Source organism: Brienomyrus brachyistius, chromosome 5 (assembly GCF_023856365.1).
Source record: "Brienomyrus brachyistius isolate T26 chromosome 5, BBRACH_0.4, whole genome shotgun sequence".
Classification (NCBI taxonomy): domain Eukaryota; kingdom Metazoa; phylum Chordata; class Actinopteri; order Osteoglossiformes; family Mormyridae; genus Brienomyrus; species Brienomyrus brachyistius.
Window position 1 is genome coordinate 17,010,208 of NC_064537.1, and position 144,179 is coordinate 17,154,386.

Below are 144,179 nucleotides of genomic sequence, written 5' to 3' on the forward strand. Positions count from 1 at the left end.
TAAGCAGCGTTTATATCTATTAATTGCAGAATTAGACATTTGTGGTGCTTTTAATGGTGGACATTAATACCCAGGTCAGGGATGAAAGACCCAGATCCGGAAGGTGACATATGGAACTCCTTGATTTCTTCAGGTGATCCACTAGCTTTAAGGTTCCATTGGAACAGCCCCTGCTTAAGTTCCGTCTACTACGCCCACGTGTTCTCATTCATTTCACCCATGTCCAGTAGTTTTACTTTTATACTTTATAAACATTGTGACCTTTATATGTCATTGTCAGCGATTCACCGATAAGGTTTTTTTGCACCTTAGCTCGGCTCAGTTTGACTTCCTCCAGAGGGTCCCTTCCTGCTTTTTTTGTTAACGGGATGTCACTTACGAAGGAATATTATGATCTGAATCGTCATGCTGCCATGGTGGCCAGTTTCTAGTTCTTAAGTCGATGCGCATCCACATTATAGTTAGTTATCACGCAAGCCTTGGCATTGAAGCCTGTAGGATAGTTGTGGTACTGAGACAGACCAACCTGATTGTATCTGTAAAGCAAGCAGCCATTAAACTGTCTCAGAGAAGCCAAATTGCATGACCCTGCTGCTCCTACTGTATATCCCTAAAGACACTACGTCAGGTGAGAGATGAATGAACAATGCAGCTGGCAGGGCAAGCCGCTCCCTCAGCCTTTGTCGTTTCGGCTAAGTGTAAAGCAAACCAACATTGTGCCAATTAAAAGCAACCAAACAGATACTTACACTTTCTGTTTTCAAACTTTTATTTTTTGTTAATTTTTTTACACAAGATACACACTGTACATCTCACTTTTCCCAATATGTTACATTAATAGTACAAAAACAAAAGGAACAAATTGTGGAATTTTAATAAATACATATATTAACATAAAAGATTAATGATTATCCATTGCAAGTGGAATATAGAATAGTTTGTAATGATTAAGAGAAATTAAAGATTACACACTAACACAAACTTAGATTTACACATAAAGACTACAACAGGAGTGAGTATAATCTTTTTTGATTCTTAATCACTATAAAATATCCTTTATAAGGACACATTCTGGAATTTCTTAATTAAATATATTTTCCTTTTTGTATTTCTGTAATAAAAACCGACCCTGTGTTTTCTCAGTAAAATTTCACTTTTAAATACATGATAAATACAAAATTACTATGTGTGGCAACCATTTAAATACAAACATTTTTTATATTACATATTCACAAAGGACACATACTCTAGAAAAACAATAAGCTGAAATCACTACATCAGGTGATGATGGATATGCTGTTTTTAAAACTGAATGATGATGTTTTTGAAGAAAACGTGACGCTAAGGTGATGCCTAACAGTGAAACTAACAGGCACACAACAATCCCTTCGGAAGTGTGTTCTTATGACAACCATCACAACATATTTTAAAAAAACTGACAAACACCACTAGACAAAGGGCAAGTTATGTGTTGTGAATTTAAAATGTACAAATTGCACATTTACAACTTTACACATCAGGTGCTGCTGCAAACAAGATTGTTTAATTATACTTTTTTTTTTTTTTTTTTAATAGTCTTTGGAAAATTTAATTTTATAACTCAAGAAGAGAATTTCCTATGGATTCACAGTTATTCCCGATGATATATCACATATGGCTCAGTGGGTTAAGCGTCTGTACCTATGACTGGCAGGTTGCTGGACTGAGTCCAGCTTCAGCAGAATAGCCACATCTATGGACACTTGAGCGATGCTCTTAAACCCCAGGGTCATGGGTGCTGCTACAGGTGGCTTCCCAGCCTACATATGTATCATGGAGAGCAAGATGTGGTAGATGAACAGATAATTTCCCCATGGGATCAATCAAATGTTATCATTATTATTACTACATAACAATACTGATGCACACATGCAACACGTGGGTTTGCTTAAATGGAATCATTGTAGAAGGTCCTTACTGTAACAGTGTATTTTGTTCTTCACATACTGCACTCTCCAGGTAATTGAAAGGCTCATTATAGCACTGGAGGAATTAGTTACAACCAACTCAACTGATGATCTTCTATGGCATGAGTGTAATCAATTTGAAATGTGAACCTGAATCAATCCAGTAAATAACTGGCCCAGCTTATTTTCTGGCGGCTGCCTCATGTATATGGGAAAAAGGAAACATACCTCTTAATTAAAATTTTGAAGGTCATGCAAAAGTACCAAGTACCAGGACTTGGAGGCAAAGAATATAAGAAATGACTAGTCATTATCAGCCATTAACAGTCAATCAACAAATTGATGGAATGTTCTTACAAAACTGGTGATCTTATTCCAAGGACACAAGGGCCATTAAATATGAAGTTTTAATACTCTTCCCCCTTTATCTCGAAGCTTCACATTTACAGCCATAAATTTCCAGGCATGTGTCATGTTGTGGCAATGTAATAAGGCTGTGGGCATTCTGGAAAGGCAAGAGAAATTAATGGATGTCAGGAGATTTTGGATTACCTGCAGGCTAATGCTGAAATTTGCTGATAATACGAAAGCAAACACCTGACATCATGGTACTGAACATAGTTGTCACTGATCAGCTTCATCAACAATAATGCAGAAGATCACGAAAAAACTAACAATTTTTAATTGTTGTGTTGAGTTGTGTTAGCTGGATATGAAGATTTCCTTCTTTTTTTCCCGTGTTCAGTGAGAATCGGTGCTCACTCCTTTCTTTAGAAGCAACTACTCAGTTATTTTTTAATTTCAGCGACAGTGAGTATTGATATATATATATACATATATGCAAACTGAACAGTAATTTGACAACTCTTTATCTCACCGGAACAATAGAAAAATAGAAAACAAAATGTTTACAATATGTATTGTATACTTTTTTTGTGCCACTACACTACAAATCCAAAAACTGTATCTGACACTATACCAGTGTTATCTTTGGACATCACGTTAACAAATAAGTCACATTTTGGTTATATAATGACCAGATCCACCCCAACAGGAAAGCTCATGACACCAATATTGATTTTTCATCATTTCTCCACAGTAAGATCACCAATGTATGCATGTGTTCCTGTTTTCAGTCCAATTACATCAATTGCACAGCAGATAAGAACAACTTTGTAAGTTCTTAGCCATTTTAGAAAGAGTTGCATCACAACAGTGAAACAAATGCATCTACACATTGTGTAATTGTACATCCCACTTGTCTGGAAAGTGATCCATCTGATTTCCTTCATCTGTAATGGTATTTGCCTGGGAATATATATGCACATCAAAATGTGTGATTTACTATTCAAACACTGCCTCTGTTTGGAGCATATTTTGATGATCATATAGAATCTTCTAAAATATGCATTTATTAAGCCACTGGGAACATTTTATTTAATAATAAAAAGAATGTGTGTATTTATGGGTAATTAAACCAAATAGTTTTTCTTCAATTATTTCTTGGTAAGAAATGCATCAGGTTTCTAAGAATTATGCATATGTTCTGCCTACATGGTGTGCAAGGTAAAAGATCATTTATCATGTTTGATCTGAAAATTATCTAGAAGCCATAATACCACGCTGAAAAAAGGCTTGGTGGCATCAGATTTATATGGTGCAAATATCTCCAGATTTCATGTGTCCCACTGGATGTTAGTTATACAGCAAAGGCGCCATGGATTACCATGGTAGTGGAATGCATGGCGATGAGTGATGCAGTCCATCGAAATGGAGGGTGACCGTTTTCTGTGCGGCTGATCGACGGATTGTGGAGAGAAACCTGAGCAAGACACTTGTGATCAGCCACAGTTGTCCTTCTGACCAACAACTCGCATTTACAGATTCAGTGTGGCTTTGAAGATAAACACAAACATAATCTCATCCACTATGAGTAAAATACAGAAGTAATGTTTTCACGAATAAAACACGTATCCAGTTTAGGCCTCAATTTGGCTGCCTATTAGGAAATGCTGGCATACATTGGGCTCATCTGTTTCCTATATGGCAGGAACCTTTTCATTCGTAGTAACCTGATTTCTTTTCTTATGTTATGTTTGGTAATGACTTGTATATTCACCATCAGGGAACTGTAAAAGGTAAGGAGGTCATTTCTAAGGACATTATATGAACAGTTGTATTTGGGGTTTATTTTTTTTCTTGATCTTAGCTTTATTTCTTGATACTTTTTCTACAGATTGGTGCAGCAGGGTTTCCTGCACTGGTGTTCCTGTCCCCGCACTTGAGCTCTGCCTGTACCCTGTAGCGAGCAGCATGCACGTTCCCTGGCGAGCGACTGGGCCACTCCGTCATCAGACCCCTGTCGACTGCTTGATGCTGTGGAAGCTGACCCGGGTGGGGGAGGTGGGGATAGACATGGCCCTCGCCACTCTGGCACGGATGGAGTGCTTGTCCTGCCACCGGTGCCACCGTTTCCTCACCGCCGAACGTACCTGTGTAACATGCAGAAATTGGACCCCGTGACTCACATTGTTTCCAGGCCTATTTGAGACAAATGCTTCCAGTAACAACAACAGCAATAATACTAATTGGTTTAGGGTTCTCAGCATTTCCCCACATACCCAGTGAACTAATGTGTCACAATGATTGCAGGTTTTTTTTTTTATCAAACCTGAGCACACAAAGCTTAATTACATTTTTACTGTGGCTAGAAATCGAACATAATGTCATTGCTACTTCGATTACTTGCTTAACTTGCCGCTCCAAAGTATGACATGGAAAATTAACAGACAACTGATCTGAAGTGGAAAAAAACATAGTGCAGCATATTATAGACTCTGCTAATAAGCATCTTTTAAAACCTTGGCAGCCATCTGTGTGGTAAAACACAATCCTAATAACTGAACTGCATGTCAAACTAATCATGGTGTGCAGTATCTGCTAGGTTTCATTGTCACGGAAAATGCACAGCCAGGGTTGCCACTAGCAATTATGGGTCACATAAATGCATTTAATACTGGGCTCCCAACCCAGACCAATCCAATTATATTGCAAATATTTTAGGGCTCCTGTCACCCAGAATCAGGCAAATCTCAATGGCACTACAGTGCAGAAGAAATGTGGATGAAACATCTATAAACATCTATCAATTAAGGATTAAGTCAGTTTCTAGAAAATTCACCTAATCGGCTCATTAAAAACAAACCTCTGCATTATAGGAAGTGACAGAGGAGTTGCCCTCCAGTTTTCCAATATGAGATGTCAAAGTCACATTTTTCATTAAACCAGCGAAGGTTGGGTACTAATTAATGCTGCTAAGAGAGGTCTTGTATCAACCAGCTACAGACCTACTAGGCATTTAAGACCATAACACTATAAGTTAAGTTCCATGCTATAAGAAACTGGAATTCTAGTTAAAAGATACTTCTTGGAATAAACAGTGTGGCTATAATACCATCGAAGCAGCACATTCAAGCTGCACACTTTAAACATCAGGCCTGCGTTTAAAAGCAAGATTCAAAGCCAGAAAGAGCAATATGGCAATACAATGGCTCAGTTATGAAAGCCACTCAGTTAAAGGCGACGGGTTGCGCTGCAGTGCTTGCGCTGTCATTGTCTGTATAAGACAGGATTATATTTGTCCTCGGATGGTCACTGCATCAGCACCTGGATGTGCCTGCGATTTGCCAGTGGGCAGCAGTGGCAGCTGCAGCTCTCCTCCAATCAACACCAGCCCCACGATGCCGTGTAACCACATGTGACTCAACATGCTCATTATTTTCCTGGGTTTTCAAATGAAAGATTTTCTTAATTCTATCAAGTAAGTGTCTTTCATTTGGAAAATAGGAGACTACTAAAATCTATATAAAATATTAATATCTCCATTATTAAAACTATAACATGACTCAGTTTTCTGCAAGTTCTATAGTTCTATCTTGGTAAAAGTTGCTGCCGACCACATAAATAATGCAATAACTTATAATATCAGTTAGCATTAAAAATAAATGCGACATCCCCTTATTTCCAAATGAGGAGCTGTAGGGCTTGGAGCATCACAAAGCATGTGGAAGCTGAGATGATTTAGGGAGGTTGCACCCATTTGCACCTGAATTGCTAATAAGTCAGCTGTCTGAGTCAGCATTATGCCGCTTAGGGGCCTCCTAACTGCATCATCCAGATCATCACTCTCACAGATGCCAGCATATGGAGAAAGCTGAACAGGGTAGGTCACAGGGTTTGCTTTGAGATGCTTAATGGATGTTTACTTATTTAAAGGGGAAAAGCAAATGCCTGTTTTTAAAGAAGCATTGCTCCTCATGATACAAACACCATAAAATAAAACTCTTCATGTGGTATAATGAGATATACTGACAAAGTTCACAAGCAAAAACCTCGTTCCCTACATGGGTGCTAGGCGTGGGCTTGCATTTTAACCAAACATTATATCTGGCGAAATAAAAACTGACCTTAACAAACATTTGAATTAGAAATCATCTGTTACACTTAACGATATGCCCGCTAACATCCTACTACATCCGCTTTCGGGACTTCTCAATCAGTGCGTATTATTTACTATGGACCTTGTATGTTACTGTCTATCTCCACATAAGATTGTATTTAGTGACAATGATGTTCTATTTCTTTGACCGTGGACCTTATCCCACTTTGGAATAAGGTCTTGTCATCAGCATGACCTGTCTGTGCATCCTTTTGTGAACATAAACAGATCATTCTATTTGTCAATCAGTCTAGGTTGATAATTAATTAAGGGAGAGTCTGTTCGTATCCTAGCCGACTGGTCTATCGCTAGGGGTTTGGGCATAGGGTTAGTTGGGAGTGTTCATAAACCATACGCATGGTTTATGCTCAAAATTGTTTGTGCACAAAGTTGATAAATGAGATCCCTGGTTCCAACAGACCTCTGTTAATTAGTAGTCCTGCCTGTTATTTTGTGCATCCTATACAGTATATCTGTGAGAATGGATGTGCGGAAAGGATCTGAAGCGTCTTCACTGTAGGATTAACAAGATTGTTTGGGACGGGATCCAGCCAAGAGGACTTGGGCCTGCTTACCTCGCTATTCAAGAAGCAATAAAACACTGAGACAAAGAAGCCCTTAACAGTAGGAGAAAGGAGAGAAAAAAACAACAAAATTAAGCTTAACAAATCTGTAGGCATGGATTTACATTAACATGCTACAATGTGGATGGAGATTTACATTATACACATGCTACAATGTGGATGGAGATTTACATTATACACACCAAAGACATGTTGGGTAAAGCGTGTTCATTTCATTAATATACTGCAAAGATTCTTATTCACACATGCACAGGCTTACTGGCTCCACCTGTAAATTGCATTATTATACTTACTTATGTAAAGTACCTACCCCCCATGACTAGACGCCACCAATTCTAGATTATAAACCCATGTCCTTAATCGCCATGCTCTTATGTTACCAACAAAATCACTGAAAATGCCAGCAATCAAGAGCAATTTCGAGGTAATTCCACCAATGAACCTGGCTGATAGAGAATTTTGGTTTAAATTTTGAATTTCAGTATACCTGTATGTCTGCTTTACATCCAAATCATGAATATGTCTTAAGATCCAAAAATTCAACAAATAGTTTTGTCTAATTTATATAAAATGCTTTAGATTGCTACTTTTTTCATGGTTTTATTTTTTCACTTTCGGTCATAACCAGCACCACATTCATACCGATTAGATTTCATTACCAAGGGGGCAGAATTAAGAATTTGATTTTAAGGAGAAGCTATGTTTTTGTAACTCTAATTAACTGTGCAAAACTTAATTAGATAACAGCTAATTTGCAAAGGAAGGCTTCAGAAGAACAATAGAAACGTTTTTTTCCTGTAATATCAATAATTTCTTTAAGAGTTCAGAAAAAGTAACCTACTTGAAATGACTCCAAAAATGAGTTGAAATATATAAATACAATCTGTGATATTTCATCTTCTCCAGGGTTGACGAAGAACAACATGTATGTGATTCCAAGCAGAGGGAGCAGGACCAGAGTAGCTTTCACAGCTTTTCTGAAGAAAGTCAGAGTTGGAAAACTCAGCTTACATCCATTCGTGGTTAGTTTATGAGCTATAATCCTTGTTATAAGAAATTTCATTGTTCAACTTACTGAAAGACAGAGTTAAGTTTGAAATCTGTATGCAATTTATACTTTAATTAAATAATTGCTCATTTTTAATTAAAAAAGCATTGCTGTACGGAAAATGTTGCATTCATTAAAGTTGACTAATTGACAAATTCAACACAAGATAGTAATGTGACAAATTAACCTTGATTAATAATAAAAGAATAGCTTCCGTGAAGGCACAAGGCTTGGTCTTTCACAGGGTCCTCCGCGAGCTAAACTGACGAAGATGCTAATCCACAACAATTTCTTAGGAATTACCTTTTTATGCAAAGAAGGCATGTACTGTACATCCTGCCATAAAATAGGGGGAACCAATTTACCTGTACTGTATGGTTTCTGACGTGGTGGACGCTCTGAGCTTAGTCATGAGAATCCGGACAATGTTAAACAGAAAAATGAAATTGATCTGAAATGAAACAAACAGTGAACCATATATAAGCATTATGGCAATAATGTTATAAAAACTCTCAGTCACTCTAAGCTTCAGAGCTCACCATAAAACAACATTTTGGTAAACATTTTATGCAATAAAAAAAATGCACATAATAAAATCGCTAATGACGTCATCATGCACTTAGATTTAAATATCCAGGCTGAGCTTTGGCATTCCTGTGCATTTCACCTGTTCTGAACAAAGGTTTTACATTCGTTGCACATGGTTGCTGTGAAACCACCAGAAAAAAAGCAAACAGACTCACTCTAGTATTAGTAAAATATACACAGTAATAAAGTCGTGGAAAACACATTAAACAAACATGTGCACTAGAGCCCTGCGCGGGGCTGATTTTTTTAAATCCCGCTCCAGCTGAATTTCTGACCATTAGCGCCCGCTCCCGCTGTCTGTCTCTGTCACTCCCCCCCCCCCGCACACGCAATATTTCTGTCCAATCCCGCCCGCACCCGGAGACCCATTAACGGATATTCTGTATGGTGAAATAAGTTTATATGCATTAAATGTTTCATTTCAACAGAACAAGAACTAACTAAATAAAACAAATTCAACAAAAATCTATCAGCTTTGAATTGCAAATAAATGTAAACTGAGCCCAAAAACTAATCAGATGTGCAAATATCTGCAGTTATTAAAAAAAAAAACAATAACCAAATCTATAGAACAAATGTTTAAATATCACATTATTATAAACAAACAAGAGCAGCTTAAAAACAGAAGAGAACCCTGAACCTTATTTCAAAGAAATAGATTTAAACTAGCTGAACATCACAATTTAATACAATAGCTCAGAACAAACACGAATATATAACACAAAATAAATCACATCAGTTACATTCTCCATCCTGCCAAAAATCTTGGGACCCGCAGTCTACTTTTAGCCGCTCCCTCCCGCCCGCGGCAACCTTAAAAAAATATTTAAAAAAAGATTTCCGGGGGTCTCACGGGACCCCAGTCCCAATGCACGGCTTTAATGTGCACTTACCAGCAGAACTAGAATCATCGGGCCCTGGTAGATGTAGTCTGTGTACACGCCTGCCCGCTTCCCAAACCAGCATCTATGATTTTAAACATGTCAATTATTCATCTAGCAGTTTCTCTTTAAATTCTCAAACTTATAATAAACGTGTCCTTAATTTATTTTTCAAACATATATTTCTCAATAATGGCATTAATGTTTTTTTCCTGTGTTTTGTAGAGATTGCTTTCCACAATTAAACCACACTTTTGTTGTGTTTAAACTACTCTTTAAGGACTGAAATCACTGTTGTGAAAGCAAAGTTCATAGAGGCTGCAAACAGAAAGTTATAGAAGGAATTATCAAGATTAGACCCTGGGCTAATTGACTTCAATAATCTGGCAGTAAATGTAATTATGTAAACAACAACTAATGAAAAGCATCTTTCCAATTTGATGCTTGTAACCCAAACAGAATGCAAAATGAAGAGTTTTATTAAAGAAAATAAAAAAAACAAAAATTACTTTATTTTATGTACTCATAACAGACAGTTGTAAATTCAAACTCACTTTTCATTGTCGTTGTACAGCTTACCAAGTGCCCAAGCAACAATGATCGGGAACGGAATGCCTTTAAAAAAGAAAAAGAAAGAAAAGCCATAAGTTCATATTTTTGCTGCTAAATGTCAGAAAAAAAATATTTATTATAATGCCCAGTGTCACAGCCTATAGTGCTTCCCTCACCCGTTTATTCAAAGGAACATTATCGAACATTATCGCTCTGTCAAACTGTCACAATTTGCCAATGAATCTGCCTTATGTATTATTTATAAATGGCACCAAGCAAATCTGAGTTTTTGCATTTTGCAGATATGGGTAAAAAATAATACTCCTGATCCAAAGGCATTCTAATGCTCCAGTAAATGAACTGGTTAAAAGTGCTTCCAGAGAGGCCCTACCACTTTTCGTTGGGTCATTAAATGGCCAAAATACATAATTAAAATGTATTTCTCCTACAGTCATCACAACAACAGCATTGAGAGATTACAGTTTGACTACAGAAAAGCCTGACTTGCAAGTCCATGCTCTTTTTCATAAATCCAGGATGCCCACGACACCCCCCACTCACACCAGCCGATGCAGATGAACATCCACTTCCTTAGCTTGTCTGTGGAGTACGTGAGGACAATGGCTGTGTGCAGGTAGCAGCCCTCGCCAAACATCCAGAAGAAGTTTGTGACATGGAAATAATTATATGCAGCTGTGACCAGGCGACACCAAATCTTAGGGGCGAGAGGAAAAAACATACAGAAATATATAATGAACAGGGAGCCCACACGAATAACCCTAAACCTAACCCAAAGCCTAGCCCTAAGCCTAACCCTAAACTGGCAGCGGACAGGATGGAGCTCTAGAATGTAGAAATGGTTGCTTCTCTCAGGATGGTCCCTGCCGATTTGTTGCTAAGGTATCTGCATAGCTTCAGCAAATATCAAAAGACACAAATGCATAACAATCTAAGCAGTAATAATAATAAATCCCCTGGATATCAAAATGAGATAATTAAGGTGATTATCATAATTAGAAGGATTAGTGCTACTACGACAATAATAACGTGGGTTGCAGGTCTACTAAATGCTTTAATCGGTTATAGCACGTCTGCCTTGTGGAACAAAAATGTGGAGAAATGGACTGTTTTCGCCATGTTTCATTGTAGTTTGTAGTCATTGTCTGTACCTTAGAGTTTAGCTATGTTGGAGTCTCTGCTTCCAAAATGCAGCTCTTTTCACTTTAAGGACTATGCTGAAGTCTATCTAATTGCTTAGGACTGTAGATAAGTACCTTGATATTGAGTTATGGGGGACTAAGGAGGCAATAAATGCCATACTAGATCCCACAGCAGCACTTACCATGAAATGCTTCCAGGTTTGAGGCATCTCAAACCTATCGCCAGTATATTTGCCAGTATATCTGTTTTTCCCTCCTGCTTTACAAAACATTGTGTTATTGCTGGGTTCCTAGGTTAGGGGCTGGAATAGCACACCCCTTTCCAGGCGGACTGTGCATAGCCATATAGAATGTCAGGAAACAAGAGCATTCATTTATCCAGCTTTTATTTCTGAAGAACTGTCAAGAACTGTCCACTTCCAGTCATGCAATATTTCACATGGCAGCAGCTTCAAAGAGGAATGCGTGTTCTTTTTGCGAGGAAGCTATTTATCAGTCAGCAGGCAGGAGACGTTTGAGGGGCTATGCTACCCTTTAAGGATGTGTTTGTGATGCACATCTCTGCAGTGTGTCACAGAGACTGGCTCCTACTGATGGTGTAAACAAGCAACCAGAAGAGGATCTAGTTCCTCTATTTCAATTTGAACAGCGGCTGAAATACAACTAAAATGTGTAATTTAATTAACTTTGTTGTTGTTTTAAACTTGAACAAAACAATTTATCCAACAGATATTTGTTTGACATATTTGCCTCTTCACAAATGTTTCTTTGTACTGTTTATATAATTGATCCTTCATTCTTTTACTTTCTTGATTTTTTGTAATGAGATGGCGAAGTGGCTCAGTGGGTTGCACTCACACCTCTGGGGTTAGAGATCATGTTTGCATGTGGGTTTCCTCCCACAGTCCAGAAACATGTGGGTAGCTGAGCTGACCCTGCGAATTGCTCCCTGCAAAGGCTTATTGCATAAATTGAAATGACATGTCACAAGGTGAACTAGATAAGTGGTTTGACACTGGGTGGTAATTTATTCTTCTTATTATTTCACACTAATAAAAAAATGCCTTTTGGTCACCTCACCTGTCATGCCCGGCTCGTCTGCTCCTCCTGTGTGCCACGCCCCCTGCTTACCCACATGTGTTTCCCGGATCGTACCCAGCTGTGTCCGTTTGCTTTCAATCAGTCTTGTGTATTTAAGTCCTGGTCTCCCCAGTTTTCCTTGTCTGTCATTGATGTTTGTTCGCGTGAGATCCCTATTAAACCCTCGTTTGCCCGATTCCTGCCTGCCTGTTTGTACCTGCTTGCTCGCCTGCCTGCACGCTCACCCAGCGATCGCGAGCACCCGTGACATCACCCTTTTCATATTAAACATTTTGGTTCACTTCAATCGCTACCACTTCCCTATATTTAGGGACTAAGCTTTCCAGTTTTCATGGATGGATGCTTACGTCACTTCAATGGTACCTCTCACTGTTAAAAAAAGAAAGTCATTATCCTGTGTTTGTTAGAGCATTTTAAATATACTGTGAGGCGAGTCATGAGCAAACTCACCACATTGCTCTGGTGCACTTCTGGGTTCATGGTCAGCTGGACCACAAACCATGTGGCATTTCGCAGGATGAAGGCGGTAATCAGGTTCCAGTGAATAATGTTCCTTAGGCATCGGATGCTCCTATTATGGGACCGAAAACGAGCAAGGTGGGTATTGATCCTGTAGGGAGATTCATCGGATGCTGACAACAAATGACAATATTTGTGTTTGGAGCTTGACCCAGAATGGGAATAGGTCACTGCAATATTTTGGAGCATAGAAACCAATTTGCTGCATTTCCATTTTTCTCATGCACATCTTATGCTCTATGGGTTTGATTTTACTGTGTTCACCCTGGGATGCTGGTCCAACAGAGGGCAAAGTTTAATTTTTACATATACACATATTTTCCTTCCTTCCATCATCCATCCATTGTTTGTGTCTTAATTTTAATTAAAGCATTACATGACCCACAGTTGTTTTCCGGAATGAAAACTACCGTTTGAAAATTATACTTCTGTGCTGATGGATGGCCTGGTATATGTGCAGGATTCACAGTTCTGTGAAAAAATGGTAATGGTTTAGTACAGTGGTTCTCAAACTCGGTCCCCGGGAACCACTGCCCTGCTTGTTTGATTACCACAGGTTTAGTATATATAGGTTGGTAAGAACAGTGTGGGTAGTCAGCCTAAATGAACTCAACACACACAATATCCTTTACATTTTAGTCAACATGAATAATAAAATATTACGTATTTCTTGCAAATAACACCTACACTCCTTGCAAATGATCATTTTATCACAATGTTCTCAAGAGGGTGATGATGCTAATTTGCTTATGTGTTTCTAGGTTTTTCATTACACAATGATCAGCAATAAATACCCATTTTTATCACGGATTGCAGGTTATCTTTGAGGACACATAATTGCTTCAGTAATTAATATGATGAGACTAGATCTTCCTCGGTAGCAAGGGATTGTGGGACTGTGTCTGTCAAGAGTCGCCTGTAATGAGCAATGTCATATCTGAAGATGTTCCTGGTGGCCAGAGTACAAACAAAAAGTAATGGTGAAAGAGCCAGCTGGAGTAATGGAGATCACTCAGTTATATGAGTTTTTTAAAATTTTATATTATGTGACTGAAGAGATCTAAGTGGCCCCATTTTTAAAAAAAAAAAGTTTAATATATTGTAATTTATTGCATAGTGATGCAAAGCAATGATTAAGAGAAGATTCCAAATGACACCCACTACCGTTCATAAGTTTGGGGACACGTCCCTGTTTTCCGTGAAAGCAGACTTGAAATGAGTTTGAATAGGAAATATAGCTAAATAAATAGTCATTGACAAAGTTAGAAATAATCATTTTTTTGAATTAAAATAATAATTATGTTCTTCAAACGTTTGGTACTTCTTAAGTACCATTAGGTTAAACCGCTTCCAGTTCAATAGAGCTGAGATCCAGTGACTGTGCTGGCCACTGCATTATACACAGAACACCAGCTGACTGTGCTGGCCACTGCATTATACACAGAACACCAGCTGACTGCTCCTTCCCTAATTTTTTGCGTAATTTGGAGCTCTGTTTGGGTTTTTGTCCTGTTGTAAATGCCGTCCACAGGGTATGGCATGGAGTTGCAAAATGTGATAAACTTCCTTCTTCAAGATCAGTTTTACCTGTACAAATCTCCCACTTTACCGTCACCAAAGCAGCCCCAGACCATCTCATTGCCTCCACCATCCTTGACAGATGTTGTCAAGCACTCCTCCAGCGTCTTTTCATTTGATCTGTGTCTCACAAAGATTCTTCTGAACACGTCAAACTTAGATTCGTTTAGAATCTGATGTTATTTTAATGGACAAAACAACTTCCCAAGTGACCCCTAACATTTGAATGGTAGCGTATATGGGAGGATCCATGGGCATCGCTGCCATTAAATCTTTCATAATGATATACAACATTTCAACATTTCATAATGATATATTTGGACCCCCCCACATTTAACATAAAATATTAGTTTTATGCCAGTGTGTTCGCCCCCCCCACAATCAAAATGCTTCTAATGCCCCTGGGATGATCCTTGTCAAACATTCCTTCAGTTACACAGAACAGTCATAAACAGGAGGTACCCTAACAAGACACAGCTGTTGCACATTAGCATATTTTCTGTAAAATTTAGAGACATACCAGACAGTATCTGATGCTGAGAAAGTTAATATTGTGGCGTGAGGATAGTAGCAGTGATGAGAGTTGTTTCTGATATATGGCAAGAGTGTGCAAATACTCCAAGGCAATGCTTCCCAACCTGGTCCTCGGGGACCCCCAGACATCCCATATTTTCGCTCCTACTGGGTGCTGGGGGAAAGCAAAAATGTGAACTGTCTTGCAAGAAAGAGGGAGGAAGCAAAAATGTGGACCACTTGGGGGTTCCAGTGGACTGGGGTGGGAAACATTGTCCTAGGAGATGGATTGATAAGAAGGGAAGGAAATACACCTGAATTGTTTTCTTTTTGTTTTTGTATTCAGGGTTCCTGGAATTTCATTTGGGCTGCTTAGTAAATAAAGCCAAGAGTTGGCAACACTTCTAAATGGCGATACCTGTATATTTAGCCCAGATGTGGTTTATTTGATTTTAGAAACCATCCATTCATTTACTGTAACCACATATCCTATTTAGGGCTGCGGGGTTCCGGAGCCTATCCCAGAGGCTATGGGCACAAGGCAGGGAGCAACCCAGGATGGGGGGCCAGCCCATCACAGGGCACACTCACACACCATTCACTCAGACACACCACACACTCACACAGACCATTCACTCACACAATCACACCTATGGGCAATTTGGTAACTTCAATCAACCTCAGCATGTCTTTGGACTGCAGGGGGGAAACCGGAGTACCTGGAGAAAACCCCACAATGACACGGGGAGAACATGCAAAGTCCATGCATTTCTTTTGTTGTAAAAAACGATATCCATCCATTTTCTGAAACTACTCGTCCTATTCAGGGTTACGGGGGGTCCAGAGGAAATGGGCACAAGCCAAGGAATAACCCAGGATGGGGCACCAACCCATCACACTCACACACTAGTCACTCACACATGCACACCTACGGGCAATTTGGGTGGAGCCATGGCAGAGACTCAAATGTTGGTCTGAGGCAACAGTGCTAACCACTGCACCACTGCACCACCCACCTCGCAATGACGATTATGTTTCACAATGGCATTTATACATTTATCATAATGAATAATATAAAATTTGTACAGTAAAATCCAATTATTCTGCATTATATTGCTGACAGTCAGATTTTTTTTATTATTGGCATTCAGATGTACCTTTTGGAGGAAATAATTTGAAACCGGCGATGATGCATGCCTTATCTTAATTTTGAAATTTGAGTTTTCAAATATAAAAGTTGTTTCAACTAGTAAAACCAAAATTAGTAATTATTTTAAAATATGTCATTTTTTTGTGGATTTAAGACAGTGGCAGTTTGGGCTGCCCTCTACTACAATGGCATGATTGTCATTGTTTAATTAATTCATAGGGAGTACTTGTGGCTGCCAGTAGTTACATGTATAATGTACATTTCAGGGCTTCTGGAATTCATAATTACTTTTAACCACGCATGGTCACTGATCTTGAACATAGTTTTACCTGGATTCTCCTCAGTATCTTTCAAAGAAAGATCTTATGTCCCTGATGCGCCAACCATTGCAGGTATATTTCAGGGGTTCTGGAATTCATAATTACTTTTAATCACGCATGGGTTATGGCTCAATAAAACATTAACTGTGTTTGGCTCAACTAGAATATTAAACCACTATAGTATTATTAAATGCCCTCCAGTCTTTATTGTTTCTAGCTTGCAAAGCATGCCCAGTCCAGCACTGTGTCTCCTATTTCTCCGTCAGGCATTATCGTTCTCAGTTCAGACATTTCCCTTATGAATTGACTTCAATTAATTTTAAAACACAGTGACATTTTCTATTAATTAAAGTTCACTTTGGCATAAAAGAGTTTATTCCAGCTCTCTAAGGAGCGGAGGATGAGCTTTTTTCCTGACTCGAGGAAATGCTTGTCCTGTCCTCTCATTTCTGAGAAACCAAACACTTGGCATTTCATCCAACGCTTGAGGGGAGTACGACAGTGCCCCACTAAGGGAGCAGACACAGTGTGTACAGGCCATCTCCTGAGTCTTTTTTACTGGCAACAAGTTCATAGCTAGCGGCAAATATTCTAACAAGAATTGGCACAGACAGATTCAGACTTAATTTTCAGTGATTACTAGCGAAAAACTTCCAGCTGCCAGAAAGATAATTTTTTTCAAATAAGCCAGAAATGGTGTTTTAGGAACATCTGCATTTGTGTCTTCTTTTGTTCCAACGTGAATAGCAGAATTATGCCGTAAAGTATGAGCACAAAACAGTTAAAACTGTTATTATAGCAGTTCTGAAAAAGAATGACTACAACTGGTGTACTTTGTATTATGTGGTCAAAACATTGTGGATTCTTTCCTAATACTGAGTTGGGCTCCCTTCTGTCCCGATTTTGGCTTCTGTTCATCATGGTATGAACTCGACAAGGTGTTCAAAGTGTTCCACAGAGCTGCTGGCTCATGCTGACTCCAGCGCTTCCAAAAGGTTATTTTGAAATTGCTGGTAGAGCAACTCTACATCCCACGAATATTCAGTTAGACGCCTGGGTAGTTTACCGCATTAAGCTAACCTCATTGTCTTTTTTTTCATGGAAACATTCAACAGAAGAACATACAAAATTTACAAAAGCGAGGAGGCCATTTGGCACATCAGACTTGGACAATCTTAGTTTTGATGCACAGGGCATGATCTTACTGAAAAAAAAATCCATTCACAGATGCATTACTGCTATGAAGAGAGACACCTGGAAATGCCATTCAAATATCCAGCAGCACTCAAAAGCTCCTCTGTATTCATCAAGGGAAGCAGTGTGGACCATAAAAAAATTCCCTTACCATCATGCCATCACTACCAGCCTGCAGTGTTTATCACCACATGATGGATGTGTGATAGCAGGAACCGGGACACATGAGAAGAGGGTAATATTTTTTCCGTCCTCCATTGCTCAATGTTTTCATTTCTTTAGTGAACCATAATTTTTGACTCTTACAAAGGTTGACCTCTGTAAGGTTGCAAGCTGCCATACCCAATTTATGTCAAGAAATATCAATCTGTGCATTCTTTTCCGACTCTTACGGAGTCAGTTGACTAAATGTAGACCATCTGTTAATCTTCACAAACAAATCAATGTGCCAGTTCTGAGCAGGGTTTATCATTTGCCGCATGTCTTTTGGGTGGGGCACAGCACATACACAAGAGATAGCGCTGAGCTTAGAAACCGGTGCTGCAGTTGTGGAGACCAAAGCAGCACACTGGACACCTACTTTCACACTCTGTTTTTCTTGCCCATTCTACCTATCATACACAGTGCATGTCTTTGCTGCATCAAGCTGTGAAATCTTTCCTTAATCCTGCTCTGCTGGATTAAATTTAAAATTCAAAAAAGTTAATTTAACATAAACAGAGAACATTAGAGAACATAGTTTTACCTGGATTCTCCTCAGTATCTTTCAGAGAAAGATCTTATGTCCCTGATGTGCCAACCGTTGCAGGTATAGCTTTAGCTAATTTTGATTGGTATCTTAAAATATATCTCTACTTGCTATCATGGCCAATGCAGACACGATAAAGAACAACCTATACAACTCAAAATCAGGAGCACAGACACTGGCCCTGAACTGCGTACAAACATGGTTCCTGGATTTTTGTCCTTTAACGGACTGGTTTCCAAGTATTCAGTGCTGACAAAACTGGTGCTGCTGACTGAGAGGTGTGTTGATAATTTGGCTGGATGGGGTTTAAGTGCTGAGTTGAAACAGGAATAGATTCTAAAACAGGATCGAAGACTCTAACTTTAACCAGAAATTAGTCTGCTAGTCAAAACCAAAACTGTTGAAAAAATCAACTGTTCACACAAAAATAAACAGGAAACCAAGATACAGGAAACAGATAAAAAAAAAAAGATACAACAGAATCTCTAAATCAAGTAACTGAATGTGACCAAAATTACACTGCCACCTAATGGATCGGCGGGTAACGTACTCCCGCCTTCTTCATGGCCTCTTGCTGATGAGTTTCGTGCAGTGTGACAAACATCCTTCAAGTGCCAGCGACATGGCAATAACCAAAACACAGTGTATTACATGCAACTAACAGAGCAGGACTGTCACACAACTCCTCTACTCAGAAGTAGCTGTTCAGGTACAAGTTTGCCACAGCAAAAGCCCCATTTTCTGGTTCAGGATGACAAAGGCCTAATCTATCTTCTGGACTACTGGACTGCTATCTTCTGGTCTACTTCTTTTGTATGCCATTAATGGGATGCCAATTCCATTAACCAGAACGGCAGTGAATTGGAAAACTGCCTGCTGTTGAATCACAATGGCTGACTGGTGCTTTCAAACAAGCCGCTTATTAGAGATGAAAGGAAAAAGAATGCTACAGCATTCTGAGCAAAGAATGCAAGGCTTTATCCTCATCTCCCCAGTCCAGCATGTCCCACCTCTCCTACCATCTTGCCCTCTTGAAAGGAGTCTTGTCCTTTGTCTTGATGGAAATCACCTCATAATCTATATGAGTGAAGAACACAAACTGTACCAGGTCTCTTTGCTCTGCTAATTAAAAATACATTTCAGACTCTATGATGTTCTTTCTGTAACTGTGAAAGCATTACTAAGCAAATTTCTATCTTGCAACACCTGCAAACAGGAAGGATTGCGGTGGTACTATTGTTTACGTTAATTTTTTTTACCGCATGGTAATTAGCAAATCTACCTGTAGACTGGTTTTGTGTGATACCCACAGAAAAGTACCGTCAAGTAAAACTGGATTGTCAGGTCCTTAAGAAGTGCTCCGACAGCAACCAATAAAGTCAATAAGGCCATCCTGAGGTAAACACTTCCACACTCTAATTATTATTAATGAGGACACTGCGAGCTCCTTCTCCCAGAAGACGTGATTCTCAGCCTTTTTGATTTCCCAGTATGAACAAATAGACAACAAAACAAGGCAGAAAAGAGTGTTGACAGGAATCTCAGAAAAAGTCACTTATCCCCACTGGTCTGTTTCCTGTTTTGCCTTCATTGTTTTGCTCATGCCTGGGAGGCAGAGAGGCAGAACTGGCAAAAATTATTTCAATTTTGTTTTACATTTTTTTAGCTGGAGTCTCTTGCAGTGGTATGACGAGCCCATGAATCTAAACAGCTCCCTCATGTCCTCTACTTGATCATTGCCACAAGATGAGACTGGGCTGACCCCCAACTTTAACCACAAAAAATACATTTAGAATGTAGAAAGAAACCTTCAGATTCTCAGAAACAATGCAAAGCAGTTTTTCATGAGTTTCAAAAATGCTGTCATTAGTCCAACGGAGAAAAAGCAGATACTACAAGCGTTCCTGAAACACACCTCTGGTCTGGAATAACTAACTTCTGACTCGGGTGAATTTGGATTCAGAACAGTTTACCTAGTTTGGGTGGTAGGATATATTTCCTGAAAACTGTTCTATATACGTCGTTACTAGAAATGTCTGAATATGATGCGTGATTCGCAATCATGACTATGTAATGAGAAACCTCAAGTCACTGCTAAAATGCCACACTTTCAACTTTTATTCAGAGGACAGTCAAAATAAGGGTGACTAGAAAACCACACAAAATGAATTCCACAAGGCAAAGAGAGGCGCAATACTTTAAACATGACCAGTCAGCGTCCGTCCGTCTCCAAGGAGGAAGCTGACAAGTACGCTGACAAGTCCATCGTTTAATATTGTTGTACAGCGTTGTTTTCACTTCTTCTTGACTAATACACTCCAGATATTTTAATGCTTGTACAGTCGCCTCTCTGTATCCCTGGGTTCCACACCAGCAGATTCAATGAACCACGGATCAAAAATACAAAAGAAAAACTCTAAAATGTTCCAAAAAGCAAAATTTGAATTTGCCTCACGCTGAATGCTACGCTGAATCCAAACAAATTAAATAATGTGCAGATAGAGAGGGAGAATGAATATATTTTCGCTATTTTTATTTTCTGTATATACTAGAATAGTTGCCTCTGTCCTCAACCTGTATGTAGACTTTTTTCTTGACATTATTCCCTAAACTATACAGTTTAACAACTATTTACATAGGATTTGCACTGTATTAAGTATTACAATTAATTTAGAGATGATTTAAAGTATATGGGAGGATGTTCGTGGGTTACATGCAAATACTTCGGCATTTCATATAAGGGACTTGGGCATCCATAGATATTGAGAGTTAACTGTATTTGCACTTGTTTACCGCTGACATAAGGCATGTGTGCATGAGGTCGCTCTCTGATCCTGCATTGCTGCTCAGCCTGCTTCATCCTCCTGAAAACTGTCAGTAGATCGTTTAGTCAAATTACCAGAATTACTTAGCCGACCTAGGAAGTTTCCTCTTGGCGAGGGTCTGATGATTCGGTTCACGCTCCCAGTGCTTACTTACCCTGTTTTCTCCGGACTGTCTGCGTCTCCTTTCATGTGTTTTTGTGAGTCTGCTCTCCCTGTTTCTGCGAGTCTGTGTCCCAAGCCATCTCCTGGTGTATGAGTGTCTGCACGCGTTTGCTCTGCCCCGCAACACCCTACCCCTGGGTATATCTTTTGGCTCTGGCTCCCAACTACAGTATCAGTTTAGCTTCTTTGGGTAATGCTCTTGGGTCCTCCATGAGGTGTTACAGCATGCTTGTGTGGGGAGGACTGGCATAGGATGAACCCCAGCCTTGTACCCTGTGCTTCCTGGAATGGGCCCCAGGCCCATCTGCGACCACGAGCAGAACAAACAGTTAGAAGGTGGGTGGATGGACGGATGGATGGATGGACGGAAGGCATGCTGTTTCTGAGAAACAATCAATAGTTACTCAGAAGGAAATGACTGTCCATGTTTTTCATTCTGCAGCCATCAAAATGATGGATTATGTCAACTGACAAATGACAGAAAGCAGATAATACATACAGCTATTGACTAGCTCGAATCAGGACAAGAATTATGTGACATGGAACCATTAAATAAAATCAGAATGTGAACTCATGGCATGTGAAAAAATGGTGTCTTTGCATTTCCAAATTGCAGTTTCAGTCCAAAGTCATTTTGGTTAAAAAGGAAACACATCTGTTTCATACGATCTTAGGAGCTGATCTGAATGAATGAATGTTACATAGTGCTCTTAAAGACACCCAAAGCATGTTACAGAACCAACAGGGAGCCACTGCCACTGTATAGCACCCACCTGGATCATGCAATGGCAGCCAGAACACCAGTTAGATATAGGGGATGATTAGGAGGCCAGATACTCTTTTGAAAGATGCCCAGGGATCTTTTATGACCCTGGGAATCAGGACCTCAGTTTTACATCTCATCCGATGAACGGCACCACATTTACAGCACAGTGTCCCCATCACTGCACTGGGACATTGGGATCCACACAGGCCACAGGACAGGCTAACCTGCTGGCCACACCAACACCTCTTCCAGTAGCAATCCAGCTTTTCTAGTTGATCTCCCAATGAAGTACTGGCCAGGCCCAAACCTGCTTGGCTTCAGATGGATTATCTAGACTAAACTGACAATGGTATGCTGCTGACCTTTGTTTTGAAACTCTGAGCTGGTGAAAACGGTGAATTCCGTGATACCTGATGACATGTAATACATTTTTTCCCCTGCAGTCATTAAAACAGACAGCGGTTTTAAGTTTCTGCCCCCCTCCCTATTACAGCTGCTTTCCTAGGGTTAGCTGGGTAATTAGCCTTACCACTATACAGACTAATTAGTCCGTCTAGATACAGAAATAGCTGCTAACTCCCCAGTTTAAAGTACCATGTTAGTATCCATCTATCCAAACATCCATTCGTGACATTTAAGGTCATGTGTGACTGCAGGTTGACAAGGCTTCTGTACCTGCATTTGGCACTGTATTGTACGTGACTGAATAGTCACTGGGCTTTTGTTTCCACATTACACCATGTTTTAACCACAACAGGCTTCATATACTTCTAGAACTCCGTAGCAATAATCCCATTTTTAATTAAAGAGCTCAAGTTACAGATTGAACAAAGAACTGAAGTGAACTGTGAACAATGTATAACACTGCAAATTTCACAGTGGCATCTATTGTGGATCATAGTCATTTTATTACATAATCATAGGCATTCCATGTCTGATACTGTACACAATTAGACAAGAGTATTGTATGTTGCTACTTAAGAGCATCAAATATTCCGTATGCTTCTGTAAAACAGATTGGAATGCAATGCAAACTAATACAAGCAAATGTGCTGTTCTTAAATTCATCCGTGATGTCTACTCCCAACCGTTATTTTCCAGCCACCTCAGCATCCCGCTGTGTGGTTATGGACGGCCTTCCGCATATTTTCCCAGGTAACCCTTCCGCAGGGATGCTGCAATGACAGCTGTCCGTAAGCCGGCATCGCATTACCTTCCCATTGAAGCTCTTGGGTTATTGAATTTTGCCTTTGCTTCCCATATTAGCCATCAAATCAATTAGCCTCATTCACATTTTGCGAATTTCTGACTTGATATATCTGCTTTTCCTACATACATATGAATGGACATCATAGCTTAGCTGATATTGTTATATCACCTAAATGTAATATAACATAAACCAGGATATTATTACTATGTATGTGTGTTTGTGTGTGTGTGTATATATATATATATATACACACACACACACACACACACACACACACACACACATACACACACATATATATTATATATATATATAAACGGTAATGGATTTTGATCACTGGACCCTTGCAGAGGTACAAACACCAACATCAGCATATATAGAGGTAGGTGCTTTCCTATACATAAATAAGCAGGAAGGCATATTTCACCAGGCAACCTTCTTGAGAACTTTTACCAGCTACAATTCCAGTAACAAAGTACAGTGGTACCTTGGAAAATGAACTTAATCTGTTCCAGAAGGCTGGTCGAGTTACGATTTGGTCGAGGTCCAAGTTGAATTTCCCCATTAGAAATAATGTAAATTAATTTAATCCATGTAAGACCCCCAAATGAAGGCCTAATTAAACTTAACTGTCACTCCCGATCGTCCGATCCTCCTGTATGCCACGCCCCCCTCGTTAACCTCGTGTGGAATCCCGATTGTTACCATGTGTTTCTTGTTGTTTCCAGTAAGTCCTGTGTATTTAAGTCCACGTCAGAGTACGTATCCCCAGCTCCGTCAGTTCACAGTCAATGTAAAACTAATACACACATACAAAAGCATTAAACAAGAAATAAATGACAATCCCATCCCGAAGCGAGAGCAAACACACGCACCACCTTCAAGTGTCACTATAATTTCCTTTTTAAGTTCTACAGTTACTTGCACTTTTAGTCTTGGGTTTGCTGCTACCAGTGCTCACTTTATCAGGGGCCATGATTACCATATGACTAAATGTACTATAGATATAGCACAAAACAACAAATAACTAATGAAAGCAGGAACACATCAAACTCATTGGAGAGGTACCGCGAGACTAAGAGTGATTCACCAATCCGATCTGATCTGTTTAGCAGGCCAGTTATCTTTTGTCGTGTTCCAAGTTTTCAGTCGAGTTGCGGCTAGATTTTTCTCCACTGAACCATTCAAGTTGAACGTTGTCTCGACCCATACAAGTTTCACCAGGAACGGTTGAGTTCAAAGAATTTGGTCGAGGTACAAATCAAAACAATTCAACAGACCAGTTCGATGTCTGAGTTGGTTGAGTTACGAGGTGTTTGAGTTCCAAGGTTCTACTGTAAACCCCTCTTTTCCAGACTAAATTAAAATAAATTCAAGTGGCACTTTTTTATCTCATTGTGTCTTATTAGGCATCCGATACATAATATTCGTTGTCTGAAAAGTGGCATCCTATATCTTCCCAGCCAATATAATGATCCTCTGTACTACAGCAAAACACTGAAGTAGGTTGTAAATGCGGCCCTCAGTGCCTGTTATTGTTTTCCACAAGTGGAAGAACTGCTGGTTTTGCTGGGCAGAAGGGAATCTCTTAAACTGCCAGGCTCAGCTTGAACGATTTTATTAACTTGCCACATGAACCGCTGTTCTCATGCTGATTTACGGCAATTAATTAAATAAATATTTTTTTTAGAAATCCTTTGGGACCTACCCCCTGTTATTAATTCTTGGTAAAACTGCCTCATTTGCTTGCAAAATATATACTCTCATGGTTAAATTCTCTCTGTGGGCATCCGATGCTGCCTGCATACATAACTGGAGACATTCATTCATTATTTTTTTTCACCTACTGATCTCTTTATTTATTTAAAGCCACATTCCAGTCCCTGCTGTGCTCTTGTTCTGTTGAATCCAGCTTAACACACATACATAGAAAATGTTTTTTTGAGTCTGTGCGTTTTTGCAAAGCCCCAAATATGCATGTTGCTTTTGGGTTACTGAGTCACTGTGGTCAAATAAAAGTTACATGATTTGCCACAGTGAATCAGTTTCAAATCTCCAAGAGTTTCTAAATATAGCCAACAATTGGGCAATTGTACTGTCTTGACGGAAGCTGCCGCAGCATTATCCAGCTCGTTTCATCACTCTCAGCAGAAGCAAAAAATCCAGCTCTGCAGTTGGAAATGTCAAGTTAGACCAACTTGTAAAGCAATTATGGTGAGCAAGGTTGTACTAATTATCTGTCATTCTTGGCTAGTTTGTATTTAACGTCACTGGAAAATCGTTAACTAGTCCTTCAGAGTTGTCAAGATGGAGAAAGACTAAATAGATTAGAGAAGGAGATGGGAGGCAGGCATGGAGAAGAAAGTATTCATAATCTACTAAGAGTGGAGGATCATCCTTTGATACTAGTAAGTATACCACTGGGAATTTGCATACAGGACTAGTGAAAAACATATTAAATGCATACTCAGCTGGAGTACCATATGGAGGCTTTACATCTTTGCTGGTACTTTAGTATCACACTACGTAATGTTATGGCACTAGCAGATGGGGACTCGAGTCTGCGACTTGGACTCGAGCCACACTTCGCAGTCACACACTTTAGACTTGACTTGAGTCCTCAAAAGGCTTCAACTTGATTCAACTTGGACTCCATATTTGGGACTCGTGAACAATAGTTTAAAATGATTGTTTTATGGTCATGGACATTGGAGTGTGACGGCTTTTTCATATCCCGTATCGCTTTCCTTTGAGATATACACATGCACATGTAGAGGTGAGAGGTGAACGTGAAGCTTAGGTCTAAGTACAGCTTAGGTCTAAGTACAGCTTAGGTCTAAGTACAGGTTCAACCATCTATCCAGCACCCTTGGAGCCTTTTTTGGGGGATCAAGGCACAGCAGAGATGAGGCTACTCCGTCGAGCACCGCTCCGCTTATCCACTTCATAGGAGAGAGCATGCAAACACTCGAAGCTCTGGGGCAGGAATTAAACCCAAAACTCTGCAGACCTCTGGGCCACTCAACCGTACTACCACTCATACAAAAGCTGCATCTGCTGTGATAAACAATGTTCGCTGCAGAAGATGGACTCCAAAATAAGGTCTTGGATAGAGATTTGATGCTGTACTTACTAGTAACTGTCTCTTGTGTCCACTGCAAAAATAAGCCGTTGTTTGTCTGCCTTTGAAATCTCCCCACGGCATTTGAAATATTTACTGTTCTCTAAAGGAGAGTTAGTCTTCTTCAGTTATTTTTTTACTTTTGGTTTCTTGATGATTTGTTATTAAATGCGATTTACGTTTGTTTTTGGTAGAATTACTGTTATAGTGTGAAGACTTCAGAGAATTGTTTACAATTTCCTAAACAAGGAATTCTGAGGGTAAAGTTTTATTTGTTTATACTATACAAGAAGGAATATTTGAATATGCATATGATGTAAGCTGCACAGTACATGGCATTTAATCTCTTGTTCTTGTAGTATTATAAATTGGATGTACTGTATGTTGAGCAGAGAAACTAACGAATAAATGTTTTTTGGTAAAATAATGAAATTCGCCTTTGGCAGATGTATGACTATGATCAGCAGCAAACGAAGCAAAATGGCAAGAGGACAAATCCATTCAAAACATGGATTAAATAGCTATTAAGTAAATGTTTTCACAGAGATTACCTATTGTTATAGTCTACTTTGTTGCCATTGCCGACATAAAAGTTACACCTTAAATCTTAGTTTTATTATGGATGTTATTCAGCCAACATTATTATTTCCTGGAGTGTGAAGTATGAAGCTAAAAACAGATATACTGCTTTACCTTCTTATTTTAATATTTCCTCAAGCAAGTTTGTCATTTCCCACCTCAAAGCATTCAGGCTATACTGTACATTATTCCTGCACAACATAGAAGTTCACTCAGGTGCCCTCTATTCTGGTCTAGATTGAGGTTTGGGTAACTGCTTGACCATGTTTATAATTTTTATATATTTGTGAGAAGATTTACAACATTATAATTGCTGCACAGGTTTCAGCTCAGTTTGGAAATTGGTGTAACAAGTAACTAATAGTTCAAGATCACAATACCCTGTACTGTTTGAAAGTCATCAGCCATTAAATCCCTGACATAAAAACATTTCAGAGCATCCAGTGGGAACTTAATAGTTCCTGTTCCTGCTATAAATGGAGCTGTGTCCATGTTGTCTGCATTACCTCGCCCACTCTTCTATATAGTGTCACACTCAAGTCTGACCTTAATTACTTATTTATAACCATGCTTTCCCATTCACATTTTGAGTATCATGGTATAAATCTACCTACAGTAGTAAATATTACAGTACCATGAAAGATATACTTATTTAGTTATATTTCAATTTGACACCACTTGCAACTTACTTGTTTTTATTTTTCTCCAACAGCTTAAGAGAACGAATAATAACAGTGTTTTGTTGCATGTGTGTAAATTCATGCAAAATTTTATGCATTTCTGTGGCTTTTCACATTGAAGCCCCTGGTGAAATCGTGCCAATTATCAACAAATGGGGCAAAAAAATTCTAAGAGGGTTAGAAGTGGGATGTTGTATGTAGTTCACATTTGTGTGGAGTGTGTGTGTGTGTGTGTGTGTGGGGAGGGGGGGGTATGTCTATATTACATTGTGAGGACCAAACGTCCCCAAAAGGGAAAATTTGGTTTCATAAAAATCCATGACTACAATCAAAAAGCTAAAAATTTCAAAAGTATTGGATGGAGAGTCCCCATAAAATATGGATGTGTGTGTGTGTGTGTGTGTGTGTGTGTGTGTGTGTGTGTGTGTGTGTGTGTGTGTGTGACTCATGGACACTAACCCAATCATTTAAACACGTCCGTTTTGAACTATAAATTGTCAGCCAATTTATATGAATATATTATACAGCACGGCTATATGATCCCATAAGTTCATTTAACTCCTGCATAAGATATAATTATTATGAACTGCCTGCAATCCCAATATCAGCTGTGATTTTTGTTGATACAAAAGAGGAAAACAGCAAATATTCTCCAGCAGAATGTTAGCTTAGAAAATGAAGCCAGAATGCTGAGGACAAACCAGAGCTCAGCTGTGTAGAGTATATAACGGTGACATCATACACCTGCTTCAAGAGAATTTATACCTTTTTACCTTAAATATAGTCTTTTTACCTGAAGGAAACTACACGTGTGTGTTTAATAGTCTTATTTTTTATGAAGAAAAAGAAAGAATATTTCTGTAATATTGCAAATAAGGCACAGAAGGAAGAATAAATGAAGGCTGATTTGCATATACAAACACTAGCTCTGAACGAAGTCCAGCACAGTGAACCAAGGACTGAATATTTTGATGAAGTGTCCCATCACTAAATATCCTTTGCAGTGTAAATTGATGTTTTGTCCATCAGTATAGCTACATGCATTTTTGACGGGACAGTTGAATGTGGGGGACTTTTCAACAATATTAACACACATCACACCAGTTATATGGACTTAGTACCATGTGATCAGAACATGAAGAAGAATGATGGCGACGACATGTATGTGATCTCTGGACACATGACTCAGCTTGTGTTTCTGGTGGCCTGGCCCATTTATGGATGGAGACAAAGAGCCTGTTCTCACTGCAAACAATTAGATACTCTTACCTCAGGCGCATGAAGAGGATGAAAGCCACAAGGAGAGCACCCAAGGAGATGCAGTGACCCAGGTAATTGATGATCACAGCTATGTGGTAATGCAACTTGCTCTTTTTCTGATAAAAAAAGAGAAAAACAAGACTTGCTGTTTGTACACATCATGCTGGAATTTTGAAACAAAGTGGTGTATTTTCACCCTGAAATAACCGCCTTGTAAAATGACTATGTTCACATGGCGAGATGATCCAATAGAGCTGAAGAAGGACAGCAATTCGACTGGTATATGCTGCTCAAAGTTATTTTGAAAGAGAAAAAACAGGTCCTGTTTTGTAAGTTTCCTTGCTGTGGGATCCAGGTCTGATGAGAAAGATGACTCTAGTATCAACCACAACCATGTTGGCCATGTGTCTGAGTCTCCCTATACTGTCTTAAATTGAGGTCATTTGTTGCCTAGAAGGAAGTTACAGAGATGCTAAACTGATCTCAAAGGATACACCCACAACTTTCTATTCCTTCAATATTACTTAGACCTAATTTTATGTGACTGGAGATGTGTGTGTGTGTGTCTGTGTGTGTGTCTGTGTGTGTGTGTGCACGTGTGTTGGGGGAACGGGGCGTAAAAATGAACCAGTCCACATTTGCAGTTGTGTTACAGGTATCTCTATCTCTATAACTTTCTCCTAGACACCTGAATATTGCAAGCAGAGGCTTAATATCATAAAATCAATGTTTCACACCAATTCTGAGTGGATTTGAATGGATTACTTTAAGCAAATACCTGTCTAATGTGTCACCAGAATCAGTAATCTGTGAAGTAAGGCTGTCATATGGGACACAATGACAGTGTCAATGACAATTTTTAATATCTCTGCTATATAAAATGGCTTTTCTGTAGTTAGCTACAAAAATCAGTTCACTTTGGGAATAAATTAGCAAAATCTAAATAAAGTGTTAACTGTTTTCCTAACTTTTCACATGTACAGACAAAGCAGACCTGGAGAATATCAAACATATCAGAGGCAATCAGAGGTGGGATACTCACTGTGGCATCCTGGTAATATTTATCTTTGGACCATTAAAAATGTATATACTCTGAGCAGAGTGATCAAAATAGAAACCAGAGCTTTAAGGCATTGTCGAAGAAAAAGGGGGTGGAGATGTGACAGGGGTCAGTAAGTCAGTGAGAGTACCCACCACCCTCCCCGATGGCAGCAGAAGCCCCCAGGGCAGCTGACAGCAAGAGACTGCTGTCCTCCAACTGTCAGCACTGGTGAGGGCTATCACAGCACTGGCGACAGGAAGCAGACAGAGATGGTCTTTGACAACCATGTCCAGTCCAGTTACATGCCCCTTGTTCACCCGCAGTGGAGTTCCAAGAAAAATACCCAGAGATGACATCTTGGGATTAATCTTCCATAGGTACAGAGGAACCTTAAAAGAACTTTAATTCATTGTCTCCTTTTTTAGCTCCTCAGCTCTCTGACATCCTAACAATATACAGGACTGTGGCAAGATCAACCACTGTTCCCCTGACTGGGAGATACGTTTTTTTGGTTTCTTACGAACTGCCTGAGGCATTAAATTCACTGAAATCTGCCCTGACTATCACTTCTCTTCGTTCTCCATTCCCACAAACTATCTCCTGTAATATGAAACTTCATAAACGGCATTTCTGCATTCAGCTTCATGATTAGGTTTGCTGACGCAGCATCCTGAGGGATGTGACTTATCTTGATTTAAATTCAGAATATACCCGTATAGTATTAAACAGAAAGTCAGTCATTTTCTGAACCCTGAATTTCCAAGTAAGTATCTTGCCAACTTTGCAAAAAGAGATCTTGCAAAGAAATCGTCCTTTCTAATCAGTGGTGGCTTAATGGTTAGGGAAGCGCACTTGTAATTGAAAGATTGCAGGTTTGAATCTCCGACCAGCAAGGCACCACCGAGGTACCCTGAGCAAGGTACCACCCCCAAGCACTGCTCCCCGGGCGCTGAATTAGCTGCCCCCTGCTATGTCACATTGTCACATATGGGTTACATGCAGAAGTCACATTTCGTTGTTGTGCACTGTGTGCTGTGGTGTCAACAATGACAATTAAATTCTAAACTCCAATTCTAATTTGAATAAATACGCATTAATATCTCATCCCATCGATGACAAGACATTACAAAGGTAATGTAATCTGTTGGTATCGACCATTTCACTGGTCTGTCTCTCTGATGTGTAAATACCACATTTTTTTTTCTTTCCATTATGAATTTACAGTGATTAACTGAATGACATATCCTTACTTGGTGTTTTAAGACATCTGTATTATTAAAATTATAGCAGCACTATATTTTCTGTGATGGGATTTCTTCAAAAACTCTCAAACTTGATGCAAATTCAAAAAAGTTTCCAGAGAATAATAGGGTGATTCTTACAAAATTATAAATTACAAAAACATTTCAAACATGAAGTATTTAAAAATACTTGCATAAACAATAATAACCAGGTTTGAAGTGTTTGTAAGGGTAAATTTAAAATCATTTAACATGTTTTTTAAAATTTCCCAAAACCAGTCCTTAAAAATCTCATTATGACATCAGTCTGAAAACATCAAAACCATTAAGAAAGTCAATACATTTTCAAATTAAAAAAAATGCTTATTAACAGTCATGCTCAGTTATTTGAAACTTTGAAATCATGTATATTTTTAAATGTACATTTTTATTTGATTTTGACTGTTCCTATCATTACTGCAACACCTTCTGGAATCTGAAAGCTAATGTTTTTCAATTTTCACTGAAACTTTTTTTAAAATAATGTGGCAAACCTGAAGGAACACAACATATAGATTCCACACATGCATTTAAAAGCAAACTACTATTTTTTTGATTTATTAAATTAACATTAAATGGACACCTTTTCTGTAATGCAAACTCACAGCTTCTCCATTTAAGCAATTCCATTCCCACATTAAATGCTCTGTCGAGCAAGGGGAGCAGGACCACGGCAGGCCCACCTGTGCCCATGCAGATGTAACTCAGGCCCACCTGTGCCCATGCAGATGTAACTCAGGCCCACCTGTGCCCATGCAGATGTAACTCAGGCCCACATGTGCCCATGCAGATGTAACTCAGGCCCACCCCTTCAGCATTCAAGGCAAGCGATACAGTATAACATAACAATCGTCTGACATGTACTGTATGTACATGTCTGCGTCGTTAGATCAATTGGAGAGACAAAAACATATTTTTCTTTCTCTTTATTCACTTGGTCTTAGTAGTTCCACGAATCATTGGGTGATTCGGATTTAAACAAAGAGTTTAAATTGGGATTTAAACAAAGAGTAGTTGAGTCTGTAATGTGAATTGTTTTGGGACTGGCCCGCCTGATTACATGCCGTCTCACCCACGCTACTATTCCTGGCTCTGGAGGGTAATCATTTGTTAGAAATGAATGCAGATGGATATTTCAAAGTAAAAGTGTTACCACAGCAGTAGTCACCAGGCTACAAACGCCTGTGCTAATTTTCAGGTGAACACATTGGGATTGGTTTTTAATATGACTATTTATGTGTAAAAGGTGTGTACTGTAAAAGAACTGCTTAACAACTGCAGTTACATACTGAAGTGAAGGGCAATCCAAGGGCAAATGTTGCCTCACTTCCTGACATCTCTCATTTGTGAAGTGCTTTTCCACGTCTTTGAGGGCAAATGCAGCATGTGTCAAATGTCGCTTGGCGGCTGCTCTGTAGCCTGAGAAGTTTGACTTTGATCAGGAGGAGACATTGAGATACTTATTAGCAGCAGAGTAATTTTATCCCAATGGGGGTATTTTCAGCTTTGCAGCCCCCCTGTAATGTGCTTGGCACAATTCCCATGAATTATGTGGCTAATAAAATGGACAACATGAAGCTGTGATCTTGAAGGGACACCCAGCACACTGGCGCCCCTTGGGAATCGAGCACAACCGGCATCCTTAGCCTGTCCTCAAACATCACGGAAAAATTGACTGTGCTGTTCTTAAAGGAAAATCGTGCAATTTAATAAACAGCATTATCACAATACAGATGCTCAGTTTGCTGATTGCGGTATAAAGATGCTAAAAACTTAGTAGGGGGGCGTCTTAATTCACATTACGATTATAAGCACTGTAACAAATACACTTTATGTTCTATTGATTATATGTGCCAAGTTATGAGTTATGCAGCAGGTCTGCGGATTTCATGCTGCCAGGAAGTGGAAGACATGTCAGTCAGCAGTAGCTGTTCTGTAAGGACTGAGCAGTGTCACAGCCCAACAAGGGCAGCACCCAGAGTACAACTGCAAAGAAATGAAAACAAATAAACAGAAATAAAGAAATACAGTCAGTTCTGGGGGCAAATTTAGGTTTTCACAATTATACAGCATGATTAAAAATAAGAATTTAGAGTAAAATAGACATACAAATTGAAGTTAAGTAATCTAATTTAGCTTTTAGGAATCTGTTGCAGACGCACAAGATATTAGGAGTAAATTCGCCCAAGCCACTGTAACGTGCTATATCATGAGGACTACAGTAAGACATTGGTACATTTTCAGGAAAAAAATGAAAACGGACTGCATGCCATATCGGAGAGTACATCATCTTCGCTTGGCAGTGCTGGTCAACATTTGTCTGTCAGCAGTTTATATTATGAAAGATATTTATAGATGGGTGTCAAATTATGTTGGTTATTAAAGACCTTTTGGAAAATTATCCAATTATATTAAGAACACCATGTCACCCTTCCAAAATCAAATTAGAGCATCGTGCCGGTTAAACAGGAATGAGGCAACAGGGGTGGCATCTGTGCATGAAGCAGTGTGGAAGCCTACCAGCTGAAAGGCACGTGGCAGACAGGAATCCTCTCCCATGCATTTCCATCTCCCCAGTAAACCTACATTCCGTGTCCTCGATGGCGAAGGCCACCCTTTGGGGTCTGGCTAAATGTCAATCCTTCGATACATCTGCAAGGATTTATCTCTGGCTTCTAAAAGAAAACAACTGGACTGATATGCACTGATAGTTCATCATATACTGTCAATTGTACAAGGCAACAAATACATTTATCCAATAACAATTAGTTCATGCAGGATCAAGGTGAGCATGGAGCCTACGCCAGGAAGCACACAGCACAAAGTAGCAGACACCCTGGATGGGATGCCAGTCCACTGCAGGGCACACACTCAAATATTTCAGTGTATCCCAGCTCGCGAGCTGGGAGGGAGCAAAAATGTGGACTCTTCAGCAGGGAGGGAGCAAAAACATTGACTGTCTGGCTGTCCCTGACGACCGGGATGGGAAACACTGCACTATTAGTTCAATGTCTTAGGACTGCAGGAGGAAACTGGAGAATGTGGAGGAAAATCTTGCAGAGAACATGCAGATTCCACAATCACAGAAATGGTGGTTAAATCAAATCCCCAGACTTGACCCAGACATATTAAATTCTGCGCAATATACACAAGGAAATGATTGATAAACTATAAAATGTAACGATTAAAATAATACAAATTTAAAGTGTGCCTTTCAGTGGACCAGCCTCCCATCCAGGGTCTGCACGGCCTTTAGTCTTGTGTATCCTGGGATGGCTTCCAGGCTCACAGCCAGCATGGTCATGGAAAATAGATGAAAATTAAACATTACTTTTATAGCTTTTTTTGAAAAAAAAAAAAACTTTTATAGTATTCTTGTGTGTAGGAAGGTTTCTTTAAAAAAACTGGTTCGATCTCTATACGATTCAGCTTGAAAATGCATGACTGCATATCACTCACATCCCATGTGTGCTCGCCATTTACTGTCACGTGGTCCGGCGGCACTGTCGCATGAAGGGACTTTTATTTTGCACTTAAATTGCTGTGAATAGCAGAAGACAGTAAAAGCTGTTGCGAGTCTTGCATCATCAGTCACCAGGGGCTGCAGACAACCGTGGAACCTTTTTACGTGTGATTCGTGCAAGTCAGCATCACTCTTACATCACTCTTAGTCCAGCATGCTTCAGTACTGCTTACCCCTCATCTGGTATTAAGCTGTTTCCTTCTAAGGAAATAATCCTTAACATTTTGGATGCATTGTTGAAAACTTTGACTAATTAGAATTAGTACACCCTGACCTTGTCCTGCCCAGTAGCTAGGATTATATATAGTCTAGGTGCTGCTGTGCACTTGCAGAGCCGTCGCCGGCTGTACTGCATCTCCTTCAGCTTGGATAAGAGCCACAAAGCTGTCTTCACCAGCAAAACGAAACAGACAGTGTCCATCGGCACAGCTTAAGGTCCCACGAACTGGAAAGCAGTCGGCGAAACCTCACCAGCGACCATGGCTGATTCTCCCAGTCCATTTTCAGCGGCTTGCTCTTTCAGGCACTTAGAGCTCTGTAATGAATCATTATCTTATTACATTAGTTTCTCCCATTCCTGTTCACTTCCACAAGCAGCGACGGTGATTGATCTTGACAGAGCTTGTTTTAGAAGGTACGGAAAAAATAATAAACATGAACGCTTTCAGGAAGTCAGCTCAAGACTGAATGTTGGAGGTAGAGAAAGGCTTTATATATGGCAAATGATTATAAGGGCTAAAGGATTATTGTTTCAATTGTATCTTGTTGCAACTTAGCATAACAACGAATTTGTTGAGAGAATAAGTGCAATTTTTACTTTACTCACAAAGCTGAACAGTGATGTAACTGGTTTATTGATTCTTGCATATTCAACTAAAAAGTAAAAAAAAAAAGATGAAAGCCTTTCAGGCAAAAAAATCCTGATTATTTTAGCTGGTTTCCTTCAATGTAACAATTTTATTTAAGTATATACAAGCACAGGGAGATACACAAAAGCTGAAACAAGCCAAAGGGTCTTGGACAGACTACAACTAAAGGCTGGGTCATGTGTGTGGGTCCGGCTGCATTTGCTCAAGGATAACAGAAGAGAAAACATCATCTTATATAAGTATTGGGAACAAGAATCAGGTGACTTTATGGAATGACTTGTCACATGACTTTGCTCCACCCTAGATGCTCACACCCTGCTCCCCAGTCTCAGAATATATTTCTGACACATCACATGTCAATCATGCTTTGTATGAGTGCTGGAGTTTTCCTCAGAATTCCTTAACAATACTTTAATACATCAAAACAGGCATCATCCTGCAGCCATGAGGAAGCAAGATAACAGGAAGAAATGTGTAGATCTCTCACACCTGCTGCCTAGACCTCAGGCTCTGAGTGGGCAGAACATAGCTGACACAACAGAGATCTGTTTTTTTTCTTCTTCTTCTGGAAAAGCTGATTCAGTCGTAAAGTTAGAACTAAAAGACCGGCCATGCTTCACATATGCTAGAGTTGGATTTTCACCAGCTTTGGACGCTGCCCAAGATATATTTTATGCAGCATAAGAGAACTGATCATAGCAGCTGAGAGGAGTGAGTTCATCTTCATTTAGACCTGAGATCCGGAGAATGGCTCTGCCTTACGAAAATACACAGGCTCTGATGTCTTCAACCTTATAGCTCCTTGTTGTCTAATACACACTGTGGTATGTGTAGGTTTGCAAATGGCTGGAACACTTTCAGTACTAGGAATCCTAAACACTTTACACTTAAAAATTCCATACTTCTCCAGTCTGTATAGGGGATGGTGAAAGTATTGTTGAACCGTGGGGGGGGGGGGGGGGGGGAGGGGTGGCACTGGAGGTTTGCTGGCAGCCCTCAGAAGATGCTGTGCTGGACAACTGCTCATCTAGCCTTTTCCAAGAAGCAACTACATGGCTCCACCCGAGTAGCAACTAATGACAAACAACATTACAGATACTTTACATTTTGCTTTCCATTCATTTTTGGGACAGTTACAATATTTTGTATGGCTAAGCCAAGCATGCCATACTTGCATTTGCCCATGGTGAGCTATCCCTCAAATAATCCATCCAACAGGATAATGGATGACCTAAAATAATTTAGCTAACTGGTCTTGCTAGCAAATTGATGTAACTCATGTTTTACTTCAATCTGTGACTGCAACAGCCTGAGGCAAAGCTTCTGTTTTTGTGTTGCAGCAACAATCCATCCATCCATTTTCCAAACCGCTTATCCTACTGGGTCGTGGGGGGTCTGGAGCCTATCCTGGAAGCAATGGGCACGAGGCAGGGAACAACCCAGGATGGGGGGCCAGCCCATTGCAGGGCACACTCACACACCAGTCACTCACACATGCACTCATATGGGCAATTTAGCAAGTCCAATTAGCCTCAGCATGTCTTTGGACTGTGGGGGAAAACCGGAGTACCCAGAGGAAACCCCACGACAACATGGGGAGAACATGCAAACTCCACACACATGTGACCCAGGCGGAGACTCGAACCCGGGTCTCAGAGGTGTGAGGCGACAGTGCTAACCACTGCACCACCATGCCGCCCCTTACAGTGCTAACCACTGCACCACCATGCCGCCCCTTACAGTGCTAACCACTGCACCACCATGCCACCCCCCTCCAGCAACAATCTTACAACAATAATCTCCCAACATCAGCTGCCTCTATGTGATCCTGGTCTCTCTGACAATATCCACACAAAAGTCCTCAACAGTCTCACAAATGTGCCAATTCGGACAAACCTGAAGCTCTTTGACCCCCCCCCCCCCCCCCACCCTTCAAACACCTCAGCTGCATTGAACAGTGAGTCCAAGGCTACGGATTCTGACTGTTTGGCTGAGCATTTATGACCTTGTTCACATTCTCCAGATTAAGCAGACTTTGACTTTCATCATCAAACCTCATGCCATGCACTTGGAATCTGCATGTTCATGCACCATGACTATGGTCAATAACGTTAGCAATAACTGTGGGTGTCGCAGTCATATATCCTTGGAATCCAGAGAACTTACTCAATCCGGTTGTCTAAAATAAAATAATCCTGTTCACAATGAGGTATGTATTTTAAATATTTTCTACCAAAAGGCACCCCGAATAATCATAATAATCATATAAATCATAAAACATTGATATTATTCACATTAGATGGAAAACAAAGTGCATATTAATTTCTGTAAAGATCGACGTACTATCAACCTCGGGAAAAAAATCTTTATTTTGTAATTTATTTACTATAAGCCTATAACTAAAGGAAAAGCAAAACACTCAAAAATGGGCTGTAGTTCTACTAGAAACAGCAACAAATCACAGAATGCTATTTATTAGTAGGACAATTACGTGATATTTTTACAATATTTATTCACAAAAGTATGTATATGTATGTTTGAGGTCAAGCTCCATGAAAACAGTTGAAGCACCCCCACATGTAAATACAATGACAAGCTATAACGTTTGTTTGTTGTTTGAGGCTAAAACGCTGACTTAAAATTTCATTCTCAAATTTCACTTTATCAGTCATAGTGTACAAAGGCAGGAAAATGATAGTGATAAACATTCAGCATTAGACTCTAAAAATGTCTGTTATGCCTGTTTATTCAGTGTATCATAAACTTAACAATGTTTTTCTATATATTTATTTATACACACACACCACACACACGCACATGTAGGGTATACCTATCCTTATGGGGCCCCCTCATTCACTTACAGTATATGTGAAAACTGCTAACACTAACTATGACAACCTTAACCCCCACCCAGCCCTAACCATAACCATAAGTAACCAAGCAAAATACAAGAGTTTCTGCAGTTTTAGTTTTTTCATAACAGTCACTGATTTTTATAAAACAGAGTTTTCCCTTATGGGGACCAGGAAACAGGCACAAGTAGTTTTTCCTCGTAAAAATTGTGATATCAAGACTGTGTCAGCGTTTAAACATTAAATTACGAGATCTTGGAGTAGCCCAGAATGTCCTGAGAACAAACGCATACTGCATTTGTGGCTAAGTCATACAATATAATAAGCCTAGGGAAAGAAAAATTCTCAGAAAAGGATAGAGTTCAAAGGGTTAATACTGAAGCTTAACACTGCTGTAACTCTGCAGGGCAGATCTGGTTACAGTTCAATTGTTGCACTCAGCATTTTATACTAGATGGATGTTGAAAACACTGCTTTAGATGGAGATACTTTGTTGAGGTATTTTGCATTTCCTAATGACTGAATAGCAAAGTAAACTTCCAAAAATGAAAAAGATTACAGAATCACCACCTTCTGTGGACTAATCCTTCCAAGTGTCAGGTGGCTATCGGGTACTATCAATCATGCAATGCAGCATGGCGGAGATGAACCCACTTAAAGTGTGGATGAGGATGTGAAGGGCAAACGAATGTTGAAGTGGTCCCGTTCACTAATTTACAGTCAACCAAGCAATACATACTGTACAACTCATCCTCTAAATGAACAGTGGAAGTTGGTGAGACCCTCACAAATGCAGGTTCACCATCTCTACCATCTTCATGTTGACCTTAAACTTACTTCCTTGTCCACTAGTATAAAGGCCAACAGTAGAAAGGGAGAAAGGTCTATTCGCCAAAGCGACGAGTATTTTGCATAGTGAGATAACCCCTCCCCCCATTTGCTTACCTCTTCATTAAGAATAGCCTGGCATTGAGAGTAGTTTCCCTTCATTGCCCAGGTCCCATTGGAGAGGCATTCTCTGTACACGTTATCTGCATGGACAAAAGACACGGGGTTTACAACTTACTATTTGCCCAGATGGAGCCACCTGCGTGTGTCATGACATCCAAGATTTGACTGCAGTGTCCTGATCCATCAGCCAAAATCTAGGTGTCTGCTGCAAAATCCATGCTGTCACTGGTTATTTCATCATTTAAATACTTAAATAGTCGATAAATACATGTCGGGTTTAAGAAAGCGCTTTAGACTGAGTGGCATGGTGTGTGTGTGTGTGGAACTTGCATGGTTTGCTTACGTCACATGGCTTCTGCCTACAATCCCAAGACACACAAGTAGGCTAATTGCTGTTCTTAAATTGCCCATAGTGTGTTTGCATATGTTCACGACAATCATGCCCCTGTCTTTCATTGAGGACACAGAAGTCCACAGAATTTTTTCTGTAACGCCGATAACCATGACCCATTACAGGGCACACCTAGGATGGGTTAACATCTTTGACCTTGGTATTTTAAAAATCCTGGCTACAGCCCTGACTACAGTGGAGTGGTATCTCAGCCTTATGCACCATGCTGTCAAGGGATAAGCTCCAGGCCGCCAGTCAGATAAGTGGTTACAAGGTGGATGACATTTTTAGCGTATATTTAATGTAAGACTGGACTATACTGATGGACCAGTATAACCTTATTCCAGTATAACCTTATATTACCTTATTCCAAAGAGCCTCACAAAAATACATTACACCCTAACAAAATAACTAAAACAAAATACAAATAAGAAGACAAAAATGTTAAAATAGGACATTTTCACACTTTCTTTGTGCAATTTTGTTTAATCATTCATGAGAGAATGAGGGTGTAGCAGAAATTTGAATTGCAGATTAAGAATCAGGCTGTGTGAATGTTAAATACATGTCACAAACTAATACAGGAAATTAAGATATTGACAGAATGTTGTCCAATATTGACATAATGCTGTCCAATCATGTGCAAGTATAGACAGGTCACATATTCCAACCTGGAATGATAGATTTTGTGAGCGCAGACATCCTTGGAAAGAAAATTCAGCACAAGCACTCATCCCTAAATCTATTGTCGATAAGTTAGTGTATGAGGAAAAATTGCTTCACTGCATCAAATGCAGTTTTGGATGCTTAAATTTTGAGGGTTTCAATCCCACCTCTGCTCCCTGTGTGTGTGTGTGTGTGTGTGTGTGTGTGTGTGTGGCTTATGTATATATTATATTGTGGGTATCGAATGTCTCCACAATATCATTAAAAGCCTGTTATTTTGGTCCTCACAAGGGGAATCTCAGTTTTATTCAACTTCTAATTTACAACAACTACATGCTTACATGTATATAAGAGTAAAGAAAAAGTGCAACGTACAATATAATTGTAAAGAACTAAGTGTTAAAAAGGTCTTTGTTACTAAAACACCCTAGGAGAAAATGTATGGGTTTTATTCAAAACAGGGGTGGGGTGCTATGATCCGAACTGAGCCAACACACATTAAAAGCAAACAAAAACATATTTTCCAACAAAATACTCATTCAGTTGGTTGGCAAAGTTCTAATAATCACCTAGAATTTATATAAAGCATATTAAGCCTAATTTGCTAATAAAACTTTAAGATTATAAAACTTTTTTATTAGAATGTCCATTTTGTGGTCTCTGTACAGGTTTGCAGGGAGTCTGGAGCCTATCCTGGACACCGTGGATGGGGTGAGGCACAGGCTATAGCCAAAATACAAGAAACATGCATATTTTCTACTTTTGTGAATATTTTAATATATAGTGGCTACAGCAGCAAATCCTACGATCCCATGAAGAAAATCCTGAAACCTTTCTTCTCTATTAGCAGCATTCAGTGTATACTGTATATGTGCCCTAGAATATTCTAGATGAGGACAACTGAATTTGCCCACGTCTACACACATATTCCTGAGGCAATTCATTGATGTGTTTCCATGCAGCCACTTGGGTACCAAATCCAGTGATAATACATGGAATCAAGAGGCACACTCCCTTGTGTTTCAGGGACATCCCCCTTCTTGCGCTACTGAGCATGACTGCTTCCATTTCCTCACAACATACGGGATCCAATCCACACTCCAGTACTCCAGAAGGCTTCTCTCCTAGGGGGTGTAAAGTGAGACTTTCTAAGGTGCGGGGTCTCCACCAATGGGGGGTGGTTTCCCTCACACATGCGTGTTCATAGGACAGCTGTCGGTCAGACCCCAGAGCTGTAATGACCTGCTGCTCAGCTCATCAGGATGCCTCACCGCTGAAGTACGGCAGAAGCAGCCAGATCCGGAGTCACTCAGCTGTCTGGATCGTCCTGGCGTCGTTCTACGCAGGTGGCCATTATGTAGGCACTGCCACGGTGTAGTATTACTTATCAAACAAAGAACACCTCAGATTCATGGCAGGGTACTGGGGTGCCCTCCAGGCAGAGGGGGGCAGAGGTGCCCCATTCCATGCATGTGAGGCGAGTGGATCACGGCTCCCCACGACCTTGAACAAGACTCTCTGTCCCATGAATGTCATCCTCTCTCTCTGGCTCCAGGTCCTTCCCCCTCTGCCTGGCCCATATTGATTTCATACCCATCACTACAATAAACAAGTCCTAGCTGCGGATGAGGTGGGGTCAGCGGCAATAAACAAGTCCGAAAAAAGAAAGCGGGGAAAGCCTGCTGGTGCTGACTGCGAAGCAGCGTGGCTAATCTCCCCGAGTATCGTGAGAAGAAACATCCAGCCTGCCAGTGCAGGGGCCAAAATAAGCAGGCGGATATCAAGGTATAATTCGACTCCCATAAATCACTGCAAATTCCAAGCAATCACTTTTATAGACAAATCTGCGGAACGTTGGGGCGTTTAAAAAGACTGCTGCAGTGCTTTCAACTCCACTGGATGATTTATTACCCTGTCTTGCAGTTTGCTGACAAGACAATAAAAGTTTATATGTTAAATATTTTGTTATAAGTTAGAAGTGTACTGTTGTGTAGTGTAAATCAGAATGTGCTTGATTAACTAAAGGGATTTTGATACTATTTTGCCGGCTACACCTGCCCAAAGTACTCCACTTCAAATTTTATATATTTATAACGCTGGATAGTACCTGGAGTAATGTGGTTGAATTACCCAATAAAGTGTACAACAGCCGAGGATTTGAATGGACAGTAAATTGGGTTTACTGTACTGTAGGTCCTTAACCATTACATCACGTAGCGTTTTGTGATGTTTTGCCTCCCTTATCTCAGATGCTTCCGGGACCTTTATTCTTTCCGGTTTTCTAAAAACTGCTAGAATTTTAAAAGGCATTGCTAATTCGGTTGGTCATGTCTGCTGAGCTTCCAGTTTGGATATATTACTGTCAGGTCCTCAGAAAGCGCACGCCGGCCAATTCTGCTCACTTCACTGTCAGCAACTGAAGTGTTACACACAGCTGTGGCATTTGGGGTCAGCTAAACGCCGGGATGGGGGATGCTCCAGATATTCAGAGGGGAAAGAGACCTAGCACACCCACTGACGCCATGCTGCCTGTGTGTACGTGGCGGGGGGGGGGGGGGGGGGCATTCTGACAGACAGGTTTCCTTTAGGGAAAAGAGGAACGTTAATGGGGCAATATTAACGTGTACACCCTGCGTGTGATTTTCCCAGGTTAGGTGGCAGCTTTTGAGGTTATAAAACCCCTGACGTGAGACGTGCGTGGTTTATTCCAAGAGTTCCTCTTAGTGACTTAGCAACTGGTCACATGCCCCCCTAGAGAATATCGGTCACTCTGCTCCTAACCAGGACATGACAACGGGCAGCTGATTTTGAGGTCTTAGGCCAAGGATGCCAGTTAGCCAGTTGGTCAGTGGCTAATTCCAATATGACGCCACTATGAATCTATTTTCCTATGATAACAATGAGAGCAGGAGGAAAAAGAGCAGAGGTGAGACCGAGAATAAATTTTTTTTTAATCATTAGCTCAGATTACACAAAAAATATTTTGCAATGTACTTTCACTCCAAATCAGTCTCCCAATAACTGTAATCCTTTGGATTTGTATGACAGTTTCAAACTACTTTAAATTGGATTTCAAGTTCAGTGCTTATAATATCCAGGCTTCTAATATAAGTGTTAGGGTTATCTTCTTCTAAAGATACGCTGGAAACCAACCAGTCTCTGAACACAGAACAACACGGACAGCTGCGATGACTTTTTACTTGCTGCAAGGGAAGTCCGGTCCTGACTTCGAGGTGTCAGCCTCCCAGCCTGACACAGCCAACTTCGAAAGAGGAACTCCCCTCGCAGTATCTTTTATTGAGGTACACAACCAGGATATGCAAATAACATTCAACATTGTTTATCACCATGTATGGGGTGGAAATATTCAAGCGACAGTTCTTAAGAAGTATTATTGCTAAATTAAGATCTAGCTGCTGAAGGGTGTTATTTCTAAGAAATGGCATCTAGCAAAATGACAATAAAAAAAGTACATATTTCTCTAACAATAAGACATGCAGGAATTCACATCATCCACATGGTTTTTGAATGAGCGCAAAGACTGGAATACCATTGTAACTCTTGCTAAATCAAACTTGCATGAACATGGAATTTTGCACGGCTATCCCTGGCATATCCAAGCATTTACGACTAGGAACACTGGCAAGATTACAAGATATCTCATCCTCTCTTCCCATCCGTGTCCCTTTCCAACCCCTGTCTCTTGCTTTTTTTAAATTGATTTATAAGAATATGAATCACATACATGAAACCCCATGGATGAACTTGGTATGCAGTGACAATTCCACTGTGTAGACGGCCGCAATTAATAATATCTGAGTGACTGATTCATTCTCTGCCCAGTGTAACTGGCCCCCTGAGAGAGGGGCTGGACTTGCAAAGGTCCTGCAGTGATTGGGTCACGTCAGAGTAAAGCAAACTCCCATTGAAGTCACTGAGTTCCAGAACCTGAATGACCATCAAGATAATGTTTTTCAGATGTGCTGGAGCGTTCAAAGCACTGAGGTCATGGTTCAGAGGAATTTGGTTATTCTGGAATAGAGCTAATATCTAACAGATATACACTTATATTGTTTACATAAAATACAGGAAAATAATAAGTTGAAATAATTAAAATTAGGATTTCAATCTCTTCTCATACAATTTACTTCTATCATATACGAAGTTTTTTAGCATGTGGAATAAGACCGAGCTATATACACATTGAGTTCACTTCATAATTATCCTGTGATTCTTGTCAGTACCTTAAGAAATGGCACGTGTAGTGTGGAGCAGGATGGAAGACAAAGGAACAGGAGCAGGTACAAACAAAGGGGCTTTATAAAACAAATAAAATCAGGGCAAGAAAACAAAAGAGTCACAGGGGACCAAAACTAACACAAGAATGGGTTTGGGCAAAGGACCAGCAGGGAGCAACATCAATGACTGAACTGGGGAAGATGACCCTGGAGGGCGCTTATACACTGGGTTAATGAGGGAATAAACAAGAGGCAGCTGGAGTGAGTTAAAAAGGGGGCAGTAGCGAGAGGAGAGACAAACACAGAACAGGCGTGGCTCATTACAGCCAAGCTAAGGAGATATGGGGGGGGGGCAGGTAAGCAGGTATGCATGGATATACAGTCATACCTTGGCTCATGAACTTAATTCGTTCGAGGACTCAGTTCGCGACCCGAAAAGCTCGCGACCTGAATCAATGTTTCCCATTTAAAATAATGTAAATACAAATAGTTCGTTCAAACCTCAGAAAAAAACGTTTTTCTGTGACCAAGAATATAGACTTAAATTAAAATTATGTTAATTATACACAAATAATGCTAAATTAGATAAAACAGTACAACTGAGCATACGCTTGTTGGCGGGCTGGTCGCTCGAAAGACATCAAAACACGGAAAAGAACCACAAAACATCCCCCCCAAAAAACTAAACAATTAACATTAAAAACCATACAGTAATTTCGAAATGCGATTTATTTTTTTAAAATTATACTATACATTATTCATATGCCTAAAATGTTTACGTACATTTCGTGATGCCATGCGTTGTATGGCGATGAACTTCTTTGTTTGTACTATAAACAAACAATACACAGTTGCCACTATGTGTGAATGGAGGATATAACACTTAAATAGGAGTTACTTAATAATTTATGTTATTAATGAAGTACTGTAATTTTATGTATAGATATGTAACTGTTAAAAACCATCGCAAACATGTTTATCAATCACTGAAAGGTACCGCTATAACAGGACGATCTTTGGTGCGCTTTTGGGGGATGTTTGTGTGTCTGCAACTTGAAACACGGTTCGTGAACCAGTACAAAAAATTTTGTAACATGTAGTTCGTAACCTGATTTGTTTTTGAACAGGACTGTTCGTGGGTCGAGCTACCGCTGTATTATGTTAAACTGTCCATCAGTTTCTCAGCACCTACACATCCCTGCAACTGAAAGCAATCTGAAGCTTTCATGACCTGACGTATGGCACTCCTCTGTTGAGAAGAAATGGGGGCCTGAATTTCTTGTAACCCACACTGTTTAAAAAAGGAGACTGTTGAGCATAAGTGCATCACACATACAGGTCAAGGATGTCATTTGGTCTCCGTGTTGCAAAGGAGAACTTAAAAACTTTGCAAGGTAATATAAAACCCAGGCGCCATTTATTATGTCTGTCACACATATGAATGAATATTAAAATATTTACTCTTGACTTAGCAGCTTCTATATTTATGTATAGATCTTAAGTATTCTCCTGTACTGTTTGTTGACCTGAGCAATTGGTTTCAAGGCTTTGAATCATATCTCCCAATTCAAGGCTTGTCATAAATTAATATGACACAGTGTTGTTCATGTGATATTTGTCAAATTATCTCACAGATTAAATTAAAATTAATCATAAAACTGCACCAGTACACAACCCACAAAAAAATAAATAGATAAAATGTCACCTCTGGCACTAATTGCTGCATCTTGCAGTTATAGATCATGTAAAATGTAGTGATGTACTACGCCCCAGGTCCGAGGGCTATGGGTTAGAATCCAGCTCCAGTTCTGTGGCTGCGGGTGTTTCGTGTGTGAGCTGTCTCCAGAATCCCTGGTGTCTCCTCCCATAGTCCACAGACTTGCAGTTTTTATGAACTGCTGATGCTCTGTTTGCTATCTCTCTCTACTGGTGTCCAGTAGAGGAAGTAGCCCAACTGATTCCGATTCCATTCTGTCCTCTCTGTAAAATCATATATAACTGACTAAGCAGATTAAGCAGGTACAACTGGACATCGTGCTTTCTAAATGAAATACTTCTGCTTTTCCATCAATTATGTATCTATTTAAAATGTATTCTCACATTTAAAATATATTTATGATATTCTTAAGAGAGCAGGTGATTTCTGGGAACTATGTGAAAATCCTGACAGTGCTGACCTAACTAAATAAAGGTGTGAAGGATATTTTAAAATCCCTTGCTTGCATACAATGCTATGAGTGCAATGTACTGAATGTGGCCTCGTTGGTAAAATTAAACTTGGACATGCTTTTGCCAACCACTGGCATTACACAAGGGCATATTTACCTTTGAGCCTTACAGTGAGTTGCTAATCCTTCTTTTAAAACGTTAGGTACTTATGTCAGTAGACTGGGAAACATCTCCTTAAGTACAAAGAACCTTTATCACCTTTGCATCAAAAAAAAAAAAAATACAGCTGTATGTTTCACACACAACTGTAGGTCATGTTTTGGATGTGCAATAAACCTTGTGTAAAAAATAAATGCCACGATAACAGTAGGTTTTTGAATATATTTTTTTAAGAATTCGATACACCAAAATTGCACTAGCTATCCAGTATTTTGGGGAAAAAAGCGGGCACACACACACACACACACACACACACACACACAGATTTGTAATTATATCTTTGTGGGGACTCCCTAATCATTTCTATGGGGGTAACTCTAATCCCAGCATGACGACCTTAACCCCCACCCAGCCATAACCTTAACCATAAGAAACCAAACAAAATAGGAGAAATGGCATTTTTTTATTTTTTTGATTGATTTCACAGATCTCTGTGTGGGAGCTGAAAAATAACAGGTTTTTATCACATTTGGTTCCCACAATGTACTGTAATATGAACCTAATCTGCACACATACACACAGATGTTTGTATTAATTCTATATATGTTTGTATTCATATATATATATATTTGTAGATCTTTGTGGGGACTGTTCATTCATGTGCTATGTGAAGCACATAAACAACTGAAATGTGTGCATGCTTGCTCTGACCGTTTGCAATTCTTAATTCTTTTGAGAAATATAAGTACATTAAACCATTTTCATCTTATTTTACTACCGCTTCTACTAGTGAGGGTCACAATGAGAACCATTATATATACAGTATACAGTCTGAGTCACTTACTGTTGCATTATCACTTATAATGTCAGTTTATTTGATTTTTTTGTGTTTATTTTAAGTGAATGACTCTTGTGATTTGTGCTGTTGTTGTGATGCAAAATAAAGCACTGAAAAATACATTTGCACATTGTGCTTTCTGGTTGGAGGGCTTTAAAAGCCTCTTGTAGCATGAGTATTAATGCTATTAGCTCTCTGAGAAATAAACACACATGCACACAAATACTAACAACAGCTAATTCAGCAGAATAGCTATTTTAGATTCAATAAGGGAGAAAGATGCACAGCTCTCTAAATTCCAGTGATTCCGGCTTGTTCCCTTCAAATAGCCTCCCAGATCAATTTTCCCTACAGAGGCTGCCTGGATCGCTCATTTGTTCAGTGAGTCAGAATGGAGGATTCTCCCCAGGGATTCAGATCACAACTTATTCCTTTAGCAAGACCAACATGCCCTGCTGTTGCCATCTGAGGTGCATAATGGAACTGTCATGTTAGTGATGTCCATGTCTCTATTGTGTCGTCCTGTGGGTGTTTATTTCTGGTAGAAAAACTACCACAATGGACTGTACAGAACTATTCTTTAATCCAATTATCTGGCTGAGTTGACAGAGATTATTCTGATAAAAATCCAACGGCAGCTACAGGAACGATATAGTGCCAAACAGGTGCTTCAGCTGCAAATATCTGGTGACCGGAATGAGATGGATGCAATTAAATCACTCAGTTCGGGGTTGTTTCTTTCATATCTCAATGTTTTATCGCATTCTTTCTATAGCTATGTGGTTCAGGGACTTTCATGAACACTTTACGTTCAATGGCCTACAGGCAGGCTTGGTTACTTACTAGTGGTGTTGTATCTGACGCCGTAGAAGAACTCTGGACAAGGCCGTGACACCATCTCTCCAGCGCTGCTCTTGGGCCAGCAGGTGCCTATTCCATCTATTGATGTGTTGCAGAACAATCCTGTGCACAGAATGGGGACAATAAATTAGAATTATACCATGGTAATATTTGAATGAGGTGCTGTTGCCTAAAACATAGTCCATTTGTGTAAAAGTTGGGAATTAGAGTTGTCCTTTAGTAAGTATTAGCTTCAATGCTTTTCAACACTGGGTACTCGCCTGTGCAGTTAACTCATGTACTGCCAAGTCAGCAATTACTTGATTTGCGTAAATAAACCATAAATATACCAAATATTGCCAAGCATTGATAACTGAGGTGGCTGGCACGCCATAAAATGTCTATGGACATCTGGAAAGAAAACACAAAGGGGGTTTCTCACTATGTGTAATTGACTGTACTGTTCGTCTACCCATTTTACGTCATGTTCCACTGCTGAAGACCAGTCCCAATGCTCAAGAATAGAGTACAGAGAAGTAAAGTCCCTGGATGTCATTCTTGCCCCACTCCAAATATCAAGGATACATCGGTTGCATCATCACCAAACGAACAATCCCATGATTCAATGCTCTTCAAGTTCAGTCTTGGGAGGGAGGCAAGCAAGCAAGGTTGGTCTTGCCAAGAGCAGAAATACGATCTTCGCATTCTTGGTATTGAGAAACACCCAAAGCCAGTTACATGCCCAATGCTAATGCACACTGGCCAAGTGTCCAGCCAAAATTTGTTATTTATAGTAATGCAGTGATAGCTATGCAGCTAGCAAGCAAAAGTCTTGAATAATAATTATTGTAGTGCTTTATTTAATCTCTGTGTCTGAAACTACAGAGAGACATTCAGTCAGTATTCAGCATCCCTGGAGTAGTTATGTTTAAAGATTTGTCCATAGACTGGGGACAGTTGATGAACAGGGTCATTTTAGGTATCCAGTTTCTCATACCGTGATCCCCTCAAGATATTATATACCGTTATATTGTATTTTGATGCACTTTTTCAAAAGCAGTGCTATTCTGGTATAACATTTAAGCCATAATATGCTCACAGCACCTGTATTTCTGCAAAGGAATATTCCGTTATAATGTGGAGAGTCCCAATCATTACAGATATCATACATGCAGCAGAAGGATGGTTCTGTTACCTTTCTTACGTGAAAATGGTTAGTTCTAAATTACTTCCACAATAATTGAAATAAATGTAAAATTCAGTACATTTCTTTAGTCTTCAATTTTTAGTTTATGAATTCAGATGCATAGTCTAGAATTGAATGTTTGTTTCACCGGACTCAGACTAAGCTACTCAGGTGCTTAATGCCATCTACTGTATAAACATTTCTCACAAAACAAGACAATTGTGTTTTTCATACTGTATATACCCGCATCAGCAAAGCTACAGTCACAATCAGCATTTTGTGTTGTATGGATATTTCACTTCATGTCAGCTCCGATGACGACAGGTGTTGAAATTCGCAGCATTTTGGTAAAACAAGAGAAGAAGAATATGAAGAACAACATTACATAACAATTGAATAACTACTATTTCAAAATAAAAAAAAAAAATAATAATAACAATAACACTAATAAATACAAAGGGAAATACATCTGCAATGTTGTTTTTGTACTACTAGCTAATATGAGCACTAATGAACTTTTTGTTCAGAGGCGCATTGACCAAGTGTCCAGCCAAAGTTCGTTTTTCATAGTAATCTAGTATTCTTGAATAATTTTAATTATTGGCTTGTCTTCAGGAATAACTAAACATAGAGAAAAAGCTGAAAAAGCAAGCATTCAGAAGGTGAGTCATATACAGTAGTCTAAATAATGGAAGATTACAAGCCTGTTACCTTAGTGAAGTTACCTTATTGAAGAGATATTAAGCAGAATGCTTTAACATTATTTAAAGACCAGATTAATGTGAATTATTATTCATTACATGTAGTTTGATATAGCCCCGCTAAGTAAAATCTTTTTTTTTTTTTTAATTGGGATGCATTTGGATTTCCCAGAGTGAATTATATTCTTTTTCCCAGAAGGTATGAATGGTTTTCACACATTTTCTCCCACTTCTGCATTTGGACATAAGTTTGTGGGTTAGTGTTAATCCTCTCTGTTGATTGACTAGCAGACTGCATTACCGTTCCGAAAACAGACACCTTTCAAAAGATTAATTCAAAGGCACTGATGGTGCAAGCAAATTGCAAAGGTGAAATCAGAATGCCTTAAACTGTTTTCTGTATTGACAAAACCATTTGCAATTTGTCTAATTCAAATTCCATTATTTGATTAGCATATGTAACAATAATTTTCTCAAAGCTCCATAGAGTGCTCACTGAAGGCGTTGTTGTAGAAACAACGACATCGACGTGGAGGGGCAGCCAGGTGTGATAAACAGTCAGGCGATTAGGCCGTTTTGGTGCCAGATGGTGAGGGAGCTAATGATTGTGTGAGGGAGACAATGGAGAGTCTCAGCCAGCTACAGGTTCACGTTTTAATGTGTTTTGTTATTTCACTCTAGTCTCCCCTACCTTGACTAATTGCACATTTTATTTCCCCTACTCCTCCTGGGGAGTGCTGTCTGGAGACCCCAAAGATATCCTGCCTGCCCTGCTGCCTGCGACGTCTCCACTGCCTGTGATGTCCTGCCGGCCTGCTCACCCTTCTGCCCGTGACACCTTCCCTGTATGCGCTGCTGCCACACTACTGTTCTACTACTGTACCACTGTTCGCCCTGCCATGTGAAGCACTTGCCTGTCATCACCTCCCTGTCCCCTTAGTCAAATGCTAAGATTGGGGAAATGTGAATTGGGATTTTGCCATCTTGATCAACTGACTTTCCCTGCCAGCCCCTGGAAGATGGGCTCCCCCTTTGAGTCTGGTTCCTCCCAAGGTTTCCTCCTTCTAGGGAGCTTTTCCTTGCCACTGTTGCTTCTGGCTTGCTCTCTGGGGGCTTTGGGCGGGGATGCTGTTAAGCTTTTTGAGACAATGTAATGTGAAAACGCGCTATACAAATTAAATTGAATTGAATTGACTTGAATTTTGGTGGCTGACAAGGCTTTCGTTCAATAAGCTATTTTTTAAATGACACTGAATGAATGTTTCTGATCATAATATGTCCCTGGTAAACACAATTCTGTGCATATAATCAGTGCAAATACAGAATGCTGATTAAATGTTCAGCCCCATTTTAAAACACTCACCTGTTATATTGTTTGTTGTCTGATTCCATGAAACCAAAGAATGCACTAAAAGAAAAAAGGAAAAGCAATCAAGATCCAAAATAGATCAATAAAATACAACCAGATAGTAACATATGAGCCAGACACAACATAACAATTTAGACTGAAAACGACCACCCAATAACATAATGGCTGATGTAATTTATTTAGCAAAATTATATTTTAAACCACAAATGTGAGACCTATTTTTTATATATAGTCCAGTATCATTTTACTTAAGACAAATGTAGTACATTTAATTCAAAAAGTATGCTATCTGAATATACCTACATATTTTAAAAACTCTGCTCAAAATATTTTAAATATGCTGCCATTCTTCTTAGTTCTTTTGCTGAAATTAATCAGTGGACCATCAAGTACATCAAGTAACCAAGTGACCTTCACCAGGCTAAAGTGATGCAAAGAGATTTGGATGGTAGAGTACAGTGGCATCTTATTTAACAGTTAACATTTGAAAAACTCTAAGGGCTGACCAGCAGGAGCAGAGTTACCTGCTTTGTTCCAGGGACCCTAAGAAGGGTGGAGTTCACATACCGTTCCCCTGTTACACCCTGCACCCTGGTTGTTGGGTTACTGCGGCCTGTACATTTTGAGTTTGCTCCCCTTTGTACAAAGGACATCAGTAACATAAAGTACTTTGACAGTAGGGCCATTTGAGACTACAGGTCACAAAAACAGGAGGGAAGGAGAGGGCCGGATACCCCAGTGGCATTCCATTCATTTTCCAGCATCTATGGTCGTTTCTAATCCGTTGTGCTCTTCCAGCATTTATCTGACCTGGCACATCTGTAACAATAGCAGATCCCGGAACAAAGAATAATGAGCTGTTATTTAGGAGCACCCTGCACCCTGGTTGTTGGGTTACTGCGGCCTGTACATTTTGAGTTTGCTCCCCTTTGTACAAAGGACATCAGTAACATAAAGTACTTTGACAGTAGGGCCATTTGAGACTACAGGTCACAAAAACAGGAGGGAAGGAGAGGGCCGGATACCCCAGTGGCATTCCATTCATTTTCCAGCATCTATGGTCGTTTCTAATCCGTTGTGCTCTTCCAGCATTTATCTGACCTGGCACATCTGTAACAATAGCAGATCCCGGAACAAAGAATAATGAGCTGTTATTTAGGAGCAGAAAAATGCAAACAAGCTAAACCCTCACTGGGTGTACAGAGATCGCCCCACAAGGGCAATGAACTGTGCTGATGCCCCCGCCTCCTGACCTACATAGAGACCCGCCCTCCCCCAGTCTAAGATGGCGTCCTACTGTACAATCATACAACAGAGAGCCATGAAAATAGGCACATTCAGTTTTTCACTGCGTGATCAAAATGCGTGTGACTGATTTGCATCTCATTATTATTTTTAATAATTGATTTTAGTTAGGGGCGGCATGGTGGTGCAGTGGTTAGCACTGTCGCCTCACACCTCTGGGACCCGGGTTCGAGTCTCCGCCTGGGTCACATGTGTGTGGAGTTTGCATGTTCTCCCCATGTCATCGTGGGGTTTCCTCCGGGTACTCCGGTTTCCCCCCACAGTCAAAAAACATGCTGAGGTTAATTGGACTTGCTAAATTGCCCGTAGGAATGCATGTGAGAGTGAATGGTGTGTGAGTGTGCCCTGCGATGGGCTGGCCCCCCATCCTGGGTTGTTCCCAGCCTCGTGCCCATTGCTTCCGGGATAGGCTCCGGACCCCCCATGACCCAGTAGGATAAGCGGTTTGGAAAATGGACGAAAACTTTCAACAGGATCAAGTTTATTTATTAGACACGCCTTGATAATAGCAATATAATTAAGTGTCTAAATAATCCTTTGAGAGTTTGCATGTTGACTTATGATGAACTCTAATTGGCAATTGAGAGTTGGCACAACGTGCATTTTACGTTAGCTGCAAACGTTGAGTTGACGTAACCCAGACATTGAAAGTAGGTTGGCACATGGTCCCCATAATGTCCGTGGGACGTTGGTTTTACGTTGGCCACAGGGAATTGCACACATTTGCTTATCACTACTTGGTTTACTGCACGTTGGGACAACGTGCATTTGACGTTCGCTGCAAACGTTGAGTTGACGTAAACCCGATGTGCAGATGCACGTCCGGCCAACGTCTGCTAATGACGTTGGGCCGACGTTATGTCCGACGTTCTACCAACGTTGGGCCAACGTTAAATGTTAGCTGGGTAGTTGTCATGGTTGTGGTATACTGTACATTCTGGACGTTGGCTGCACGTCTGGACAATGTCCGGGACTGACCATGAGTTAGTCAATACCCGACGTTGTCAGGACATGAAGCCAACGAAGAAAAGGGATTGTTATGGAATCCTTTAAACTTTTTCTGTGGAGGTATAGGTTGTACAGTTCATCTTGATCTGAAAAGAAATCTGTATAAATTCGATCTTGGACATAAAGTAAAGGTCTATGAGACGTCTGCCAGACGTTACGCCGACGAAAAATTTGGACGACATCAAGTGTATTTCATTGATTCAGAAAGAAAGGAAATTAGCCTATTAAAAGGCAGTTAGTGTATCTATCAAACAATAATATCCAAAAATCTTATTTTCACTATGTAGACCATTATGTTGGCCAGACGTTGTGTCGACGTCCGCTTTTGACCATCGACATAACGACACAGCCGACGTCGGCCCAACAAACCAATGCTAGCTGGGTATGAGCAATTTAGCAAGTCCAATTATCCTCAGCATGTTTTTGGACTGTGGGGTGAAACCGGAGTACCTGGAGGAAACCCCACGACGACATGGGGAGAACATGCAAACTCCACACACATGTAACCCAGGCGGAGACTTGTACCTGGGTCCCAGAGGTGTGAGGCAACAATGCTAACCACTGTACCACCATGCCGCTCCCTATTTATTTATTTATTCATTCATTAATTCATTCATTCATTCATTCATTCATTCATTCATTCATTCATGGCCAAATGTAACTAAATAACAGGAAGAAAACTCTGGCAGGGGTGCATGGTAGATTGGGAGCAGCTCAATGAAGGTAATGCCTTTGTCAGTTTTCTTCCTGACTCACACTTCTTCAATGACAGTCAAGCAGTGCTTGACAGTGAAACATTATCCTTGCCCTCTGAGAGCCCGAAACAGTAAAAGCACAAAAATAAACTGCATTTCTCTGAGACACTGTGCCATTTCTGGCTTAATACCAGGAAATATTTTGATCAGAGGCTAAGCATTAGCCACAATTAATTGATTTCAAACCAGGGAGAGTATTTTTCCTTATAAAGCCAAAACAAGTAGATGTACTTGCATGGACAGTAGTTATTCCTGTTGTGTTCTGCTTACCATTTGTGCTAAGGAAAAGTGCAGATTTGCCTATTGCGAAGTTGATGGCAGGTATTCAGTTCAGCACTTATCGAATAGTTAATGCATGTGCTTCATGGACCAAATGCTACAAATAATCTTAAACCAACATGTACAGTACATGTAAATGTATTATCCTAGAGCTTTAACTTCTATTATCCCATTGCTTCAGAAGAGAGTAAAGCACAGTAAAAATAATTTCAGTGCATTAAGGAAATCTGGGTGCAATTCAGTAATGGCAGTAGGTATGACTGTGTTAGACTGGCATCCCATCAAGGTTGTTACCTGCCGTCACGTGTTCTAGGCTTATGAGACTGTGCACTGAAAAAGCAGTTATGGAAAATGGTTAGGTGGATGAGTGGATGGATGGATGGATGGACAGTCGATATGATGGCAAAAATAAAATGCATAAAAATACAGAATAGGCAACGGTTGCACAAGCTTAGCAGAGACTGACAAAACTAAATTTAAAAAGGCAGTACTTTGACAAATTAGCTGCATAGTTAATGCTTAGGTTAGCAGATTGCTTTTGGAACTTTCCGGTTGGTCTGTGGCACCAGGGTCATGCATTTCTGAAACAGTCTGACAATAAAACGAGCTGCTATTTTGTCTTTTTTTAAACCATGAACATAAGAAGCCACAGCAAAGAAGTAGATATAGATATCCATGGCTGATCTGGATTCACCGGAACATCCCTCATCAGGTGATGTTATGTTCTGCAACCAAGTTGGGATTGATTTTTCTTAAAAAAGAAGCTACTGCAACTAAAAAAAAAGTTTGCAGTTGGAAGGTGCTGGATAGGGTGTGTCGGTCTTTGTAGGGAGAGAAACTTGTATTGGAAAAGACTTTTTGTATGATTTTCTCCAGGGGAACAATGAAGCAGCCAGGATTTTATCTGAGAATGTGAGGGAAAATGGGTTTAACATATCAAATTAAACTGAAACTGACAGTGAATAACCCAGCAGGTGGTTTTGGGATCAAAACCCCAACCTTGCCACTCCTACTGAATAAAAAAAAAAATTAATCATAGGGCTGAGTTTATGTGCATGGCGTGTAAAACTGGAGAATGGACAAACAAGACAAATGTTACAGCATGTCAGCTTCTCTATGTGTAACAAACCCCATTGCTCTTATTAATCTGTGAAATACATTACATTCTAAAAGGAACACAATGTTGCTCCAGTTTATCTTTTAAAATGACACAACGGAGCATAAAAACAACACATTATAAGGATACTAGAACCAGTGACTTCTAGTACAATGATTGGAGGAGAGGGGAGAAGGATATTTGTTCTCCATTAATGTTAATGTACATTAAGAAACAGGAAATATTTAAAAGTTCCTCATTAGAACACCAATAATAGTAGAAGAATCTTTCAGCGGGGCCAACAATCTGATAAGGGAAACCTTCCTCTGGTATTGCTAAAGTTGATGAGCCAGTTTTTCATGTAATCATAGATGGGGAGACTGTGGAGTCAAATTCATGGCAAAAAATTATCTAGGTTTGCTGAGTTGCAAAATCTTCTTGCTAGTATCACAGCAATTATACCAACCAACCAATCAATCAATAAACTGACTGACTGATTAAATCAACCAATAATTTTTCCATCCACCTCACAGATACTTATTCAGTATAGGGTTACAGGTAGCCTTGAGCCTATCATAGGCAGCACAGGGTGGCAATGAGGCAGCACACCAAATAAGATGGCCATTCAATTCATTCATGAAAAGTGTAAACCAGACAGTCAAATTCATTAAGCAGTCGGCACCTATTGTTCGTACAGGCTTGCCACAGCCTGCTGGGAAAGAGGACAGAGTATTTACTAAACAAGCTGAAAAGCTGTGAGGCACTGGAGGTAATAGGCCTGATCCATATTTCCGTTGTTTCACGTAAGTGCAGATACACAGACTTGAAGGCATTGAATGGTTAATTGCACATTTAAGAACGGGGTCCATATTTTGATATTCTGTTGATCAATTAAACTTTGTCCATACCAGTGGATGCAGATGTCTAGTGGCCTAAATGAAAGTGATGTACTGTATTAGAAAATAAGCAGGTTTTGTAGTAAAACGTGTCCACATTTTAATATATAGTGGGAACAAATTAATAAAACTAGGCTATGATTTTGCTAAAACAAGGGAATGAATTAGTAAAGCATGACCAAGATTTAACTAAAATGAGGGAACGTCACGCCCTGCTCCTCCGATCCTCCCGTGTGCCACGCCCCCTCGCTACCTCGTGTGGAATCACCGTGTTACCAGCTGTTTCTCTTTGTGGTTAATTAGTGCTGTGTATTTAAGTCTGCGTTCGAGTTTGTTTCCCCATTCCGGTCATTGACGTCATTCATTTCAGTGTCTGTTCTTCAATGAAACCCCTTGTTCGTGACTCCTGCTCCCGTTTCCCCGTTCTGTGCCGCTCATACATCTCAGGAACGAATGAATAAGACGTGACCATGATGCCTAAATAAATAACTAAAACGAGAGAACAAATTACTGAAATGTGGGAATGAATTAGTGAAACGTGGCCAGGATATATATAGCTTTTATCATTATGTCAGGAGTGGAGCTCTGCAGGAGGGAGATGGAAATTAATCATTTTAAAGTAACGCCTAAGTTGACAGCAAAGCTGCATAGTCAGCACTGTAGCTTGACCGATGGAGATGGATTAATCAACTAGCTGGCAGCAGACGTAGCTGTGGTGGCCGCTGACTCCTGAACCCTGTTATCTCAGGAACAATTACCTTGTAATATGTCCCACACCTAATGCTGACAGTTAGGAATTAAGAAGGCAGATATTTACCACCCCTACTGCTCTTCATTACCTGCTATCAATATTCAGCATTTTTTTTTTCTCCAGTACATTTATGGTCGAAGGTCATAGTTTCCTTGGGCTGAATTCCTCCAGGAAGGATCAGGATAAAGTCTGCCAATTCTCTGCACAATCTGAGCAAGTGATTTCCCCAACAAGGAAAATCAGCAGAAGTAATGTGGCATACCAATGATAGGACCCTAAAATTACTGTACTTGTGTGTGTCAAATTACGTGAATGATTAGGAAACAACAGAAAAGCAGGTGAATGAGTCCCGGGGGCAGAAACGCAGTAGTCATTCAAATGTCAAAACAGGATTATAAAAAATGTAAAAGATTATAATAAGTTAATACCTCATTCCATCCTCACCGAAAAGGTTTATAACACAATTAAGCCCTCTGTCAGCCAAAATGCGATAACGGTAAGGTAGCTAATGTAACACGTGTGCTTAGTGTTGTGTAATAAAAGTCGATAGCCCTTGTAGCTATTCAGCTTTGTCACAAAAAAGTCTCCAGTAGAGTGCCATGTGCGACCCACCTGAAATATTTCCTGACAGCAGGAACAGGGCATCGCAGGCAATGTCCGCTGCCACTCTGGAGATGAAGGTCATCCAGAGGGTAAAAATCTGGAAACATAGCAGAATAGTAAAATAGTGAGCTGCAAAAACTAAAAATGTGTACATTTCAATTTTCATCTTAAAGAAATGACCCTTTGGGAAACTGAATGGAAAGAGTGGATGAGGCAGCACTGCACTGTAAATGTCTACAGTGTAACCAGCTGGCATTCAGACTGGGGAAAACAAGGTTTAATGAAATGCGACACACACCCCTCGAAGGATGGAGAGGTTGTTTTCCTCCATTTGACAATGCAGGGCTGATGATCAAGGGGCATTAGTATGAAGTAGCTAGGCTACAAAGCAGACTATGTGGGAGGTGGAGGAGATAGGCTGGGTTATGGTCCATGCTGTGATGGAGAGTCAGCTGTCTTCTGATGGGAGGTACTTCTGCTCACCATATTCCCTGTCTAAGAATAACTTGGTGAAGTGCTTTGTCAAGCTCCCCACCACCCAGTCCCACAACTGGCAGCGGCAAAACACCTGTTCTGGGTTCCTTGTATTTGTACTGGACTCTCACAAAAGCTGCTCATTTATTTTAAGTGTTTACTCTTCATCCTGTCCTCTCCTGGTCCCCAATTCCCATGTCAAACACTTCTGTCATTCAAAGACACTCTCACAGTCTGTACCCCTTGCTAATTGCTGTTCAAAACTACTACTACTATTATTATTATTATTATTATTATTATTATTATTATTATTATTATTATTATTATTATTGCAGTAATAAAAACTTGTCCTAATCTCAGCTATGATTCATATTTTCAAAACCCAAACAGTAAATGTTCTTTATCTTATCCCCAAATAAGCTTCTGTTTTCACGATTACTTCTGGCATCAGAACATCACATGCCCACATGGTATCATTTTAAAAACACTGGATGATCGGTTAAAAGCAAAATTAGAAAAATTAATTCCAAAGGCAATTAATAAAGGATGAAAAGGTTTCAAATTTGGGTTTGATTGCAACTCAGGTATTTTAATCTTTTGTTCTCAACACGATTTGTTACATTAAATCACATCAAATCAAAATAAAAAGCTTTGCGCATCAAAATCTGTCAGGGTGCTGATCATCTGAAACCAGCTTATCTGTATCTTCCTCAACAAAAAATAACAGATACTTTCTGCAACTCTGAACTATTATTAATGTAATATTTATATGACAAGTTAGTTGTTGTGGGAGGTTTTTAATTTTGTTACACAAAAGTGGGGTATCATGAATTAGTGCTCTCAAAAGACATCATTTAGAAAATGTATCTTTCAAAATGTTACATATTTTCAATGCGTATGCTATTCTGTTTTTGGTACTCCAGACAAAGTCTCAAAGTAAAGATGAATTCAAAGTATTCTACTGAAACACATACAATCCTTAGCTAGAAAGCTCTATAGACATATTCTGTAGAATCTCAGCGATCTAGCAATTCTGTAATGTTAAATGTGATTGTTTAAAAAAGGAAAAAATTATTTCTACTTCAAGCAGTGTCATGTAAGAAACCAAGCTATGACGAGGTATTTTCTGACATTTACCATAATCTTGTACTGCCTGATTCATACATAAATAGCCTCTTACTTGTTTGGAAGGATTTTTACTCTATTCACAGAGTGCAACAAACAGCACATCTGACACAGTAAATCTTGAATGGGCCCCTCTGTGTCTGACCGTTGTGTTCCGTAAAAAAAGTCCCAAGTACCTCAATTCATGGAATACTGTACCAGTTCCTCCTCAGGATGAAAACAATGCATTGTCCCAGAAAGCCTCATTCCATTACAGAACCATTTACTCAAATGATTATAAATAAGAAAAACTGAAAACTTGAAATATGAAAATATCCATTCATCTTCCAAACAGTTATCCAGTGTAGGTGTGTCGGGTCTATCTCAGGAAACATAGGCCATAAGGTAATGAGCATTCTCAACGGGATACCAGTCTATCACAAAGAACACACTAATACAATAAGGGCACCTTTGAGTATAACCACATCCTTCCGGGCTGCAAAGGGAAACCAAACGCTCAGTACAAGCACAGTAACAACACAGAAATTCAAACTCAGACTCCTCAAAATACAAGGCTACAGTGCTAGATATATGATTTATCGGTGTAAATATTTGGCTTTCATAAAGAAAACATGCCAGTATTCTAAGCACTAATCCTGTTTGTCTACTTCTAAGACTGACCCCATTATTTATAATTGTATAATATAATGAAAAAAAAATGCTATTTTTAAACCAGACCCCATGGCTGATAATACAAAGTTCCATTTGACCTGATCACTTTTTTGAAAACATCTGGGAAAAATCCTCAGTTGATCACCTTGGAAGCAACCAAGCCTGAAGATTATTTTGTCGTAGCTGAAGGAGGAAGACCACGCTGAGCATGCATATGTCTGAAAGCCTCGCTGGACAGCATCACAGATGACTAAAACGCTTGAGAAATTACCGGCACAAAGAATGACAGCTTAATTCCTTGCTGTACCCCAGGACGCTTTCCATTAGCTGTGAAGTGTGAAGTTGCAACTTCTACTTACGAGACCACAGCGGACATATATGAATTATGTGCTACATGAATTACACTGCATTTCTGAGGGGAAACAAACCTACTTTTAATTACACATTTACCACTGGTCTGTTACCGAGTGCAAGTCCCTCAGCCATATATCTGGGCAGCACTGGGCACCCTGTCAAGCTAACTGTGATTCATTATAGTACATCTGCAGATGACACTGTTCATTCCCATTTTATGCCTTTTTAATTTGCTTTTAAAACCCTTCCGAGAGAACTCAGTAATAAAAATCTTTAGAAGTCAATAAACCTACATTTGTTTTTTATATATATATATATAACAATATATGTATGTATGTATATATATATATGTATGTATGTATATATACACACATACATATGTATATGTGTGTATATATATTCTAATAAATACATTACTTTTTATATCTGTCTCATGTATTTATAACCCAGAATACACATTTGTAATGAGGCAGAACTGGGTTTCAAATGAACTCTGATATGAAAATTGATCATCTCAGATAAGCTCTTCTAATGTGAGCTTATCTGAGATTTGGATCTAGATTCTTATTTGGGGAGATTATGTGCACTCTGCCCTTGGAATTTAGCCATTTTTCATTGGCAAGGAGTTAAATATTTCTTGGCACATAGAGACAGTGCATGAATTTTAATGTGAAGTAGTGGGTTTTTATATGACTGGCGAAAAGGAATCAATAAAGTGCTAATGATACAAGCTCCATCCATCCATCCATCCATCCATCCATCCATCCATCCATTCATCCATCAATCCATCCATCATCCAAATGCTTATCCTAGACTAGGTTTCTAAGGCCACCAATGCCAATGTGCAATTTAAGGTAAAAGAGTATCTCTAAATGGGCAATTAAGACACACCAATTATCTTAACTGGAGGTGATTCATTTAAAACAAATTTCAACATGCATGCAATTTGATCGTTGATTTCTGCATTGAGGCACCAGGTCCACTGTCAGAAATAATCTTCTCGATCTCTAACCTTTCTGCTGAGATGAATGTCATTCCAACGCCACAACGAGATTCACATAGAAGTGATATTGCTAAGAAATATTTTAAAAAGTATGAGTCATTGCATATTACACTTTTCAAGTGTCTTTTAGGCTAAAAATAGGACATGGACCTGTCTGTGGAATAAAATATAAAAGCGACTTATTCAACTTAAACATTCAGTACTAAAGGGCGGGTATCTGCAGAAGAAGGGGCTGGGGGGCAGGAGGCTTAAGGAACAGTTTGCAGTGTTGGCCTAATGGTTAGGGAAGTGTGCCTGTAATTGGAATGTTGTTGGTTTGAATCCCTAACTGCCCCCAACCAGCAAAATAACCTGAGGAAAATACTCGGCCCTCTAATGTGTCACATATTGGTTAAATGTAGAGAATGCCTATTGTTATTGTAATGTGTCAATTAATCAGTTTCGTGGCTTTAAATATACCGGGTGGCCCTTTTTAACCTTTGAGCACCAGCCCAACAAAAAGACTCGGCACAGCCCAGCCGAGGGACTTAATCACAGACGCTCACAGCTGTCTACAGCTTATTCAAAACTTGTGCAATAAAATCTTCTGGGTCTGAGTCTGCTGCTTTTTAGGTGCGAAAACAAAGGGCCCCGTTTTTAAGCACTAGTGTCAGAGGCGTGTGTAGGTGCTGTGATTGAAGTCTGTGCTTTACTTCATATTTTATTATGTAACTATAATGTAAGTGTAAAGAAGCATAATTAGTATACCGGTAATGAAAAAATCAACATCTTCAATTTGCCGGTTTCCACCAAAAGTAGCATGCAATTACTCAACAAGCTTGTGTCACCTTGAACAGCAGCTGAATAGTACAGAATTCAAATTGTATGTCAAAATACAAAAGGATATATTATTTTTATAGACAGGTTTTGGTCTGCAAAATTGGCAACCAAACTGTTTTAACAATTTCATATATATTTCAATCCTACTGGCAAGTTAACTTAGTTGCAGTACATTCCGAACTTGGCCTGATATATTATGACAATCTCATAACTAAACTAAAACTCAGCTAAATATCACAAATCTAAAGGCTACATTATAATTTTATACTGCACTATTAACTTTATTATTATTGTTATTATAATAATTATCATAATTCTTATGACACTGTCCAAAAAAGCATCAGCATATTTTTGTGATCCATTTCGGCTGCCTTCTGTGTCTCTGTGACAGAACAGCAGGTAACAGTTCAAATAAAGAACAACGTAGAAAATAACGACTGGGTCAAATCACTCGGTAATTTATGAATGAGCTTACAAACAATTTTAGTTACAAAGGGTTTAGGAAACACTCATTAATAAACAAATGATCTTAAGTACGAGATAAGAAATCACTTGGCGTCACAAAGCTTTCAGGAAACACACCCCAAAAAATTTACCTAAATTTATCAAATCAAATTGTTACGTTTTTTTGTCGAGTTAATACATAATGCAGTGTTACCGCATAATGCATTGTCACAGATTATGTGACATGGTGTGTGACAATGCATTATGTAATAACACCACATTATGTGGTGAAAATGTGTCATGTTTTATTGAGTTATCATATAATGCAGTGTTATAATTCGTTGTTACAGGATAAGTTCTAGAAGCTCAGTTCCAAGCTTCAACATTGCATATGACATAGCATGTCATACCATGTCATACCTGGAAAGTGATGGAATCCATCCATCCACCCATCCATTTCATGTACCTGCTTGTCCTATTCAGAGTCATGGAGGCCCAGAGCCCAGCCTACAGGTGATAATCCAGGGTGGGGCTGGAGGCTTGTATTTTTTGCCTTTTCCTTCTTTTAAAATGCACAATGACATGGGGAGAACATGCAAACTCCACACAGAGATTCATATCCTGGTCCCAGAAGCGTGATGCAACAGCACTCACCACTGTGCCACTGCATCACCCCCAGGATAGAACCCTTGTTTTCAATTTTTATTTTTTTTTGCATGGCAATATTTTATTAAATTATAAAAAAGCTACAATCTGATTTATGTTTTTAATTTACATAAAAGATGCAGTAAGAATTCAGTTCAGCTGATGTTGAATATTTCTGTTTGATCTGCCCAAATCTTTTTTAAAAACATTTGTTTTAAGTTTGACTTTGATTTCATCATAATAAGATTGCCTGCAAAAAATATGTTTCAGAGAATAAAACTTGCTTTGCAGGAAATCACACCGAAACACGTTCCAACATTACTTTCACTGAATATAAATTTAAACATTATCAGTAACAGATTCCGATTTTGCTTCTAGGCAGCAGAATAGCTCCCTGTTTATGCTCACACTTGAGAGCTTAGGGTCCACATCTGAGCCACTTACTCCAGCTTCATGGAACTATTGGATTAATAACAGCAGTGTCATATTGAAACGTTATTCATGGCTTGGATGCCTCCTGAAATTCTACAGACCAGAACAGGTTGGCCAACTGAAGTTATTTAAAAGAATCTGTAGCTCAGGATTAACACAACATATCCGTTGAACACATTTAGTAAGTTACTTTGTTGTTACTTTCCTCTTTTTTTCTTGTTTATTTTTGGGACTATTCATGATGTCTTATATCCCTAAGGATTCTATTAATGTATAATTTGGAAGGTAGTTTTTATACACAACCCATTGTAAACACAAATTTTAGATCTGGAAACATTAGTACTGTATATATTCTGGTGTATAATTACTTTATGGAGAAATAAAGAAGCCATTTATACATGCCATCAATGATACATGCTAAGCTTTTGTGCTACATCCAGTTCAGCATTTCAGGTCAAACCAATTGATACCACTTACATGGTACATATATTGCTCAGCATTACATAATAAGAACTGGCAGACTACAGCATCTTTGGGTTATTGAAAAGTGATTCATATTTACATTTAATGTATTACTGTTCTTAAAAGACCAACTGAAGGTCTTATTATTCCATGATCTTGAAAGAATACACCGACCAGCTAATAAATAGCAATTATCAGCTGTGGATTGAAAATAAGGCTTTACCACATCATCGCACGTACATCTTAGGAGTATCAGCAAGACTTGGCTCATAAGGCTGGATGCTGGTAAACAGCCTTCTTTATTATCAGTGAGACTAGGAAAAATATTTTAAATGGCTGGATTCCAGTAATGAATGTGGAAATAGTGGATTAAGTCTTTCTGGGTGATATTAAAAATAATAAACTATACTGTAGGTTTAAGGCAATTATGACAACCTTAGAGTTTTATTTCACAGAAATCATTTAAAAAGAACAAGACCATTTCTGTTGGAAGATTTTTCTATACCTTTACCGAAGCAATAAAGTAAAAATAGAGCACAGTTAATAAAACCAAAGGCCGCTGAATTTATTCACTAAGTCGTGTAAAAAAAGACAAATAGTTAAGAGTGGACCTCGGACAGATAATATTAAACTTGATTTGAGACCTACTACTGGCTGTGTACTTTTTAATACTGTTTGTTAACGTCAGAAGGAAAATAACTCTCACAGAGCAGTATGACCAAAATAAGTTAACCAAACAATTACTGAAAGCATCAGTAATTCTTAAAAATGGAAAAGTTTAAGCGTGCGTGCGTGCATGCGAGCGAGTGAGTGAGTGAGTTTGCCCTGTGTTGGGTTGGTGCCCCATCCCTGCCTTGTGTCCATAGCCTCCGAGTTTGGCTCCGGACACCCTGCAACCCTGAATAGGACAAGCAGTTAAAGAAAATGGATGGATGGATGGATGTTTGGACAACACCGCCACACAGGTGCAGTAGGGGCACAGGTATCCTGGCAGATTCTGCCTGCCCAAAAATTTACAGGGGCCCTTGAATATATCAAATTTTAAAATTATAAAATGTAATGGGGGCCGCGGGCGACTTTTTGTCAGGGTCACAGAATTTCTAGCTACACCCCCACATGCAGGTGACAAGTTACAGCTGCCAACATGAGTAATAGCAATGCAAGTGATACAAGCAGGAATATGGGGCACAAGGAAGGGGGACACCTGGAACATGATGCCAGTCTGACCCGAGGCATGCAGGCACACTCACTCGGCAGCTCCCCTAAATGCGTGTCTTTAGGCTGCAGGAGGAAACCTATATAGATATGAAGCAACAGTACTACCCACTGAGTCTTCCATAAATTAGTTATAATGAATTTTATTACTTACAATGATAGTAATTTCAACATCAGGTTTTAATGGTCTCATGTATGTGTACTACAAACAACCATTAAAGTTGCCAAACATCTCTAATGATTTCAATGTGGAATGATCTGAATGGGTTGCTTTTAGTCAGGAATGAGAAATGTTTTTTTTTCCTTTATCTGGAAGTAATACAGTCTCTATAAACATTTCACAATGTCCAAGATGGTTGGATTACAATTATACTCATAAAATATTTTATTTACCACCTCTGAATACACCTGTTTTCCACACTTCTTTGGTCGCCTCAAGTCAATTGTGCTAATAAGCGTGGTTGAGCCAAAAATTATTGTCCGTGCAATTATTTGGTTGGTGGTTGTACTATTCAATCACAATTATGCAACTGAGAGAATACAGGGCTGTCACTTTCATCTTTTATAGCTTTACCCAGGCAGCTACAGAGGGTTACAGGTGATTGGCAAACTGGAAAAGCCCCTCTTAAGGGACTGTTGTGGCACTGTGAGCAGCCAAGACAGAATCAATGAGGGTCTGACCTAATTCTGCTGGAACATAGTGCCACTCTGTCTTTGCCATTTCACAGATGTACAATAGCTGTTCACCCATTCCAGGCCACATAACAGCAGTCAACAAAATTTCATTTTTTAATGTTTTTTTGTTTTAAGTAATTGAAGTGGGCTCCGGTTTCCTCCCACGGTCCAAAGGCGTGCAGGGTAGGCTGATTGGCATGTCTAAATTGGCCCTGTACTGTAGTTGCGTGAATGTGAGTGTGGCTGTGTGAGTGTGTATGCCCTGTGGGGTGTTGGCGTCCGCCCAGGGTTGGTTCCCGTCTGTGTCTGTTGCTCCCGGGATAGACTACGGGCCCCCCGCGACCCCAGTGGGGATTAAGCGGTTACGATAATGGATGGATGGATTACTGAAGTGGCTAACTGAAAATGCACACAATATACATCACCCAGTTCTCTAATATGAGCCTGTCTATGCATAACAATAATGTACAAAGAACGAGGATGATCGTATTACTGGTCTGTACACAACTGATAATGAGAAGCTAGTAAAGGAAGTCATCTAGCTGACAGAAAGTGATGACTGCAAGGAAAAACAGCAGTTTTATGAGTTTCACCAAATCTAGCACAGTAACAGTGTTTCTGATGTAATAGGAAGGGTAGCTGAGGAGGGGTTCTGCTGGAAACAGATGGACCTTTTGTGGATGTTGGGCAATTCTTTAACTGTTTGGTCACATTCGTATGACTGACACTATAAGAATAAATACATATAACACAGCAAAACACATTTTATTTACTTAGATTCATATTGCTTAAAGGTACAAATTAAATTATCCATCTGCAGAAATATTTACCATTAACCTGTTTTCCATATTGTAGCTTTTTACTAAGGATGAGCCGATCCACATTCTTTCTGTTCCGATCCGATTCCGAACTACCAATTCCAATACAGATTCGGATACAAGAGCTCTTTTTACTATAATATTTAATATAATAAATATACAATATATATGTATAATTAATATATTATTACAATTTGTAAACTAGTCAAAAGAGATGAAAAATGTAAACAAAAAAATCTTTAATTAGACTACAAGAAACATACATAACGTATTGCTACACCTCGTTTGTACATATTGTTTTAATCGTTTTTGAGGCATTTTACAGTTTAATCCGAATATCTTCCAAGGCAGGATACGCAAGTGGCGAACACTTAAAATGCCCCACAATTTCCCTCCGACTGTCAACAGGGTCACATACACTTCGTTGCGACAGCAGCCTCTCCTGCATCACAAGCTGGATATAGAGCGAAAAGTTGTGTCGCACAGTTGCGTTCGCTTTGTTTATGGGATGTTCAGCTAAACGCTACTCCCACCCCTAAAAGCAGATAGTAAATCGCTACGCTACTAGTATCTGTTAAAAGTGTAAAATACTGCCAGATTGTCACATTTTCGTTCGGTATTCTTGCGCTCTCCACACTGCAAAGCGTATGCGCATGACGTCACAGCAGGCGGAGTCACTTCGCTCACTCCCACTGAGTGGCAGCATTGGCCTTCAGCTTGAATGCCGCAAAAAGACATGAAATGGAACAGAGCTGTCTTGCGATGGATCGTACAAGTAGATTTAAGAGGCTGGCAAAAACTAAATGAGTAAATATCGGACGTGGATCGGTCACGTACGGCCGATACCCGATCCGTCAAAAAGGTCTGGATCGGCGCCAATACCGATTCTCCTGGTCATGGCCACATGGATTATCAATGATGTGATGAAACAATACAGATAATGTACGTGAGACAAAGAAAAATACTGCAAAATTAAATGTAATATTTAAATGTAATAAATGCATATTGAGCAAGGCCCTTAACCCCCAGCTCCCTGGGCGCCGCTACGGGTGACAGCCCTTCGCAGACAACTTCCTCTATGAAAAAAGAGCAAGTTGTGGGAGGCGTAAAGACAATTTCCCTACGGGGATCAATAAAAGTGTCAATTAAATTAAATTAATTAATTGAACTAATGCAGTAGTGGATGTCCCTGTATTGCACGTTTTAGGGTATCTTTAATAAACGCATTAAGAAATACAGTATTTCTCTGAAGAAAACAGTAAGTTTTACCAAGAATAATTTGGGCCATTCATACTACGTATACAGCCTGTTCCTGTTCATATAAAACATGTCAACATATTGCTAAAACGGTTTAAATTCGGTAATATTGATTCACAAATAAATTAACCCCCAGGTCAATTTTAACTTGTCTAAGTTTTTTTAAAGAAAACAATCCATCCTATTAGAAGAAAGACAGGACCATCGAAGAAAAGCAAGACGGACGTCAGTCACTGGATTGGGGAAACGTACTTTAACGCGGACTTAACACAGGACTAATTAACAACAACGAGAAAGAGCTGCTAACACTGTGATTGCACACGAGGTAGCGAGGGGGCGTGGCACACGGGAGGATCGGACGAGCAGGGCGTGACACTACATACAATTTACAGGGTAATAAAACACGCATTTACGTGCAAGTAAATGTAAATTGTGCAGACTCACGCCAGCCAGCTGACCAAGGTTGGCAACGCTGAGACTAACCGGATGTAGAAAAATCAGCTAAAACCATTACCTACTAAACCATCAGTCTTAAGAAAAATATTTTACTGGAAATATTTTAATTAGGTAATATTAAAAATGAAGATCAGAAAATGCTATAAGTAATTGCCAGTTTTCTTTTGTGGAAGTTAGTACTTTGAACCAGGGTAAATTACAAAATTGGCAATACCACTTAGGAATATGAGGTACATTTATGGATGATTTTACAGCTAAATAAAACATTTAATAATTTTAAATGTAGGAAATTAGCATTTTGCCAATATAATAAAACATTTAATGGGTACTGTAAACGGCACAGGAGTACCCATTTGCTACAATCGAAAATAATGTGCTTCTGAGAGTGAATAGAAAGTCTATTTAGATGATATTTGGTGTTAATAATTGCTTTCATTTAGCAAAGGGTAATTAATCCACACTGTTAGTAGTAATATTACAATTTACTCGTATGATTACCCTCCTGAAATAATGAATGTCGGTCAATGAACATTTAGCCTTGAGCAGTGACACTTGTGGAGACAAAGGTTTTAAATAAATCCTAAATTTCATGCATAAGCATGGTTCAGGTTCCATCTTTGATTCAATATTAATCTAATTATTTCTCTCGCCACGATCTCCCCAGAGACACTTGAGAGAATCTAGCGAGGAAAACGTACATGTAGTCTTCTTCTCAAATTCAAGCATTAATTAGGCTTACAGTCATCTAGTGGGTCCTTATAAATGAATTCCCTTGGTAGGGGATATGTGTGCTTAAATATGCACGTGCCAAAAATAAAACAATGGTTCTATTAGAATGTTATTTTCCTGCCCTTCAATTACGCATAGGAAAAGGTACGACTACCCTTGTTGTTTAAAAAATCAGCAGGCCTATTTGGCTTCGTGCAATCTTCAGTATAACTGGCGTTATGCCCTTAGCATTGGAAAGGGCCGGTTTATTGTGTCATTGTATAAGCACTAGCTTGTTTAAATTAAAAGTCAAAAGAAGAATTGAGAAGTAACAGGCACTTGCAAGATGCTTATCTGCACACGAGAATCACGTACATCACGATCAGCGATCAAGATTTTTCCCCGCAATATTTGGGACACTGGGATGGTGCGTGCGTGATGTAGCACTGGCGTCACAGTAACACATCATTAAGCATCTATTTGCAGTCGTTTAGTGCTGTTAGTAATTGTTAGGCAGTCTGGTAGAAATAATAGCTTCACATAGTGAGTATCATTAATAATAATAATAATATATATATATATATATATATATATATATATATATATATATATAATATAGTATTATTATTGTTATTATTATTACTATTACTACTACTACTACTACTACTACTATTACCTGTTTATGGACTACCGAAAGATAATAAAAATTCGATACAAACCGTGTTACATACCGGCTTATAGGCGTAATAGTCTACATAGGCGGAATAGTCTACATGTTTCAATGAAAACGTATTAAAGTTTCCATTTCGTTTTCCCTTGAACGCTCAGAAACTAAATAGTAAATGTATATAAAGAGTATGACACTTCGACCTATGGTAGTCCGTCAGGACTATTAAACTGTAGGCTATGTATATTACTATACAATTATAAAGCATTGCAAAGTCATGGACGAATCAGCACAAAAGCAGTAACAAAACTTACTATGACACAAAGTTCTAAATGACCGTTTCCTTTTCCTTACCTGTAGTAGACTGATGAAATACATTTTTGTGGCGCTTCCCCTTTTCCTCTTCCTTAAGTCGCAAACTTTCTTGGTGTTTACTTCACAAAGGCATGTATGGATGAAAAAACAAACAACTTCAAAAAAATTCCGTGTAAAACAAATACGGAGCTCTCATTTGAGCACATGAAGTACAATTATATGAGTTATACCTTTTTTATCCCTTCAAGCGTTAGAACATTTACAAATTATGTTTTATTTCATTTTATACTTGTATATCAAAAGATGTGGAATCACAAACGTTAGTCCAGGTTGAATGTTTTATATTCCGGCCGGGTTCATTATTTTAGAGCTGGTGATCCCCACACTGTCATTTAAAGTTGTATTTATTTTTTGCAGAGATTATTTTTATTATTATTACGTTGTTATCGTTTTCCAAGAGATTAAAATTCCAGCGCAGGTCAATCACTCCTCAGACCTTCAGAGTGCCGTTTTATATAGAAAAACAGTTGAGATGGACTACTAAAGAAGACGAGAAAACCATGTCCACTGTTTGGTCCTGTTTCTCAGTTATCCCCCTTTAAGAAACTGTGCAGTCAGCAATGAGCGCCCGGCTTCTTTCAACGTACCGCCTAACACCGTAAGCGTTCCGTGTCCACATAGAAACTACATGATTGTTTGCACAATATTTTATAAATGCTGTGTAGTGTCTGTCGTATTAACGCTACTTCGTTTTTCTTTGGCGTCAAATGCTCAAATGCCGAATTTCAGCGGCACGACCAGTATTCAGAAATCCACAGAGAATGCGGAATTTAAAGTTACGAGGTGCGCCTTTCAACTCCGCGATCTTACTAAAAACTTGGACTGGCCTGTCCTGTAGTACCGCAGAAATAACTGTACCGGTGCCTTTATTTATCCGCCAAAACAATTATACTCCGGAACTCCGTAAACTGTCTCGCAGTACATCAGTAGCGACAGCTCCTATTGTCAGGAGATCGGCAGTCCGGGGATAGTATCCTCCATACGGGATTTGCCCACGACACGCCAGCTTTCCGATTAGGTGCAGAACCGCACCGCTCTCCCAGTTGTTTGCTGGTTATGTGCTGTAGCCGCGCTTGAGGCTGTTAACCGGATCGTGCACATCAGCCACCACCACTATGCGAGGAAAGAAACAGCTAACAGAATTGTTTCTGTGCTGTAGGCAGGTCATTTGTAACTGTTTTGATAACTAACATGTTACCTATTTGTTTTATACTTTATATTAGTACTCGTTTTGAGATTGCTGGTCAGTTTTAGGGTAGATATTGATATTGCTCTGTACAGTACAATTCTCAGAAATTTCGCAGGATTTAACTACGGTTCGCCAATCTACGTTTACTGTCGTTTCTTTTCCGCGCCCGACACTATTTCTGTTAGGATTCTCCCGACTATCGGACGGCTTTTATTTCCGAATAAGTACTATTTATTGCTGCTCTCTGCCTTGAACAAATTGGGTGACATACAGAAGAAGGAATTTACAATAATTTTTTTGTCCTTTCTAGGCACAACATGCGCAGTCTACAGTATGTAGTTTTTACTTGACTATACTGTTAGCTACAACAACAACAATAAATAATAATAATAATAACGAGGCGCAGTAGGTCGTACTGTTACCTCGCACCTTCAGGATTGTGGGTTTAAGTCTTTCCCTGCCTTTTTCTGTGGGACGTTTGTATCTTTTCTGGTTGCATTGAATTCTCACTGGTTTTTACATTTTCTTAAGAAGCTGAAATACTAACTATACTGTAATTCCTTATACAAACCATTTATTATCAGTAATGCAATCTAAGGTCTAATCAAAGAATGTTATTCAAAGCATCAGACATGCTGGTTGGCAGTGCTGAGTAATGGATGATTGACAAGGTCTCCACTGTTGATTCTCAAGTAAGGTTGTGAGCACTGTTCTCTACTTAACTGGTAATTGCTGTAATATCAGTATGAATTGTTTTCTCCGACAAACCATGTTTTCTGGTCCGAAGAAAGATTTCAGCATTGTTGCTTCAGCAGACACTCAGTACCCCACTGGAGATACATCAATCAGGGGAATCGTCTGACAGGAAGAGAAAAAACCAAGCAGGGATATTTACATACTGATAGCATGTTGAATGAGGCCCTTATAAGATCAGAATGCCTGGTTGATACAGCTGAAATGAAAAGTTTGAAGCAGGACAATCACATGACCATGAGTGCAGTATGAGGTAATTTCATCATATTTTGGAATAGGACTTAACCAATAAGGGCATTGGTGGGATGCCTATAATTCTCAGGATAGCTGATGACGGAAACTTAATTTATAAGCTATAAAATTATTATTTACTGTAGCTTTTTTTTTTAAATAAACCGAGCCATATGTGCATATCATATCGCTAAGATCAAATATTATGGATTAAAACAATCATCAAATTACTGGTTTGGCAGTTAAGGAAGATGGATAATTTTAAAAACTCTCAAGACAGGTTGTGTATATTTACATTAACAGACACAATAAAACGAGAACATTCTACAATTCAATGGTCAATTAAGCTATGCACCTGTTTTGAATTCCTGAACTCAGACGTGTCAGGTGTGCATATTTGACTTGTTTTTAAGTGTGTTGTAAATCTATGATTGACAAAAAATAATTGAAGCAGAGCTGTAATGGCAACCTAAACTCAAAGAACAATTTGAGATTCAACATACTATCATCACAAAAAGGGGCGTGGTCTGAAACCAGGTGTAAAATAATGGCCTGACCGAAGTTTCTGATCAAATAAAACATTTTCCAATGGAATGACTGCCTTTTTCTGCATATGCGGCGTCAATTATAACAGAACATCTTCCCGCAGTGATTTCCAAGACTGTTGCTAAGGAAACACTTTTGTAGACTGTGCTACAATTATATTGTAATTGAGCAACAAAAACAAAGTTAGAATATGGGTGTGCTTTGATGATACGGCTTAGGCTTCTCCATGATGTGATCTTTGCCTAGGCATCCATTGTAAATCATATCGACCATAATCCCTATAATGTCACACACACATACTGTTCAATTCTTTTAAATATTATTTGGCTTCCTTTGAGCCCTTTTTCCCTATAATAAACGAACAATGTAAAGACATTGTACACCCTCAAAAATCAATCACAGCTCATTTGCATCTTATCTGGGAATAAATGGTACCCCTAAATATACATATACCTAAAAATAAATCTATCTAAAAAGACTTTTAGGAGGGGGGGGCACATCAGGGAGACTGTGACAATACAATATACATCATACAACAATAGACTAGGGACTATGAGAAATATAAATATTTAGTATAGTTAGTGCAGACAGGTGTACTGCTGTGCAATTTCCTTGTACAATTACGTTGTGCAAATATGAGCATTTGTGCAAGTATGCAATGAGAATAAAACATTGTTCAGTAGAAGGGCAGTTAAGTGGCGCAGAGCAGGATGTTAAGGAGACAGTCCAGTGTGGGAGGGGGCAGCATGGCGGTTAGGAGCTGGACTGTTTGGGGGAAGAAGCTATCGCACAGTCTAGCAGACCTGCTCCTGATGCTGCAGAATCTTCTTGCAGATTAAAGGGGGGGGGGGGGAGGTGAACAGTCCGTGGGAGGGGTGGCCATATGGATGCAGCAGGGGGTCTGTTCATTGCGCTGCACGTCCACAGATCCAGGGGAGACGTACAGCTGCTGTGTCACTCACCGAGCCACTGTGCCAGTGACAGAGTCAAAACACATTTAGCTTAATGTGCTGGTTCATTTATTGTCAGTTATTTTGAGAAAAGATCAGTCAGTTGCGCATTGGAATTACAAGCTGACCATTTAAAAAAATCCCCAGACTCACCATTTCTGCAACAGCCCTGACAAGTCTCAAGGTGAACTTCAGAGATCACTTTCACGTGTCCTGGCTCAGAATAGAACTAACTACTCCAGCAGAAGATCTCAAAAGATCAGATTTCCACTAAAATGTTCTACCAAATTAAAGGATATGTGATGTTAATAATCCTTCCCAGATGACTGACACTAGTGCAGGGACTGAACGGGACAGACACAACTGATGGCACCTGAAAAAGAGTGTCTCATTATGTCATGATCGTGTCCAGGGAAGCAGGAGCAGGGAGATGGAGATTCAGGACCTCAGGGTTTATTGGGAGAATATAGCACATACGGGACAGACTGGCAGCAATGACAAAGAGCCGTCAATGACAGGACTGGGGAAATCTACTCGAACGCTGAGTGAAATACACAAGACTTGAAGGGAATAACAAGGGATAACAATCGGGATTTCACACGAGGTTAATGAGGGGGTGTGGCGCACAGGAGGATCGCACGAGCAGGGCGTGACAAACTATAAGCAAAACTAAAAGCAACAGCACTTTCCTCACATAGGAAAAGAGAAAAGATTTCATAATTAATTAACCTGGTGAGAATACCCTTAGTCCAGTGGATGGGAAGAAGTGCAGCCGGAAAAGGTGAAAATAATTATACATATGTAACAAAACAAGGAAGGTAAGAGCCATTATGAAGGAGCTGAGCAGAGCGTTTAATTGCTACCTTATCAACCAATCAATCGATGTGTACTAATACAGGATAGAAACAAAACAGACAGAAGTACTAGGAAAAGTTAAAATAACTTCCCGAACTTTTCAAGGAACAGAAATGAGTAGCATTTAAGGAAAATAGTGGAGATCTGTCTTCCACAACTGCTTATCCAGTATAGCCTCATGGTGAAATTGTAGTACAGAAAGCGGAACACATTCTGGGTGGGATTCCAGTTCATCACAGTATGCATTCTCACAGATACAATCACACACTGCACGCAGGAACACACAGTATAAAATAAGAAATGAAATTGTACATAAAATGCCTTGTGAAGGGCATTGAGTGCTCCAGATGTTGCAGGCAGGGGTCTAGGATATGGCTAAAGTCAGTGCCCTGGATAATGCCTAAATGTGGATCCCACCTCCAGATGCTGCTGGAGGCCAAAAATCTGGGTCCAGTTGATGATGGACTCAGTTACCCCAGCTTTTGATTGCTGCTTATTTTCCATCTGTCCTCCCCTTTTAGCGTATCTAATGGGCAGTGGTGCTACCCAGGAGCTGCACAAAAATCAGCACTGAAAACAGGGACATGTGTGCAGGAGCTTTTCAACCGGATAATCCCAGTAGGGAAGGAATTTTGTTACCACAAGCTCGGACACAGGACTCACCACAAATAAAGCAGCTCCATTTTGTCACGTGATGAACTTAAAGGCCACCTCCTTCAACCTGTTGCTTGGTGACTTGTGGTTAAAAAAAGGCAAGCAGGCTGATTAGTGCTCACACACCAAGAAGAGAGCGCATATTTTGTTTAGTAGCAAGCGGAGGACCCGGTCAGCAAGGTCCCAGCAAGCAGAAATGAAATGATGATACAGAAGTGGTATAATGTATTACCACTGGGTGCTGGCATGCCAAAAAGGAGCAATTATTCATTTAAGACATTTTAACAATATTATAAAACAAATTGAAAATTCATTTTTGGGAAGGTGTGTCGTTAGTTAAATGTGAACTGCTAATAATAAAGATTAGAAACAAAAATGTAACATCTGTGCAACAGCAGTTTTAAATGTGAGGAATATGTCTGTTTCAAACATGAATCTGTTTTTCAGTTAGGCATTAACTAGAAGGTATTCGTTTGTGTTTTTTATTGCACATGGTTATAAACAGCACTGCTCTGCTTTGACACTATTAGTCACCACATGACACAATGCCAAAAAGGTTCCCCCCTTCCTTGGTGCACAGTGCCCAACTGCACTACATCTTCAGCACCTCCTCCCCTCCAAAAATACATTTCTTTCACCCCAAGGCTCACTCTGCAGGGCATTTGATTTGTGTTTGGCTCGCTGTTTCACGTCATCGATCCTCCTTTGCTTTGCGCAAAATGCAGCAGTCTGGCTTTGCACAAAATGAATTGCTTAAACAATAGAACTCCTGCTCTTACGTTGATGGGCAGCTTTATGCTGCCGACCAGAAATTGTTCCAAAGTGCTGGCTTTTTTCTGTTTTCTTTCACAGAGTTAAAATGCTTGTAAGAATAGGAAAGCCCTAGTAACAGTCTCAATGAGGCTATACACACACAAAAATCACACAAGACGTGTGGGACACTGCATCTGTTGGTTCTCTAAAAAGTATGACTCAGGACATTGTAGAATGATCTGGAACTGAAATCTGTTTATTTACAAGGAGAACACAATCTTAATTTTTCAATATAAAGACAAATAACACTGCATCCACCCATTTTCCATAGCTGCTTATCCAGTGCAGGGTTGCAGTGACCCTGAAGCCTATCCCAGTAAGCAAAGGGCACAAGGAAGAGGACTCTCTTGGCCACCATGCCAGTCCATTGAAGGACACATATTTATTTATACACTAAGGAAAACTTTGAGACACTAATTCATCTAATTCAACTATATAATTTTGGACTGTGGGAAGTGAGTAGAGTCTCAAGAGGAAAACTGCATGAGCAGGAGGAAAACATGCAGAATCCACAGACATAGCAGGAGGCAGAAATCAGGCATCCTGCGGCACTCCATACAATACAGTATGTACCTATATAAATTCTCTGAACATACTAAAGTACCTGCAATATATTCCATCTTTTTTTAGAAATGGGTAGGGGCATTGTGAAACTCATACACTAAGTGATGAACAGTATTTAGGACAGCTCAAATCTCAATTAAATCATGGATTTACAGGGTTCAGTAATAAAGCACTGAGTAGTAATGGAATTAACAGACTGTCTCTAAAGCCTGGAGAAGAGATTGTAGATTCAAAAATACTGTAAACAGAACATTTGGCTGAACAGCAGGCTCGATAACTACATGCATTCCATCTTTAGGTCTAGATCATGGTACTTGCATCAACCAGAGCACATATTCAGACACAGCCACTCAGTTCCTCTGGACCAGAGTATTATTTTTATTTGTTTCCCATATAGCTCTTATTAACTTGACCTCCTGTCTGTTTTTGCACTGAAGGATGAAGAAATGCATTTGGTCTTCTTTGTTTACATACAGCTGCCCTACAACCTACTGGCTGTTTTTCGACAATGACTTTTGTGATTCTAGAAATAAAACCTCTATGTCATATGTTGACATGTAGCAATGACACATTCCAATTAAATGCACAATTAATTGAAATGTCCTCTCGTCAAAAGTATAAAGATGTATTCATTGTTTAGTTCATCCATTTGTTCTTGTACGCTTTCTTTGTTGGATAATTAGCATTTTATTTCGCCCACTTTTCCAGTATTTATGAATATCCAGAGTTTGGTGCTAATGCCAATATGTCAAAACAAAGCTGCAACTCACCTTCGATCAGGATTCCCCAACTCCGATCCTGGAGGGCCAGTTTGCAGCACAGTTTGCAGATACTCAGACACATCTACTAACCTTGGTGATTAGCTGATTAAGGTGTGTTTTGAGCACAGAAATCTGCAAACTGTGTTGGATTCTGATCCTGCAGGACCAGAACTGGGAAACCCAGCCTGAGATCCTTAGTGGGTAGTGTGCAACCTTTTTTTTATGTACAGTATGTGTGTATTCAATCATTTCACTGTCATCTATTGGGGGATTTACATTTCATTACAACTTCTACTTATATCCACTTTCATCAGCCACATGAAATGGAACATGTGGACTGAGAAAGATTTTCCTGTTTACTGGCTCTTTATTACCTCACTGCTTATATGGAAGCAATTCTTCAAATGAAAATGTTGCTCTTAACGTAAGCTCAGCAGTAGAACGACATTTTTTGATAACCCTCTAGTGTCTAAAAATGCAGATATTACATTTCCTTAGATGTATTAATTTAGATGGGGTAAAAAGTAAATAAATAAACGTCAATTATGAGCCAACTAAATAAAAAAACTTCACGGATTAGTATGAAATTAAAAACTGTGGTGGGGGGGGGGGGGGGGTGAGTGTTCCATGAAGCAGGATTTCTCAGTTAGTTGGGTTAGCATAAGCTACAATTCATAATTGTCCACCTAAAGACTTACCTAAAGTCTTATTGGACAGTTGACTTCTAGCTTAAGTAGCTTAACCCAGCTCACTGACAAATCCTGCTCCGTGAACACCCCCCCCCCCTCCCAAATGCAAAGGCAAGCCCATGGGATTTAATGAGCGACACATACAAGATAGCTTAATACAACTGAGGGAGCGCATAGGACATGATCGCTGACATCATATCAGCTACACTAGTAACAGCAACACTGACCATTAACACACACAACTAGTGATCAACCTACACCTTCACTTAAACAGGGGAAGACGTGGGTGGAGCACATGAGGGCAATCAGAATAGGATAGCGAGTAATTAAGAGACACACTAGGGAAACACAATAGGTAAGTCTGACACCAAATTAATATATAGGATTTATTAAGAATCCTAACCCTAAAACAGAACATTTTCAAAAGAAATACACATTTTGATATAAAATGTAATAAAAAAGCAACTGAAATATAATGCATAAGAATCTGGGCTGCAGGGTGGCTCTGAGGTCAGCATTCTCACACCTCCAGGTTTGGAAGTTCCGATCCTGCCTTCCTAGGATAAATTCCAGTGGTTATCTAAGATGGATGGATATAAGCAGTAAATGCTTAACCTTTGATGGAAGTCTCTACTTTTCCCCTTATCTGCACAAGAGCAAACAAATTAGAAAAGTGTCCATTAATACTGCTGCAGAAGCTGAACAGGACCTGCTTTGATTTAGGAGCCTAACTATACAAAAAAACATGTCAGGGACATCCCTGCCTACACAAGTATCAGCTGGGCTGCTTTCCACAAGCATTTTTTGTTTGTCATTTAAAGGGACAGTGTCTAAAAACTCCACATGATACAAAAAATTCAGTCACACTTTAAAGGCTTATAAAAACTAGAACATACTGTATGTATTCATTATGGGACCAGCAAGTGGAACTGTCAGCTACTCAGCATCATAAGTGCTGAGTCAAAGATTTTCCGAAACACCGTCTCCAAGACAGCAGGAAGAGGAATATATTTGATCTTCAAAAAGTATCAGGAAATCAGACCATCAGGGCTATTGACCCCAATATCCTTAGGCGGCTTTGCATATAGGCGTCTGAGCAGCATTCCTTAATATAAGCCGATGACTGTGAAAAATTAATTAGAATCACTTTACAGCACCATACACAACACCCGCCCCCCAAGCTTGTTTTTTGCTATTGACTGTTCAGCCAAAATTCAGTATAATATAAAAGGGAACAGTAGGGTTAACACCTAATCCATGACAGGAAAGGCACTTTGAGCTACTTCAGATTTTATAAACTAGTTTAAAACTGAAAGGTTCTTGTGCTTGGCTAAGTAATAGTGTAGACTCTGCTTCTTGAGGAAGCTTAAGTCCTTCAATGTGTGCAGCAAGATGCTTATTATCTTCTACCAGTCTGTCGTGGCAAGTGCTATTTTCTATGCAGCCGGAAACTCTAAAAAGCTAAACAAACTGATTAAGAAGGCTGGCTCTGTACTGGCTCTGCTCTGGAGCCCCTACAGTTGGTTGTAGAGCGACGGATGTTGCACAAGCTGCTCAACATTATGGACAATACTATGCACCCCCTACATAACCTACTGGCCAGACAACAGAGTGCTTTCAGTCAGAGACTCCTTCAGTTCCACTGCAATGGAGATCTTAAAAGGAAGTAAATCGTGCCCGTGGGAATAACCATCTATAATGACTCCTCTCCGTGTAGGACGAGGCTCCTCCTCTGAGGCAATACGTAATGCCATCCATCCACCCATTCATTTTCTAAACCGCTTATCCTTCTGGGTCGTGGGGTACATAATGCATACTTATATTTATTTTGCATATTTGTACATGTATATTTTTGCATTTTGTAATCTGGTGTTATGTCCATGTTAATATCTACTTCGTGTCCGTATATTCCTCTCATTTATGTAAATGGATACTGCAACACAAAAATTTGCCCTTGGGGATAAATAAAGTAATCTGAATCTGAATCTGAATCTGAATTGTGCTTTGACTGGTTTGTTTCCTTGAATGAAAGAGTGTTTCACATTAACCTTAGGGACACATGCATGATTATAGGAGACTGACCAATCAGCACACAGCAAGAACTCAGTGCTTAAGTGAAATCCAGGTCTTTTTATTTGAAATGGTAGAAATTTGTTTAGTAATGAAAGTCATGGCACACTCTATGTCCCTGTGTGGAGAAGGTGAATTCCTGTAACAAACATATGTTTCACCTGTGCCTTATTCCAAATCCTTGTATAACACTGAACAGATGTGTAACCCAGTCATAACCCTTTCCATGACTCAACACCTCAATTTTTTTTTTGTGTGCTTCTACCCCTTTATAGTCTTTGTTTTTATTCCTTCTGTTTTTATTAAATCTCTCTATGCAAGTGTCCAGAAAAAAGTTCCTATTACTTCCTTCATTCCTAGGTCATGTGATTCTGTTTGCAGTCCAATTGAAAGAATGTGTTACATTCTTTCACACCACCAGCCACCACTGTAACTACATGCATGCTATAGTTGCTGATCACTCGCACAAGGGAAAATTAATTTTGAATTCTTTTATAGAGAATTTTGTTCTATTATAGACTCTTTTTCTGTCAGAAAGGTCTTTATCTCCAGCTATTGGTGGATGGCCTAACATTCTCCAGCATAATTGTCTCGTAAACATCTCTAAACCATAACTACTGCCATGACTTGTAACGAGGCTCCTTCTACTGAATGCCTCGTTTCCACCAAGCATAATGTGGCCCATGTACGTTAAAAAAATCTGATTTTGTTGAAATAGACAAGCATTTATGTTCTTCTCATTAGCTGTTATTCCACCTTGCTGATCTATCATATATGCTTGGTATCATCTATCATCTTTGGTAATTGGGTCATGGGCCAATACACGAGAACCTTGCAGATGTCTACACGTTGTTCTAGAGTATTTCTTAGGGAATGATTTATGCTTTGCTCTTGGAGATATCCTGCCAGAATGACCACTCCTGGAAAGCCGTGTTGCTTTTTCAAACATTTTCCATTTTGGAATTATATCTCCAACTGTGGTTTCCTCCAGACCGAGAGCTTATATAGGGCTGGCATGATCTAGAATCAGTGAACTAATTTCATTTTGTTTTTCTCAGATTCATATGGTGCCAGATCCAAATCAGGCCTGGATGTTTATGACATTATTAAAAGGTCTGATCCTGTAGTCACTATCCAGGTGTTAGCAGGCAGCTCTGTTTCCTTACACCACCAGGGTTGGGAGTTAGGTAATGACCCCCCCCCCCCCACACACACACACACACACGCAAACTACCAATCAAAGGTTTCTGCACACTTTGAGATTTTCTACATTTGCATGTTACTTAACATTTATTGAAAATACACTCTGTATTCTTTGCTAACCAATAGATTTACAGTATGTTCACCATTTGAGTACCTTAATTAGCAAGACAATGTCATTTGATTTATCAAAGTAACCTCCTCTAGCAGTTATAACAGGGGAGACAATTTGAGTCATCCTTTGTACAAGGGACATTAAATACTGCTCTGTTTCATGGGATGAGTTAGTTAACTAGGGCATTTAAAGTTAAAGGACAGCCTAGAATTTAACTATGCCATCACCACACACCCAATTAATAGGATGTCAGACATGCAGTTACATACTCTCTCCATATCATAAACTTAGAGCTATAACTTGTTTTATTTGACTTATATTTTCATTTATAGTTGTTCATTCAACTTTCCAATGCTTAAGAATAAAAAATCTGCAGTTTATGAAATAGAATAGCAGTAAAAATCTGGGATATGCAAAAACTTTTGACTGCTAGTGTGTGTGAATGTTCATCCAGTCTTGTGGGGGGGGGGGGGGGGTTCTCTGTGTACCTTGCAAAGGACAGAAACATAACTGGGCTTTTAATTTCTTTTGCCGTCAGCCTTTTGTTTTGATGAATTAGTATCTAATCAAGAAATCTGTAAGAACAAGAGACTGCAAAAGTAGTTGCCCGCTGCGTCTAAACTCAACACCTTCAACAGTGACATTACTCCTGCAATCAGCACAGGCCTTTCAGTACTTGTTAATGGACAGTTTAAATCTCAATACAGAGGCACAGGAGAGATTATTTTAGGGAAGGTTGGGGGGAGGGGGGCAGTAAGCAAAATGTCTGAAGCTTACACAGTCAAGCTTCATCAGGAAGCTGGTGCGATTTGGGCTAATGGGCTAATGAGCTAATATGCTAAACTTTTTGATTGACACTAGCCGACATACATACAGCTCTGGAAAAAATTAAGAGACTACAGTAAATTTTTAGTTTCACTCATTTCTCAATTTATGGGTATAAGCATTTTTTGCAACCTGGCTCTTCTCTGTTTCTCATTGATGATGGGGTTCTTCTTGCTTTATGGGTCTTCAGTCCTGCTTCTAGAAGCCTGTTACAAACTGTCCTAGCAGTGCACTTCACACCACTTAATTAAACCTCCAGTTTATCAGGCACTGCCGAATAAGTTGACGGTAATCTCTGGAAATAGAAAGTTGCTTGTACTCTCTACCTGGCTGGTTTCTGGTTGTTCCCAGTGTCTCCTGTTTCACATTGTTCTTGTGTGCTGCTGTCTTAGACACTTTTAGCCTGGATGCAAACTACTGCTCAGTGTAGCCTTCTGCCAACAGCAGGATTAAACCAGGATTTAACAATGCAATCACTCACAAACAGCCTATTAGACAATAGCCTAAACAGCAGAATTCATGTTAGGCCAAACTTAGATGAAATCGTTAGCTTCGTCGCAGTAACATAAATTAGCCTGAGATACGGACAAAATTATGTTTACAATAGCATTCAGCGTAGGCTTGGTATAGATCGTATTGATCTTAAGTCTACTTACATTGCTGCTATTTTTAAAGAACACTGAGATGAGATTTTTTTCTGGATTGCTTTCTTCTCCTGTATTGCATACGACTTTGGTCCATGAGACTAAAACTGTTCTGACATTGTTCAGAACCCAAAACCTGAAACGCGAAATACAAACAGAATTAACAAAACCCTTGTGCTGATTATGCCTTAAGCAGCTGCTTGTCTTGCCTATGGCTGGATCCACCCCTGACCTGACTGTAACACTTTCCACAGTGGACCGATCCAGAGACGGCTCGCAGCTGGGTAGGGAATGATCCCATGGATGGCCAGATAGTTTGTCAACACCTATCGACAGACAAGGCATCCAGCACAGTGTATCTGGTAGCTGGTTCAGGTGATACTCACTTCTGGTTCTTCAATAATGCTCAATAATAAAACTAATAAAACTAAAGCTATTTTGTATTAATATAGTTGTATATAGTCTCATTTAGTAAAATGTACAGCTCTGTGTAATAAAATTTGTATTGTGACATTTATTGTTTAAAATAATATCTTTTTTTACTGTTGTGAAAAAATATCTTGAATGAACATACCACATAAAATGGAGAATTGTCCTTCGCTAAAGGCCTTCAAATTTCTTGCTTGAAGAATTTGCTGCATGGGAAGCTCACTGGAACTGTGGCTGTTTGACATTTGTATCAACATTATCTAAAGACTGTGATGTCACATAATGGCAATGTGACTTGTCGCTTTGGTTTTTGCATTTTTTAGATTACTATAAAATTTATGTGCTGAACTATACTGACTCTGTATGTAGGAGCCTGACTGCGTGACTCTATGGTTGTGGAGAAAGGGTCTTCTTTCTTTGTGATGGCCCCCTATACTAGTGTTTACCTTGGTTTGTAGCCTCAGAGAAATCCCCTACTTCCCAAGATATCTTAGGTTCTCCATCCAATGAAATCTCTCCATTAACGGACCATTTGGCAGCTGCTGCAGAAATGTCTATACCTCTATTCCGCTTGATATTCAACAGACACAAGGAGATAAAACTATATTTTATACAGTTATATAAAATTATATATATTATATAATATTTTATGACATTTTCCGTAAATATGCAACATATTCACTGTTTCTTGCTTCATTTCTTTCTTTATTTATCTATTATTATTATTATCATTATTATTTATTTTTTCTATTTTCTTTTTCCTTTCGTAAATTTGTTTATATTGTATATATGTATTTTTCTTAAAATGTTTTATTTTAAATTTTTTTAAAGGCTTTGCCCTTTCCAGGCCACAGTTGTAAATAAGAAACATGTTCTTAATCTGTCTTGCCTGGTTAAATAAAGGTGAATAAAATAAAAAATAAAAGCGGGAAAAATATTATTAACAGTAATTTCCAGATTGCTTGTGGGTTGTGATTTCTCCTTTATTGTCTTTAAAAATCACTTCTGACTCACAGCCTCTTAAAGTGCAGAGACATTAATCTACTTTAATGAGAAAGAAAAAATCTTTAAACATGGATTATATAAGAGATCTGTCTTAGCCAAATTAGTAACAGGGGTAAATCATGTCAAATAATCATGAAAGAATGAAAGAATGAATGAATGAATGAATGAATTTTACTGGCCACAAAAGTTCACATGGATAAGGATGTTGTCATGGCACAATGATTGTTCTGACATATAGCAAACTACATAGTATGAGGAGAAACTAACACTGAATAAGTTTGGGGAAAGTTTGGGGAAAAACAGTCAAGAAAGACAAACAGGAACCAAGCAGGGAGCAACATAGGACACTTTTCCTCTGCACAAAGTATGGTACTTTCAGTATGGTACTTTCGGTACTTTCGCTTTTCCATTGACTTCCGGTCGAGTACCGGTACCGAAATTTCAGTACCAAAAGTGCCAAACCAGCTGGGGTACTTCTTTGGTACTTCGATACTTTGGGGTGAGACTTGCAAAAGTATTTGCTGTTCATTGGTTATGCAAATAGCCTGCCGCTGAAACACGAAATACAACCGGCTTATTTTGAAACACACAGCGAACAGCGAGAAACAAAATAAAAAGCATTAGAAACAAAGATATAAAAAAAGGTCCAATGGAAGGATAGACAAATGAGGAAACACAGGCTTTAATCACCATATGGTCAGATGAACAGATCCAGCAGGATTTGGATGCACGACTCGAAATAAAAAAGGATTTTTCTGTAATAGCGAGCCGCATGGAAGAAATGGGGCACACGTGAAACAGTGAACAAACCGCTTGAAAATCAAAAAACTTAAGCAGGACTACAGGAAAGTGGAGGATCGTAATAACAGGAGTGGCACAGACAGGAAAACCAACACATACCGGTATCAGTTTTAACGGCAGTGGGAAACCTACGCAAAAGAAGTACCATAATTTTGGCACTTTATGAAAGTACCGAAACTATGGTACCTGGTGTGGTGGAAAAACGCCCTTAGGTACAATCACAAAGCACTTAGAACAAACAGTGCTAAGACACAATATGGCTGAAGACTAGAGAATGGACAGGCATTTGAATACATACTTGATGAGGATCAACAACCAACATACAGTATGTGGGCAGTAACTGAGGCACAGTGAGACCAATCAACAGATAAAGGATCGAACACCAGGGGAGACTAGATGACAAGGGTAACTAAACAATACTACAAACAAGGAATAAGAGGAAGCAAAAACAAGGAACTGTAACATAAATACATATACCTCTGGCCAGAAAGTAACCCATAACAAAAGAGGTGTCTGGATGATACAGTCACCTGGTCAGCCCATTAAGCTATGCAGCCGCCCTGGGAATAGGAGAACACATTACGAGCTAAGGACACGGCATGGCCAGCGACACCTGCTGGCCAAACAGGGAACAGACATAGGACAGGGACCAATCCCGACAAGCCATAGTAATCATGTACATTCGTATTGGTAGCTATATACTGCAAAAAAGCCAGCACTGCCCCCACCCTCCCAATAGTCCCACATCTACCTTCTTGAAATCACTATGTCTATGGTGGCATGTTGGCTTTTGTAGCACCATCTTGGATCTCACCTTGTTATTTCTATGCTTTTAGCAGTTGTTTATTATTATTATTATTTACATTTATTTAGCCTGTCAATGCGACGCACAATTCAGAAAGCAGGGTTAGTCAGTCCCTACAGCAATTGGGGTTAAAGCAGCGACCTACCAATGCTAACCCACAGAATCACACACTGCCCTTTTTATTAGTAATGGCGGGCAGGAAATTACTAGTAAATATACTTTTTCTTGACCTTAACTTACTTGAATATACTTTTTAATTCGGTGTCTCAGTCCTTGATGGTTTTACCATTTAAAACACGTTTGGATTGATGGATCCTGTTGGACTAGGATGAAAGGACTTTATTATAAGTTCATGTGATTGTTAATGATTAATTGTTAATTGATGTCAGTTCTGTACTGTAAGTTTCATCAGCCTCGAGTATTCAAATAATCACTACCATATTAGCAGCAGAATCACAGCAGAAATGAATGCCAATTATTATATAATTATTATAAGAATCACAATCAGTTGTCACTAAACAAACTGGGTTAGAGGTCATGTCCCAGCCTCCGATATGCTGCTAGACACATAAACAGTACAGCTCACTGTCCTTCTATGCACCTAATCGTCACACTAAAATCATTATCTTTCATTAAAAATGACTCCCTTTGAAAACACATCAAGTGTATTTGTGGTCTTGCATCTGTTTTCAGTCCACTTTGATGTTTATAAAGTGAGCATTAAAAACTATAATGTTACAAAATGATACATAGTTATTTATATTTGTTACTAACTCAATAGTTCACTTTATCCCCCTTACATTTTGTATATTTTATGACATATCAAAGTTCCATCATGATGTATACAAGTACAATGTTTGGTATAAATTATCTGTCTGTAAAGCTACAGCATCATGAATCCCTTTTTCTTTGTGCTCATTTTCCTGTGGCAACACATTAATTCATTGTTACTATATTGTTTCTGCATATAGTGAACAGTTGTCAGGATATATATTAACCTGTACGCTTCTTTTCTTAGCATGGTACAGCTGGCCCCAGTCCATTATGCATGTACAAAACAGATGGCTGAATCAGTGGCATTCCGAGTGGCGTGCTACTGTATGACCCCGGGAGCCCAGCTCTGCTCTTTCACATATGTAATGACAGTCACGGGAGGCATTTTATGTTTTTTTCTGTATGCGCTCAGCCTTCGCAATCACCTTACATTAATCATGCTCTTGTGAAACCCCCCCATTACTTTTGGGATAATATGAAGGGTTGATGCAGAGTTCAGCCACTTACCATTTGAACATCATTTAAAGGGACATGCTAGTTAGTTTGATTGTGTTTCCATATGTGTGCCCAAACTAATAGGCTGTGAAAAGCATAAAATGCTGCCACATCATGGGTTACGAAATTACACAATGTCAGTTAAAGGATAGCATTCCACCTACGCTGAACCCTTAGTGGTATATTACATGCTGTTTAGCAAAAATAAAGGTGTGTTCATTTACAAATACATATTCACCAGAGAAACACATAGTTTTTCACGTTGCTTAATTCTTAATGCCAGGGACAGTTTGGATTTAAATAATATATTCTCAAAAACAATGCATGTATAACTATCAAAATACCATACTTGCATTTCCCTGCTTAATATACTGAACAATATCATAAACATGATTTATAACTGTGCCAAAAAGATGTTACCACTTGAACTATTCTGAATTTAATTCTGATTTTCAATCAATAGCATGTTATTGAGCCAAAGGTGCGCCGTCAGCAAAGTACATTATTCTTGCTGGTAATTACTTTCCCAGGGTTGTATAGAGTGGCAGCTGTGTGTTTCCCTCCTTCACTTCCATGCCAGGGTCAGTTCATTCATTTCATTATTTGAGTGATGAAATCTGATGCAGAGCAATGCAGCTTGTGGTTTCATGCACCAATAAGGTCACCTTAATTGACCATGTTTTTCTCTGTCGTTCAAGGTTCTTTCATATACAGTACATGAAGGTACCTCTCTGATAAATTCCGGTGACATATAAAGAAATTCTGATGGTTTATTTTCTGCATTTTTATTACGTTTGGTTGCACAATATAAAGTGGCGATACAACTATGTTATATTTACTTTAAAAACAAACTACTCCGACTTTACATGTTTTTGGGGGTGTTAATGTATAATATAATATCATTGTGGATTGTCCGTAAATGGATAAGATAAGCATCACAGATGGCATAATCATACACCTGAAAAACATTTTTCAGAAAAATCTACTGTCATTTAGCCTTGACACAAGCGATGCATTACTGCTTAGTGCTCAAAATCAATTTATAATGTCATGTAAAGTCAATAGATACATTATGCGCTTTGTTTCTATAAATATAATACATATGATTGATTTTAATGTTCTATGTCATTTTTAAGGGAATATTTAGCAAATTATGTCCCAGTCAGCATGAAAACACCATGTTCTTCACCTCAGTGAAATAAGGCTTTTTCTTTTTCATCAAAGTCATATATACAATATTGGCCTATTTCGATGACCTATGAGTCACGATATACATGATCCGAGTTAAACTGTTATAATGTGGGCAATACTGAGGCATCATACTAGTATGTTGTGAAGGAGATCAACAATCACATGGGATTTTTCCATATCCCGTACAGTACATACTGTAATTTTATGACTTATTTTGCAAGCATGGATGTAGTGGCTCCTAGTGCTTTGATGAAAAAAGTGCGAGCTGCAGCAGCTGGGTGAACGTCGTATCTGACAGCACATTTATGCAGTGGCTTCTCTTTCTCTGGTGTTGGTGAAAATAATGTCTCTCTCATCACCTAGAATTTTTCGATAAGCGAACTGCAATGTAGCAATTACAGAAGAAAATGTTTACTATTTAAGTATAATCTGTAATTTAAATGACATCCCTGCTACCTGAACAGGAAACCATAACCTCAACCTGCAATTGCCAAAAACTTTCCAACAATTCCTTAGATTTCTTACATTTTTCAATTTTATTGACTTAATTCAGATTTTGTACTATATTTGCACTATTGTCGGCTGTTTTGCGTGTATATTGTACATATTTATACCAAATTTAACATGTTTATCATGTCGACCCTTTGAAGTATTTTGAATTAAAGACAAAAAACAGGATTTGTCAAAAAGAGGTACACTGAGTGGCCACTATATTAGGTACACCTATTAGCACTGGATAGGATCCCGAATGCCTGCAGAACAGCCGGAATTCTATGAGGCATGGATTCAACAAGGTGTTAGAAACTTTCCTTATCGGTCCATGGCATTTGCAGCCTTCCTGTTGTCTTGTGTGTTTTATACACTGAATCACAGCCACATGATTCTTTGATTGTAGGAGCAGGCTGTACAAACACACGCAGGTGTATGTAGTAAAGAGATCACTAAATGCATGAATTCAATGTGTTCATAGGAAGGGACAGGTGTGCAAACATTTTAATTGTTTAGAGAAGATTTTGCTAGATAAAACACAAAAGCCCTAAGAGCTTATTGCTCCTTCTGTTACATCTGCGCATACTTTTCCTTTTCACGTTCTATGAAAGCCTCCTTTAATCACTCTGGCATATTCTCAAGAGCGATACTAGTATTGGCAAACCATTTGATGAATTACAATGATTCACATAAAAAGAAAAAAGCAACCCAGGAAAATGGGGTTATAGCATATGATTTGAAAATTAAAGCATGTGACAACAACACCAACTTCCTAAGAAACATGCAGCACCCCCCCTTCTCTCTCCAAAAACCACCCAGCTGGCCCAATACAGATCATTTTAAAAAAGTGACCATGAAGGTCAGATGGGTTTCATTACCAAAGGCTTCAGCAAGAACCGAGCCAATTATCAGTTGCCATGACAACAAAAGAGCTTATTTCCTGTGTCATTATTCTACCTCCGCCCAGCCACACTTGTTGCTGTACAGTTCTGTACATTTAATGACATTCTAGACAGAAGTTTCCACAAAATACTGCAGAATGAATGGAGAAGCTATGACATTGGCGGCGTTTTTGGTTAGAGGGGATAAGGTATATTTTCCTTACCCTTTTTCTTCTTCAAAAATGACCTTACAGGTAAAGGGTTTAAATTATTTTTTCAGTCACTGCCTGTGTTGAAAATTAACTAAATAACTGTAATACAGTTGATTTCTTGTTTTCACTATATAATGCAAATACTTAATTGCCTCTATGATGGTTTGGCCTCCCGCAACCCTGAATGGGACAAGTGGGTACAGAAGATGGAAGGATGGATAGATGGAGTTAAATGCATCCATGCCTTAGAATAAATTAGAAAAGCATTCAATGACAGCAAAACCAACAAAAAAATCCAGCAGAAATGGAGGGGGTCCCCCATTAATTAAATAACTATACACTCAAAGTTGTGACGTGATACTACATTAATTTATATACAGATTTATTAATATGACTGTACTTGTGAAACAAAATGAAAAACCAGAGCAGCACCTAACTCAACCACTGTGTAACCCCCACCGAGATGATGTGACACCAGCCTTTCAGTGCCAGTACACCCACCACACTGTAGGTAAGGCGGTGGTCGGCACCACTTCTACAGCACAGTGTCCTCATCACTGCACGGGGACATTGGGATCCACGCAGGCCACAGCACAGGCTAACCTGCTGGCCACACCAACATCTCTTCCATCAGCAATTCGACTTTCCAAATTGGTCTCCCATTCAAGTACTGACCAGGCCCAAACCTGCTTAACTTCGGGTGGATTTTCTAGTCTGAAGAGCACGTGGGATGCTGCTGCTTTAGAATCAACCTCTTATATTTCTTTCCCCCCATTAAATAATAAAAAACAAAACACCTTTGAACAGCTTTGTAAAGTCAAGATTAACAAAACTGGAAAATATACTGGAATAAGGATTATCTATTCTGTGGCAGCCAGGTAATCTAAATTTGTCCGAATATTGATTAAAACCAGAGACACAATCTGTATAATAGTACAAGTTGATGTATCAGAATTCAGTGTTTGCAAAGGACTGACACAGTACAATACTAAAGAAGCTATTTAAGATAATGTGCGATGAGGCACACTTCTACCACCATAAAAAGACTGATACACTTCACTGTATGGAAGGAACTACTTTTCTGCAGTCGTTGTTTTCTTTTATGGTGGCTGTCTGTTCGCACCTCTGATATATGACATTCTCCTTCTGATCCTCCTTTTTGGAATGACAGCTGAATGCTGTAAACCTCACGTTCACTGGGCTGTAAAGGCCATTATTTACTGTGTCTGCTGATCATGGTCTTTTGTGTGTCGGCTAAAAAGAGAAACATCTTTCCCTCTGTGAGCTGCATGCATGTCTGGGCCACCTCATTTAATGATGAGAAGTTTCTTTATTTGGACTGAGTAGACATGTCCGAAGCAAGAAAACCATGAATAGAAAAGGTCCAATTGTGTCTCAATCAGTCACATTTTTAGAACAGAAGAGGGTCTCCATGATTATTTTGTCCTTCAGCACATCAACCCACTCTTAAGAAACTCCTCATAGCCACAGGTATGAACGTATAAGCACAGGAAGATATTTTGTGCTACAAAGGCTGCCATTGCCAAGTTCCAGAGTCCTTTGGGAAAAACAGTACTGGGAAAAAAACAACTGAAGAGACCCAAGGAGAAGGGCTCCATTGGAGTAGAATGATGGAACCAGGGGGCGAGAACCTGGGCAAAGAACCTAGAATGAAAGGGAGAACAGTACAGAATCACAACAACTTTAATCTATACTGAAGACAAGACTTCAGTATAGATTAAACATGGATACAGGGATGGGATTTTGGCTGACAGGAAAAGAGATAAGACAAGTGACAAGACTGAGCCCTGAGCAATGCCCACTGTTCCATTTATATCGAGCCTGGAATTTCTGGTTTAAATTAAGACTGTAAGAACCACCCCGTCGTTTCTAGATGAAACAAGACAGTGACATGAATACAGCACCATCATTTTAATGTTCTGTTGAAAATGACTGTGCTGCCTTCTCAGTCACACTTACCTTTTATACAACAGCTCTGTTATTTTTTTTGTAAAATTCAATGCATTTTTCTTTGTGGACTGCTTAATAGACTGCTCTATTAAGCTATTTTTCTGCCAAATGTGATATTTGTTAACCATCCACTGTTAATATGACTTTTCTGGTTTAGAAAGCTTTTTTGCAGTTTTAAGAATATTCATTAATTAATCACAGTGAAATAAAAATTATAAAGTATATACAAGTGATATTTAACACAATGTATCTAATTACGTTGTCAGCTTAACACTTTCAGCTTTGAGGAGAGAATATTGAAACACCCAACTAAACACAAAGCACATTTATAACAACCAACATCTCCCACTGCGGCAGCAAATGCACATTTTCTTCAGAAAATGCTTAAATGAACAAAGTCAGTATTTATTTTTCTTTTTAATCAAAACATTCTATAGGTAAGAAATATGTGCGACTGCCAAAACATGCCAAATTATCTTTGGGCCGTCCATATGGAAGAAACTATTGCCCATTTGCTTAACTGTGAAAAACATCAAAATTCATATTCATCTTGCTCAACATCGTATGCTGTACAGTATATACACTATATGGACAGAATGATTGGGACAGCTGGCCATTACATCTACAGGAACTTTTATGACATTCCATTCTAAATCCATAAGCATCAATGTGGAGTTGGTCCCCCCTTTGCAGCTATAACAGCTGCCACTCTTTTGAGAAGGCTTTCCCCAAGATTTTGGAGTGTGTCTGTGGGACTTTTTCTCCCAATCGTCCAAAAGTGCCTTTGTGAGTTCAGGCACCAATGTTGGAAGAGAAGACCTGGCTTGCAATCTCCATTTTAATTTATCTCAAAAGTATTTGATGGGGTTGAAGTCAGGGTTATTTGTACGGGTCAGTCAAGTTCTTCCATACTAAATTCACCCAACCATATTTTTCTGATCCTTGCTTTGTGCACTGGGGCACAGTCATGCTGGAACAGAAAAGGCCCTTCCTTCCCCAAACTGTTCCCACAATGTTGGAAACATAGAATTGTCCAAAATGTCTTGGTATGCTGAAGCATTAAGAGTTCCCTTCCCAGGAACTAAGGGGCCGAGCTCAACCCCTGAAAAACAACCCCATACCATTATCCCTCCTCTACCAAACTTTACAGTTGGCACAATGCAGTCAGGCAGGTAACGTTCTCCTGGCATCTGCCAAACCCAGACTAATGCATCAGACTGCCAGACAAAGAAGCATGATTCATCACTCCACAGAACACATTTCCACGGCCCAGAGTGCTTTACGCCACTACATCTGATGCTTGGCATTGCGCTTGGTGATGTGAGGCTTGCATGCAGGTACTCAGCCAGGGAAGCTCGTTCCACGAAGCTCCTGGTGCACAGTTTTTTTTGTGCTGGGGTTAATGCCTGAGGAAGAATGGCACTTTGCACTTATTTTGCAAAGAAAGCGCTGAAGACTTTTACACACTATATGCCTCAGCACTAAGTGACCCCACTCTATTACTTTACGTGGTCTGACACTTCATGGCTGCATTTCTGTTGCTCCTAAATGATTTCACTTTGCAATAATACCACTTACATTTAATAGTAGAATATCTAGCAGGAAAGAAATTTCACGAAGTGATTTACTGCAAAAGAGGCATCACGCTTGAACACACTGAGCTCTTCAGAATGACCCAATCTTTTACAAATGTCTATAAACCTAAATGCATGACTAGGTGCTTGATTTTATACACCTGTGGCAATGGGTCTATAATGATTTTTACAGTCAAATAACTTAAAACAACTAGAGCTCTGCAACCTGACCCGAACCCCACCGGGTTTTGGACCGGGTATGGGTCGGTTTTTTATGTTCAATTTTGGGATCAAGTCAGGTCTTTTTAATGCGCAAATTGCTTTTTTGTGAAACTACACTTAATTGCCAGAAATTACTCACAATAACAGTTTCAACTGAGTCCAAGACAGAAAGTAAACAGAGTCCTACCTTACCAGCAGAGAAGAAATCCAAAAACAGAGCTTGAAGCACACTACCAGCTACCTAGAAAGCATTCAACAATCTCACTAAGGGCTTCTGGCAGGTTCCACTGTTCCCTGTGGCCAGAAGAAGAATGCATTTCGTACCGCTAATCACACTGGCAATAAGCGATCTTCCCCTTTGGGTGCATGGCGCCTCTTATGGGTGAGGCCCTGAGACCTCATGGAGCCTATGATGCAGCCTCTGCAGTAGATGATGTGCATATTCATTTGAAAAGTTATCCAGAGCAAAGCAGAAGATTCTGGAAGGCTTTGGAAGACCAAGTTGGGGTGCTATCAAAGTCTCATCTCCTTTGTTCTCCCTAGTTTCTCCCTTCTAAACACTTGAACTGTTTCCCATGGCTAACTCCCTTAACCAGAAAGCAAGACATACTTTCTTTGCGTTAATGTGCTATTAGTGTTAACATCAGCAGCAAATTCGAAACAATACGACTACCCATATCCAACTGTCACGCCCGGCTCGTCCGATCCTCGTGTGTGCCACGCCCCCTCATTATCCACGTGTGCTTCCCCGATTGCGCCCAGCTGTTTCCTGTTATGTTGGCTTGTTTTGCGCATATCAGTCCACGTCTTCCTCCATTGCGTGTCCGTCATTGATATGATGTGCGTCGGTGTCTGCCCCGGTCCCTTCAGTAAACCTCGTTTTCCTTTATCCTGGCTTACCTGCCTCGTCTTTCCCCGCTTCCTGCCTGCTCGTCCTCCCGTGTTCATAACACCAGCTGTAATAGTGATTAGAGTGATTTATTGTTTTGCTATTTGTGTTAAAGCGAGGCTTTTATTTTATTACCAATCTGGAATTAAAATTAATTTATCAAAATCAATATTTAAATCAATGAGCACAAAAACATATGTGACAAACACCACAGTATTATGGGTTCCACAGCTTTTCTGGGGATGACAATGACTCTGCTGCTGTGCAGATTGCTGACTGTCCCATTGCTTTCTTGATGCGTTAGCAGTATGCTAATGCGACAGCCCATTAGCGAAAACAAAAGGCGTGATACGCCAAAGAAAGTCACTGCTGGTAGTTAGAGGAGGTTGAAAAAATTCTGGCAGTATTTAAATCTGACAAAGGGGGCCCTGGAGATCTGGCACAGCGAGGATCCTAAAGACCACCCTAACATCCAAGGCACTTACGCAGATCTGGGGGGTGGCAAGGGGTGGGCGTGGCCACCCTAGACTGAACCATGGCCACTCCATTGGCCACCCCCATTATATTTGCATTTTGGTGAAATCATAATGCTGAAGTCTGCGGATCTTCTACTTTTTACCTTGTTGCCTTCACTGCAGGAAATTGACATAAATGTGTATTTGATAATTCACCCACTGCCTGATTTATAAACAATGTAGAGTTATAGCATTTAGGTATCTAAATTTTCCCTTATTTTCTAGATGAAGGGGTTAAGGACACCAGTGGCATTATGCCATTTCAGATACATCTGTTCCGGCTGCATGTCCTGTCTCCACGTGCTCTGAACTGCCCCCCCAGTAGGCAGTGTCTATAAAGGGGAGGGGGGTAACAACTCCTCCTCCATGTGCTGTTCCAGCTGACTGACAGGTGGCCACACATCTCCTTCATCCTCCTTCAATTTTAGCCACCATGTTGTTAACTAATAATCAATCACCCCAGGCTAAGCCACACCCATCTGGAAAGCACTAATGCTGCGTTCCATTTACCTCGGAGGTCAGAACTGGGGACACACAAGTTAGCTATGTTCCACTATAGTAAGTCGGAAAGACATTTAGCAAAACCATGCAGGGACCTGTTTTAAAAAGCACAAATAAGCAAGGAATTCTTGCTTAGCTGGACATATCGTCAGATTTAAGATTAAGTTTAAATGAGCCCTAGTGTTTTTCCACTTACATTTAGCCCAGACTGCCTTACTGTATATGACAAAATTATCTGGCTAAGCAAGAATCTTGCTTTCTGAAAGAGGCCCCAGTTCTAGCCTGGTTAATTGTTAGCCACTGTCAGAAATATCAGTTGATATCAATACATTACGTGGTATTTTGCACATAAAAACACCACAGCAACACGTCCACAGAAAGCGGTTGGACAGTACTGTGTGTACAACCGACTTAATGAGCCACTAATAATAAGCAAGTGCTAACAAACAGTATAACTACAGCGTTACCTCCTGTTGATAAAGCGCTACGTTGAATTCTGAGGTTGAGGTTGCAGAGATTCCTCTGACAAAATTCTGACTTCAGGGGACACTCCAGTTGAAATTTCTAGGAACTCCTAGAATTTAGAGTTACGAGTTCAAATCAAACGCAGCATAATTGCTCTAGCTGCCTACACTTTCCAAGTGGCTTCATAAAGGTTTTTTGGTACCTAGGCGGCAACCGGATCTACCTCTCTCTCTTCCTGTTTACTAAAAAAAAAAAGAGTTTTCATCCCTTTCACGGGCTAAGCAGCTGCCTCCTGTCTCTTTCCTCTCGCCACACCACTTTGAATTCCTCATAATGTTGGGAAATGGGTCTAAGTCGGTTGTTCCTCTGTTTTGAGTTAAACTTAGTAGCAGGATTTCTCATAATTGAGACACCCATGCCTTGGTCATCACATTGTAAATGACTTGAATAAACAGTGGGTGTAGTCACTGTAGTGTAAATATATTGGCATTGATTCTGGTAAAGCATATTTCTGCTTACAGATTGAGGTTATACTTGGCTTAAAATCGCATTAAAAAGGTCTTAAAAATCTTAAATTTCACGTCAGGATTTCTGCAGACATCCTGCATTCCCGTTATCTCTCTCTCTCCCAGATAAAATCACAAACAAGTACAGGTGTAACCTCAGCCATGTCCATGCCTCCCCTTTTCGACAGAGCCCTTCTGGAATCCATTACTGGTTTAGGACACTTAGCTGAAACCCATCTCCTACTCCTCACTCGTGGTTTTGATTTGTGAGACCAATAAACCTTGCCTCATCAGAATTCTCAGTAATGCAACCTTGTTGCCTGTGTGCTTCTGAGCTTGTGCCTGACACAATATATAATGCATATGAAACCAAGTATATTAAAGTCATTTATAAACAAAACTGATTGCTATTGGGTAGGATGGCTCAGTGCGTAGCACTGTAGCCTTACAATTGTTGGGTTAAGGATTCAAAACCTGCCCTTATCTCACTTTGTGGAAATGGTATGTCCTCTGCGGGTTTGAATGACTATCTTGGTTTTTCCACAGTTCAGCTTATGTGTGATTAGATAAACTAGTATTTCTAAGTTGTTGACAAGACGCAATAGCAAGGCCAGAAATAATAGGGATGGGTAGGCCGACAGAAAATCAGATGGGCCGTTCACAAAACAGTTCATTTGATGACAAAATCACACTACAGTCTTAGCTACATATTTTTTATCGGTTTTAAATGACCTATGGCTTACTAAGACCGAGAGAATAAAGAGAGAGAAAAATCTGTTTGCCTGGAAACAGCACATTCCCTCCAATTGATCTAACCATGCATGCACATACCTGTCGGATGCAATCATTTTATCATACTGTATCACTCACTCTGAATACTGAATCAGTGGGACTGAGTTCCGTCCAGTTGGACTACCCATGCCACCGCAGTAGACAGGATGGATGGATTATCATGGTTTATAAAAAGGTATCAACAAGTGTTCTCCATTGGTGAGTTTCACTGCATGACTGGGACAGCAAACAGAACATAGGTTTAGATAGTGATGGCTTGATGAAGCTTCATGAACCATTTGTTGTACTTTCAGAACCCACTAGATGGTGCTCTCTGTTTATCAAAGTGCTCAAAGCATATCCCGAATCAACCCAAGAGCACCATCTAGTGCACATGTGTCAAACTCAAGGCCTGCGGGCCACATTTGGCCTGGTGTGCAATTATACCCGCAAGATCATTTTATATATCTTTTTTTTAATGGCCTGGCAATATGCAGCGCCGATAACATACAAACTACACATCCCATAATGTAGCGTAACCGCTGCCTTACCGAACGATAGGCTACCTGTGATCATTCCCATGTCAGTTATGTCAGATCATTCAAGCGTCTGTTGATGTATACAACCCTACAGTAATTTCAAGTCAAAGCTAGCCCCTAACAATGGCCAAGAGAAAAGTCAATTCTGAAAACGGAGCCTTTCAAAACCGGCGGGAGGCTGAGTATATGTTCACTGACATTGCCGGTAAACCCGTGTGTCTGATTTGTGGAGCTAATGTGGCTGAGAGAGAATCTCCACAACACAGAAACTTACCCCAAACATAAACGAACTTGTTGCCAAGAAAAGATGCCAAGCATCCAGCTTTAACAGAATAGCATAAGAGCAAAGGAAATGGAATGTTTTGATTTGTTATTATTTTAACTTTCACTTAAAAGCACAATTTTTAATTCTATTTTCAGGTTTTTTGCAAGATATTCATATTTTGAATTTGTATAAATTTGACAGGAGATATTTTTATGGAGAGCAAAATATTTAAAGTTTAAGTTTATTTATTTTGGAATAATATTGTATCCTGTCTGTTTTGATTCATATTTATGTAAAAAAAAAAAAAGTTTTGTTTTAGTCTGTTCAATAAATGTTTTTCCTGTTCGGCCCACGACCTAAAGTGTGAGTGTAAGTTTTGGCCCCCTGTGCGATTCAGTTTGACACCCCTGATCTAGTGTGGATTTAGTAAATGCCAAGCCCCAATCGGAATTATTTTGCTTCTCTTGCTTAGTGATAAAATGCATTAGTTATTATCTACCTTTGTACCTCTAGGAATATATATGTCACATGAGAGACAAAATCTAAAACAGCACACCATTTCTGAAATCCTTTCCAGTGTGACAGCACTCCGTGGAGCCCAGTTTTTATTGCTGTACCCTGTATGATCTTGTAATTCAGATGGTTGGAAAATTAAGGATTTATGGGAGAAAGGAAAAAGTCAGAACTGCACTAACTGCATAAACTCAGTGGAGAATACAATCATGCAGTTCCTCACCATCGGACGTGACAAAGACAGGTGGCATTTAGCTTCCATGAGAGAAGATTAACCACGGCACATACAACTCTTTAGTGAAATATAAAGCCCTCTGTAGATTAAATGGAAAGACAAGAACAGACCATGTACAGTCTCTCTTGCCACCACCTGTCTGTTATATTCTACCAGGGTATTTATATTGCTCTTCATGGCTCCTTGTAAAATTCCAGACTTTACATACTGTACATTCACGCAGAGGCATTCTAATAATAATAATGAAAGTATGTCAAAAATCTTGGTTACTGTTAAAGTATAGAAAAACATTATTATGGTTTACAGCAGCATCTTACCATGTCACCAGAACAATTGAAGACTGTGGAGAATACAGTTGAGAGGCTGCAGCATTGTCTACAGCTTAGCTCAGGCATCCCAATTTCATTCTTCTGTCCAAAGACATGGTTAGGCGAACTGGTCTCACTTAGGGTTGTTCTCTAAATTGCCCATAGTACGTATATGTATTTAGGTGTGTGCCCTGTGATGGACTTACATCCCATTCAGAGTGTCCCCTGCCTTGTGCTATCGGTTTCTTGGGATTAGCTTTCTGCCACCACATTCTTAGTAAAGTGGTACGGAAGATGAATGGATGAATGGATGGTGGCACGGAAGATGACTGAATGGAGGAGCTGTTCATTACACATTTTCGAAAAGTAGCCCTGAGTGCAGACATACTTCATGCAAAAGCTGTTCGGGAACAAATTTAATAGAAAATATGGCTCACAGTTGTTTAATCTGCACGCAGCCAGCATGTGGGAAAATGTGAATAATCTAAGTTGCAATTTCACAGTGTGATGCCTGGCTCGTCCACTCCTCGTGTGTGTTCTTCCCTGATCGTCTCCATCTGTGTCTGCTTATTTTGATTAGTCATGTCTTATTTAAGTCCTGGTCTTACCTGTTTGCCCTGTCCGTCATTGATGTGAGTCGATGTTCGTGCTTCGTACCCTGAATAAACCCCAAGTTCTGCCCCGTATTCTGGCTGTTTGCCTGATCCTTGCCTGCCTGCCAGTCCGTGCGCCTTACCCGCAATCCACGATCGTGACGCACAGCAAATAATCTTAAGTGGTACACTCCTCTGAAGGGGCCCCGGAGCTCTTCGCGTCGCATTGTTAATCACATTGTATTAAATTAATGTAGATGAATTTCGTAATTATGTAGGTCTTGGCAGAAAACACATTTAATGTCTACCAGATGCTTTGGGTAATGTCCTTTTAAAATAATTAAAACAATAATGAGGTCTGCAAACAACAGAAGAGTTCAATTGGATCATATAAATTAGATAAAATGGATGAAGAATTATAAAGTGCTTTTTTATGGCACACATCAAAATGACTTTTAAGCTATATTTATTAAATAAACTGGAACCGAGTCTTAAAGCACAAATACACTTTGCTGAACTTGTCTCACTGTACTAGTCTAAGAAACCTAGGAAGTTCTTGTCATCTGGTAACCATTTAGTTTAGCGGCAGGCTTGACCCATCAGCCTTAAACTCAGATAATATAATAAAACCTTTGTGATATTTATTGTGATACATTTTCATTTACTGTATATTAATCCCAGCTGGGTTACACTTTGCTTGAGGGAGCACAAATTATATAGTATTATGCTATTACTTGTATTAATTAACCACAAATTAAATCTTAGTTATATGCTGATCTCATGTTTCATGACATTCTTATGATACTGTTTTCAGTATTCAAGACAACCACACTTCCCTTTGCAGATTTTCCTCTACACTACAAAAATGACAATAGAAAGCATCAGCCTTAGCATTCTTGAACCCTAGTGCTAAGAAAAGAGTGAAATTGAAATGAAAAATTGAAAAAAGGTCTAACCAGGCAGGGTATAGTTTAAATTAAGGTGTTTTATCTCATGGATGAACTCAATGCAGTGTCTCCACTCTGCTAAGACTAACTTGATAGCCAGGAGCAGGGCTGGACTGGCAATCCGGTGTACCACGCATTTTCCCAGTAGGTCGTGGGTATGTTAGAACCCCCCCCCCCGCCTTCGAGTTGGCAAAATATATTGTAGAACCCCCCCGCCCAAAAAATAAAGGCAAAAATTAAAGTGTGGAGGCGATTTCCGCGTTAAAATTTGTTGCTCAGTGGTGGGCTCTGGCTGTCTTTGTCATAAATGTAACAATTCAATAGTTGTTATTTTTGGACTAAAATTACACCAAAAATTTTTATTATAAACTCTAATATGTAGTGCACGCCATAAGATTTCGGATAATGACATTTTTCGTTATTTCGTTATCCACATAGAGGATTGAAATGAATCAATGGCAACGAAGCAAATTGAAGCGTCAAGTTCCAACATTAATCTGAGTAAGTTTACATCAAAACTGAAATAACTGTCTAGGATATTTCAGGAAAAAAATCTAAAGTGAGCAATCAGAAACCAAGGGCTATAGAAGTTGAGATAAAAATGTTAGCCTGAAGTTCACTTTTCGACGGCTCCTACTGTCACCATGTAGATGATTAGGCCTGTGTGTCCATGGGCACCAAAGTACAAGTTAAGAGGTGATATTTAACAACTGAAGCAAGTTAGATGGTTGTTAGACAAAAAAACACGGCTTATTCTCTAATTCTCCCACCAGCAGAATTACAGTCTTTGGAGACAATTTGGCTCTAAAGTGGCTGTAGAGGTTTATTTCAAACATTGACATAATCAGTGAGACCGACATTCACTTTAATCCCATTTTAATAGTCACTTGTGCTGTTTAGGTAGTTATATTATCTTGCTGCTGTGACAATGGGAGACAATTCAATTGTCACTGTATCTAATATCACCCATTCATTGCACCACCATAAGGTTGTATGTTAGATCATAAATAGGAAATTGGGGGAACAAGCTACGTTTGTCAATTAATATTTTCAAGCACGATAAAATAAGTAATTAGCCCATTTAAATTTGAGTACTTTTAACAGTGTTATTTACTTTGAAAAGATAGTTACTTTATGGTTATTGCCAACATTATTGGGATTATAGTAATGTGTTACTTTGTAAGGCGTTACTACCAACATTGGCTATAAGACATGTAAATCACAAATTAATTATTCAATTTAAAGTTAAGGGTGGCATGGTGGTGCAGTGGTTAGCACTATTGCCTCACACCTCTGGGACCCAGGTTCGAGTCTCCGCCTGGGTTACATGTGTGCGGAGTTTGCATGTTCTCCTCATGTCGTCGTGGGGTTTCCTCCGGGTACTCCGGTTTCCCCCCACAGTCCAAAGACATGCTGAGGCTAATTGGAGTTAGTAAATTGCCCTTAGGTGTGCATGTGAGAGTGACTGGTGTGTGAGTGTGCCCTGCGATGGGCTGGCCCCCCATCCTGGGTTGTTCCCTGCCTCGTGCCCATTGCTTCCGGGATAGGCTCCGGGTGACCCAGTAGGGTAAGCGGTTTGGAAGATGGATGGATGGAATTTAAAGTTAAGGCAAGCTGTGTACTTTGCAGGTATTACATATTACACCTATTTTATTTTATTTCCTTCCAACTGCATATGTCACGTGATGATTTTGGTCCAATCGAGTGATCAAGCCATTGGTAAAAGTTGGACTAGTTTCATTAGCTCAAGCGGGATAATAACCCTGAGATGGCAGAAGCCCCTGAGCACATTCAGGTCAGCAGTGTGTGAACGTTTTGGTTAATCACTGGAGTATGGGACAGCAATCATGTCGTAGACAAAATGTACAGAATTTGACAAGTGTTTGAAAAAATACATGTTATTTTTTGTGTCTTCTTTTTAGTTTTTCAAATTGTTTGTGATTAATAAAAAGCCTGAGTCTTTAATTCAAATTTCTGTACAATGCCTGATCTTTCCAAGGGGATATTACATGGACCTCATTCTGAATCTGGCCAGTGATTAAAAAATCCCCCTTCCCATTTTCTTCTTTTTCACCCCCTAAAAAGAAAAAAAAGGAAAAAAAATGAGGTATGAACTGAACTGTGGCTCAAAGACTGAGGTCAGAACCATGGATTTGGATAATTATTAGAGCCATACTATGAAATGCATCCAAATAAGCCACAATACATTGGTAATATTGTGGATATATAGCTTCACATACACATTGTTATATTGTCCCTAATAATAATATAAATCTAATCAGCATACTAACAAGGTAAATTGGTTAACTCTTGACTCTTGGTTGATAGTAATGTATCTTGATTAATAGTAATGTATCCTGGGTGACAGGAATGTATTGATGCTTGAGTGCCAAATTAGCAGAAATGTGTAAGAAAAGTTGTAAGCCAGTAGGATAATAGTATAATAATACATTTACAGTATATTCATAAATCTTATTTTGTATATATCTGTATATTTTAGTTTTGAGGAGGGTGGCGCACTGGTTAGCAATGTTGCCTCACACCTCTGGGACCAGGGTTTCAGTATCTACCACAGCTTCATGTGTGCGGAGTTTGCATGTTCTCTCCGTATAGTTGTGGGATTGCCTCCAGGAACTGTAGTTTCCAAAAAATGTGCTGAGATATGTTGGAGTTTTCAAATTGCCCAAATAGGTGTGCATGCATGAGTGACTGGAATGTGAGTGTGCCCTGAAATGGGTTGGCACCCCATCCTGGGCTGTTCCCTGCCTTGTGCCCATAACCTTCGGGTTTGGCTCCGAACCCCCCTCGACCCTAAATTGGATAAGCAGTTACAGAAGATGGATGGATGGATATAGTTTTGAATGCTATCATTAGTTATTTGCATGATTGTAAATGTCTTAATAAAAATCTCAGTTAGTGTCAAATGGTGCTCTTTTTTGTTGCCGGTGTTGGGGCTGGAAGATGGACACACAATTTTTGTTTGGAGGGCTGAAGGGAGGGCTCGCCCGGCGCACTATACAAGCTACAACCATCTTTGATTTTGACTATAATGACTAAAATGTAAATCAATCAGAAAATAACTTGGTAATAAACCTGCATTTTATACTTCATTGAACAACCAGAAATAGCGTGTGAAAATTGCATTTTACTATACTAACAATCCTAATGCTAATCCTAAAACAGGAAGACACAGTCAGCAGACGCAGCTGTGCAGACAAAGCCGTTTTCAGCATCTGTGACAACAACCTTAACTCAATGAAAACACAAATATGAAATGTAAGCATACAGAATGCAAGCCAAGAGTGTCCTAGTCAATCATTTAGGGCAAACATGGGAACAGTAGGCTGCAGAAGTCCCTGGTGTCCATGTTTTCTCCTAACTTTGCTGACTCAAGGCTGGAGTGCAGAACATGTCAGAGGACACATTCGCTCTCCTGCCCCCCCAGCCATTTCTTTTTCCAAAACAAATCACAGGGGATTAGACATGGAATTCAAGCATTTCCTAATTAATTTAAGTGCTCATTACAGTCCCTTATATTTTTGGATCGTTGTTTGGGGGAGGGGGTTGTTTGGCCAGAGCCCGCCGTGACAACATAATAATTTCAAAATAATCTTGTTTGCCTTTTTTGCAGTCCTTCACAAACAAATTTAGAATGCAGCATAGCAGGTCATTGTCGATTTCTCACATTTTTTTTATAATTAAGATAAGGGTGTTTCATGAGTATTTGCATATATATGAACATTATTGTACTTCCTGCAGTGTGGTATAATTATAATTAATGTGTGCATAACTGACAACTCTCATTACATTAATACACATCGTTAATGCAATCTGCCTCATATAAAGACATGTGCCTCGGTGCTGGGTAATGGGAATGGAGCTGTCTTTGCCTGATATAGTGGTATGAGGCAATAGAACACAATATTGGGCATGCACATGTGCATGAGCTGCCACTTACGTAACACATACATCTAACACAGAAAATAAAGAAAGGATTCGAAAAGCGAAGACACAGACGGAAAGCATCGCAATCTCTGACTGGCATTTTTTCTTTTTGCTTTTTATGGGACCCTGGGATATGTCTGATAAAACCGAAACGCTAACTTTCTGCACTGGAAGAATCTGCAGTGATGTCACTGCCTGTCACCGGTAAAGGCTTTAGGACGTTGTCATATTATTTTGGACCACAGCTATGTTCACCGAGTCTCTGTGTGAGTGTTTCTGTAGTTTCCAACAATATCCCTGAACCATCTGTACCATATTATATGCAGCATTATAAACCTCAGGGTCTTTTCCTAGCAGATATTATAGTTGTTTCTTTCAGTTTATGAGTCTGACCAAACTTGAGCCTGAGTCTTTAATCCGAATTTCTGTACAGTGCCTGATCTTTCCAAGGGGATATGGACCTCATTCTGAATCTGGCCAGCAAATTCTGCAGCAAAATATAAGCCACATGACAGTGACTCAAATCAACAAGACATTTCATTTTGTAGTAACCTTGGGGCTCTATTTAATTTTGTGTTAAAATAATTGATTTTCCAAACCAGCTGTCAGTTATAAATTCACACTGGGTTGCAGAAAAATCATTAATGGTTTTGTTTAGGATTTGTTTGTGTTCGTGATTGTAGCATTGTGGGGACCAGATTTCCTCACAATGTGATAAAAACCTGTGACTTTTTTTATCTTGTGGGGATTTTTTTCGGTCTCTTCAAGAGTAACATCAGTTTTATAAAAGTCTGTGACTTTTTATTCTATTTTGTTTGGTTACTTATGATTAGGGGTAGGAGCTATGGTTGTCTTAAGTGAGATTAGGATTATGTCCATAGAGATTAAGGGAGAGTACCCATAGAGTTATGAATACATGTGCGTGTGTGTGTGATGTATGATGACTACAAATGAACTATTAGCTACAGCTGAACATTTTGGAAAACAACTTTTATGAACACATACTACTTCTTTTCATTCCATGAAACCAGAGGTGCGTGACTCAAGTCATGTAACTTGACTTGAGTCAAACTCGAATCTCAGTTTTTATGACTTGAGACTTGCTTTCCAGTTAATGAAAAAGACTGGACTTGAAGTAGACTTCTGTAGCGACCGGTGGTGGACAGGCAGGCAGGAAACGGGCAAGGACAAGGTAGGCTGGCGAGGATTCAGGACACAAGGGTTTAATTAAGGCTAACTACCCAAACAGCACAAGTGACTATTAACATGGTACAGAACATCAATGACGGATCTGAGGAATATGGACTCAGATGTGGACTAAATACACAGACTGTTAGAAAACAGCTGGGCACGATCGGGGGAGCACACGTGGACGATGAAGGGGCGTGGCACACATGAGGACTGGACGTGCAGGTCATGACAACTTCCATATTGACTTGAGACTAGGTTTAGACTTATAAAAAATGACTTGTAAAGTCGCACGGTCTTTTATTGGTGTGTTCATGCATAGTTTTCCTTTAAATATTCATTGATGTATTAATAACGTTGTGGAAGACATGCACTTATTTTGTCTTATAAAATCATGTTAAACATATTAAACACCATTATGATTCTGTATCTAATTTCTGTCTGGCTATATAGTGCTGTACAGTAATTATGATGCTTGCAGGTACTTAAGTTATTCGTGGTCACAGAATTATTGCGTGGGGTTTATGAATGCATGATTTATTTAGTGTACAGATGTCAAGAATACTTATGATTTAACATTCTTCTACAGCTAAGAGACAGTTCTGTCAAACACTCTTTTTCAGTTTTCCGCAAGTTGAGGTGTGTTTTATTCATTACTTAATTGTAAGAAGCACAACTTCAGACTTGACTTGATACTTGGTGGTAAGGTCTTACTTACACTGACTTGTGTATATGTGACTTAGTCCCATGTGTGCTTAAAACTTCCACTTACAAACGCTTCAGCTTTGCCTTACTTTCGTGCAGTACAAATAAAAGGCATAATCCAGAGACCAGAGACCAATTCACCCATGTAGGCATTCTACATCACAGCCGTATGCGTCCCAGAGCTAAGTACGTTTTTCATTTCGAGAATGTTTCAGTTGAGCTTTATTGTTTAAAAAATGTTACAGTGTTGAATAATCGGCTCTAGAAGAAGTCACTGCTGGCTTTGCCTGCGACACTAATCCCTGGTGACCCTTCTAGGACTGATTGAAGTATTGGCGGTGGCAAAATTGCTGCATGTGGAACCCAGAACTAAAATTAATGAGAGCTGCACAGTCGGAGCAGAGATTTATCCTTTTCTTTGGGGTGGGGCTTTTGTTTAAATGAAAAAATGTAATAAATATGTGTGGTGCTTTATAAAATATCGAACAGTTACATCTTCAACCCATTTCTAATGTTTTATGGGTGGACAATACCAAACACATTATATCCTAAACTATAGAATATACAGGCTTCACATGAACATTGTAAATTAAGTTTAATCTCATATGTTACATGTGTCTAATTATTCGAATATTGTAAAAAAAAAAAAAACACTGTGGGGATTCATAGCCTTCTATGATCATCATTTTAAATATTTCCCGCAACTGAGACTCTAGCCAATGTGGCACCCTAGATGAGCATTCATGCATACAAATCTGTTTTTATCTTTCAAAAATATCCTTAACAATTATCGTTCTTAAATGAAAGCAACTGCTGAGCAGTTCCGTAAGAGCAAAGATTAAGGATGACATGATTTTTGTGCACTACTTCTTGTAATTGCACTTGGTCAGCTCTGCTTCTTCTTAACTAAATTATTCATCAACAAAATACCTTTTACTTTAAGTGTCACGGCGGCCTGCTGGGAAGCAATGTGGCCTCATATCTTCTCCCACATTTGGCTTGATTCCTGTTCAAGGCCTTTGCGCAGACTCTCAGTTTTTTATATTTTAAGGGCAGGGTCATTTGGCCAGGATGGCTAAGTTCCAGTTTGTTCATCATTCACGGAAAGACAATTTCAAGTTTTATTAAATATTGTGTTTTTGTTAACTACAATATTATCTCTTTTTCACTATCAAGATTTGAAAAAAAAACAACAAAAGGAAGAGAAGTGGTATGCGGAAGAAAAAGGAAACTCTGAGATGCGTAAAAGAGCCACACACATGCTGGATGAAAGGAGAATCAGGGAAACCGAGGGGCATTTGGGAAAAAGCAGGTCAGACTGCGGGAGTTTTGCATGACTGTCACATCACGTGGTGCTTGTAGTGGGAATGAACAGGTGCCAGAGCTCAGCCCTACAGTAAAAAGAAGGATCAGAAGTGGATCAGAAAATGAAATGAAAGTCCCTTGTCATTTTAGAAAGATCATCTTATTCTAAACAACCATCTAAAGGAAGATGATAACTTGAGTTTCAAAGGAAAACAAAATTTAGAATTTTGAGCTTTGCCTACAACATTGCTGGAGATTGTCTTTGTGCTGCATCAGTTTGCTGTCTTTGTGCTGCAGCAGTTTGCTCTCTTTGTGCTGCATCAGTTTGCTGTCTTTATGCTGTCTTTGTGCTGCATCAGTTTGCTGTCTTTGTGCTGCATCAGTTTGCTGTCTTTGTGCTGCAGCAGTTTGCTGTCTTTGTGCTGTAGCAGTTTACTGTCTTTGTGCTGTCTTTGTGCTGCATCAGTTTGCTGTCTTTGTGCAGTCTTTGTGCTGTCTTTGTACAGTCTTTGTGCTGTTTCTGTGCTGTCTTTGTGTAGTCTTTGTGCTGTCTTTGTACAGTCTTTGTGCTGTTTTGTGCTATCTTTGTACAGTCTTTGTGCTGTTTCTGTGCTATCTTTGTACAGTCTTTGTGCTGTTTCTGTGCTGTCTTTGTGCTGTCTTTGTACAGTCTTTGTGCTGTCTCTGTGCTGTCTTTGTGCAGTCTTTGTGCTGTCTCTGTGCTGTCTTTCTGCAGTCTTTGTGCTGTCTCTGTGCTGTCTCTGTGCAGTCTTTGTGCTATCTTTGTACAGTCTTTGTGCTGTCTCTGTGCTGTCTTTGTGCAGTCTTTGTGCTGTCTCTGTGCTGTCTTTCTGCAGTCTTTGTGCTGTCTCTGTGCTGTCTCTGTGCAGTCTTTGTGCTATCTTTGTACAGTCTTTGTGCTGTCTTTTCAATGTCACCCTCACATTATCCACACCGTCATAACTAAACTATATTTCTTCCATCAAATAGAGTTACACCTTAATGTATGAAATGTTGTTTTCTACAATTCTTACAATATTTTTTTTGAATAATACTTTTAATATTTTAGTATGTTTTTTATATTAAGATATACGTGCATTTGATGACTCAGAACACTATGCTGCTTTTTATCATATTTTGATAAATCTTTCCAGAAAATATCAGAATATTTTTCTTTAGAAGCTTTTTTGCTGGGCACATTCTTTATCCAGTTGTTGAAGATTGTGGAAGGCACATTGTGCTAGACTGCTTTTTGCTCCATTGTAGACCATAGCCTATTTTTAAGCAAAGTATGGATTTCCTTTGGCTATCAAAACCCTCATGTCAAGCAAAACATTTCCCTGAATTTTTTCAAGGCTGCTGGGAAACTAGGATTCACTGCCTGAATTCCTCCCAAAGAGCAAGATGGAGAATATAAAAGCCAGTTTCTATGGACATACTCACCTCTGCCCATTTATCACCTATTACGGCTTTTTGAGAAGTGTCTTTTCTGGTTGTATGATGCCCTGATGTGGAAACATTTTTATTCTCGCACAGATCCGGTCTATTTTTAGCCCAGTAATTCTGTACATTTTCATCAATTTTCCCACAAAATGCAGGATCTGAGTTGTAGGAATCCTCATTTGTGCAGATGTTTTGGGGTTCTTCTGGAGAAGGGCTTGCCAGTTTGTTTTTTTTTTTGCAGTTTTCTGTTCCAGTGTTATACAAGGTTCAGCAAATTCACTTTGAGTCACAGGTGGGACAGGTTGGTATCGGTCACGTCTGCTGGATCTGCTTTATCTGCTGGATCTGCGGGATCTGCTGGATCTGCTGGGTCTGCGGGATCTGCTGGGTCTGCAGGATCTGCTGTGTCTGTGGGATCTGCTGGGTCTGTGGGATCTGCTGGGTCTGTGGGATCTGCGGTGTCTGCGGGATCTGCTGGGTCTGCAGGATCTGCTGTGTCTGTGGGATCTGCTGGGTCTGTGAGATCTGCTGGATCTGCTGGGTCTGCAGGATCTGCTGGGTCTGTGGGATCTGCGGTGTCTGTGGGATCTGCTGGGTCTGTGGGATCTGCGGTGTCTGTGGGATCTGCTGGGTCTGTGGGATCTGCTGGGTCTGTGGGATCTGCGGTGTCTGCGGGATCTGCTGGGTCTGCTGACAGCAGCTGGCTTGAACTAGCAGCCCCAACAGTAGGCCTAAAGTATCAGTTACGCATGGGAATCTTTATTAGTGTTTCACAACTATAAAGCTCTTTCGTGTTTCTGTCCTTGCCATTTCTTTTCCTCGCTGTCATACCTCCTAATCTCTCACTGCCAGCAATACTAATTTTCACAGCATATTCAGTTTGTTGTCAGAAATCAGTTCATCAATAAAAAATGATGCTATTCTCAAACATTTCAACCAATCGCCCATTTTCACATTTAACATAATAGTGCCAGCAACAAAAAAAAAATAACACCAGTCAATAAAAATTTTACAAATGATTGAGACCTTCAGTAAGAAATTTTAAGAAAGGCTGTCACTTAGAGAGATTGCCAGTCTGTTAAAAAAACTAATTTAACTAACTGTATCACTTTCCTGAGGCAGGTTGGGGTCCTGATGTTTGCTGGGGACCTTGGGCCCTTGGCCATAGCCTGTGCATTAATCCACCCCTGTCTAAGTGATATGTAAAATTCCATCCATCCATTTTCCAAACCGCTTATCCTACTGGGTTGCGGGGGGTCCGGAGCGTATCCCGGAAGCAATGGGCACGAGGCAGGGAACAACGCAAGATGGAGGGCCAGCCCATCGCAGGGCACACTCACACACCATTCACTCACACAGGCACACCTATGGGCAATTTAGCAAGTCAAATTAGCTTCAGCATGTTTTTGGACTGTGGGGGGAAACCTGAGTACCCGGAGGAAACCCCACGATGACATGAGGAGAACATGCAAACTCCACGCACATGTAACCCACGCGGAGACTCGAACCCGGGTCCCAGAGGTGTGAGGCAACAGTGCTAACCACTGCACCACCATGCCGCCCCGATACGTAAAATTGTGCATCTTAAAAACCAGGATTTTGCTTTGGTTAACCACATCCTGAGCACTGTACATTTTTTTATTTTGTTTTTACCAAAAATACCATGTAGTTAATAAATAAGTTTGTATAAAAAATACATTAAAAACAGGTGTGACAAAGCTTATCGATATTTTTGAAAATATAGGGATCTAATTTGCATTTATTTTCCATTCATTTTTAGTGATACATTTATAATCATAAATCATAAGCACAGAACTCACACACCAATCAATGAAATTCAATAAACTATGGATATTTTCTTTTAGAAGCAAGTAAGGCATGATATAGGTAATATTCCTGGAAAGAAGAGTCTATAACTGCACAAATCATATCTTACAGATAGTCTCTTGATTATAACAGGTAATCTGCTTGCTGGCAGGAGGACAATGAGAGGCAAATTGATGCAGATCATCAGATCATTATCCTGAATTGAAATGTGGATAATTTCTTTGCTAGAATATGCCTGAATATTTCGGTCCTCAATCATCTCCGGGTCATATGACCTTAAGTAGGTGACATAAAAGTGGGGAGGAGGGGTGGTTAAATAGCACATTAAAAATAACTCCCATATACAGTGAGACATGGGGTTATGACCTCGATGCAGAGGCAGCTGACTGGAATAATCTAAGTAAGTGAAGGTATAACATTGTTATACAATGATTACATGCGGCAAATATACTATGCATGAGCCCTGAGCCCCAAGATAGCCAGAACCCAATCATGACATGACATGGCTGATAACAGTGAATGAGTGAAGTGGTGAGATGACTGCACTGCCTATGGACCGCTCTGCAATGAGGAGCATTTCTCAGCTGAGCATTAGCTTCATCTTATATAAGACGTGCATGAATCCTAAACACAGAACCCCAGTTTGAGAAGCCACTGATGATTCACACTTGTCCTGTGAAACAGGACCGGGGAACATGTAACCAACGGGGATCTCACAACAAGACACGGGGAAGCCACAATGACCGACCAGGGATACAGGCAAGACTCGGACTTAAATGGACGGGACTGATCAAAGTAATGGGACACAGGTGGAGACGATCCGGGAAGCACACGTGGGAATTCAGGGGGCGTGGCACACATGAGGAGCCGAGGAGCAGGGCATGACATTTTGTATGTAATATGCTTCTTTGTCTGCCCTTTATATACTTTGCTTCAGTATGCACAAGAATTTGCCCATGGGATCAATACAGTTCATTGCTACAGACAGTTTGGTAACTCCAATTAACCTCAACACATTTTTGGAGTATGGGGGGAAGACCAGAGGAACCCCCATGACAACACAGGGAGAACACACAAACTCCACATACAGAGTCATGGCAGAGACTCGAACCTGGGTCCCAGGGGTGTGAGGGAACAGTGCTAACATGGTACATTCAAAAATCCTTGACTGTTATGCAACAACTTAAAAAAAAAAAACAATCAGTGAGATGCCATTAATTTATTAAAAGTGAATTAACGAGGCACAATAAATTAGAGAATGAGTGAAATTTTGTAATTTACGGTTACTGCTCATCTGAATTCACGGTTATCCTAATATGAATAGAAGAGATGTATTTTTTTATCATAATTCCTTAGCAAAGGCCATCCCATATCACAAAGTAACAGGTTGTAGCACCTTGGTCGGTGTCAGCACAATCCAGACATGGGTTCTTGTTTATAGGAGTCAAATTGGGTGTTTTGACATGTTTTCTTGACCCGGTAATGACTGCCGGATTATTCTGCTGTTATCATATGAACAGCACTATTTGCAAATGGCTGGGCAATCAGTACTGCTTCCTGACTCAGAGACTTCGTTTTATTCTCCTTGCAAAGCTCCAAAATTATATATGCTTTAGTTTCTGCGAGTCTTAAGTTTCTAGAATAAAACAAATGTTTAAATGGTTTCTGTTTTATTATACATGCTGCATTGCTGAGTCCACAGGGTTAAAAAATTGATGTATAAATTACAGCCTGGGCGCATAAAATCTGGATGTCTATTGGCATTTTAAGCATGAAATGAGGGGCAAATTCCTTGTTTTACACGACAGCTTAATGGTGTAAAAAGATGCTTCTTGTCTTTGCTCCATTACTGCTGACAGGCTGTCTTTGTTGAATTTTTCTGAAGCTCCAAGTAGGTCACATGATCAACTGCTAGCATTCTGAATGGAAAGTCTCAAAAAGTTGCCAATGTAGATCAAAGTTGTCCAGACAGAAATTTGTTGCCCATTTTCAATGGGAAAATATCTGAGCAACGTTGCTCAGCAACATTGCCAGGCAGCATTATTAAAAAAATTGCATTGTGTATCAACACCTTTATACTAGACTTTATTGATCACTTTGGGGGGGGAAATTCCTTCCTTCCAGCAGCAGGAATACATATGCTGATTCATGTTCTCCTCATGTAATACTTTTACATCACATCCTTTGAAGATGTGCATTAGAATAAATGACCAGCGTCAAATTCCCAGTTGTATACATCTCTCTCAGGCCTACGATCTGCATTACCCATAAGTGTGGATACTACTGATTGGATGGAATTTTGCATTAAGGGCCACAGTAACAAATATGATATGGGCCACTGAGAAATGTACATCTAAGCTTAGCAGTGACCAGGTTTAAGGACAAATAGCTTGTGCTTTTTGAAACTATTTGAAATCACAAAGGAAGCAATAACCTTTCTTGCTGCAAACCCAAATCTGCACGCTAAACTGAAATGAAAGCAAATGAAAGACATTCCTCTTACACCCCATCATAGTTCCCTGAATTTACCTAAGTATTTGACATATTGCTGCAGCCAGAAGACGAATGTTGAGTGTAAGGGGCAATGCTATACTTGACATTGCCCTTCCCACTCGACACTGATAGGCCATCACTTGCAGGTCACCACGTGGCTGAATGGGCTGAGCATGTGGCTTAGTAATTTGGAATTTCCTAACAGTTATGGTGTATGGTGGATATTGTGGTGGGTATTGATTCCATGTTCATTATGTTCCTTGTGTGTATGTTCTTAGTCGTTTGTATGACCTGTTAACTTTGTTTTCTGTGTCTCATAGTATTTCTATCCTTAGCACTTAGTAATTGTTAATAGTCCCTCGTTTAACCCTTGTTATCAGTGTATATATATGTCCCTGCCCTTGTCTTGTTCCTATCTTGATCATTGAAGATGTTGTTGGTATTGTGTATTTCTCCTCTCTGTGCCAGTGTTCCTTGTTTGTATTCTCTTTTTCCTGTATGTCAGTTCTAACCTTTGCTGGTCCTTTGTCCCCGTTTCTGCCTTTGTGTTGACCACTTGTTGTTCCGTTTGTGTCTTGTTAGTATAGACAAATTTACACTAAAATCCCCTTCAGTGTTCAAGCCACATTGTGGGTCATCCCTAATCATGTTTTCACCACAACTGCCAGTTCCAAAATTTCTAAATGTAATACAAAATAATTTCCTGCGAACAAAAGTAACTTACAGAAGGTCTTGGTGGAGAAAGCTTCATAAATTCAAAGCAGATGCACATCACATCAGCCTGTGTGTTGAAGGGGGAGTGGATTTCTCTCCTCTGTTATTTAATTCCTGAAGGAAAAGCGATCATAGTCCCAATGCATTAAACATGGCTGTTTGTGTCCTTGTGCATTTTAAACATTAGTCACTTTAATCAAAAGAGGATTTAATCTGCCAGTGTGGCTGCCTCTCCCTGCACCCCAGGGCAGACCTTCTGGCTTTCGGACCCCTGCCTTGTTGCTGACTATGACTTCTGCCTTGTGTCTCCGTACTTTGTTTTATAAATAATAATAATAATAATAATAATACATCTTATTTATAGAGCACTTTTACAAGATCTCAAAGATGCTCACACAGAATAAAGCAAACAAATAAAACTAAGACAACAAAACATTGTAATCTGGGCCTGCTTTCCCATAACGATAGACCCTATTGGTAGGTAATGGCCAAATAGAACTTGTTATAGTTTTATTTTATGTAATTCTTTTTGTTATATTAAAAATTGTAACATTGTAACATGAATCAAGAATTTCATATGTGATTTTTTTTCCAATATCATAGTTTCAAGGCTACTTTTAATTTTTAATTTTATCCTTTTGCAGCAATAATTTCTATGAAAATAAATTATTGGGTTAGCGTATAAGCCAGAGAGGTACTGTTTGGAATTGGCGTAACTGTCCAAGGCATGGGCTATTAAATATTATCTGCATTTGAGTTATCTCTTCAGTTTAATTTAATTCCACTTTCAATTTAATTTATTCAAGCTACTTTTTGATGGGAAATGGGTTACTAATGACTGGTTCAGTTCAGTGGTTAGGGCAGAGCAGTGTGTGCTGGAGACTTAGTTTGCATCAAGCACATTCAAGCCCAAGTCTCGAAGGTCAGACAGCGGCTGTAGCATTTGAGGGAGCTGAGCAAAGGTTTCCCTAGCGAACCTCCGAACGTTTGATAGTGGTGCCGTAGAAAGTATCCTGTCACTTTATATGCTGATATGGCAACTGCTCTGCACTGTACATGACCATGTGTCCCTGCAGAGAGCACCGTGTTTTGCTGAGTGCTCCTCCAGATCAGCTCTGCCCTCCCCGCAGCTCATCGGAGCTAAAACTAATCTTCAAGGACCCTCCATTCCCAACAACTGTCTGTTTATCCTGCTAAAGTCAGGCAGATGCCTCCAGGTCTGGCTCTAGAGGAGTGTCGGTCCTCAGGCCACCAGACTCCTCAACCTGGAAATGCCCAATAACGTTTTACAATTGTAGTTAATTATTTATTTATCATCTCTTACCACTACCTTTGCACACTACCTACTGTCTATAATGCTATTTTGCACACTTTTATTTATCTATTATTTGGCTTTTGTTTTTGTCCTACCCCCTTGTATTTTTTTAGCTAATTTAATTTATCTACACTCTCTTTTTGCACATTCATAGGCGTAAGCCGGATTCTCATTTCACAGCACAGTTACACTGTTATTAGTGTGTCACCTGTATTATCTGCTCATGTAGCAAATTGAATCTTGAAAAGTAAACATAAATGATCAGGAGAGGGAAGGATAGAGACCAAAGAAGGGGTTAAAGATGGAGACGAGATGAAAGAGCAAGGAAACACTTATTGAGGCAAAAGCAGCCCTGATGTCCTTGCTTAGTAGACATTCACAGGTAAACTCCTTTATCTTTAACAAGTCTTCACATAATAGGTCCTTGACACAGGGGTGGATGCTTCAGTGCAATTGCTTTATAACCCAAAGCATTCGTTTTTGGCTATGTGTTGTGCACCATACTATTAACATAGTGTGATTATTGCATAGGTTGCCATGGCTCCCTGAGTTCTGGAAGGCTGTGCTTTATTATGACTATGTTAATACTGGGCAGATGGTGGAAGTGATCTAAAAGCATAAGGGACAGTATGAACTGCCTGGAAACCAACGGGCCAACAATGACAAACGTGGAGCCATGATTGAATTATGAATGGGAGCAGACAGCTGAGCAGCAGGTTTAGGAACCTGGCTGGGATTTGAACCTCTCAAAGGAATGAGAATAGCAAAGCTTCCAGATATATAACTATTAAAAAAAGAAATAATATATGATTTTTGGGCAGTGATTGTTCATAGTCAAACCGACATGCTCAGAGGAAACTGGTGTTTACACTAGCGGTGTTTGTATGAATGCTACATGTATGACAATGCTGTTATTATTTGATCTGTAGAGGGCGTTTGTCTCCCCTTTACTCTCTAGCTCACTTCGAGGGTCATCAGACTTTGGCAGGAGCTTTGTAGCTCTGCACCTTTACTTGATGATTCAACTCGATTTGTCTGTTGTCCCAAAAAGCAACAGCACAAGTGCCAGCCATTATTCTATTTTAAAGAACAGTACACAGTGAGTTTCCTTATTTCATCATTGTGGCCCAGGCACTGCTTAATTTCTGAAAGGAGCAGAAGGGATTATGTCAGGCACGCTTTTGAGCATAGAAAATAAGACGATCCCAGTCAGCTTAGCAACACCTTCACAATAAACACATGTGGATGCATCTGAGAACAGAGACCTGCTACATGGATTATCAGCTTTTACTGCCGGGGACCAGATAGTATAGCTAAGACGGTAAGCAATGTCAGATATAGGATCAGTCAACAGAAAGCACAAGACTGGGTAATTATCACATCAATGTTTAATACATGACGTGCCTGTGGGCCACGGTGTTTCATTAATTCTCCAGTCCCAGCAGGATAAAAAATGTACACACTGTAGAGCATCTGAATCCAGACATAAATTGAGGTTAAGTGCAGAAAAAAACTGATATTCTGGGTGAAGAGGTGAATTATGCACCCAAAAGGTTTCAGCATAATTGCTACTTTTGCATTCCACCACGTAAATCACCTGGTCACGTAGATATGGCTCACTGCTGCCACTAATTCTGATATCATATGTTAAAGTCTATTTTTTTCTATATCTTATCTCTTTTTTTTAATTATTTAAATGGTTGCAGAGCACATGAGAGCGGTTTAGGATTTCACGGCATGTACCTGTATAACTATGTACGTGACAAATAAACAATCGTGAATTGTTACTTGTACTCGTATCATTCACATCTGCAGTTGGATGGATCTAGTATGATTGAGAAGATCTCACAGGATAGCAAGAGTTACACTTTGTGAGATGGATTCGAATGAAGGAAAAAGAAACAATTCTTACTAGCCCCGCTGGGTCAGCTGCACATTCATAATTATGTGGGCCATTGTCTGCCACCTGGGGCTGATTTCACACATTCTTGCTAAAGGGATTGTGGCAGCAGTCTGTGGTGCTGAAATCCCTACAGTTAAGGTTGGACAAAAAAAAAGCATTGTAGTGAAACTTAAGACTGTCCAAACCATAATGTCCACTCGTGGATGGATAGGAGAAAAATGAGAATGAATGCACTTTGATGCTGTTTAGGGTTACCCTTATTTTGTGCTTCTTAGGATAAGCTCACCGATTGATGGATGCTTGAATGGATGGATGGATGGATGGATTAACCATTCTGGCCCTTTGATTAGGTGAGGGAATGGCTACAACATATCTAGTGAAAAAATCAATTATGACCAAAATACCCTTCGCATTACTATGATCGGGCTCCAGGGACAAGAAATCCATACAAACCAGATCAAGAGGTCTAGCAGCTTGGATATTAACCAAAGGAGTTAAGCCTTGCCTAGTAATGCTTTGCCATGGAAACAACAACCACAGGTGTTGATTTTCTGCTCAACATCAGCTGCCATCCGAGGCCAGTAGAACCTGAACCTTACAAGATCGAGTGTACGATCAGCTGCTAAATGGCCCATTTCATCATGTCATTTCGACAAGGTATATAGTGACGGAACAGAGCTACAGTATATGTTTATTATAATACAGTCAGCTGGAAAATGACAATCCATTACTTCTGGGAAACCTTCACATTGTCAGTCCATTAAGTTAATGAAACAGAAACAGTCCAAACACCTTTTCCAATAAGTGACATCTATGCCCAAACGGACTGACAAATCCTTAACAGTGACTGTAGAGGCACCAACTACTGCAGCACGCAAGAATGTATCTTCAACTGTAGCCCAATCAAAAGAGTATGTATAGTGTATAGAAAAGCTGTCTAACTCGGGAAATGGTACCATGTGACACTGGCTTTTTGGCAACAGACAAATTGTAATTTTGATTCCTGTCTTAGGAGCACACAGGGAGAGGGGATGCACAGGACAAACAAGCTTGTCCTCTTTTCACTGAAAAACAACACCAGCAAAAACCAACTGCCCTTTCAGCTGAGTAGAAAAACAAAAGACTGCAAAAACAACACATGGCCAGACAACTTCGGGGTCTCTACAATGCGGACACACTAGTTGTTCTCTGTTGCAGATCGTTCTGTCGATGCACAAAAATCACCCAGGAAAAATTATGGAAACAAGCAATAGGTGAATCACGATGGTGCCCAGATCGAGCATCCTGGCATCCTGGCATCCTGGCATCCTGGCATCCTGGCATCCTGGCATATTAATACATGCTTCCTCTGGGTACTCCAGTTCTATCCTACAGTCCAAAAACAAAGGACCAAAATTTCTACAGACTGAAAGTGCCAAACCAAGCCGGGGGTCCAAGGTGACATTCTCTCAGGGGACCCAACATTTCTAGCTAAACACCTGAAGTAGACAATAGCACTATTTTTGCCAAATTTTGCCAAATTTTAAAATGTGATCACAGTAGACATACAGGTTAACTTCATATGCCAGGGCCACTGATGTAAGGATTGCCTTGAATAAATTCACTATGTGGTTAAGAGGTATGAAAATGGCAAAACATTGAAGAATAACCAATTTATATTTATGATCTAATAGAAGACAAACAGTCTGGAAGAAAGAGACCCAGAGACCAATATTTATTGACCTGTTTCCATTCTATCACTGGGGAAAATGAGAAGTCATTGACTGTGTCGTAAATCATATGGCCCTTTTGTGGACCAGGCATGTCTAGATTTGATGCTGAATGACCACACTATTGAATTCTAGTCCTCTTTCAGATATGTTTTTTATTTTAACTTCCAACCTTTGCCTAATATTTTTCCAGGTGTGTGTGTGTCTGTGTCTGTGTGTGTCTGTGTGTGTGTGTGTGCGTCTGTGTGTGTCTGTGCGTCTGTGTGTGTGTGTGTGTGTGCCCTGAGATGAAATGACATCCCTTCCAGGTTGTACCTCTGTCTTGTATCCTGTTGCAGTTCCAATATGTTCCAATACGACATTATTTTAGCTCTAATATTGGTCACCTTAATATAATAGCATAATATTTCACATTTTTGATGTGAACATACTACAATAAACAGTAAGTACTTGAATGCCTATTCTTCCTTTTACTATTCTGTTCAGATTTTTTCTTTTTCCACACAGGTCAGCATCTCAATGAATGGCAATTCAATGCTTTGTACATGCCTATACAAATTGAGAGCCACTTCAGAATTTAATCAATCAGTTAACCAATCAATAAATCTATTTATTCCTATAGCACATTAAATTATGGAATAAGTAACAGGGGGGGGGTATAAATTGAGGCCTTTGAATTTATGGATTTAAAAATCATCAGTATTTTTTTTATTTGACTCTAAACAGGCAACCAATATAACTTCATCAAAGATATCAAAGATAGAGTAATTGGTGTACATGCAGAAGTATTTTTTACTAGCTGCAGTCGAGATCACTAAATCCATATACTGTAAGGATTTACAAAAAATCCAACTGAGATGTAACTAGTCCACGACCCAACAGGTGTCACGACCGACGCGGTGCGGAGCGGGCAAGCAGGTCCGGGGAACAGGCCTGGGGTAAAATAAAGGTTTTTAATGCAAAAAAGAACACGACAGACATACGGACTTCAGCAACATCAATGACCGGACTGGGGAAACAGACTTGAACGTGGACTAAATAGACAGGACTGATGGCAGGATATACAGAACAGCTGGTGAACATGGGGATTCCACACGGGGTTAACGAGGGAGGAGTAGCACACAGGAGGATCGGAAGATCGGGGCATGACAGCAGGTCTATAACAAGAAATAAATTTCGGAGGGCTCATGCAAATTTTGAGGGGGGTTCGTACTTGTTTTTTTACTACATGGCTATGTGCCACCTGCTAAGCTGTGAGAGCTGATTTTGATCAGAAATACTGTTCTGCAGGCTTTCTCAGTCATGGTCCTAGTGTGTTTCTCTTCATGGAAGCTGAGGTAAGCTTATGTGATTAACTGCCTAGCTCATTTCAATCCCTCTCCCCAAAACACTCAAATATTTATTCCAGAAACCAAATAGGAAAAATTTCAACTCTGAAAAAAAGTTAAACTATTCAAAAAAACATATACCAGGTCATGTGTACAAGAAAACAACAGGTGAAGCAGAGTTTCACCAAAAAAAAAGAAAAAAAATATAACAATCACATTACATTAAATATCATTTTGATGCCAATGTATAATCACAACGACCATTTTCACATGAAACCAGCTGTTCAAAAAAATGCACAATAGAGTCTGGCTGCAGAACCACTGAAAGGCACATCCACTGACAGGCAGGAAATGACATCACAGATCCACTGAGAGGTACAGCCATAGATATCTTCTATGATACATCCATTTACAGGCAGGAAGTACACTCTTGGTCCGGAAATGATGTCACAGATCCACTCTGAAGCACACATTACTGCTTTACAGCAGCTGCTCCTTCTCAATTTTACAATTTTGTTTATTATTTAAAAATGGTTTGTGCTTATCACATATTTGAATTATACATTTTTAAAAGTAGTTTGTCCATATCAAATTACAAGTTTTGCAATTCTTAATTATAAATTCAGACATATTCTGTACTTATGAGCTGTAGTCCTGATTGCGACTGTCAGTAGTGACCAGATTTTTCTTCCCCTCAGAGTATTATATTGAAGCCTTAAAGGCTGCAAAATTATGCTTCTCTCAGAGCTGGGACTCAGAAGGGGAGGGGGCTGGGACTCAGAAGGTTGCCAAGGCCCTCAATCCCAACTGCTCCAAGGACTGGCTGACCCTACTGTCTCCTCTATGCCAGTTCCATGAGGTGGCCTCCTGGGATGCTTTCCCAGCTGTCCTGCAGGAGTTCCCGCATATGCTGAGTACTCATTGGGCGCTTTTCTTTCAGTCTCTGGTCAAGATCCTCCAGAACCATTTCTACTGTGTTTAGGCCAGGTGGCCAGGTCATGGTGATGGGACGCTATCACTCTCCTTTGAAGGCAGCTTGGCGTGTCCAAACTTTGACTGTCACTATATGTCATCTTCTGGGCCCACTCTGCTACAGTACCTTTGTTCTTTTTTTTCCCCTCACTGTTCCAAAAATAAATGCAAAAACAGGAAGCTCTCCATTGCACCTGTCCAGAAGAGGGCATTATTGAGTTAATAGTGTTAATGAAATGACAAATCAAAGCAGTAGATGCACGCTGACACAATAAAATTGAAGAATAGCAATGAATTCCAAATTAACCTCCTTAGAAAGGTTGTCTATCATTACTCTATCGCCAGTCTCTCCCTCTCATTATCAACCAATGATACATGAGGGCTTGTCCCCTAACCTCACCCCTCCCCTGAAACATGCTCAGTAATAATAATGAGCTAGTTTATTTTAAATGGGTTTTTAGCTCTGTCTCCTCTAATAGTGTCATACAATACTTATCATTCTTACTGTGTAAAGGAATGCGCTGTAGTGATTTTTTTCTCTTTTTGAATAACTACCACTCTCCTCTGCTATGGTTTTACCTACTGCATAAGACTGTATACGTCTATAAATGTAACAGCTCTATAAATCATAGCTCTGTAAATGTTGCTAACATCCAACTTGGTATGCTGTTTTTCAAAGTGGTCAAATTTTGTTAAATGAATTGCACTTTTACAAGAATTTTGTTGCACTCTGATGTGCTATAAATTTAGCAGAAGACATAAACACCCAATATGTCAACAATGGGAAGAGTTAGCGATTATTCCCAGACTTATTCGAAGAAAGGCAGTGAAGCAACAGTCTACATATGCTAAAATTATTACACTGAATCATTACAAATACAAGGTCAAAAAAAGTCTTCTGATTGTGGATTTTGAATGGACAACTGCTCCAGATGTTTTTTTTCTTTCTCCTTGCTTTCCTCCTCCGTGTTTATCTACAGCTAAAAGCGGCCCTGGGGACCAAATCGTTTGTCCATTATAAGCGAAATTCCGTTATATGCAAGTCCGCTATATCCGATGCTTTTTCTGCATGTTCTTAAAGGCGCACGGCCGGGACCAGCGGACCTTGTCCGTTATAGATGATATTCCGTTATAAGCCAGTCCACTATAATGGGATTTTACTGTAATTATTTTGGAATTAACTGGAATTTTTATAGGCTTTGTTATATTATGTTGCAATCTCAGCTCTGCTCTTCATATTATGGAAATGTCACGCAGAGGATTACTTCCGAAAAGATGGTTTTTATTCTCTGCTTTCTCGACTTGCTTTTACTCACAGCACCGACTACAGGGTTCCATTATTTATATACGTATATATAAGGCTCATTCTCCTGCTAACTCAAAATGAATCATGTCATTTTGCTACACCTTATATCCATCCATCCATCCATTTTCCAAACCGTTTATCCTACTGGGTTGCGGGGGGTCCGGAGCTTATCCCAGAAGCAATGGGCACGAGGCAGGGAACAACCCAGGATGGGGGGCCAGCCCATCGCAGGGCACACTCACACACGCATTCCTATGAGCAATTTAGCAAGGCTACACCTTACAGGTTAATAAAATAATTCAACCAGATAATGTAAAATATTATGACAGATGAGGGCACATAATTCAACCGATTACATGACATGGGTAGTAAGATTGCTGAATTTTGTCCGACGGAACGATCTTTTGGGAATCTGTTCCCACACGTTGGACGTTCTTTGAGACAACGCTTAACTAAGTGAGACAGTTAACATGGTCCGGTGCAGACTTATTCACTTGCCTAAGATACCATGGTAGCTCAGCGGGGATTCATTTAAGGCACCCTGATGGAATGGAACTCCAACTTAAATTAGCCAGACTTGTCGAAATAAGTCAGACTTTCCTTTAATCCTGCTTCATGGAATACTCCCCAGAGTTATTGTAATCTTTTCATAATAATTGAAATTTAATTAATGCTTGCATCTCTATTGCAGTATTACAATATTTACATACTGTTGTGCAGATATATTGCATTTTCTTTTTTTCTGTATTAAGCTGTTTCTAAGTTTGAGAAATGACTGAGACATTGATATTGAATAAATTCTGCACGGAAGCACTGTTGCTTAAACGTGTGCTGTTTTTCTCTCCCAGCACAGAACTCTCTCACCTTATTTCTTCCTTTTTTGCAGTACACTGGCCAGGCCTTGCTGCTAGGCTGGTTACACCAATCTGTCGGCTGCAGAAAAAGAAAACACCTAAAGTGGAGAGCAGTAGAACTTGCTGATGTACTGACTGGTATTTTACTCGTACTGTAAATGCTTGGTTAATGTTGACTGCATGAAAAGGGTGCAAAATGGAACATGTGCACCACAACATAGTCTTCTTTATTAATGTCATCCAACCAGCTCTATTTATCCTTAATAAAATCCAAAGTACAATAAAAGCCAGCTGCCCATAATTATCTGAAGGCAGCCGTAAACCCTGATATCCCACAGCTTTAAGCCCTGCTAACTCATAAATTCTAAATTTGAAAGGAACCTTAAAGTAGAGAGCTAAACTCCAGTCAAACATTTTTATGATTTTACTATTGCAGCTGCATTCTGTGCCAGCAGGAAATACATTAAGGAAGCATTTGAGCTGCCAGATAGCAGAGCATTACAATCTAATTCTAAAGTAACAAATGCAAGGAGCAAATTTCTGCTTTGAAAAGGTCGGGCTGTCCATCACAGCTCACACACAAAGGCAAACACTCAAGTCAATGCAAAAAATACAGGATCTGCACAGAAATTTAATTAAAAATCTCTCTTAGCATATATACCTGCCAAGGGTTTACTTTTTCATATTCTGCAATTGAATCTATTATCTTCCTCCCACAACCATTTGAGTTGGGGAAGAAGGTGCCAACAAGATGTCCGTCTTGTTATGCTCCATGCTACCTCTTTAACAACCCTGTATGAGTCACTGATTTGCCATGCTGCTTGATGCTCCAGGGGAAGAGGATGTGTGCATGTATGCTGAACTTTAATGCCCACTATTTCTCTGCCAGGTAGACATATTAAATACTTCTGACAGAGCACTTTGGTGCTTCAGTTAATTCCAGTGGAAGGCATCTGCGGCTGGCAGTGAAAGATGAAGAGAGACAAGCAAAGGAAGCGTGTGGCATGTCACTTCATCATCCCCTGCACCTGCCAGGTACACAGGGACGGCACTAAATAGCACATCCCGGAGGACAGGTGTGGGACACAGGCCATCTCAGCCATGAGAAGATTAAAAATGGAATGTCTGGCAGGTTTATGACACAACCCGCCACTGGCACCTGCCTGAATGATCTTTTAGTCAGAGTCAGCTAACAGACTGGGCCTCTTGTCTTGATGCTCTGTGAGATCAGGGGGGGTAAGGGGGGGGTTCTCTCAGTGGGCAGCCCTGACAGATGTGCCATGCTAGCTGTATAGTTTTTTACTATAAGTCAAATAGGTTGTTTTTCAACACATCTCTCGGTATTTCAAGGCTCTTTGTGTGTGAGCTGTGTATGTTCTCCTTGTGTCATGTGGATTTCTTCACGCAGTTAGGCTAACTGGCATCTCTGGTTGCCCAAATTGTGTGAGTGTGTAGATCTGTTTGTGCCCTGCAATGGACTTGAATGATTTATATGCTGTGCTGACTGGAATCGCTCCCCCCTCCCATGACCTTGGTCAGGATAAGCAACTGGAAAAAAAAACTATTAATAAAATATATTTTAAAAAAAACATTCTGTTTGACCCTATAATTAAAACTAACCATCTTCCATCACTTTGTCAGGGTCATGTGCTCTGGTAAAAATGATATGCAGCATATAATTATAAACTGATAAATATAGAATATTTATGCAAAATCAAGAGATTCAGCAGACATGTTTCTTCAGAGTGCAAGTCCATCCTTGAGTTTTTATCCAATTTAATATTTAATATGTTTCATATTTATTTATATATTTTTATATACATATTTTATATATTTATGTCTGCTCCGTTTATGCTCTATTTCTGTCTGGTCTTTTTGGAATCATCACTCAGAGATTTCCTTACTGAATTTCATTGTTTCTAATATACACTCCTTTGCAGAGGCTTGCACAGTGGACACTTCCCGAGTTGGGGGTTAATCCATCCTGTGCGTGTGGAGATTGCATGTTCTCCCTGTGTTACACAGGTCCCGTCCAGGCACTCCGATCTACTTCCACAAGAAAAAGACAGGTTAGGTTAATTGGTGTCTCTAAAGTGCCCACAGAGTATGGCTGCATGTGTGTGTGTGTGTGCACTGTGATGGACTGGCATCCCATTCAGGGTGTACCCCAGTGTTGTACCCTGTGCTGCCTGGGATGGGCTCCATACCCGACCACAACCCTGACCAGGGTAAGCAGTTAGAGGATGGATGGATGGATGGACTTCATAGATATAATTTTGAAAAACTTGTGCTACAGATTGTCTGACAAACCTGTTTGTGACATGACTTGTCTGATTGAGGAAAAAACTCTGTAGGTTACATTTTTAAATACCATGTCCAAAGTGAAAATTGAATTTTCATTAAAATATCTGTCAGATATTGACCCTGTTGGTGTTGACCCTGTCTCATGCATCATTAACTTCTGTTGCCTGATTCCATGAAATAATGTCAATTAAACACTCACAGGAAACACTGACAGAAATGTTCAAATTAAATTAGTTCTTAATTATGTTATGATGCCAAAGACATTAAACATAAATCTGACTTCTAGAGCTGACAGTCAGCCTGTGATTAGACCTTGGCAATGAGAGATTGGATTGTTGCCATCTTACTTGTCATCTTAATATTACAAAAATATTGCATGAGATGAGATTAACGGCAGAGTCTAGCAGCCTTCAAGGTTTTTTTTAAAGACTTTATTAAGACTTCTGTTAGTGCAGATTTGGGAATTTGAGTGTTTTCAGTGAATGAAACTTGTGCATAACACTACAGAACATGACTGACAAACCATGACATGTTGGTACAATACACTATCATTAAAACCACTGACAGGTGAAGTAACTAACATTGATTATTATTTTATTACAATTGCCCCTGTCAAATACAACAGCATCTGTCAAAGCTCACTGATGCGCATGGGGAGCGAAGGCTAGCCAGTCTAGTCTGATTCCGCAGAAGAGCTACTGTAGTGCAAACTGCTAAAAAAAATGTAATGCTGGCTTTGCACATAATGCATCGCAGCTTCCTGCGTATGGGGCTAAGTAGCCCATGCTGACCCCTGTCCACCACTAAAAGTGCCTAAAATGGGCCCGTGACCGTTACAACTGGACCATGGAGTAGTGGAAGAAGGTGGCCTGGTCTGATGAGTCACATTTTCAGTTACATCACATGGACTGTTGGGGCGTGTGTTTCATATACCTGGGGAGGAGATAGAACCAGGATGCACTAGGGCAGGGGTGAGCAATCCAATCCAGAAAGGGCCGTTGGGTATGCGGGTTTTCGCTGCAACTCCCTAATTAGATAACTAATTGGAGTACTAATTGGCCAAAGTCCTGACTTCTCACACCTGGGTTTGAACAGCTGACCCAAAAACCTGCATACATACTGTCCCTTTGTGAAAAAGATTGCCCACCCCCATACTATGGGAAGAAGGCAAGCCAACCACAGTGTGATGCCCTGGAAATTTTTCCTGGGAAACCTTGGGTCCTGCCATGGTTGTTACTTTGTCACGTACCACCTACCTAAACATGGTTGAAGACGATGTACAGACGATGAAAACGTGGTTGAAGACGAGGTACAGCCCTTCATGGCAATGGTATTCCAGCAGGATAATGCCCCTGCCACACTGAAAATATTGTCCAGGAATGGTTTGAGGAGCATGAGAGTTCAAGGTGTTGACTCCCCGGATCTCAATCTGAGCAAGCATCTATGGGATATGCTGGACAAACAAGTTCAATCCATGGAGGCCCCACCTCACAACTTACAGGACTTAAAGGATCGGCTGCTAGCTTCTTGCTGCCGGATATCACAGGATAGCATCAGAGGTCTTGTGGAGTCCATGCCTCCATGGGGCAGAGCTGTTTTGCTGGCATGAGGAGAACCTATGCAATATTAGTCAGGTGGTTTTAATGTTATGGCAAATCGGTGAGATGAATTATCATCTGGGTGTGTGGATATGTCACTTTTATGACTTTATTCCACACAAAATGCAATGTACTTCTTACCAACAATGGTCTGCCACTTCATGCAGCCTATTAACTTACAATATCACTACTGAAACTACATTGTGCCATTCGTGGGGTGTCTAGATTTCTACAGATTCCTTATGTTTGCGTCTCTGGAACCCCACTTGCCAAATGCAGAATAAATGGTAGGAGTGGATTTTACTCCACCTGCACATTTCTCCTCAGTGCTGCAAATGCTTTGTTATGTCATCATCGTCAACCTCACACCGACCAGAGCACATGCCATGGTAAACCTCACTTCATCCAGTCAGCATGTGTTTCTAGGTCAAATGAGCAGAAAGGGAAAGCCTGCTGTTTTTGGAGTGAAATAAAGCTGAAACTACAGTCTCATTATTTCTCATGACTTTCAAATGTAACTTGAGGAAATCCAATCATTCTCCTTCAACTTCAAAGACCCAAGGAGTTGACACACTGATCAAAGTCGTTCCCCCGTTACATTTTTCTTTGCTAATACCAAAAATTAGGTCAGATGACTTGAAAGACAGATTCACTTACAGTTTGAAAGGTTTTTGTCATGCTGCTGTTGATTTGGTATGTTACACTAAAATTGAACCATCAATACAATGTCAGCTGCAATGATTATGGTTTGATGTACACTAGCAGCTTGTCACTACTTGATCCGCAATACCTGCCTGATTTGTACCTTGCATGTACTGAATTTTTGAGCTTGCGTACACCACATCACATTTTCTGGCATCAGGTCAGGGAAAAACACCCACCACATCTGACAAACCCAACAGTATGAAAATCTGATCCAATGCATCTCACAGTATTGCCAATGCAGTGACTTTAACACTAGATCTTAAGACCTTTCGTCCTTCCCTAGCAACTAAATATTTTATCTAGTGACTAGTAACAGATCTGGAGACTACATGCATCTTTAGCAATTTCTATTCTCGTTGTCGAACAGCAGCAAAAAAAAAAAAATCACCTTTCATCAATTTGTGTGTGACATCATGTCTGACGTAGCATATCATAGAAGGGGTGACTATATTTTGCTTCGCAAAAAAAGTGGACACCGGGGGGTAGCATGCAAAGAATGGCGTCAAAACAACAGAAATATGTGCACAATATGCATACAAGTATTGTGACTCGTGAAAGCAAATGGCAACTGAAACAAAGTGAAATTCAGGTCCCAAAAAAATGGCTGGAAAAAGGAGGCTATTTGATCGCCTTGCCTATGCTATAATTACATGTAAGAAGATGTTCTACAGATCTAAGACTCTATGCAGGTCAACCAATATCACTGGAGGGCAGGCAGGCAAAAAAACTGATGCTATGATTCCTACTGATGTGTTGCATAGCTAAAACTCGTAAAACCGTATAATTCAATGACACTATATTGGTAAGCACACTGTGCACAGAGCGTGGGACAAAAGTGGGGGGTTAAAGCAGGGAGAGCTCAGCCACCTTGCCTGTCCTAGGTCCTGCCTCAGTGGTTTTATTTAAACCAGGGCAGACAGAAACAAAATCGGCAAGGAAGGACTTAGTCGAGGTCACAAAGCAGAAAGTCAAGTAAGCTGGGGAAGTCAGTCCTACACGGAAAAGGTTGGACGGGAGCAGAGAGAAAACTTCCGACTTCCATGCACGTTGCTGAGTATCTCACTTGTGTCCTCCGTCTAGCCCTGACCTGTACTACCAGCTCTGTTCCAAACCTGCCCTATTCCTATCTCCTTGGGACCTACCCTGTATTCTCACCTCCTGTTCTTTGTATCTCTGCTGGACTGACTTCCTTGGTTTTCAACTCCTTCGGCTACATGCCCCGATGCAAACATCTGATCATCTTCTATATTAGCCTGGTTCTGAAATAAACTCCCTCTGTACCACATTTGGGTCCCCGAACTTCTGTCAGAACAATAACAACAACAACAATAATAATAATAATGTCTTGGTGTACAGGTATGTGTCATCTCAGGAAAATCATTGGCTAGCCCCAGTCCACTTCTGCCTCTGCTCACATATCTATTTAAGTTGTCTGTTCAATATAATACCTTTTATTTCACTTCATTTGAGAACATTTCTAGTTTCCTTGACATATAACCACAAGTGATAACAGCCGATCTCATGCACTATCAACAAGTCCTGCTCCCATAACAGGCTGTGTAGATTATATGTCTTTAGCAGTCTTTTAACACCCACACAGTGAAAGAGAAAGAAAAAAAACATGCTTTATGGATTTATGGATCAAGGTATTAAAGCATTCAATAATTTGTAGAATTTTCATTATATGCCGAAATAACGACCAGGATCACAACACTGGCTGCAAACTTATGAAACTGCTCCCTGATATGTCTTGCCTGCACACTCACCCGTACTGCCAGGGTGCACTTGGAAGCAGGGACAGCAGAAATAGCGGGAGACTTAATTTGGTTTTGAGTCATAGAAAAACTGGGACACCCCTTCCTAAAAACAAAATATAAATAAAGTTGTTGTATCTTTTTCTTGATTTGTGCAAATAATAGAATTCTCCAGCAATGACAACATTATGCCAGTGAATTTCTGGTTATGATTAGACTGTGTCAAACCATCATGCAATGTGCTTTCTTCTTCTGGAATTCTTGTATCCCTCATCCATCCATCCATCCATTTTCCAAACCTACTGGGTCGCGGGGGGAATAACCCAGGATGGGGGGCCAGCTCACACACCATTCACTCACACACCATTCACTCACACACCATTCACTCACACACCAGTCACTCACGCGTGTTTTGGATGTTGCAAGAACTATTTTTTGTAGAGGCCCATAAATGTGTAAATGAATAAAATATTCTGTAATATATTACGTTTAGGGCGGCATGGTGGTGCAGTGGTTAGCACTGTCGCCTCACACCTCTGGGACCCGGGTTCGTGTCTCCGCCTGGGTCACATGTGTGTGGAGTTTGCATGTTCTCCCCATGTCGTCGTGGGGTTTCCTCCGGGTACTCCGGTTTCCCCCCACAGTCCAAAAACATGCTGGGGCTAATTGGAGTTGCTGAATTGCCCGTAGGTGTGTGTGTGTGAGTGGATGGTGTGTGAGTGTGCCCTGCGATGGGCTGGCCCCCCATCCTGGGTTGTTCCCTGCCTCGTGCCCATTGATTCTGGGATAGGCTCCGGACCCCCCGCGACCCAATGGGATAAGCGGTTTGGAAAATGGATGGATGGATGGATGGATATTACATTTACCTTATACATACTATCTGTCATACAAAACATACTCGATTATGTGCAGTTGTACTAATATATCTTGACTCCTAAGATAACCACAGGCGTGACATATTGCAATACAACTGTACTCCTTCTTGTACGTATTGGTTAATTACGCCTCAGTTTTTACAAATACAATTTTCTTATAGCTCCAGAGATGTCATGTGAGTGTTTATTATTTTCGTGTATCTGCGCAGGTCGGCAGCCAAACAGCAGTTCTATATTGCGTTTCGGTGATTTATTAAACACATTAATATAAAAAGCGGTGTGACTTTTAAATAAATAATCATCAAAACTTTCCTTGTTTTTCAAAACACAAGCACCTGTATGCTGATCGTTTCTATGGTAACTTCAACATGCCGCTTCCTGGGAGTAGCCTGACTATATGTTCCATCCAATGTTGGGATTGTAGCTACGTAAAATTAGCTTACTTCACTTTTTCAGTAGGCTGTAGTTTAACTACTTTTAATCATAAATAGCTTGTAGCTTGAAAAGCTATAGCGTTTAAAAGCAGCCTCCCCAACCCCGGTTCTGTACTTACAGGAACTATATTTTTGGAGCACACTGGAACATCATTAAATGAAAATTGAAATTTTCTTGTGAGAAATTAACCGTGACTAATTTATTGCATTATTATTTGTTCGTTAGCCGTGGTATAGGCGGGATAAACCACGGCAAGGTGTGTAATTATATGAAAATGGTATGGAAAAAGTAATTATATGAACTGGTTAGCGGGCCTCTGATTCAATTCCGTTAGGCCACATTACACCAAGTTATTGTTGATTATTTCAGTGTAACACACGTTAGTGTGTTTTACCCCTTATTTATATGTTGTTATGATGGATTCCAGGAAAAAGAAGAATATTGTCTCTCTCCTTAGAGAAAGGAAGCTTGTTGAAAGGAAAGTCTAAATGTGTGCAGGATCAGGTGTGTAGCCCATAGCCATGTAACTGAGAATTTACTTTTCTCTTCTGAAGTTGGTAACTGTATGAAACTGGTAGATTTATAGTTACTGCATGGAGAGGCTGCTTATGTCTTCTGTGTCCCTGTTTCAGCACTGGACAGCGCCCAGACATACCTATGAAATGAAGGCCACTCTGCTTAATTTAAATAAAAACATTTTGTTTTAGCACTGTAACATTCAATGAAGAAAAAGGTCATTAAACCACATGAAAATCTAAAACAATCTAATGTCAATCTAATGATAGCACATTCATATTTCAAATTTTGTAATTTCCTCTATTTTGGAACATGATTGCAATACAACAAACTGAGTTTATTTGTACTGCCCTCACTAAATAGGTTGGTTCTGACCGTTGGTCTAGTAAAGAGCAAACCGTTTGTAAAAATCCATTCAGGCAGAAAATTTCGCTGGGAATTGTGTCATGAAGCCATACCTTATACTGAATCATGCCAAATTATCCCAATCCCTCTTTATATTAATGTTGATTAAACACATGCACCTAAATATGAAATATGTCCTTACTTTGCTTCTATGATGTGGTTTTGAAGAATAAGACCTTGTTTACCATCCAAAGCCTGCAGCCTCGCGTCCCCCCCCCATCAGTACACACCCAAAGTGTGAAAAGTGCCTCTTATTGAAGGACAACCTCTGCAAACACAACTGAGGTGGGAAAGACCAGGCTGAAAAAAGAATCGGTGGAAATGTATTTAAATGCATCTGTATGTTAATGAGGAAAGAAAATGACTGCAGAGAAGTCAATTAAATTCCACATAAATACAGTATATTTAGTTTTTAACATCTAATAGGAATAGGGAAACAAAAGCATGTATGTGGGACATGCTATTAGGGTGAGCATGTGAAAAAAAATCCACACCTACTGTTTTGTAATAATAATGCTTGTGGACACTGTTTTCCCACCCGGAATTAAAGTCATTTATAGCAAAATTTAAGGAATAACGCAACAAAAGGGCCAAGAGCCACACTCATTATTTTGATTTTATAAACTGGCAATCAGTGATTGCCCTTTCAGGTCCTTGTGCTGCATATCCCACCTCTGAGAGTTGATGTCATAAGCAGTTAGAGGTGGCGTGGTATGAAAAGGCTCCTCTACCACGAATGACAGCGGCTGACTGATGAGTCAGAGACTGCAGGAGTACTTCACTGACGTCACTGGAAAACGCTGTACTTTTTCCAGGTTGAGAAAATAACTGTTGAGTAAGTACATTATTTATTTATGTCATTGTCAAAAACATCAATGTAAATGTGAATAATTGCCTTCTGGGTAGAAATGCCAGTCGTAAAATTAGTAGTAGACAACAATAATTAATTTGTTCTCTGTCTTGTACTGTATGAAGCCTCCTTAACATACATTGGACTGTGTACTGTTCCTTCTAGCTCCAGCCTTCTGGGAAACCATTTTCCATTTTAAAGGGAGCAGTTTAAAGTAGCTTAAGGACTTAACATTTTTATTTGTGCAGGAGTTGTATGAGGAGGAACAGTGTGCCCTACAGCCATCTTCGGAGTGAGAGTTTGCAAAGGTAATCGGTGTTACTCAAACTAATTAGTTCCGCCTATACACACACACACACACACACACACACACACACACACACACACACACACACACACAAATGAGTTCTATTTTTTTCACCCCCCCCCCCAGTAACCCTACATACTGGATGCTGGACCCAAGTCATGTAATTTTCTCTCCAGCAATCATTTCTGCTCTTCTTCCATGACGCACCAGCCTCATGTTTATTTTTTAAGGGTGTGTGGAGTGTATGTATTCCCGTACAGTCAGGCTGGGTTAGAGTGTAGCTTTGTCATTAGGTAGGGATGTATTGCCCTTTGGAATAAAGAGAATAACAGCCACAACTAGCTTGGGATTTTTTGTCGAAAGTGCTTTTTTGCTGCCATGGTACTGCATTGAGCAAAGACTCTCAGAGGAAAACATTGCTGCTAACGGCAGTTTTTTCTTTGTGTCATCAGAAGTAAATCATCTTCTTATTTTGGAGATTACATTTACATTTTACATTTACAGGATTTGGCAGACGCCCTTAGCCAGAGCGACTTACATAAGTGCTTTGAGACTCTGCAATGAATTTCCAATGCTAGCTCAATAAGGACCCAAGCTATGAATACTATCTCTGAGAACTCCATTGAGTAGTGTAGATTTTTCTTTTTTTTTTTTTTTTTTTTTTTTAAACACACACCAGAATAAGAGTCGAGAAAGAATATAGAAGTTCTACGTCAGGTATTTCTGAAAAAGAAAAGTTTTGAGTCGTCGCTTGAAGACAGTCAAGGATTCTGCTGTTCGGACATCTAGGGGGAGTTCATTCCACCAACTAGGTGCCAGGACAGAGAAGAGCCGAGATGCGTGTCTTCCTTGTGCCTTGAGGGGAGGAGGGACCAGTCGAGCAGTGCTGGAGGATCGGAGAGATCGTGGTGCAGAGCGGGGTGTGATGAGGTCCTTTAGGTAGGATGGTGCCAGAGAATTTTTGGCTTTGTATGCGAGCATCAGTGTTTTGAATCTGATGCGTGCAGCTACAGGAAGCCAGTGGAGGGAGCGCAGCAAAGGAGTGGTGTGGGAGAACTTGGGAAGGTTGAAAACAAGACGAGCAGCTGCATTCTGAATCAGTTGGAGGGGACGGATGGCGCTCAGTGGTAAACCCGCTAGAAGCGAGTTACAGTAGTCAAGGCGTGAGATGACGAGGGACTGGACGAGTATCTGGGTAGCCTGAGTGGAAAGAAATGGACGTATCCTCCTGATGTTAAAGAGGAGAAACCGACAAGAGCGAGAAAGACTGGCGATATGTGAGGAAAATGACAACCGATCATCTATGGTAACTCCAAGGTTTCTAGCAGAAACCGAAGGACGGATTAGGGAGTTGTCGAAAGAGATCGCAAGGTCCTGGAGGGGGGATGAGTCAGCCGGGATGTAAAGCAGCTCAGTTTTACTAGTGTTGAGTTTTAGCTGGTGAGTGGTCATCCAAGATGAGATGTCTGCCAAGCATGTAGAGATCTTAGTGGAGACATGAGTGTCTGAGGGAGGGAAGGAGAGGATGAGTTGAGTGTCATCGGCATAGCAGTGGTAGGAGAAGCCATGTGAGGATATAACTTCGCCAAGAGATTTAGTGTAGAGGGAGAATAGAAGAGGACCAAGAACCGAGCCCTGAGGGACACCGGTGGAAAGACAACGTGGAGTAGATGTGGATCCATTCCATGTCACTTGGTATGTTCGGCCTTCTAGGTAGGAAGCCAGCCAGCGCCAGGCCAGGCCACCAATGCCAAGACTCCTAAGGATGGATAGGAGAGTTTTGTGGTTGACCGTGTCAAATGCTGCTGATAGGTCAAGAAGGATGAGGACAGATGACAGTTTGGCCGATCTGGCAGCATGTAGCTTCTCAGTGACTGCTAAGAGGGCAGTCTCTGTAGAGTGAGCTGCTTTAAAGCCAGACTGATTAGGATCCTGGAGGTTGTTCTGAGAGAGATAGAGAGAAAGCTGGTTGTAGACTGTACGTTCGAGGATTTCAGATTCAAGTCAGATTACTGACTTCTCACCTGTTTCTCTTACCCCCTTAGAGAGAGAACAAAAGAATAAATCAATCTAAGACAAATGATTCTGTCCAGTATGATGATGACAAGAGGAACACAAGAAAAGCAAGAACCTTGATATGCTCATGGGCTGCTCAGAGTTTCAGAATAGATAAAAAAAAACACAGTTGAGACTTGAAGACAAATTTCTGAGATTGTGTGTGAGGCTCGTCTGTAACTCAGTCAAGTTTTCTTTTGGATCTTACTCTTATCTCGAGCTAATAATTTCTGACACATGAAGATCAGTGCAGTGAGAGAAAAAGAGTTTTACAACATTTCAGAGCAAGGTCACCCGGATCTTGTTCAATATCCTGATTACAGTGCAGCATAGATGTAACTGTGACACATATATTTATTTATTATTTAAAATGTATCATACTTGAAATGTATATGATAAAAAAAACACATTTATATGAAATTATATATTTTATTCTCATAGACATACATGACAAAAAATAAACAGATTACCTGTCAGGGTTTAGGGGACAGGGTATGGTTAAATTTAGGGCTGGGGGAATTTCTTTAGGGTTATAATCAGGGAACAGGATTAAAATAAATCTCCAGTACCTTTACCACACTACCCAGAATTGATTCCACTCCACTCAGTCCCCACCACACACAAAATGCAGCTCCAACCATCCAACCAAGGTAAGTATTTACCTTGTATTTTTTACATGGAATGGAGGTAGTGTGTAGCTCAGTGGGCTAAGCCTGTGTGCTTGTAATCATAAGGTCACCGGTTCAAACCCTGTCTTGCGCAAAGCACTTAACCCCTGGGTGCCCCAACAAGTGGCTGCCCTTCATGGACAGCTTACTCTGCAAAGAGCAAGTTAAGGGAGGCATAAAGGCAATTTCCCCATGGGGATCAATAAAGCATCAGTCATTATTATTATTTTCCGTTTCAGGTTTCTCCCAGGCATGTATAGTGTCACATGCACCTTAAATTCCTGCTCAAGCAAGTCCATATACTGTAGTTATCATTGAGATCAAATCGTTCTTCATCAGGCTAAGAATTGCAATTCTCGAATAGGACTCGGTTATTTCCCTGAACTGGATGATTTATGCTGGGGGGGGGGGCATCAGGAGCATCCAAACTTACCTCTGGAGGCACTGCTGAAATAGGGTTTGGTCTAAGAAAGGGGAAGAAAATCACTTTGAATTTGAAGGTGGGGTGCATTGGCCTTAGCAGGGCATGACATAATGCATACACATCTAGTGTGTGCAGGAACACTCTTTCTCGCTTCATTGTGGACATAATAAAAAATGTTCCTGCTTTGTTTCTATATATGCACGTTTTGAGGTTCTCTAGACTCTCAGTGACAAGCGGCATCTAAGGAAGTCTCTACAACCTTCCTAGACTGAGATTCCTCAACTTTGCTAACACACTAACATGATAATTTTGACATAATGCTGGATTGGGCCTCTTGGAGACGTAAAATGCATAAATGTGTTTGAGCCGGCTCCAACTAACTAGCATGCTAATCCTAAGATCAGCAGCAGTACCACTTGCAGACTATAGGTGGTGCCACGATGTATCCTGTAAATTTTGGTGAAGTTTGGAGCATGCTAATGGTAACCATGGCTACAGCAGAACTTACGACTGAGAAGCAGTATTTTGTTGGGTGTTTTGCGAGTATAGGCTGGTGAATGGGTGAAGCTACTCACCCATAGAAGACCATTTAAGGTCTGTTGACCCCAGACCACCATCCCTACATGCTGTCCAGGTGGACCTGTCTAGGATATGTACCAGTCCAGCTAATTGAGTATTCACTGACACCTTATGTTTCCGAGCCACCCAAGTGGAGGTCAGTGCTGAGGCAGAGGTGAACACCGAACATTCCTAAGTGCTGGGTCTCCCATCTCTAAGCAGCCACCAGGTAGCGCTAGACTAAAAGGACAAAGTGCTTTGCATTCCCATTCCATCATACTATAGATTCCAACTGTCAAGTCTGATGCCCATACATCATTCCAGTAAAGAGTAAAAAATAAAAGCGTTTTTTGTTCTCTAAGTGGTGGTTTTGTTTTTTTTAAAACAGTGCTGATTCGGAATTTCCAAGTAATTAGGGCTAGAGTTAAGGTTAAGGTTAGGTGTTTAAATCTGGGTTAGGGTTAACCCACCTCTTTGGATCCCATCCATTGTCATCGCTGCTAAATTTTGTGACTTGAATAAGCCTACAGGGACTTAGCTTCTGAGATTTAGGTAAGTAGTCAGGGACACCATGAACAGCTTTCCACTTTTTTCAAAAATTATCATATCGTTATGATTTGATTCAATCATGCTAAATTTCCCAAATTTCAGTTAAGTGGTCTGGGACACCATGAATAGTGTTCCACTATTTTCAAAAATGATCACACACTTTTTTTATATCAAGAAATTTGCGTTTTAAAATAACCTTTTAAGGTGCAGTTGAGGGGCGGCATGGTGGTGCAGCGGTTAGCACTGTTGCCTCACACCTCTGGGACCCGGGTTCGAGTCTCCGCCTGGGTCACATGTGTGCGGAGTTTGCATGTTCTCCCCATGTCGTCATGGGATAGGCTCCAGACCCCCCGCGACCCAGTAGGATAAGCAGTTTGGAAAATGGATGGATGGGTGGATGGGTGTAGTTGACCAAGCTGATTGCAGCATTTCCAAATGATTGAACAGTATGATTACATGAAAGGACTAGTTGTGTTCAATAACTAAAGCATATAAATGAAATTAAAATATAGAAAACCATTAGTGCACCTCAAGGGTGTACCTGTGTCCATAACGAGCGTCTTGCACCTGCACGTTTCTAAAGTGCACCACTTAAATATCGTTTAATCATGCACCACTGACTTTTGACATGTTTTTGTTGGTCAAAAGCAAAATGTTATTTCGCTGCCTTAAAATAGCAACGCGCCAACAATATGGCTGGCCACACCTCATTTAAAAAAGCACTGCTTTGAGCAGAAAGTGGCCACAAAATCATTTGCTATTTTGACGACGTGCACGCATGGCACGGAATGAGCAATGTGCTGGTACGAAACTAGCAGAACCACTTTGCGCCACGCTTTGCACTGGTGGGAAATAGGACCGCTTGGCTTGGCTCTCTTGTTGAGTGCTGTATAAGCAAATATCCTTTTGTACCTGCTTTGTTTATGAGATATCATAGAAAACATTGTTTTTCTGTTTCAGTTAATATGAGGTGACCCCCCACCCCCCCACCATGAGTGGCTGTGGGCATAGACGTTGCACTGCACTGTGTTCTCCTCCACCCTCTTGTGTTACTGTGCTGTGGGAGGACTGACTTCACTGTTGTGCTGTTTTTCTTGTGCTTTTTTTTCTTGTTGGTTTGTCTGCCTCGATTCTGTTTGTTTGCCTTGTGCTACTTGCCCTGCATGGTTGTGGGGTTCTGGTAACTGGTATATAAATACCTGCCTTTTGCAAATTGTTGCTGTTCGGAGAAGTTGTAGGATTGGCCACACTGCACACTGGAGATCAAATTAAAGGTACCTCCTGCCATTATCAGGAGGTAGAGTAGTCAAGCAGCAAAGTAGCGTATCCTTGCATGCCAGGTACTACATTGTGGAAAATTCCTCGCTGAAACAGCAGGGGGCACTGTGTTTGGAGGTAAAGGGGTTAGGGTTAGCCAAAAAAAGCTAGAGTTATGATTAGAGAAATTATGGCTTTTACAGATGTCCTACTGTGTTTTTATGACAGTTCTGGGCCCCAAATCCAGGGAAACCACAATTTTGCTGGGTTTGATAACATTTTTCTTACTTTCCAAGGGTCTGTTGTGTAACCCTAAGTCCCCAAATAAGGGTTAGCCAACAAAGGGTAGGGTCAGGGTTAGATTGTTCAGATGTCCAGATGTGCACTTGTGATAGTTCTGGACCCTCTTAAGGATCTGGGACAAGCTGCTGTGGATTAGCTGGCTAGCAAATGTGGCGACAGTGTAGTGAAGGGTATGGGTGCATTTTTAAGATATAGTACAGGTATATTCTTAAGATGTATAAGTGAACAAATTGGCTGAAATACTTCTCAGACTGATAGAAGGAGATATTAGGTGTCACTATTGTGATTCATTGGCTTCTTCCACACAATGGAGCACATACATTTTATGACCACAACATAAAATGCAAATGTACCAATGCAAAATAATGATTATACTTGCTTCATACAGACCATATTGCAAAAAATCTAAGAAATATAACAAAGGAAACTCGATCATGACAATGAACAATAACTATATATTTACATATATAGTGAATACAAAGCAGGTAATGCAGTCTTTTATACTATTTCTAATACCAAGTATTTTCATAATACAGTGGGGATGACTCACAAAGGACACTATTATGTATCATTGTACATTATTGCACATCCCTTGGGTAATTTTGCATAATTCACCTGTAATGGTAATTGGAAGGTGGTAGAACCTTGCTATGCTATTGCATGTAATATGTCAGGGGCAGGATTTGTGAGCTGTGTGAGAAGAGAGAGAATGCGATTGTTGTGCTTTGCGAATTTCGAGCTGAGCTTTGGATTTTTACATTCATACCTGGCCTGATGGGTATGTTAAGCGGGACCCTTTTATCATTTCCTCATCCAGTGTTATTTTGGAAGGCATTTTTTTGCAGTGTGATAACCACTGGGAATCCGAGCACACCAGCACAACACACTTCAACAGCACGCAAAACAGCAGTAACCGTGGTTTCCTCACGGTCAGTCACAAGGACGGCCAGTAGTGCACGGCTGGCAGCTACTAATGGAACCATCCAAGGGCTTGGTCGGAAAAAAAACAAAAGGGCTAAGTGTCTGTGCATGCTCTCTGTGCCCAGTGAGTTGTTTGCTTGGAGGATGTCTATTCTGAAGGCACTGCTTCTTTATCGCTGCCCTGAAGGACTTGTTCCTGTTAAGGGAGAAGAGGTGTTTCCCTCTGAAATGACCACCGCAGCCCCTACTTTGCTCCTAACCATTTGGTATATTTTTCTCACCCCTCAAGGAGTCTATGCCTGACCCTTCATCGCTCATGCCTCCTTGCCTGACACAGCAGGTTTATAGCACAGTGTATCTGAACTGTGCTACTCACTGGATTCTGTGGGTTTTTTTTTTTTTGCTTTTTTACAAAATAAACCCAGAGTCCGTCATGCAACCTGTCACCATTATGAACTTCATCACATCATATCACATGTTGATTTACACCTCAAGCCATTCGTATAATAGAATTTTCAGTTTTTGTCATTCATTCATTCATTTATTCAAATTATAGTGACATTTGCATGACTGACATACAGATACATTATGATATCATACGGCTAATTGGTTATTTTGAGAGGAGAATTTAAACAAGCAAGCGAAAAACAGGACACAGTTTGATGGCAGCTGTATGTTCACAACCATTCAGACTGTTAACTACATTTTTTCCACACTCAATTTCTCTAAACTTACAAATTACTTGCACACATACTTTTTTGAGGACTGAGCCTAAAATTTCTGGTTTTAATGAATTTTGAGAGAATATTTTGCAGATGATGGCAAAAAAATGTCAATGTGGCATACCCATGAGCAGGCGCGCCCTCTGCCTGTGGCTCCCGCGCCCACGCCCGAGGCGATCCCTCCGCCTGCGGCTCCTGAGCAGGCGATCCCTCCGCCTGCGGCTCCCGCGCCCACGCCCGAGGCTCTCCCTCCGCCTGCGGCTCCCGCGCCCACGCCCGAGGCGATCCCTCCGCCTGCGGCTCCTGCGCCCACGCCCGAGGCTCTCCCTCCGCCTGCGGCTCCCGCGCCCACGCCCGAGGCGCTCCCTCCGCCTGTGGCTCCCGCACCCACGCCCAAGGCTCTCCCTCCGCCTGCGGCTCCCGCGCCCACGCCCGAGGCTCTCCCTCCGCCTGCGGCTCCCGCGCCCACGCCCGAGGCGATCCCTCCGCCTGCGGCTCCCGCGCCCACGCCCGAGGCTCTCCCTCCGCCTGCGGCTCCCGCGCCCACGCCCGAGGCGCTCCCTCCGCCTGTGGCTCCCACACCCACGCCCGAGGCTCTCCCTCCGCCTGCGGCTCCCGCGCCCACGCCCGAGGCTCTCCCTCCGCCTGCGGCTCCCGCGCCCACGCCCGAGGCTCTCCCTCCGCCTGCGGCTCCCGCGCCCACGCCCGAGGCGCTCCCTCCGCCTGCGGCTCCCGCGCCCACGCCCGAGGCTCTCCCTCCGCCTGCGGCTCCCGCGCCCACGCCCGAGGCTCTCCCTCCGCCTGCGGCTCCCGCGCCCACGCCCGAGGCGCTCCCTCCGCCTGCGGCTCCCGCGCCCACGCCCGAGGCGCTCCCTCTGCCTGCGGCTCCTGAGCAGGCTCTCCCTCCGCCTGCGGCTCCCGCGCCCACGCCCGAGGCGATCCCTCCGCCTGCGGCTCCCGCGCCCACGCCCGAGGCGATCCCTCCGCCTGCGGCTCCCGCGCCCACGCCCGAGGCGATCCCTCCGCCTGCGGCTCCCGCGCCCACGCCCGAGGCTCTCCCTCCGCCTGCGGCTCCCGCGCCCACGCCCGAGGCGATCCCTCCGCCTGCGGCTCCCGCGCCCACGCCCGAGGCTCTCCCTCCGCCTGCGGCTCCCGCGCCCACGCCCGAGGCGCTCCCTCCGCCTGTGGCTCCCGCGCCCACGCCCGAGGCTCTCCCTCCGCCTGCGGCTCCCGCGCCCACGCCCGAGGCGATCCCTCCGCCTGCGGCTCCCGCGCCCACGCCCGAGGCGATCCCTCCGCCTGCGGCTCCCGCGCCCACGCCCGAGGCTCTCCCTCCGCCTGCGGCTCCCGCGCCCACGCCCGAGGCGATCCCTCCGCCTGCGGCTCCCGCGCCCACGCCCGAGGCTCTCCCTCCGCCTGCGGCTCCCGCGCCCACGCCCGAGGCGCTCCCTCCGCCTGTGGCTCCCACACCCACGCCCGAGGCTCTCCCTCCGCCTGCGGCTCCCGCGCCCACGCCCGAGGCGATCCCTCCGCCTGCGGCTCCCGCGCCCACGCCCGAGGCTCTCCCTCCGCCTGCGGCTCCCGCGCCCACGCCCGAGGCGCTCCCTCCGCCTGCGGCTCCCGCGCCCACGCCCGAGGCGCTCCCTCCGCCTGCGGCTCCCGCGCCCACGCCCGAGGCTCTCCCTCCGCCTGCGGCTCCCGCGCCCACGCCCGAGGCGCTCCCTCCGCCTGCGGCTCCCGCGCCCACGCCCGAGGCGCTCCCTCCGCCTGCGGCTCCCGCGCCCACGCCCGAGGCGCTCCCTCCGCCTGCGGCTCCCACGCCCACGCCCGAGGCTCTCCCTCTGCCTGCGGCTCCTGAGCAGGCTCTCGCTCCGCCTGCGG

At 40.4% G+C, this 144,179-nt stretch overlaps 1 protein-coding gene across 2 annotated transcripts; it reads right to left on the bottom strand.

Annotated features, from left to right (window-relative positions):
• Positions 1-847: 847 nt before the first annotated feature.
• Positions 848-72,477, bottom strand: LOC125741884 (corticotropin-releasing factor receptor 1-like). Of its 2 annotated transcripts, none has more exons than XM_049013366.1 (15): positions 71,501-72,477; positions 71,310-71,389; positions 58,760-58,847; positions 52,052-52,096; positions 48,805-48,924; positions 39,495-39,580; positions 28,993-29,099; positions 12,809-12,929; positions 10,659-10,812; positions 10,100-10,160; positions 9,558-9,630; positions 8,442-8,527; positions 7,870-8,005; positions 7,020-7,061; positions 848-4,438 (listed from the first exon to the last, which is right to left on the bottom strand). In XM_049013366.1, the coding sequence occupies exons 2-15, from the start codon at positions 71,331-71,333 to the stop codon at positions 4,298-4,300; spliced, it is 1,284 nt and encodes a 427-aa protein (XP_048869323.1). In that variant the 5' UTR covers positions 71,334-71,389; positions 71,501-72,477; the 3' UTR covers positions 848-4,297. The 2 variants fall into 2 exon arrangements, with proteins under 2 accessions (XP_048869323.1, XP_048869322.1); XM_049013365.1 differs by having other exon boundaries at positions 71,310-71,425.
• Between the last annotated feature and the right edge of the window lie 71,702 nt (positions 72,478-144,179).

Coding starts and splice junctions, on each gene's coding strand:
- LOC125741884 (XM_049013366.1), bottom strand. CDS start 71,333: ATGTATTTCATCAGTCTACTACAG. Junction 10,813..12,808: donor AAGTGCACCAGAGCAATGTG/GTGAGTTTGCTC, acceptor CTCGCCCCTAAG/ATTTGGTGTCGCCTGGTCAC. Junction 4,439..7,019: donor ATTGCTTCTTGAATAGCGAG/GTAAGCAGGCCC, acceptor CATGTTACACAG/GTACGTTCGGCGGTGAGGAA.